Genomic DNA, 133,735 nt, shown 5'->3' on the forward strand with positions numbered 1-133,735 from the left:
TTATAATACCCCTTAACTGTCAGAAATTCTGGGTTGAACTGTATGACAATGTGAAGGGTTGGTCTTCTGCCATGAAACCAATGTCAACAGTTTGACAGTGTTTTAGCACTTTGATTTTAGAATATTCACAGACGGGCTTTGCAGAAACATAGACATTTCACTTTCCATTTTTTTGTGATTAGACAAGAGCTAAACAAGATAAACAAGAGCTGTTTATTTCTCCCAACAGTGGGGAAAAGAGTCTATCGTTCTATGTAGTGTTATAGAACAGGGATCTGCCACCCATAACCCTGGAGAGGCAACTGGTTTTCATGCCCACCATTTGTTAATGTCCAAAATAAATGCAAGAGGTTACTAAAGAGATACAATACAAAAGTATTAAAACATTTTCTTCCACCAGAGTATATGCTATTGTAAATCAGAACATTAACATCTCATTCTTAGCACTTGCTTTTATCACAGCTGAACCTTTCTTGGTGGCCAGTACTATTTGTGTCCCCCCCCCCCCCCCCATCTCCGCTGTAGAGACAAACACACGTTCAACAGCCCAGCTCAAGAACAAGAATTGAAATGCACACACACTGTTCCACGAAGTCAAACTCTCGCTGTACAGATGCTAAACCAAATCCCGCCAGAGAAGCCCACAGCAATAGCCATAGATCATACGAGACAGGTCAGTGGGACCAGCACCATTACGGAAGGAGAGAGCGGGAGAGGGAGAGAGAGAGAGAGAGAGTGAGAAGCGTTCGCCTCCGCCCCAGCCCCCGCACGGCCGTTTATGTAATAGCCGTATTAAAATGCTGAAAGCGGGGCGAGCGCTGTGTCTGTTTACTCACAGCTGCGTTTAAGGCCGCCGCGGCTCCGGCTGGGATTACGTGTCGCGCTTATTAAAAAGGGAGATGCTGGCTCAGGCAGCAGCGGCCCCATCCTGTTGCGTGGAGACTAATGAACTTGAGCGCTACCTGGGCTCAGAGAGGGCTCGTGTCAGCGGGTTGATTCGGTTGGGGGTTACAGGGGGAGGGGAGGGGAGAGTCTTTCTTTCGGGATGCTGCTTGCTCAGGTTTTATAAGCGAGCGTGGTGTGGCTATCAGACGGTGTGACTGGAGGACTGTCAGACTTTCTGAGCGGTGTAATGACTGTGCTGTGGAAGGCCTCTCTGAGCGGCGTAATGACTGTGCTGTGGAAGGCCTCTCTGAGCGGTGTAATGACTGTGCTGTGGAAGGCCTCTCTGAGCAGTGTAATGACTGTGCTGGGGAACGCCTCTCTGAGCGGTGTAATGACTGTGCTGTGGAAGGCCTCTCTGAGCAGTGTAATGACTGTGCTGTGGAAGGCCTCTCTGAGCGGCGTAATGACTGTGCTGTGGAAGGCCTCTCTGAGCAGTGTAATGACTGTGCTGTGGAACGCCTCTCTGAGCGGCGTAATGACTGTGCTGTGGAAGGCCTCTCTGAGCAGTGTAATGACTGTGCTGTGGAAGGCCTCTCTGAGCGGCGTAATGACTGTGCTGCTCGATTAACCCTTCAACCGCCACTGGCCAGGCCAGTGGTCTCAAACTCATCGTCGCCGAGGGCCTTGTGTATGCAAGTTCCTTCCAACCAATTAATGCTGTCTTAATTGATTCCATTTACTCATCCAGTCATATGCTTTTAACTACATTACAGCACAGAATATAAGCAACAGTTGTCATTTACAAATAACTCATTTCATTTTATATGCATTATGTGTGAAACTGCAACCCTGACCAGCTCATACCGAGCTAGACCAGCTTTATGCCCAGCTTTGCCATGCTGGTTGACCAGCTCATACCCAGCTAGACCAGCTTTATGCCCAGCTTTGCCATGCTGGTTGACCAGCTCATACCCAGCTAGACCAGCTTTATGCCCAGCTTTGCCATGCTGGTTGACCAGTTCATACCCAGCTATACAGCAGGGAAAGCACCCCAAGAGCTTTGTCCGAGTGGTAGGATGTGGAACGCTGACCTTGAGGGCCGGGTGTTAAGTCGTGACGAGGCCGTCACAGATCGCTCTCACAATGCTACGGGATGTTTGGGAGCCAGTGAAACAATCGGCGGATTGAGAGCCGGCACATAAAAGGGCAGCCATTCCCCCTCTGTGGTGCAGGCGAGCAGTGGCTCAGATCAGATGGCAGCGAGACGACTCGAGCACACGCCAGCGTACCGCGGGGCCAACAACACAGAACAGAAAGCCCGCGGGATCGACTGCAAACATCCACTCGCATCTTCTTAAAACGAACAGTTTGTTCTCTCTGAGGTCCCCTGGTGGGAGGACCAACAACAACAAAAAAGCAAGCAGCCTAAAAAAACACATACAGACTGGGCTCCAGAATTATTGGCACCCTCGATACATATGCACAAAAAATACTGTAAACTAAAAATGTGTCAAGCAAATAGTGTTTTATTAATGATTCAATGGAATCAAAGTTTTGCCTTTTTCAAATAAAAAATGTATTTCCAAAAAAAAAAAAAAAAACTGTTTTGACAATTATTGGCATCCCTGGATTAATAATTTGTGCAAACACCACTGGCAAAGATGACAGTCATGTGTATTTTCCTATAATTCGTATTTTTAAGGTATTTTAAAAAATTGCAGAACTTTCAGAATCATTGTTATCTTTGGTTTATCAATGATGGACCTCTCTCTTCAATTCAGACCACAGGTTTTTGATGGGATTTCAATCTGCAGACTGAGGCCGTGTTTAGATGACGACGGTTTCTCAAAAACGGAAACGTTTTTCCCTTGCTTTTCCTGTGAGGATTATGTTGGAATAGAATGGAATCTATCTATGACAAAGTCTCAGCTTCCTAGCAGAGACAACCAGATTTTCTGACAACATTTCTAGTGAATTCATTGTGCCATTGATCTCTGTGTTGCTAATTATATGCAGCCTTTTTTCTTAATTTTTATGGCAATAATTCTGGAGCACAGCGTATCTGTGTGTGTGCGTGCGCTCACATTTTTTTTTCTTTGAACGGAAGACCATTTCAGCCGGTGCCTGTACTTCAAGGCCTTGAAGGGGACGAGGGCGGTTCTTCTTCACGGGCACTGTACCGCGAGGGCGCTCTAGCAGAGCTTCCAAAATACCGCTGTGGCAACGCAACTCCGACACTGTGTCTGGAGCAGATGGCGGGGCTCTCCGTACCACCCTCGCTTTGTTAGGGAGCTTTTGAGAATTGGGCAGGGGACGTTCAACAGATAAAAGCATTAGAGGTGTCAGTCACCATTTCGGGGCTCCTTCGACACCATGGTTAATATGCAAAGCGGATCTGATGCAAGTCGTGTCTACCAACTGGAGATGGCGGCCCAAATTTCAAGTTTTAATTACAATGCTTGCTTGTATTACACGTGCCGTCCTGACATACCTACCCCCTCAGATAATTTGCCGACTGCTATCTACTGTGTTCCACCCAAACCCAGCTTTTGAATACATAAGAGGCATCAAACAGCTCTAATCTATTGAAAGTAAAATGTTGTTTGTCTAGCATTAATGATGTGTAGCATTCAAGCTTTAGGTGCTGAATAAAGAACAGACAGTAACAGCGAGCATGAGGATAAGGGTCCTCCACCTCGCTGCGCTGGTCGCTCCACAGAATCAGCAGCAGGCTACGGCAACAGAAACAACACACACGCGCATAAACCAGCAGGTGCATACACACACACACACACACACACACACACACAAGAGCATGCACAGACACACCTACACACAGGCACGTAGTCATTCTGGTACCAGAGGGCGAGCAAACCAAATGACCTTTTCAAACGTGCCTGCAGGAACAGCTAACAAAAAACAAATCTGGGGCAGACAAACAGGAAGTGTGTGAAGGAAAATGTTCCAGTGCACGTGTCCGTAAAGTCACAAGCAAACTGAGCAGCCAGGCAGAAAGCAGATTTGTTGTCATAATATGGATATGTATAAGATATACACCGAATGACAGCGGATCTTAAATCACAAATGACCTCATTACCAACATTAAACAATGCAGCAGCAGTTTACCATAAAATGTAGCACCCTATTAGGTTATTTCACATAAAAAATGAAATAATACTGGAAGGAGGTTTAAAACAACCCTTTGTGCCATCCACTGTGTGTGAGTTAAGGAACTACGCCATGACAAAAGCTACACGTGGTATGAATTTCCTACTTAAACCGAGTTCACAACTCCCAATGAGAGCATCGCCCGATGACACACACGCACCGCAGGTCATGTGCTGTGGATGAGCCCTAGCGCTGAAGCTAGTCCTATTTATAGCTGTTTATGAGCACGGCAGGGGCCTGAAATGCCCCTGAGTGCCCTGCCTCTATCCGCATATTAAAGCTGACCAACCACGCTCTCCCGATTCCCGCTACGCCACTCAAGTTCATTGACCTCTTCCGTAAGATTCTCTGTTCCGGTACTGGCTGGTCGTGAGCAGAGTGGCTCCAGTTATCCAAGGGCAACGGCCGATCGCAGTGCTGCCAGTTAAAGACGTATAAATATTCCTCAGACTCTGGCACTCCCAGCGGCACTGAGTGCTAGAATCAGCACAGGACGGAGCACAGCGGCTGATAGAAAACGATTCTGTGTGCGCCCTGCAGTGTAGACGGTTCTTGGTCTAAATTCAGTCTGAATCCTGCAGGTATCTGAGTCACGGTCCCCAGGCCCAGACCTTATCCTCCAGGGTGAGTCATGTCCCCGCGGTTCTGCAGACAGGGTCTGGGTCTGACGGCGACAGTTGGCTGGGGTTGGGCCTATGCTCGTTTGAACGATGCCGCCGATGCACAAACTCACCGAAGTACATGAGCCACCAGGCCTGAAAAATGCACAGTCTTCCCTCTGGGTACTCCTCACCCTGACAGACAGAGAGACAGACAGACAGACAGACAGAGAGAAAGCGTTAAGTCAGTGTCTGATGAGCTCTGAACATGTGGCCCTGCCTCACCATAGGCAACAACAAGAACAAAGAACAAAGAGGAAAAAAAAAGTCTGTTTCTTCTACAAAACGGTGGCTGTGATTGGTAAATACTTTCTGGCTACACTTCCGGGATCCCGGGGGAATTACCAGGAAGAAACCAAACCAAACCAAACCAAACCAAGAAGTAACCACCAATCACCAACAGCATTGTTCTATAGGTTGTTACCTACATTCTCTCTGATTGGTGGAGCTTCTCTGCTTTCTACAAGCAAGGTGCTATTTTATCATCCCTGGTTTATCAGTCCTGTGTGAAACCAGCATAGCTGTACTCACCATTACGTATGCGATACTGTCGAAGAAAGCTGCCACAGTTAGGCACAGGATCATTTTCTGTGGGAAACGAAGGAGAAGAGGGAATAAAGTTAAGCAAAAGTTATAAATTCAGTTATGCTGTATCATCCAAATAGGGCTCACCCGTATGAAGCAACAAACAGCTGTTACCATATATGGAAATCCTCCTTAGTTGCATTCCTGATTTGTCATTTGTGACAATGGAAGGCTGCTCTGATAATGATTTCATTTACTGACACATACTAATGATATCATGTCATCGCCCTGACTTGGAATAAAAATGTCTGTTATGTATGTTATTGCATTGAGGCATTGTAATGCCACTGAGAAATGTACCAATACATAGACATACACTCACCAAGCACTTTATTAGGACATTTTTACTTTATTACACCTACTTATTTATGCGATTAGCAGCGGTTCTCCAGAGAGAAACTTGTTAATTAGAGACGTCAGAGGAGAATGGCCAGACTGGTCAAAGCTGACAGGAAGGTGGCAGTAACACAAATAACCACATTACAACAGTGGTATGCAGAAGAGCATCTCTGAACACACAACACACAACACATTAGTGGATAGGCTACAGCAGTAGAAGTCTAAAAAATAAGTCTACCTGAGTGTATACTGGTAGCTAATTACTGCTGCTTCAGTCTCACTCAGATATGAATATAATCAACTGAAGGTAATATTATTTTTAAAATGACAATATATATATATGTATTGAAAATATATGTGAAGTGCATCCATTTATTGAAATGAGGCTGATATTTTCATCATGTAAGGGCAACCATGACTTTATGTTCAATCAGCCTCCAAAACAGGGAAATACTATACAAGCAATACTACGTGCATTATTTGAACATATACAAACACACACATGCATGGATGGATGCATACACACACACACACACACACACACACACACACACACACACACACACTCTCTCTCTCTCTCTCTCTCTCTCTCTCTCTCTCTCACACACACACTCACACACACACATTCTCTCACACACACACATACACACACACACACACACACCACAACACCACACCACACACACCACACACACAGGAAGTAAATCTATAACCAGGTCTGGGACTGAAAACACTAAAAAGCAGCATTGTGGTGATGCACATTAAAAGGCCACAGCACAAGAGTTCACTGTTGAACAGCACGTCCTCAGAAAAGGGGAGGGAGAACCTAAGGAAAGTGTGCCAACGATGAGTAACGCCACACCCGTGCGAAACAGAATGTATCACTGCTGAGCCCTCAGGCCCGGACCCCTCACACACCCTCCACACTGCGGGGGCTGGGGTATTTCAGCTATGGCTGAGCTGTCACTCAGCTGGCTGTTGCGTGGTACACCTTGTCCATCGGCCTGACGCATTCATGTTGCCCTTCGGTCTAACCACTCTATCACCATCCTGCTGGTGTTTCAGAGAGGAACAGAGCGGCAACATGCTTATCACTGTTATGCCAATTAATTGGGGGGGAGAGAAAGATGGAAAGAGCAATAGAAAAGAATGAAACAGGGGCAACAGTGAGAAATAGGAAACAAAGGGAATGAGAGAGCTGGAGACGGGGAGAGTGAAAGAAATGGGTGACAGAACCTAAGAAATGGATGGCAAGAGAAAAAGAGATACAGTGAGAGAGAGAGTGAAAGAAAAAAACGCAGAAAGAGCAAAACTGTCTTGGAGGAAAAAAAACTTGCCCTGAGCAATAAGGAGGGAGGGAGGGAGGAGGAGGTGTTACGGCTCTCACCGAAACCAGCGCACCTGCAGGTTTGCCATTCTCCCCACATGGATTCCGGATGGGAGGAGGAGAACAACGTTCAGCGGAAACAGGCAAAACATGCGGGGAATGAACGAGGCGTGGCGTTCTCTGGTGTAATCTGGGTTCAGGCCAGGGGCCCCGGGTGGGGTGGGGTGGGGGGTGAATATTAATGCCAAAAGCTGGGGGGATGGGGGGGGGGGTCAGTGGGCAGGACAAAAGGGGCCCACAAGAAAGAATCAAAGTGACAAAGTGACAGCCCACAGTGGACGATGAGACTGAACAGAGACTCCTATTGGCTCTTGCACGGAAACACACGAGCCCTTTCTCTGGCAAACAACCGTGCGCTCCTTCCACACCTCCCCGAGTCCCCCATTTTGTAAACAGATGAGAAAGACCCTGTTCACCCCCCCTCCCCTCATTCTGCCCCAATGCTCACAGCTCTGTGCTGCGAGAGCTTTTGTAGCTTTAATTTGCTTTCAACAGGCAGGCCCTCTCGTATAACAAGAAATAAACAAAACAAAAAAACGTTCCCAATGAACCCGGTCACCCACAGTCGCTGTATTTCAGTTCATACACCATAGTACAGATATGTCTTCAAAGTCAAAGTAAAGGTAAAAACATTCAGACTACAGTGAATGTTATTATGGTATGTATTAAGCATCTGCAAAATTTGCTAAATTAAACCGGTGCATTGCAGGATACCACTGCCTTACAACAACAAGGTCCAGGGTTCGAATCCCACGTGGGGATTCATGTGGAGTCTGTATTTTGCTATTTCTCAACTCTTAATCCCTCTACTGACCTTATGCCTCTCCCAGACAATTTACTTGTGGGTGGTCCATTTTGGGAGGAGTTGAGGTGGGGTGGGGTGGGGTGTCGAGGCGGGCTAGACCACGCCCCCATACAATCCTGCCATTGTTTTCTATACATATTTTATGTCTGACTTGACAGTTGTTATGATAGTTATTTAAATTAAATTGAATAGATATTTGACAAATGTATAGGTTACTCATCCCTTAACAATGTAAAGAAACTATCTATTGGAACGTTAGGCTTCAGTAAACTAACAAAGACACTGATTTGTCAGACCAGTCCAGGTTAAATAGAGGGGAAACTTCCTAACATAATGTGCACTGCACAGCGCTGCTTTTGTATGCAGTGCGAACACTCTCTCGTTCTTCCAAACGCATGTATTTAAACATCTCAGACATGAATAGACAGCAAATAAAAAACTAATTAGCTTTTAATTAAACAGAAAAAGAAATTATTTACTGAAGCTTCAACTCCACTGGTTGTGATCAGCAAGGTCGCATTCTCTCTCTCTTTCTCCCATTATCTTTCGCTCAGCCCCTCTCTTTCCCTCTCTCACTCACTCCATCTCTCTGTATCTCACAGGCATATTTGGGAGGTGGGGACCTTGTGGTGTAACAGCGGTATTCCCACCTCTAAACCTGGCGGGAGATCAATCCCTCAGTCCCAGCTCCGGCTCCAAAGCCCGCAAATCTCATTACAGAGGATGGGCTTGTGAGTCTTTCAGCTTTTTTTTCCCCCCTTAAAATCAATTTTAGTGGGTTTCCCCCGTCCCCCCACAATAGCCCTACAAAAAAAAAAAAAAAAAAACCCATGTCTGGCAGGAGAGGGATTCTCTTTTCCAGCAGAGAACAAATGCTTTCCGTGCCGTTTGAACACCGGCCCCGGGGTGCTGTTCATCTCTGCGGTCTCTCTGCGAAAGACAACAATGCTCAAATTGCCAGCATTCTCTCTTTCGTCCGTCTCTCGTCCGTCTGAGGAACCTGTAAACTTGGAATGGCTGGCATAATCAGTGTGGGCCAATGAGAGCTGAGTTTACTGCAGGGCTTGAGGGCCCTTACCCTCCCCTCAGCCGGTTGAACCAGCTTAAGTCCTTCAGAATTCAAATGAACTACATGACTCTACATGTCTGTTTTTGCTAATAGTCCAAACATTAAGGAAAGAATGGCATGGAAAAACTCCACAGTGTGAATATCCACAGGTCTGTAGAAATATATGCTAACATCTAGCACCCTCATGGGCAATGGTGACCTTCAGCATGACAAAAGGGACTCTAACACAAAGAGTGCTTTGGATTCCACACCAACCTCTCATATAAATCATTGTCAAAGTTCAATCATGTACTCAGTGTCACTTTTTTTGTCGATATCAAATCACAATGTAAGACACTACAGCACATGCAGGCTAAGCAAAAGGTATTTTACTGCAACATTATGATTTCTATGAATACAATTGGTCGTTCTGGCCAATGGAAGGTTGGGTTTCTGGAATGCAAGAGATTTCAAAACCTGGGTTTTACACAAATTCACTTTGTTCTGATGAAAATAGGTTTAAGTTACTATTTATGCCATAGTATGCCCACAATAATAACACAATAAATGTATAGCATGTTCGTGTTTGGGTCACTGTCGATTGTAATCTTAAAAAAAGACATTGGAATACCTGCCTTTATGGAATGCAGTACATGAATATTCCTGCATTTTGGCTCTCTTTCTCTCTGTGAAAAACGCTGAATTCTGTTTTAACGCGACCTCTGAAACATTTAGCCCAATTGTTGCAGGGCAATTGTTTATAACAAAAGAATGCAGCATTTAGGAATTTGTTTAGAGTGGAAATGGGCCAATGAGCAATAAGCTCCACAACATTTTCACCAACAGAAGCTGCAAGGCGGCACTGTTCCAACGTGTGGACGGGCCATACGGTCTGGTGCCAGTGGCCCACAGCAATGCAGGCTGACGAATCGCCAAAGATGGTAGAGAAGGATTCAGTTGACTGGGAAGACCAGCAGACCTGGGTCAAAAACATAAAGGTCTTTGACACTTTTCTACGCCTTACTGAGCTTGTCTGGTGTATTGGAGCCTATGAAATACTCAGAAAACCGGCAAATCCTGCCTTCTGGTCCTCTTGGTTGGCTCAATTTCACCAGACAAGATCAATCGAGCAGAGAAAAAGTATTTGAATCCAAAACAATGACGTAACTGACCCAGGTCTGATGACCAAGTCTCATTGCTCACCAGCGACCCCCACTGGTCAATCAGACCCTACAGCCACAGTCCATTGTCCTCCTCTGACTCACGTCTGTCGAGCTCAGGCTGCGGTCAGAAAAAGAATCAGCGGCTTGTAGCCCATTTGTAGCCCACTCCTGACAGCCAAGCTAAACGGGATGAGCATGCCCTGTGAATACTCAGACATTCCACACTGGGAGAAAAAAACACATTTATTTTCTATTCCACTATGTGTGTCTGGAAAACATCGAAACAAAGCCATGTCAAGGCCATGGTACAGCAAGGCTCAACAATAACTCAAGTAGCTCAAATGCTGTTTCCTTCTCTCTCTTAGTTGCTCTCTGGCTCTCTCTCCATCGTTCTCTATCTCTCTGTCTCTTGCGTTGTCTCTCAATTCAATTAAATTTAAGTTGCTTTATTGGCATGACAGAACATCACATTTTGTACTGCCAAAGCATATATTTAAAAAAACATACATTTAACGAACTAGGACTAGAAGGACTTGAAACATTGAAGGACTAGAAACAAATGAACAGACTAACTATACATTAGAATAAAAACTTCTAATGTGGAGAGAGAAAAAAAAAAGCATATTATATCTCTCTCTCTCTCCCACACACACTGTAGAAGGACATTTTATAATGGGGGCGACAAGGCTCAGGCAGTAAGAGCAGTCGTCTGGCAGTCGGAGGTTTGCCGGTTCGATCCCCCGCCCGGGCTGTGTCGAAGTGTCCCTGAGCAAGACACCTAACCCCCAAATGCTCCTGACGAGCTGGTCGGGGCCTTGCATGGCAGCCAATCACCGTCGGTGTGTGAGTGTGTGTATGAATGGGTGAATGGAGGAGCATCAATTGTACAGCGCTTTGGATAAAGGTGCTATATAAATGCCTGCCATATAATCCTGATTTTTCTATGTTTTATAAATCTTACAAAGTATAAGTATGTATAAACTGTGTTCTTAATTCATTAAGACTACTGTCCTGAAACATTCAGACTGCAGCATGTGACAGTTGGATTTTGGGCTTCAAAATACATTGAGCAAATGTATGTTGACTGAGGAAGAGAGATATTCAAGTGGGGGAATAACATGTTTACGAGAAAAGATACATCTTACAAAGCAGATAAGGTATGACGGCAAGCTCTGGCTTCTGTATATTTAATGTGACCACACCAACGGAGCCCCCTAATGAGCAATCAATATGATACACATACCCTTTGGTAGTAAACATCTTCAGAAATCCTGAATGTACCTTGGACATTGTAAGAGGGATTGCCCCTCTTGCCCCTCTTGCATTTTGGGGAAAGTGTCAGTAAGCACATACCCCCATTCTTTATTTGGCTTGCAAGTATGAATAAAGTCTTAAAATACTCTTGTTGAGTTGAACCGGGTTCTTCACCCTCTGCTGAAATGGGAATAATAATATTTCCACGACAACACACACAAACATGCGCAAACACACACACAAACACACGCACGCACGCATGCACACACGCACGCACGCACGCACACACACACACACAAGCACACGCACGCACGCACGCACGCACGCACGCACGCACGCACGCACGCACGCACGCACGCACGCACGCACACACACACACACACGCACACTCTTTCACACCACGTCTCCGCTGCGGCTGCAGCAGGACAGAAGAGACGGCAGGAGGCCCAGCGATCTCTAGTCTCTCTCTCTGGCTCTCGTTCGCTCTCTGACAACAAATGCAGAGACGGGCCTCAGCACTGGGCTTTGACTCCACACATCATGAAATGATGCTTATCTGGACCTGCATTCAAGCGTGCTGATCTGGAATCAGTTTGGACATTTAGTTCATAATGGGTAAAATTAGGATATGGACAGGGGAATCCTGCTCCTAGATCGGCATTCCTACACCGAGGCACTTTCCGAGGCCTTAATGCCATCCAATACAGCTGGCTTGTGTGGTTACAGGATATCTGACAGTATGAAGCATTACTGGGCTTTACTATTTGAGGATACTGAGAATATGCCCGAAGAGCACAGCCAGGAATTTAATTAAAGCAGATTTCACACCAGCATCAGACCAAGCCGCGGCACGCAGTTTTAAACGCAGGCGATTTGCCTGGATTCATGTCACTGTGAGCGCTGGAAGCATGCATAACGCAACTGTCATAACAGTTCATTGCTTCGTCCACACTGCACACTCACTGTAATAACTGCCGTAATTTAATTCGTTTCAATGACTGCTAGTGTTCAGTGGCTGCTAGCTAATGTTACCATGTGCCCACTAGCAAGCTAACGTTATCTAGATGAACAATGTTAACTCTACTTTGCTACCTACAACTGTTAACGTAATGCAAGTAGGGTACTACTTAGCTAGCTAATATTATGCTAATATTATTAGCTAGATCAGTTAATGGAATGAGTCATCACAGTGAAAAAAGGTGATCACCACAAGCAGAAAATAAATAGAATGAAAGCCATCAATGTGGGTTATGCCAGACAGTTACGCCAGTTTGCCACACATTGTCCTCATAAAGCGATTCCATATAAACAAACAGGACATACCAGAGAATTTGGACTGCGTACCTCCGTAAACGGTTGCTATGTACGCTATGCCGCTGAGAGCTCTCTCTCCTCTCCACCTGAAACAGGCCCTTTCATTTGCATGTGAAAACATATTATAAAACCGAAGCGCCGCTCAGGTGACCGTGCTGGCGTATCGGGTCAAAACTATTTGCTCTGCGTTCGAGAAGGGGCACCCTCTTCTATTTCTTAAAATAGATATCCTGCCATAACAGAATGAACCCAGCCGTTTGCTGTGACACTGCCCTGCTGAAACGGCATTAAATAAACATGCTGGTAAATAGTGAAACAGGACGCATCATTTATTTACAGATTCATATACATTTATGAGGGCCTGCAGATGGAGTGAGGTATTTAATCTCTCTGGTCACCGAACCGGAAGCATTTTTTAACGATCGTTATCAGGTAAAGGTGAGGGGCATGATGTGCCTGTGGTTCAGAAGTAGGTCACTCTGCGAGATATTGATCAGGAAGACGCAGGTAACATCACCTTCTGAACCCGCTGACTGACATGTGCCTGGGCTAATTACAAAAGCCAGACAAACAGGATTGGGGGTTTTCAAAGGGAGAGCTACAGGTGGATGCTTGTTTCAGGTGGCCCTGTGTAATCACCAACTGGACACCCCCAGGTAGACATGCATGAATGAATGAGGTCTCCCTGGAAGAGAGAGTGAAGAGTGTGTATGTGTGTGTTTGTATATGTGTGTCCCCGAATGTCTGTGTGCGTGTTGCGCCAAAAGAGAGAAGACTACATGCACATACACAAATAAATGCGCGTGCACACACAAACAAGAGAGAAAGCGACCCAGGATTCCTTTAACAGGAGTGAGACACACACTCGTATCCTCAAACAGGAAAGCCACTCACAGTGAAATCAGCCGTTCTAACAGAAGAGAGGGAAACACTCTCCAAGTGAGGACCGAGGCTCTAACTGAGACTCCTCTCGTGTCTGACTTTCTCCGCTCCTCTCTTCACATCCCCGCGTCCCCGCGTTCATTAGCGAGGAGAGCGAGCTGTAAAGAGCTCTGTGCCACTTCGTATTCCACTTTCGTTTTTTAACGGAACGTATTAATCATGTTGGGTCGCAACGAAAAGCAGCCGGAAAGGAAACCTGGCAGGGCTGTCTGGATTCGCGGCATTCCCCTGAAGAGACGGCGCTCGCTCGCGATATAACGTTCCTCAAGAAAGGGTGACGACGATCAACGCAACCGTCTGCTCATTATCACGCTCACACATGGGACAGATTTACATAAGGTTTATGTGCTGCAAACACACCATACGGTATACAATCAATAGGTCTGCGCTATCCGTTTGTTTGTTTTCTATTAGTTTACTCCGTGAGCCAGAGGGCCTGAATGAAATTTTTCCATTTTAAGTCAATTTAATATACAACAAAGTTTCCCGTTCTATTCTATTATGTTTCAGGACAGGCGTAGAAGTGCTGAACTGTTTATTCAAAAACAGTACAAAGCCCACGGCCAACATGTGTACAGTGGGTTTTTTTTGGTTTAGTTTTTTTCTTCTGTTGCACGAGGATTTGCAATTCCGGAGAATCCTCTGGAGTGGCGAATTCCGTTCCCGTGAGATATTGCGTTGTTTTGCGAGACGCGAAAACGTCGACGGTGTTGATTGGTGGGCGGAACACCCTGCGGAGCGTCACGAGCTCGTGCCACAGAAAAGGCTGTTTTCATCGTGTCTCACAACTGACGGCGTAAACTGTTTTCAAAAGCGTCTGTCCGGCTCACTCAAATATCTTGATAAGAAACCGGAGGACATTTCCATGGCTTGAAACAAACAAAAAAATCTCTTTCATGTCCCAGTTTGAATCAGATCGTGAACAAAATTTCTGAAATCCCCTCACAAGAAAACACCATTGATCTCTATTCCCTTTCCAGGAACAATCTAGAAATTTCAAAAGAAATAAAAATAATCTTTCACAGCTGGAGCCCTGAGGATATATTTCAGTTTTTTTATTGACTGCCACGTGGCATTGGAAGCACGGCTAGGTGACCTATCCTGCCATGTTGCTTTTTGCTCACAGTTGATGGAGTTCCTGCTAGCGGTAGTTCAGGCAGGAGGAACAGGAGGCCCGTGGGCTGAAGGGGGAAGACAGCACAGCCTCGCCGGAGAGAGCGGAGAGAAAGCCAGTCAGAGCCGACGAAGGGGCTTCACGCTGGCAGCTGAGACGGCTTTAAGGGCCAAACGACAGACAGGGCTCTGGAAGAGCCACCAGCCCCATTTGCGTCTCGGCACCGCTCCACACATTCAGGGAGAACCGGAATGGCTTGGCTGAGAGCCGTCCCGCGCCCGTCCCACGCTCGGGATCACCTGTCGGCCGTGCCAGTCGGCAGCCCGCCACCGTTTCGCAAATCACCTTCACTGCACCGGGAGTGTGTCGCGTTCTCACACCGGCTCCTCCTCGGGTGGACTGCACCTCGACCGTCCGTCCGCGGGCTGGAGGGGGCCGGCGGGCAAACACGACGGTAACGCCGCTGGTGGTGCCTCGGTAACGCATCCAGCCCCCCCGAACCCCCCCCCACCCTCCCTGTAGGTCGGCGCTAATTGAATTACCCACTTCTGTCAGGGCAATCAGCCTGGATAGAGCGCAGACGGACGGCCAGGGATGATCATTACTCAACACCTCCGGCCCGCCCCGGGGAAAAGACGGCCCCGGCCGGGATTGATTAGGGGTTTGATTCACGGCGGGTCTCTCGCCGCTGCCGAGACCGAACGCCGGGGCTGATAAATGGTGCGGGCCGAAGGGAGGGGGGGGGGGGCAGATCAAAACGGCACATTATCAAAGCTTTATAAAGCGATCGATAACCGCAGGAGCCGGGGTCTCCTAACTGCTTAATTACAGGCGCTTCTTCGCCCCGGCTTTAATTAAAATACGCTCCCGGTCGGGCTCCTGCGGACGCTGCTTAAGAACGGACAGGCGTGATAAACATCTGATGATGTGACCGATTGGATGGGGGTGAAGGGGGGGCTGTAGGAGAGGTGGCCCCTCCTTAACACCTCCACTCGAAAGGTGCGTCGAAGGGTCGCGGTGGGACATAACCCCTGGCTCCTCGAGGGCGTTGCGCTTATCAGAGTAACCCTTCGGGGCTGCAGGAACAGCCATTCCAATGTGGCGGCCATTTTAAGGAGCCACGCAGGACTCGCCTTCCTTCTCTCATGAGCAGAACCTTCTATTGCTCCAGTGCTGCCAGCAGGGACATGCAGGTCGAGTCTAGAAAGTTGGATTGCCGTATGAGAAAAAAGTGATATTAAAGATCGCAAACATTTCAAAGGCTGGTTTACACACAGACAATACAGTTTCAATGCATTGCCTCTTCTTTCAAATACCACACTCATTAACAAAGGAAGGCAAATAAAATCACTGAATATTTTATTCATAAATATTTAATTTATTATCGGGGGGACTCGTTTGTTTCTGTAAAATGAGAAAACGTATGCATGTAAATATCACAAAATAAAAGCTCTACTGTTCATAGACATCTTCTGACCTCAAATCCATATTCCAAAGACTTATATATATATATATATATATATATACACAGAAAAAACAACAAACTTCACTCTACCATTAACAGACTGTTGAAGGGCACTCTAGATCCAAAAAGATTATTCCTGAGTGAACAAATATAGCATTAATTACAGCTAAAAGACTGATATGACAAAACAGAAGCAGACCACACGGATATAAATTAAAGTGGATGCACATTTACATGAACACGGTGTGGTGGCCCGATCGGAAATCGGTACACCACTGGAGTGGAACGGCCCGTGCGCCGGCGGCTTCTGCTAGGAAAAGTTATTAACCACGTGTATTTCCCCAGGTCGTATCTAACAGAGCCGCACCGGAGAGAGAGCCGGCGAGGAGAGTCAGAACCATGGCCAGCGACACGGGGAAAGACGCGTGGGGAATGTGAGGAAGAGACAATTAACCCTTCTCATTGGACAGGCGCAGCCGGACCGACTCCGAGAGAGAGAGGAGCCATACAAAAGACGAGGCGCAACCACAGAGCGGGGCTGAGTACGGAGGGAAACGGAGGCGAAGCCCAGTGAGGAGGAAACAGCCACGGGAAAGCAAATAACGACACCACGGTGGAAGCGGGTCTTCGGAGGCCCTACCAAAAGGCGCGGCCGGCACGGACCACCCAGAACCACCGACGGACCGGGAAACCTAATTTTTTGGCCGGTGACTTTTTTTTTGTTTTTTCTGAGAAAGGAAGTTTATTGTTTGGGACGTTGTAAAAGTGCCCTGAAGGCACACCAGAACCTCATTAAAAATACCAGTTGAGGAACTACTCTTGCTCTCTCTGCCTCTCTCTCCCCACGGGGCGCCACAACGGATAGACAGACAAGCACAAAGATCCCCAATTACACACACACAGAGGTACACACATACAGTATGCAGACTCACAAACAGGGATGCAGTTACACACAGACGCCCAAGCAGAGGCTAGTATTCACACAAATGCAGAGAGAGAAATGTCCAAGCGAGTGCATGGCGCGGGGAGCCGATAAACCAATAAGCACCTTCCCTCCTATTGGCAAGCTGGCACAGACCAGGGAGGTATATCACGAAGCAGGATTACCGAGTTAGCAGAGTAAAACTAGGAACAGCTGTTTTTACTTCAGGCCATGTTCCAGTTTTGAAAGGGGTCGAGGTTTTACTCTGTGAATTGAAGCCGAGCTGAATGGAGGGACTGCGTATAAAAAGGGATACAGGGACTACACGGACCACCCAAAATGGATGTAAATAACCTCAAATTTTTTTTGCTTCATTTCAAATGTGCTGGGGTACAGAGCCAATGGAACAGAAACTGAACCACTGTCCAAATACTTACGGGCTGCACTGTATAACATTAGGTTAAGTGGCATAGCAGGGAAAGAGGAAGAATGACGATAGAATGCTTTAAGTCGGAAATGGGCTTGAGGGCATAGTGTGAGCATGTGAACGCTTGTAAATGCTCAGGGTTCCTACAATTCACCGGGCCTGTCCCCTCCCATCTACTCCGAGCAGAGAGAGGAAGAGATGGGTAAGACCACATGGCACCCTCTCAGGACAGGGCAGGTGTGCAGGATGTCAGACCTGGGTCATTTGGATTCAAATACTTTTCTCTGCTTGCCTGGTCAGTCCAGGAGGACCAGAAGGCGGGGTTTAGATTTAAGAGTATTTTATAGAGTCCAAAACAACACAAATTCAGTAAAGCATATAAAAATTATCTGTATCCAAAACGATTACGTATTTCACCCAGGTCTGCAAAACGTGCAGCCTCACTGTGGCTTACAGAAGGATACCGTCTCCATGGTGAACTGTGCACTGGAGACCCCTAGCGCACCGACTGCAGCGTGGGCCACATAACAAGTCTCCGCATTGCTGCTACACCGGCAGCCTTGTACAGCAGTGCTGGCTGCCAGGAAAAAAACAGGCTGGTTTTAATTAAGAGAAAAAATGCACTTGTCCAAGAGAAGTGAGGAAAGGAAGGCACTGATTAAAAGGAATAAATAAAAAACATACATTGTTCGCGTGACAAACGGTTGCTCGCTGCGCTAAACGGTTAATTGTGCGCATCCAGATGACCACACAAATCTCAGAGTCGCCGCTCTGTGACAGCACTGCTCACACTTTCCCCCACAATGATGTTCGTTCAGCCAGCCTTCCTCTGAATTACAATTACACAAAAATGGTCATTAATACAACACAATCGTGCCCTCCTACCAAATAAAATCTCTTTTGCATGAACCACACAGATTTTCGAGCATGCTGTAGGAAACATGAATTTCTGCTGCTGAGCACTGAGAAACGTTTCATAGACTCACATACAATTCTTTCTGATCTGGCTCTTTGAAGTTGTCATGATGATCAAGACAACCCATTTCTTTTAAAGTGCTCACTTCTGTTACAAGAGCCAGAACTACTGGTATGTATGGTAGGACATTTTTGGAATGACTCATCTTGGATTGACTCCAACTGACATTGTTTAAAAAAAAAAAAAAAAAATCAACAGGAAGTTTTTGTCTTTTGTACTTTCTTTGGCATGGTCGAATACACCGAGGAATGACATTTCTGGAATGTTCCTGCACTGTGACCATGCACCAAAATGTACAAATCTGAAGTTCACGCAGGATCACGCAAATCTTCACTATAATTTCAACATCAAGTTTTTAAACAGCTCTAGAAGTAGAAGAGACATGTCAGACAGACCTAAAATGTGACCATGAAATGACTAAAACTACTATACTGGCAACTTGAATCATAGATTTTCGCTATTATGTTGTAATGGATTCTATTTTCCCTTTTTTATGCGGACCCAACTTATGGGTTTACCAAACAAAATGCTCCACTGAAATAACAGGAAGTGAGACCAAAGGAAGTGACCTTGAGTCATTACTGATGACTGAGTGCTTTGAGATTACACTGCGGGAACAGACCTAACTAAAGACCGAACTAAAACTCTGAATTTGACTAGCTCTGGCGTCATACAGTCTAAAGAATTAGCAGGCACCAGTGCACAGTGTGTGTGTGTGTGTGTGTGTGTGTGTGTTGACACAGAGTTTCTGTGTGAAGGGACACTAGAGAGAATTCTCTCACACTTCCGGAGGTAAAGGGTTAATTAAAAGCTAATTAGGCAGAAAATGAAGCCCAGACACCAGTGGATACAGCTGTGTGTGTGTTCTTGCTGCTTGGGTGGGCATTGTCAAGGTCTGCCTCAGACGGAAGACAAGCCGGAGTTAGCTGTGAGGAAGCCGGCAGCGGACCGCCCAGTGCAGATCACTGCGCTGTTAAAAAAACACAAACGCTTTACGTGGGCATCAGAACACATCCATCTACAATATTAGCATAATTACCTTTCAAACAAGAGCAAATTATGATTTACAGCTAACACACGTGGGATTTCGTAAAGGGAAAAGTGTCTCATTGCCAGATTTACGTACATGAAGCTCGCAGCGCAAAATGCGGCTTGATGAGAGTTTGTTGGTGCGGTCGCGGCTGAAATTAACGTCTTATTTACGAAGACTACAGCTCATTACGCAATGGGACGAATGGGAGAAAGAGAAAGATCTTAAGCAGCGCAGTCAAAACACGTGTTCAGTGAATATCTTGAATATCTTAACTGCGTGTGGCGATATCCATGTATCGGCTGCCACGTAAAAGCATATCCAGTGCAGGACTAAATGTGTACATATCCCAGTCGTGGCGGCTAGTGTTGTTTGAATTAAATGCGAGATGTAACAATGCAATGAGCTTGACTATGACCAAGATAGAATGCAAATGTTTGGGAGGTTCCAATATATCTTTTATTTCTCCCAGAAGCGTAAATTATTTGTATGGCTGGGTGTTTGTCACAGAAGTCGCAGGTGATTTTCTCTTTTTTGGCAGTCCCATTAATTCCCCGTTTCTTTTCCGCGATTGTTTTGGAGGATAGCTAATCAAAACAAACACTATTTCCGCGATGGACAAAAGCAGCAAATCATTGCATTTAGTCTAGTCATATACATATCTTTTTTTTTTTTTTTTTTTACAAGCGGCAACACAAGATTTTTTTTTTTTTTTTACTTCAGTTACTGTCACTACGGTTGAGCATGTTATTTCAGTCACTTTCAATTGCTCTGCATGAGATATTGATTAATTTAATACATTCTTTTATAAATATTTTCTGTGACAAACACCCAGCATTAATTATTGCTTGGCTGCAATCATGTGTTGCTCTGGGATATTGTGTGAAATAGTGTGATTCTGGTTGCAAAGTATATTTCAGTGCATATTTTCATAAGCCTAGGTCTTGCACCTCTCTTTACACCTGCTTCAGGCACAATTCAATACATAATCAGCCAATCAATCAATATCAATATCACCGCCCTTTATTTGTATGAGCCGCCGATAAATGCATATGCATTAAGGACAGAAGCGATGACTCGCCTAGATCACACGCATACTGCCCCGTGCGCCAGTTTGATGCATACAACGCATATTTCCTGGGCAGAATGTGTCATATGTGAGCCTGAAAATCATTGCAAAAGGATTCGGACATCTGGCCCTTATTCTGTGGTTGTGTGTATGGGTATGTGGCAGTGGGGCTGTGTATGTGTGTTCATGTGAAACTGGAGCTGTGTGTGTGTGTTGTGTGTGTGTGTGTATATGTCCGTGTCCGTGTGTGTGTGTGTGTGTGTGTGTGTGTGAGTGTGTAATTTTGGCTGTGCATGTGTGTGTGTGTTGTGTGTGTGTGTGTATATGTCCGTGTCCGTGTGTGTGTGTGTGTGTGTGTGTGTGAGTGTGTAATTTTGGCTGTGCATGTGTGTGTGTGTGTAATTTTGGCTGTGTGTGTGTGTGTATGGGTGTGTGCATGTGTGCGTGTGTGTAATTGTGGCTGTGCATGTGTGTAGAATTGGGGCTCTGTGTGTGGATGCGTGTGTCTGTATGTGTGTCTGCGTGTGTGTGTGCGTGTGTGTCTGCGTGTGTGTGCGTGTGTGTAATTGTGGCTGTGCATGTGTGTATGGGTGTGTGCGTGTGTGTAATTGGGGCTGTGTGTGTGCGTGCATGCGTGTGTGTGCGTGTGTCAGTCTGAGGGACAGGCTGTTCATCACCCCACACCTGTGTGAGAGCAGGGCAGCGCTACTCTTGACTGCCTGGCAGCAAGGGGACAGTGAGGGAGCTGAGGAGCGCTGTCGTTTCTCACCCGGCCACGTCTCCACGCCTCCCGCCGCCCCCGCCCCGAGACTAAGTGCTGCTCCGCATTCTGGGAGAGCGCGGACTCAGTGTTTAATGCGCCCTGCTCTGCCCGACAACCGGGGCCAGAGCGCTGGCTGTGCCGGGGATGAGATTTCAAAGTGTTCCCTCACGCCTCCACAGAGCAGCAATTACAACTCCCTCCCTCTCTTCCCTCCTCCCTCACCCTCTCTCTCTCTCTCTCTCTCTCACACACACACACACACACACACATTCCCTCACTACCCACCTAGCTCCTATTCTCTTGTAAATCAACCCATTTTTAGGAAGAAAAACACTGCTCGAGCAAAGCCGAGCACGCCACTGAGAGAGGGGGGAGGCTGAGGGAGAGGGCAATGAAAGCAAGCCGGCCGTTTTTATGTCCTGAACATGATCAGGGTATTTTATTTATCTGCGGTGGACTGCCAGACGAGAAGCAGCCCTAAACCTTTTAGTGTCTCGCCACAGACTCACAACCACAAGCTGAATATCTTCATGACCCCAGCCAGAAAATCATCACGACCGCAGCCTGAACACCCTCACGACCGCAGCCTGAACACCCTCATGACCGCAGTCTGAACACCCTCAGCACCACAGCCTGAACACCCTCATGACTGCAGTCTGAACACCCTCATGACCACAGAACCCACATGACCACAGCCTGAACACCCTCATGACCACAGCCTGAACACCCTCATGACCACAGCCTGAACACCCTCAGGACCACAGCCTGAACACCCTCATGACTGCAGTCTGAATACCCTCATGACCACAGAACCCACATGACCACAGCCTGAACACCCTCATGACCACAGCCTGAACACCCTCATGACCACAGCCTGAACACCCACATGACCGCAGCCTGAACACCCTCATGACCGCAGCCTGAACACCCTCATGACCACAGCCTGAACACCTAGGGTTGTAATCCCAGTATTTTCCTACGGCAGCAGCAGACAGGACCCATTACATTACATTTAGATATTTAGCACTGGGCACTGTAATTCAGTGTGTCTTACAGAGTGCATTAGGGTATACACAAAGAACAGAGACAATACAGTTATCCGTGTCACCATCAATAGCAGTAGTCAGTATATAATGCTATGTACCATAGCACTCTGCATTTTTGTTTTCTTTGTTTGACGCATCCAGGTACAGATAATGCAGCTGACGGATGACAACCTATTATCAATCACACAAGGGCAATTACCTAGGGCACCTTACACGTTCTGTGGTTTCGCATGTTTCCCTTTTACACAGCTGCCAAATATTAAACCAGTGCATTCTGGATTATGAACCAGCAACCTTCGAGCTCATTTGCTAACAACGACAAAAACAAGTAATCTATTAACACATATAATCTGGAAGCATTTTCAGCACATTAAAAGAGAATCGAATGTGCTTCCCTTTAATAATATCTACTGATCAGCTTCAGGAAAGAATCCATTATGATTAAAGTGCCGCCGTTGTGTAGCATGGAACTTCAAAATGTGTACCCAAAAACAAAAAGGTTCTGATATTAGTATTTACCAGGTAAGAAGCCATTTAAAAAATCAGGTGCTGTGTAATTATACACTTGAGGAGAGTTGTAGCACACTAGTAGTGGTTTGCAAGAGAATTCTTAAATAGTTACCAATAACAAACTGACCATAGTCCTGGCGTAGCAATTATCCCCCAGTGAAACCCATGACTAGGCTACAGGGTGGACCGGGCAGTGTAACTTAGCAAAATATGGCTTGAGGTTGAAGTGAGGCGAATGGCATAAACTGGAAGGAGAGCAGCAATATAGAGGCTATACCACAAGATGAAAACCACTCATCAGTAGTAAGAATTGGAAGGCGAGATTACAAGTTGCAAAGAAGTACTGAGATGAGCCACAAAAGGTCTCCCAAAGTGATGGAAAGGCCAAAGTGTGGGGAAAGAAGGGCTCATGATCCGAAACATACACGCTCATCTGTGAAACACGGTGGAGGAAGTGTCATGACTTGGGCTTGCATGGCTGCTTCGGGAGTGGGCTATGATGGGCTACTCATGATGGTAGCAGCAGGATGAATTCAGAAGTTCTATAAAAACATTCTGTCTGCGAACTTATAGAGAAATGCATCCAAACTAATTGGGAGGAACTTCATCATGCAGCAAGATAATGACCAAAAACACACTGCCAACACAACAAAGGATTTCATTAGGGGGAACAAGTAGAAGGTTCTAGACTGGCCAAGTCAATCACCAGACTAGAATGCAACTGAGCATGCATTTCACCTCCTGAAGAGGCTGCAGTAAAAGCCTGGAGAAACATCACAAAAGAAGAATGCAACGGTGTGGTGATGTCCATGGGCTGCAGGCTTGATGCAGTTATTGCAAGCAAGGAATAAGTTACCAAATATTAAGTGTTATTTTTACGTTAATTTACTTTAATACTCTCTGTTCCTTTTGCTCACCTTAAAATTGGATGGTCTGATTCCAAAGGTGCTATGTCCTGAGTAGTTTAACACATCTAGGTGTAAATGCCAGGAAATTAAAGCTGAAATTCTGAACTCTTGTTTCGAGTTCATCTTTTTATCTCAAGCACAAATTCATTCAGTTTATTGCAAAAACAAAGGATTTGGCTTCGCTGTTCCAATACTTTTGGAGGGGACTGTTCCTAAATAACAAAGAGGAAAATATAGGCCAAAAAGGGAAGTGGCCATTAGGGAATAACCGTAACAAGAGTATTCTGTAATTAAAACTTGAAACAACAAAAAAGCGGCTAATGCGATTACAGGCAGACATGGAGTCAATTAGCAGCCTAACTGGGAAAACCTTTTCACTTTGGTTGAAATTGTGTCCATATTTGTCACACAAGTCTTCTGGCCTTGGTACCAGCGTCAAACCTCATCACAGATAAAGGGGGGGGGGGGGGTTTAGAGAGAAACAGCTATGCTAACAAGAATAGCGCACCACTAATGACAGATTTCAAAGCAGGTGCGCGGACAGGGTTTGGTCAGAGGACGTGACACCACTCTTTCTCCGGGCCCAGGGACCCATTGTCACATTACATTCTCTTCATTGCTGGACCGGGCCCAAGGTCAGGCCACCTCCAGATGTACAGGGATAACAGCCTGACAGGCCCAGCGATTAGTGTCAGCACCTCATGTGCACGGATAAGGAGAGGCTGTGGACCCTGCTGTAACTGTTACTCCCTGACTGCCAGGACTGTAGCCTGGCCACACACCCCCCCACCCCAACTAGCCGCCCAACCCCGTCTACCCCACAACAACACCACTATGACGGGATGACAGTAATACGGTGTGTTATTGCAGACCAGGTGATTCTACAGCTGTTTCTACAGAGCAAGGCAGAAATGTAATTTAAACAGTGCTATGGTGACTTGGTGGGTTAGTTGTATTATTTAGAAAAAGGGTTTGGTACTATCCAAGCATAAAAGGGGAAGGACAGGTGTCATTATAATTTAACGTAACCTGCGCTGGTAAATAGATAGGAGAGATGACAAAAGTGCATGTTAATTTTATGTTGCTTCTAAAATACAACATCTGGTTTGTCCCTCCGCTACAGAATTATGGTAAACGCTTGGGAAAACTGAGCTGCTGGGTTCCGTCAGAGATTGCAGTGTGTGGTATTAAATTCTGGTGAATGAACTTTCCATTGCTGTCTCATTGACATACATTACATATCCGGTTTGCCGTCAACTGCACTGGAGGACTGATATTGAGATAACAAGCACTGTACACATACACACAAACACACACATACACTGGTACGCAATGCACGCATGTGCCCGCACACACACACACACACACACACACACACAAAATCTTACCTGAGCCAGGGAGTGATATCGGCGCAGGAGCCAGATCACAAACAACATGACAATGCTGAAAAGGAGAAAAAGAGAAAAAAATGGTCAAAACCACTTTCCAGACAAAGAGAAAGCAAACACTTGAGAATCATACAGAAAGGATCCCCCTCTAAGGTTTAAAGGAAAAGTTGCACATTTGCCTTCTGCAGCACGAGTCATCTGATAGCATCTCCTTAAGATGACTTATCCCGTCAGTCTCAGACCCGGCGCCATTACTCTACCCATTGATCCGAGCACAGATTAAGCCAGTTCATTTGCGGCACATTTCCACATAATACGGCCCGACTCAAGTACGAGTTACAGGAAACAATCCCGCATAACCTTGTCAGACGCTTCGAGATGCTGTAAATAACAGTGTTTACCAGAGAAGTGTGTTTGCTTCACAACATCTGCAGGGTTAGAAGCTCCCTGAGATGAGTTCCAGCAAAGCCACATCATATAACAGAAAAAGTCTTTGTCTTTGGCTGTAATTTCCTACTATGGACATTAATATACTGTATACGGTCGTCTTGAGAAAGACAATTGTGCCGTTAATTATAATTATAATCCATGAAAAATATACCCAACGCCTATACTTGTACTCAAAATGTAGCTTCCATGTAAAGCAGTAGGGTTTCATTCCATGACAACAAAACTTTGTTTTTAGATTTAACAGAGAAACAATTCAGAGATTAAATTATTGCAAAAGAACCTGATAAACACATTGAGGCATAACCTCTTGTTTAAGAATGTTGCATACATTTTTAAACAAGGGGATATAAAAAAGGAATCACAGACCTGAGTACACATACAGCATATGCCTATTTAAAAAACGTACACAAACTAAGTCTGCTAAATTCCTAAATGTAAAACTACTTAATATTTTATAAAACAAAAGTAGACACATGGACCTCTAAAAATCACATTTCGCGTCACAACGTATTTTTCATTGCGACACCCAGCACAAAGTGGCTCTACCAGCAAAAGGAAATGGTATAAGAAGCACCCACTTTCAGGAATTTTACATCATAATTGTCTACAAACAGGAAAATAAAAAAGTGGTGCTGTGGTGCAATCTCCTGGAATTCATGGGTTTGATTGGCCCAGACCCATGAATGTATTTATACTCACTGAGCACTAAAACATAACATACATAATAATTGTGTGTGTACATGTACAGTCCCCTCCAAGTATAAGAACGGCAAGGTCAATTCCTTTGTTTTTGCAATACACTGAAAACAATTGAGTTTGAGGTCAAAAGGTACATGAGATGACAGGTCAAAATTTCAGCTTTTATTTGCTGACATTTTTATCTAGATTCGTTAAACAACATATCACCTTTTGTAGCCGACCACCCAGTTTTAGGTGAGCAAAAGTATTGGAACATGTGACTGACTGAGTTTCTTGTTGCCCAGGTCCTGTTACATTGATTGGTTAAACAATAGATAGTTCTGAATGTCTAATCTCGGTTTTAGCCTTTGCCTGTGAAGACTGCATTTGTGTGAGAAAAGATAAACTAACATGAAGACCAGAGAGCTGTTTTTGGGAGAAAAGCAAGCGAAAGAAAAAAGTCATTGGGGAGCACTGCACAAGCATTGAGGATAGCTTGTACAGCAACATGGAATGTCCTGAAAAAGAAAGAAACCGCTGGCAACAGACATTGAACAGGTCGACCAAGGAAAACAACAGCAGTTGATGACAGAATCACTGTGAGAGCTGTGATGAAAAAACACAAAACATCAGTCAGTGACATCACAAACAATCTCCACAGGGCAGGGGTGAAGGTATCTCCATCAACTGTTCAAAGAACACTTAGAGAGCAGCAATATAGAGGCTATGCCACAAGATGCAAACCACTCATCAGTAGTAAGAATCGAAAGGCGAGATTACAATTTCGCAGTACAGTACAGAGATGAGCTAAAAAAGTTGTGGAACAAAGTCTTATGGACTGATTAGACCAAGATTATCCTGTGGAAGGTTTTAGACTGGCCAAGTCAATCACCAGACCTTAATCCAACTGAGCATGCATTTCATCTCCTGAAGAGGAGATTGTAGGGAAACCCCCCTTGAAATAAACACCAACTGAAATGTATTCAGTGTATTGCAAAAACAAAGCAATTGGCCTTGCTGTTCTAATACTTTTGGAGGGGACTGTATTTGACTAGACATACACACTCACTGAGTATAGTTAGGAATTGTATTAGCAACATGCCAGGCAAACACAACCAGTAGAACCACATACCCACCGAGTCCCATTAGGTGTACATAAACATGACCAAAGGCCAATCAACACAACAGATTACAAACTGTGCATTGACAATTCTGTAAACCTGTGAAAAATGTTTATGGCATTGCCATTTAATTACGAGTAAACATATTATATTCTCCAATTCCAATACATGGTAAGGAAATATGCTCCTAAGCCATTTTTAGGAACAGCCCTACACTCAATGTCTTTTAAATAAATATGAGGCTGACATACTGGGAGCACAAGAAGATATCATTTTAACAGTATGCAATACAATAACCCCAAAGGTCATACTCACCATCCTATTAAAGAAAAGGTAGCTGTAGCTCGTTTCACTGTGAGAATTACCATCTGTCGGCGTAAACACATATTATTAATTACAGAAAATAGGAATCCGTTAGCAAAACACTTTTTTTAAAGAATATTGCAAACATTGCAAAATATCTGAAGGGATTTTCATCACTGTCAAAAATGCACAAAAAACTAACAACTTACAGTATTAATGCACTTCATTCATAAACATGGATCTTTAGAAAGTTTAGCCTTTAATTAAGCATGAACGTCAACTGAGAACTCGGTTTTGTTTTGCAAAAATAATCTGTGGAGACAAGGTGGATAGGAATGCAGTTTTTGTAGTTCATCGACATGCAATGCAAAGACATCTTCCATATTAAGTTACTAGAACTGCAAGCTCTTGCATCAGCCAAGTTGGGAATCTAAGTTCTATCACCTCTTCCTGGAAACTAATACTGTCAGCAAAGCTGGGTCATAATAACCTTGGCACTAATGCATAAATCTGCCTTCTCAAAACCACCTGCATCAGGGAAAGCGTAAAAGGCGAACTCATCTCTGACAGATTGGCTGAAGTAATATCTGTGTCTAGGTCAGAATAACACATCCAGTTTGACATCCACTAACAATCACCATTGTCAACATCCTTCAGTGTGTCATTGATTGAATATCTGTGATCAGAGTGACGATGTGCATTTTACGTATTTCCTGAGTGGGTGTTGTCAAGGAGTTTAACAGTGTGTGTTGTATAGTTTAATAGTGTCTTGTGTGTTTTACAGGTGTCAATTTTCACAGCTTAACCGTGTGTGCTTTGTGTTTTGCTGAGTGGTTGTTTCCAGGATGTAACAATGTGCATCCCGTTTATTTTTTTGGTTTCTTCAGTTTAATGGGATTCCACGTTAATTTCCTGAACCAACGGGGGCACCATACAGATGAATGCACTGATGTGGGGGTTTTACAAATACTAAGTAAGTGTATGTGATAATAGCATGATATGTCTCTACTGGAGTGGCGTCAAACTCCAGCCTTGGAAAACCACCACCATCTGCAGGTATCTGAAATTTTCAATGAGCAGCCAATTAAGGCCTTGAGAATAAGGTGAGTGGACTCTTTAGCCAATCGATGACTTAAATGAATCACTTGTGCTGAAACGCACCAAAGACCAGCAAACGCTGCAGCCCTCCAGGTCTGGAGCTTGACTCCCCTGCTCGACAGAAACAGCCCTCAGGGTCACACATTGGCAATGCAACTGAAACTAATCAGGTGTGGCACCTCATCTTTTATCTCCAGTTTTGAAATCTAAAGTACACATTTAACCTGTCAAGCTAGATGCGCAGGGTACATTTCTCACTAGTTAAAACTGATGACGGAGGTTTTAAGCCAGCAAAATGAAAAGAAAGCCTGGAAGCAGAAGAACCTAAAAACTTGCACAAATCAACCAGCACAGATGGACAGAAATTGTTGCCACATTTGCTCACAGGTTGGTAACAATGCAAGGTTCTTCTGAGTGTGGCATCACCACAAACCCATAAACCCACTCTCTACATTTGAAAAGACGTTGTTGATGTGAAATAAATTTTATGGCTTTACATATCAGAACGCAACCGTTATCTGGTCCTCAACAAATTCTAAAAGTAGATAAATCTATCATCATGTCACTCACACACAAATTTTACACACACAAATTTTGGGGCTGTTATCTTATGTTTACAAAAAATAACTGCCATGTATGAAAAGGTACGCCCTTACTGCTAACTCAAGATTTGAGATTCCAAAGGGTGGATAGAAGAGTCATGTCTTGAATTTGGTTGCATATCCTTTGACTGTGACCTATCAAAATCATCAGAGTCTGGGTATCTTGTTCTCAGGTTGTCCTACAACCTATACTAAAACTCTTTGCAATTGAATGGATCTCAATGGGAATTTGGGAGTGGGACTAGATTCAGTTGTAAATTAAGCTGGTACAGTATGGAACACATTTGTTGGCTGAATGGCTTTAAGTCATCAAGGGTCCAAGGTATCAAATGAGCCTCAAGTCATCATGCTGTTGTCAGATATGCAGTAGATACTACAATAATTGTTTCTCCTGACAAATTTTCCTGTTCAACTCAATTGAGATCTATTCAAATGCAAAGAGTTTTAGTATCGCCTGTAGGACAACCTGAAAACAAGATATCCACACTCTGATGCTTGTTGATGGGTCACAGGAAGTAATGGCATACAAAGGATATCTATTGGATATCTATTTGACATCATGTTAATTTGTCTCAAACATTGAAATGGGGGACTACATATAAAAAGTGCTGCAATGCTACAAAAGCGCTGGTGAAACCAAAAGATATATTTTTTAAAATACACTTAATGAAAGTGCACTCACCCTAAATGATTACAAACAGAGAAAATTAATAAATAAATTAAATCAGAAAAAAAAGGTGACCCCCAAACTTTTGAACAGTAGTATATGGTAGCCACAATTCCTAAAAAGGATACATAATCTGAATCACATTTGATTCATATTCTAGGCATTTCACAGAATCCATTTCCACCACATTTTTAAGGAGATAAAATTAACTGCTTTTGCGGGAGAAAATGTTTGTGTGAAGATTTGTATTGCCTTATATTCAAGTCAACTCAATTTTGTTTCCATGTAATTATGCCCCTGAACATTTGCATGATAAAACAGCGATGTGAAACTCACCTGGTTTAGAAACTACACACTTCACACCTTGCCCCTCTTTAATGTCTCTGTTTTTTGTAATAAGATGCTGAATTCCCCACAGTCTACAAGGCACATACGGGGATTCCTTTTTTTCTTTAGTTAGAATGAACATGGTTAAACTAGCCTAAGTACATCGCTTAACAATGTTCTGTTCCTGCCTTATCCACAATACATTTACACTCACTGAGCACTTTATTAGGTAGACCAGTACATCAGCTGGTTGCAAATATTTCATCAGTCAATCATGTGGCAGCAACTAAATGCATAAAAGCATGCAGAAATGGTCAACAGAACAAATGTCAGAATGGGGAAGAAATGTGATCTAACTGACTTTGACCATGGAATGAATCTTGGTTCCAGACAGGGTTTGAATATCACAGAAACTGCTGATCTCCAGGGACAACAGTCCCTAGAGTTTGCAGAGAATGGTACGAAAAACAAAAAACACCTTATTAATGAGAGAGGTCAGAAGGGATGGGCCAGACTGGTCAAAGCTGACAGGTGATAGTAACACAAATAACCACACATTACAGCAGTGGTATGCAGAACAGCATCTCTGAATACACAATGTGTCAAACCTTTTAAGTGGATAGGCTACAGCAGCAGAATTAATAGTACAGGTGCTGGTTTACTCCTGCCCTTGAAGAAGCTATGTGTACATTTTAGTTGGCCATTAATAGCCTGCTATTAGTAGTATATCTATGTATACTATTATTATTAATATTAGTCTTATTATTATTAAACCATAGGCTGCTGCGTATAGGCTATATAAAAGCAGAATGTTTAAGGATGAAATATATTTCTGATGGTCTGTTGCTCATCAGTCTGGGCAGGGTTTAACCCTTTAAAGCCATTTCCAAGCAAAAAAACCTCCAACATTCACTGTGAGAAAGACACATTTACAAATGGACAACATTCAAGAAAGTTGCCAATCTAACTGAGTGTCTCAGCAAATTCACCCCAAGATCAGACTGTATAATACTCCAAGAAATTGCAAAGATCCCCAAAGCTAGGCTACATCCAGGGTTCTACAGGCCTCTGTCAACATGATAAATGTTAGGCTAGACTTCATGACTCTGCCACTTATAGCAGAGAATATAGCAGTACAATTAAGCATGGTGATTGGACCCTAAGAGAGCCGTGCATAAACTAATTCCCTTTAAATATTAATGAGCTGAAACAGTTTTGAAAGGAAACTGGGGCTCAGAATTACTCCCCTGCTATGTAAGGGACTGAACATGATTAGGCTACTTCAGGTTACTGCTGCTAAAGGGGATTCTACAAGTGAATGAAACATGGGGTGTGCTTACTGTTTCACAGAAGGCTTCTGCGCGATGGTTTATTTTTAGTTGAATTAATGGTAAATGGTAAATGGTTGGCATTTATATAGCGCCTTTATCCAAAGCGCTGTACAATTGATGCTTCTCATACACCCATTCATGCACACACTCACACGTCGACGGCGATTGGCTGCCGTGCAAGGCACCGACCAGCTCGTCAGGAGCATTTGGGGGATAGGTGTCTTGCTCAGGGACACTTCGACACAGCCCGGGCGGGGGATCGAACCGGCAACCCTCCGACTGCCAGACGACTGCTCTTACTGCCTGAGTCATGCCGCCCACAATGACAAAGTAAAATCTGTTATCCATCACAAGAGGGTTAGATTTAGCTACTGTTCAGACTTGGTGAGGACTAGATTATGGGTTATATCCTAATACGTAAAATCCTACAACTGAAAGAGGGTATACTTTCTTTTTTACATCACTATAAATAGTTAACCTGTGTATGTTAACCTGTACTGTGAAATCACAAGCAATAATAGCCTAGCCAAGACTAGAACTATTTTGCTCCTGCCTAACTATTGTTAACAATAGTAAGCTTTCAAGTCGCAGCATGTTTATGTTTTAAAGTAAGTGGGAAAAGTGCAGCCCAGGTACTTATATGATAAGCAGCAGGGTTATCTGTTTATTTCCCTTTCAGGGTGCAAGACATGGGGAAAATGTACATTAGGGCTATTCAATGACAATGGCAGGCCATGTCAGATACTAGTCGTCACAATGACAAACGTATGAAGGGGGCATCAGTGTTTATTTTAGTCTTATCAGTAGAGGAATACTCATGCTGGTAAAATGGTTCATATTACAGAAAATAAACAATGAATGGTTCAGTTTTCTCGAATGAGTATGCTGTAAATGGAGGCACTCTATGTGAATCTTCCTAAAATGGTCAACAACAAAATAAATGTATTCTTCCCCCATAGGAAGTTAAGTAAAACGCTGTTCAAGCGGATAACTTCAAATGGATGCGGTTTTACCGAGCTGATACCCCTTGAGAAAAAACATACATCAGACAGAACAAGCGAAAACTGATTAAATATATTTTCACATTTTAAAATGCAATGATACGACTAGCTGCTCTAAATACGAAAACTATTTTTGTGCCTGCTGATACTCCACAAGAAGTAGTTACAGCAAATCCACAGCTTAGCTACATAGCTATCTGTTTAACGAGAAATTGAAACAAGCAACATAAAGTAGCCAAATCCAAAAACAGGAACTAGCTAGCCAGCCAGTAAAATCGGACTAACGCAGTGACCATTGTGGATAGCTAGCAAACTGCAAGCTAAATATGTTCATGGTTCGTCACCTTACCGCAATAACATAGGCTAGCTATATTTTAAGTAAAGTTAGCATAAGATATTTTCAAAGCTTACAGCTTAGTAGTTATCTAATGAACAAAACTGGCCAAATACTGTCAACGGAGCTGGTTAGTTATCAATCTAAATAGCTAGCCGCTTTAATAAAATCATTGCTCATTGAGAATGAAGTTGCTCCAGCTACTCAGCTAACGTTAGCTAAGCTAACTGGCAGGTAAACTAGCTGATTTAGCTAACGTTAGTTAAGCTAGGATAGGCTAGGTATGATAGCTAGGCAACTTTCTCATTTTGTACTTACACATCGATAGTCGTCAGAATCAGAGTTAAAGAAGGTGCACCGACTGCTCTCGTTACTGAATTGACCAATGTCTTTATTTCCCATTGTAACGTAAATCACGGTTTAGTGGCAATGTTTTGATAGTTACACAAATTCATAATGTGAACTATCTAGCTAACGGTCTACGATGGGTTCCTACAGTGCGTGCCGAGGGACATGTAGGACACAAAAACGCAATAATGTCCTATCTCTCCATAAATTCAGACCCTATGATCCAGACATGTTGAGTAGCTGCTTCCCACTACCTCTTTAAAAATGATCTTTATTCTAATTTTACCTTTCGAATATCTATTTTTATGCCATTTTAAAATAAAGTGTTAAATGTACGAGAGTTGAGATATGGATATTGGATTTGGATATTTACAAATATCCATATCCACCCTATTGTGTTTCTTGGTTTTATTTTTATTCTTCCTTCATTTTCACAGTTCCCGGCCGGTTTGAAACTTGGCACATAGATAGGATGTGACTCCAAACAGGGATTGACTGATTTTGGCCTCCTTTGGTCACTTGTGGTGGTACTACAGCAAAAGAAGTTAAAGATAACAAATAATTTTTGAGATGTACGATATATCCTTTACTTTATCCATATTGGCAGATAATGGCTTAAAGCATGTTATCTGTATCAGCCCAATATCAAAATTACACTAAAAAAGTCACTCCGATAATATGACACATTCATTTTGTGCCGTGCCAACGACGTTGATAGAGGAAAGACGTTGATGCATGTGGCTTATTTCATCCCTCCACCCATCCATTATCTGAACCCGCTTATCCTGAACAGGGTCGCAGGGGGGCTGGAGCCTATCCCAGCATACATTGGGCGAAAGGCAGGAATACACCCTGGACAGGTCGCCAGTCCATCGCAGGGCACACACACCATTCACTCACACACCATTCACTCACACACTCATACCTACGGGCAATTTAGACTCTCCAATCAGCCTAACATGCATGTCTTTGGACTGTGGGAGGAAACCGGAGTACCCGGAGGAAACCCACGCAGACACGGGGAGAACATGCAAACTCCACACAGAGAGGCCCCGGCCGACGGGGATTTGAACCCAGGACCTCCTTGCTGTGAGGCGGCAGTGCTACCCACTGCGCCATCCGTGCCGCCTGGCTTATTTCATGTATATTGTAATTTGCAGAAATGCTGAAACAGTAGTTTTCAGTGATGACTATTTAATAATGTGTATTAATAAAGCAGTGTTTTACTTAGATGTGTGCATCTGCACCAAGCATGTAGTTACAGTATAATAAACCTTACTGGTAGAAAGACATGTGGTATGGTACCAAAATGAAAAACTGTTGTTAGCGGTATCACCTAAAATTATGATGTTAATTATTGGATATCAGCCAAAATTCCAATATTGTGATTCCCAAAGAACTTAATTTAACAGGTCATACTGTAACCTTTGCCTCTCAAAGAACAAAATCTTGCATACCTCGAAAAAGTGGTTTTACACCAAATTTGGAATATAGCATCTCTCAGGATTTGGGACAGAAGAACCAAGAGCAGACTCAGGGATAACATGAAAGGCAGATTTCATTAACAGGGCAGATCCAAAATGCAATCCAGAAACGAGCAATGGTCAAAATCAAGGCAGAAGGGTACATACGGGATAATCCAAAGAGTAAAGGAACATACAGGCAGAGTTCAAAAACCAGGATAAAGTCCAAACATCTGCAATTTCACTATTCTATAAATGTTTAAAATGAATTGATGATTGGATTGATGTCTGATGAATGTGTCACAACCTATATTTCAGAACAGGTGTACAACAGGAAATTGCATCCAAATACTGCACATACACAGTCCCCCTGAAGATTACGACAGAAATATTACAACCCCCATTGTGCATAATTGGACACTTAACATTGATTACCAAGATGTGAAGGAAGGCAGGTTTATGCAGAATTACACAGAAAAATCAGTTGCGAACTGCAAGTTTGAAAGTTTCCTTAACGGCTCATGCTCAGTCTCAGCTAAGGTTGGTGTTAGTTATGCAGACAAGACAGATGGCTTTCCTGTCCATATTTTAAATTCTGAAAAGAACAAACAAGGGAGAGGGGTTAAAACAGAACAAGTTTTGAGCAAGCATGCAATGCATTATTGGGCTCAGGAACAGCCTCTGAAAAAATAACATTGCATCAGCAAATTAATGATGGATAGACTAGACATTCAAAGCATGGCTCAAACTCTCTTATGTGTGTTACGTAACATTAGAATCAAACGGGATGGTTTGTGTTGTTTGTCATTTCTAGGCTCAAAGCTAGCCAGGGGCACACTGCTGGCTAGTGGAACCAGCTGTGGGCATTGGATGTTGCCACTGGTGCCCCAGCTGCAGCTGTGAGATCAGGGCATTCCTGGACAATTGTGACGAATAGAGCTGGAATGGTGTTCAGGCATTTGTTGCATGACTGCTATTAAGAAAATGGTTGGAGCAACAGTGCCAATAATAGGGAACCCTGAAATCCCCTTACAAAGGCTGTAGCTAAAGAGTGACAAAGCCTTCTGTTCCCAATGTGGCTGCAGCTTGGAGTATCATTCCTTAGTATCACACCTAGCCTGGCTAAGCCATACGGCAGCAACCTCTACAACCTGCATCGGTCAAACTAGCTTATATATCCTCTTTGTATATGGCAACACCGGCAAAGTAAATGTTGAATTAAGGTGGGGTTTCAATAAGTTCAAAGGCTGTTCAATGGACACTCGACACAATGGCACTGCTAGTTGGGCATTTTTTGTCTCTGCACTGCTTGTTACCATTTTAATGACACCTAGAAAATGTAATTGGCCTGAAATTCTAACCCATAGCAAACTGTGGTTCATGCTCAGGATTGTTGTATGAGGCAACATTACCTCAACTTTCTGGATTGTGGTTTGACTACATTATTTCAGAAGAATGGTCTTGTCTGTGGAAGTTGTTTAAGGTGGAATTCAAAACATCTCCAAAGTAAACTTTCAGATCACCTTTGTTGTTGATGAATGGTTGGCTAAGACCTACCTGGCCTTTCAAACTGTGTGCCTGTACAGTGCCATACAAAAGTATTTGCCCCCTTCCTCATTTCCTCTATTATTGCACATTTGTCATTGAATGCTTTCAGAAAATTTACATTTTAAAAATCCATCCATCCATCCATCCATTATATTAACCCGCTTATCCTGAACAGGGATGCAGGGGTCTGGAGCCTATCCCAGCATACATTGGGCGAAAGGCAGGAATACGCCCTGGACAGGTCGCCAGTCCATCGCAGGGCACACACACCATTCACTCACACACTCATACCCACGGGTAATTTAGACTCTCCAATCAGCCTAACCTGCATGTCTTTGGACTGTGAGAGGAAACCGGAGTACCCGGAGGGAACCCACGCAAACGCAGGGAGAACATTTAATTGAGATTCAACTGATTGAACACAGTCAGACTTGATTGCAGCCAGTCCTTTTGAATCAAATCCTCACCCATATTGAAACCATCAGAGTGAAGTAGCCACCAAAGATCCCCAAACTATTTTTATTTAATTCTGGACAGTTGAGTCAAAAGTTAAACTTTTTGGATGACACGAGTGCCATTACTGTATGTCTGGTGTATATCATTTCACAGTAAGAACATCATACCAGCAGTCAAATGTAGTGATAGTAGAGTGATAGTGAGGGGATGCTTTTCTGTCTCAGGACCTGGATGACTGGATGTCATTATTGAAGGAATCATATCTGTACCAGAAAATTCTTATGGAGAATGTCCAGACATCTGTCAATGAGCCGAAGTTGAAGCCTAATTGGGTTATGCAGCAGGACAATGATCCAACACACAATAGCAAATCCACATCTGAATTACTGAAAAGAAACAATATCGATTAGTTTTGAAGTCCTGACTTTAATAGAGATAGTGTCACAAGACTTGAAATGAGCAGTTCATGTTAAAAAACCTACCAATTTATCTGAATTAAGCAGCTCTGGGTTAAAATTCCTCCACAGCGATGTGAACGACTGATATGATATTATAGGAAGCATTTGGTTGCAATTATTAATTATGGAGTGATAGGCATTTAAACTTTTTTCATTAAACAAAATACTTCCCGGTCACATCACCTCTGTTCTGCCCCCTGATAGTAGAGCACACTGTTGTCAGTACAACAGAACCCCTACCTATCTTCCAAAGCAGACCGAATACCCACCTCTTCAGACTGCATCATTGCTCCCCTGCCCCTCTATAACAATCCTCTTTTTAGATTTGCTTTTAGGATGTTCTAGTTGTATGTATAGCTATGTAAAGATAGGTTTGCTGCATTGTGGTATACTTTGTTCAGCAATACAAATAATTTGTTCTGTTAACATATCGATTAAAATTCCTTCTTCCTATTGCACTTGGGTATTCCCGAGACACTGATGTACACTCTCAGAAATAAAGTGACAGTGGAGGTACATTTTTGTTCTGCAAGGGTCAAATTTCCCCAAATGTACAGTAATGTTCTCTTTTTGTACCAATGAGTACCTTTCCCAAGCAAAAAAGGTACAAATTAATTATATATTGCTGGTTAGGGGTATAATTGTATGTACCTATATGTTACCGCCCCAGCAACAAGCATGTGTACCTTTATTTCTGATAGTGTAAATGGCTCTAGATAAGAGTGCGATACAATTAACCAAGTGAAAAAGCAGATGCAACACACAATTTAAAGAAAATGTATAAATAGTTTATTTTCTGTACAACAGCTGAACACTTAAATCTTAAATTTATTATGTAATGTATACCATCTTGATAACATCCATAAAATCTCATGGAACCCATCATTACTCAATACATTGAAATGACAGAATTATCATCAGATTCCAGTTCACAGATTTTTTCAGGACATTAAAATCATGGGTATTATAAATACCACTCTGACCTCATTTGACATGCATCAGTCAATATACAGTAGTAGCCCTACAACGGAGGCGGAGTCTAGTCCAGCATCATTAGAAAAGCACATTTACGTGCAACATTATTCAGCTGGAAAAGTCTCAAAACACAAAAGTGGTAGAACATGTTTAAATGCACGTGCAACACACACACAAAATGCGACAACAACTCTGTCATAATAGAACCAGTAAAAAAAGAATAGTGCAATGGGGGGACGTAACTTCAAGGTAACAGCAGTAGCTACATGTCAAGCAAATTGAGCAGGCTACATTTGTTTTTTTTTTAGATTAAAACGGCTCAAACGGCCCTCCAATATATAGACTCCACTTCCGTTCAGCTGGAACTTCATTAGCTGGGTAAAGTTCGACTCCCATCAGGGAAATATTCTTGGCTGGTTAATGGGGGAGCGCCTCAATATCCCCAACCTCCAATACCGATTTCCTGCTTGTATCGGTTGGTGAGGGTGTTCGCCTTGCCCGTCAGCTTGGACAGAACCGTCTGCAGTCCGCTAAGGTGGAAGCGAAAGAGTTTCTCCAGGTCTTCCTCTTTGTCTTCGGCGTCGATTCTGGAACTATCCAGGGCACCGATGCCGTGTTTGTCCTTCCTCCTTTCGTCGGCCTGCAAGACCCCCCATTCCATATCGGTTTTTATGGATTTCAATAGGACGTAGTAGCTGTACATATCTCCTTCTGAGAAGTAGGTAGTTGGCCCGTTGCCTGCTGTTCTGATGTCGTGAACCGCCTTTTCCTCGTCCAGGGGCACATCTCTTATCAGGCTAGGAACCATTACAGTCTGGTCCATATTGTTAACCGCGCCGATGAAGCGGTTCATGGCGTTGAAGAGGGAATTCTTCTGCCGGTAGGAATCGGAACTCTGCATCATTTTGACAAGAATGCAACCGAAACGTTTGTCAAATGTAAAAGTTCTGAAGACAACGAATCAATTGCAGCGTCACGTCCAATATTTTTCAGACAAAAGACGATTAACTTTTTTTCTGTTCGTGCGAATAAAAAAGTCACTGAATTTGACTTCAAATGAAAGAAGGTTGTCGCTGTGCAAAACTCGTTACTGTTCAGTTCTTCTTTTCAATGGTAGGCTACGTCCAGGCAGCGGGCCAACACCTTGAGCATATGTTTCTTCTTTTTCTTGCAAAGGTAAGATAGCAAACTAGCTATGACTTCAAGTTCCCACGTCCTCTCTTATAAAGCAGGTGGTTTGATGAGGAAGGGCGTTCCCAGAACCTGTCCATCGACGTTTGCTCCCCCTTAACTCTCTGTCAAATCAGGTCCTACCAGATTCCAGTTAGCCTACCTGAAATGAAAGATATGTCGAGTTTAGTATGCGTCCCGGGTATGGGGCGCTTCTAAAGCACGCAGAACCAAAGTTACGCAACACTCGCCGAAAAGCATTAAGAGTGTGACGGATCAGTGTTGCAACGCCGTGAAATGAAGTCAGCTTGATACATTTGTAACACTACCAAAGTAACAACTTGCACAAAAAAACACATGTAGCTAAGCTTTATGCACGAAATTCGAACCCAGTAGGATATGATTGGAAAAATTGATTAGCCTGTGTAATTTAGCCGAGCTACCGGCGTTTATTTGCTGGTCACTTCATACATTTAGTCTATCTGCAGTGTCACACTATAACGTTATAACATTGGTTGGCTTATTTTCTAGATAAATATCTTAGTCTCGGGAAGACGTTGGATGGATTTCTCATGTCCCGAACAAACGCTACCCTTTTCCTTGTTATGAGCAATTTTGTCAAGCCAAATAGACTACACGACAGAATCGCATTGATTCTGACAGACTCTCGCAGAACGAAGCGTGGCTGAATATTCATGAAGGACGGCATCAGCCCATGGCCGTACCTCTGGTTTAAGCCAATGAGATTTGTTCACCGATTGCTCGGCAAAGGGTTTCGTTTCGACTGAACAAACTAGACAGGCTAGAAAGACCTGGGTTACAGTATTTCCGCTAAGTAAATTCAGCTGCAGTTGGAGAAATGGGGGTTCAATGTGCACGGCCAAATAAATGTGGAAAGCGATTTTTGATTGGTTTCGGAGATAAATGCTGCTGATAATGTTCTGTGTTATAGGCCTGCTTAGTCGTTGTTATATTCCATATATTGCATATATTGAGCAGTTCATTGAAAGATTTGGGTCAAATATATTGGTATTGTCTATCTTGTGTTAAAAGAGATTGATTGGTATTGTTTAATAAAACCCTATTAAACAAAAAAAAAAAAAAAATCTGCAAAACATACCAGCCGACTTACTTGTAGCCTATTAGTTGCCTCCGCGATGTGTTCCCGAATGCACACTACCATGATTACACTGGATGAGGAAGTTAAGTATAGGCGAAATTTCTCTCACTGACTTAGTGTAGCCTACACTACTTAATGAAAACAGAAAATGATGTAGGCCTAAAACGCAAATATAACCATAAGCTAATATTAATTTTGGCTATGTATAGTAAAAGGTAGCCTAATGTATTTTAATTGTTCAATTCTTTCTTTGCTTTAGGTTGGATTCAGCCTAAATTTGAGGTCTTCCTCGCATTTTCAGACTGGCGTCCCCGTGAAGTCCGGAGTCGCTAGGGCTGCTCAATTAAAATAAAATAGTCAAAAAAAAGTCAGGAAGGGGGATCATGTGGACTTTCATGTAGACGTCCAGACAGTCCGCTAACTCGCATGTTCTCAATTACGGAAATATCTTTATGAGAATAAAGCAGGGCTGAATCGTGGGCATGGCATACAAGAAAACATTACAAGATCAAGCATGTCTTACCGGCGGTGGATTCAATACTGCCCAATGATTGGAGACTTATGGTAATACATAGTTGCCTCCAAAATTATTGGCAGCCTTGATGAATATCCACCCAATGTGATGTAAACTAAAATATAATGCACTTATTGACATAAGGTTTATTTTCCAACATGAGTAAAGACGTTTTCTTTATTGATGATTCAATTAAATGAACCAAAGTTTAAAGTTTATTTTTCAAATATTTCCCCAAAAAACAGGTTCCACAATAATTGGCACCCCTAGTTTAATACTTCATACAAACCCCTATGGTAAAGATGACAGCCACAAGTCTTCCTATGAGTTGTGTTAAGGTTAGAGAACGTATTTGGAGGGATTCTTGACCATTCTTCCATGCAGAACTTTTGAGAATCATTGATATCCGTGATACCCCCCTCTTCAGTTCAGCCTGCAGGTGCAATTTAAGTCTGGAGACTGAGATGGCCATTGCAGAACATGGTTGTTGTTTTTACTTTACCATTTCTGTGTGGATTGGAGTATGCTTGGGGTTATTGTCCTGCTGGACAATCCACCGAAGACTACGGACAAAGACTCCTAGCAGCGGCAACCAGATTTTCTGCCAAGACTTAATTGTTCATTGTGCAATTGATCTTAAATAGGACGTGACCACTGGCAGCAAAACATCTCCAAAACATCAATGACCGACCTCCATATTTGACAGCAGGTATGAGGTGCTTCTCCTTGTATGCATTCCATTTTGCTGCCAAACATGTCGATGGTGTGTATGGCCAAAATGTTCAATTTTGGTCTCATCTTACCAAAAGCATAGCCCTCTTTTACAGTCATAACTCCAATGAGGTTTGGCAAATGCAAGATGTTTGGTTTTGTTTATTTTGCTCAGTAAGGACTGTCTTTGTGCCACCCTTCCAAAGAGTTTGCTGATAAGGAGGTGTTATTTTATGGGGGTTTTTTGTGACCTTGGTGACCCAAGACACAACTAATCTCTGCAATTCTTAAACTGCAATTTAATTGTGGCCTCCCTCACCTTCTTCCTTACCGCCTGTGGGGATAATATGCACTTGCATCCTCTTCCTGGCAACTATTCCATATGTTTGACTTTTTTTGCCTTTTTATTATTGCCCTTGCAGTACTAAGTGGCATGTTTCACTTTATGTATTTTCTTTTTGTACTCATTACCTAACTTGTGATGGTCAATCTATAGTTTGCATGGTTGGCATTTATATAGTGCCTTTATCCAAGGCGCTGTACAATGGATGCTTCTCATTCACTCATTCATACACACACAACAATTGGCTGCCATGCAAGGCAAGGAGTATTTGGGGGTTAGGTGTCTTGCTCAGGGACAATTCGACACACTCAGGGCAGGATCGAACTGGCAACCCTCTGACAGCCAGACGACTGCTCATTTTATTAAGGGTGCCAATAATTCTGGAGCACACTGTAAGGGGCTACAAGATAGCACTGAGGACAACTGCATGAAATCATTAGTTCCAATGGGGGGAAATTGGGCACAAAGAGAGAACTAAATGCAAAATATTTATAATTTCCATTACCTTCTTTTTTATTTTATCTTTATTTCACATCTCGACATTATTAGCATGGCTATAGGCGTAGACTGAATTACCTGGAGGTGGTGCTCATCCTTTTCAATTAGCTTAATTGGGCGTTGTCGTCTCGCCTATAAAACTATAATCAGAATAGGCTAATGGAATGACTTAAAACATTTCTGAAAACATGATATTTAGTTAATGGTAATATTCAGTTGGTTCGCGTATGAATAATGGAGAAAACTGCTCTCAACATTTCTCATGGAAACCAGCCAAGTTGTTATGAGAGTAGGGGAAGGGCTATTATCGGTCGTTTATTCGAGAGAGAAGCTCCGATGTAAAAGCCAGTAGTCTACCCTGCTCGTCGTTTCGATGAAGCCTATGCGCAACTTCGCAAAATAAGAGTACTGTGCAGAAGTCTTAGGCACCCTAGACTTTATTATATATGTATGTTTATTTTTGTGTGTGCTAGTATAAAAGAACACATTTGAGTTTTCCAAATATTCGTTTCCAAAAGATTAATAATAATTTTACAGAGACATTTGTGTATTTAATTTTAAAAAGTAACATGTTACTGTAAACAATTGACAACTTTTTACATAAAAACTAGATCAAGGCTGTCTGAGATCAGAAGCAAGGAGCCAACCAAAGTCTGCAGAGGAACTGTGGCAAGTTCTCCAACATGCTTGGAACAACCTCCCTGCTGATTGTCTTATAGAACTGCAGGACAGCGTTGACTATCTCAGAGAAGTGATACAGTTTTAACGCCGAATGGTCCTCTCAAAAAATATTGATTTGATTAATTTTTTAACTATTCTGCCAGATTACTCAAATGTAGTGTAAAATGTATAGTACGTTTATTTAGGAATAAAAAAGGAATGAAAGAATCTTATCTGTACCGAATGTTATACAGGTGCCTAAGACTTGTGCACAGTACTGTACATGTAGCCTTTATCAGTTGTTTCTTCCATCAACTTCTCCGACTGCTAGCTCCAGCTCCAGCGTGTGAGGTATAGGCTCGGCTATCTGTTTGGCCTCTCAGCGATTGAATGAACCCTGCCACAGCACTCACCAACTCACAGAAAGGCCAAGACCGAGACCCTTTCAACTTATTAATGCTCTTTATTCACGCAGCCTCTATCTCCGTTATAGGGTGAATGGCGTTATTTTTTTGCCAAGATTCTGTGCGCGTCAAGGGATATTTTCCGGTCACACACATCGATTTTTAGACGCGCATTACATTTAATTTCAAAGAGAAATGTTTAATCGTGCAAACAATATTAATTCTAATATTAATTATGAACAAAGAAACATCGATATTGTACGTAAAAGTTTTATTTTCATGCCTGCTTTATTTGCAAGATCCATATGCACGCAATTAAGGGTCGGAAACCCTGTTCTATAGAGAGCAGCAGGCTATGCTGGATTTAGTTTTTACCTTAAATAAGCAACCGATTACGACCCAAGAAACAATGTGATGCGAGATAACTGTGTAATTAACTGCTTTCATTATCAAGTGCTGAGTAACAACGAATCCAGCACACACCGCGGGAGCAGGACCAGAGTTGTCCACCCGCGTTATAGGCTATCCGCCAATTAGCCCAAATATAGGCTACTGTAAAAATAGGGATAGTATCTCGTTAACAGTGAAATTACAGTAGTAGGCTAAATTGAAATATTATGTGTAATTGTTCATGGTTCATATATGTTTTCCATTTTATCAGCATGCATACATATTTCAAATATTACATGATTCAATATAAATAGCGTGGTATTGATTAATATAAGCTTAAACGAGTGTTATTAACGGCGGCACGGATGGTGCAGTGGGTAGCACTGCCACCTCACAGCAAGGAGGTCCTGGGTTCAAATCCCCGTTGGCCGGGGCCTCTCTGTGCGGAGTTTGCATGTTCTCCCCGTGTCTGCGTGGGTTTCCTCCGGGTACTCCGGTTTCCTCCCACAGTCCAAAGACATGCAGGTTAGGCTGATTGGAGAGTCTAAATTGCCCATTGGTATGAGTGTGTGAGTGAATGGTGTGTGTGCCCTGTGATGGACTGGCGACCTGTCCAGGGTGTGTTCCTGCCTTTCGCCCAATGTATGCTGGGATAGGCTCCAGTCCCCCTGCGACCCTGTTTAGGATAAGCGGGTTAAGATAATGGATGGATGGATGGAGTGTTATTAACATTACCAACATCATTAGGCCACGACCGCGTTGTAAGGTTGCTGAGTCTACCGTCCCAAGCGCATGGAAGCGACTATCGCGGACCTGGTGCGCTGTACGTTACGTTTTTCATTGATGTATTACTGCCATCTAGTGTTGTTAGAAGATATTTGCAATGTGGCTGAATTTCTACCCCATAGCACACATGTATCAGAGTCAACGCACCTTGATTACTTGTGTTCCATTAGGCCTTGCATGTAGAATTAGTACTAAACAATGTATAAATAACCCATCTTACATAATTATTATTTTGGAAACTGTGAATTTCACAAAAGTCATGCTTTTCCTTCCATCAATGCTCAGAACCATTTCAAAGAGGGGGAGAAAAGAATCAATTTCAACCTTCAGTTTATGAAAGTGACATTATTTCTGTTTATTTTTCCTGCTGTCCCCCATAGTGTGACTGTGTGATGTGTGTGTGTGTGCGTGTGCGTGTGCATGCTTTTGCATGTCCAGATGTGTCTGGATGAGAGTTTTTGCTTATAGCTCTGTGATAGCATTTCAAAAGTTTCTTCACAATTATCCAATCAATACTGTAGTCCTGGAGCTGCCAATTCCTTGCTTCTTTCCTGAATCGACCAGCAAGCCCCTGCTGTTCTCAAGATGTCTGTTTCCCTTATTTTTTTTATGACAATATACTGTGAGTTCAGTAGGGGTCCACCTAACCACCAGAGAATTTGCAATGTGAATAATTTTCTGTGAACTCCCGATGGACTCGTGGTCTCTCAGCTGCTGTTCTCCACAAAGAACACATTCAGGCGGTGGGCAGCATTCTCTTCTTTTATGCCTGAACTTCCTGCACGGACTGCTCCACAGAGAGATTTCTGAAAACAGAGCCACAGCTCCCCAAGGATTTCCTGATTTGGCTATTAGTATGTAACACGGTCAAGCTCAAACAATTGTTAGTAATTTTTTTTTTACGGAATGTGGATGAGCATTATTAAGCCAAGTCAAATTTGCTTATTTTGTTTGCAATTTTCATTAAAAATGGTTACAGTACGCTTTACAGCACGACCCAGCTTGAAAACCCCAAAAGCAAGTCTACAATCTAAAAAGTAAAGGTTCAGAAAATAACCTTATACGTTCCTTAATGAACCTTAAAGTTACTTTAAGAACACTTCTGCTGTCACCAGTTCATATTTGAACCCTTGTTTGAAAGTGATCCCCTTATAGGGTTCTCCTAAGCATCCTAGGGTTGCCTGAAGAACCTTCTTAAATTAAGTTTCTGGGATGTCTCAATTTCTGGGATGTATTCAAAAATTGAATTCATTCTCAATAGCCGTTCTTTCATTAAAGAGTGAGATTGCTACAACTTTATGCTCATCAGTAAGTTAGTGCGACAACTAATGGAAAACAAGTTAATTGGACATATGATGTGCTAAACTAATTCATTTGCTAGAGGTGGATTAGGGAAAGCTTATCACTGAAAAAGTATGCAAGATTTAATTAATAAAAATTAATAAAAGTTAAACTTTGAAGCTGAAGTAAAGTTAAAGATTAACCTCCTACATTCCCCTTGGTTTGTTCCATTGTCTGGGGAGGCATTGGATGGCATTGTTTGGAAGAATCATAAGTAAACAGAAGAACGTGTTTTATTGCAAGCTAGTCAATTAAACAAGCCATTGATCATTGTTATCTCTGGAGACGAAGTGCAGACACTGCAAAAATAATTACTTTGAAATGAACAGAACTCAAGAAGAATATGAACTACAATAATAAAATAACACGTATAATTAATCCACTCTTAAATCATGTAATCTCCATTCCTGGATAGTAGAGCTGTTTAATTAATTTGTTACATTCAAAAAGAAAATAATTTATTAGAAGAGAAGATCTAGAATCAAACCTAGTTCATCATTTGAGTCAGTAAGCCAACTTACAGTAGACGGAAATATCTTTCAGTTTTCAAAAAAGAATATCTTTTAGATGTGCAAAGTAAAAGCAGTGTTAAATTAAATCAACAATACAGATAGTTTCAAGATAGTTTCTTGCAGAAATTGAAGAATTACATTTCAGCAAGATGCCTTGCCAAAACTTGTTGGTTTTTTATCAATTCCTTTTTTTTGCAAGAAACTATCTTTGATACATTTATTCACCTTTTCATCGCACCTTGAGGTGTTACAGCAAAGTAGCACCAAAGTCACATCATTCATTACATACATACATTATCCTAACCCACTTATCCTGAACAGTCACACACTCATACCTACGGCAATTTAGACTCTCCAATCAGCCTAACATGCATGTCTTTGGACTGTGGGAGGAAACCGGAGTACCCAGAGGAAACTCATCCGCACATGGGGAGAACATGCAAACTCCACACAGAGAGGCCCCAGCCGACAGGGATTCGAACCCAGGACCTCCTTGCTGTGAGGCGGCAGTGCTACCCACTGCACCATCTGTGTCGCCACATCATTCATTAATTCAACTGAAATAATTTATCAGAGTAAATCGTGGTCTATCTGAACATTTTACTGTGTACCTTCTTTTTCAAACATTCACTTTACTTAACACATCAGACCATATGCACTTCACTGTTCATGCTGTGGTCTGGCTTCTATTGATTGTATTAAGATGGATTATGTTGTTACTTTTTTGCCATAACAATGTGACAGACTCATATCATTCACAGAATGCAACAATCAAAGACAGACCAATGGAAAAATTTGTAATGAACATTTATTAATACAGAGATCACAACTGTTTACAATATCAACATACTTTGTTGGCATGCTAGCTGGTGATGAGTTTTAAAAAGTCTATACAAAGTCTTAAATATTCTGCTTGACCACCTTCGGAACTTTTGTGAAATGTATCTATTCTCTACAATGTGTTTTTTAATAGACTTACTTGTAATACTGATCCACCTACACAGATGGGGCTGCAGAGTGTGCCGTGACAAGTTTCAAAAACAAGGCAATAAACACGTACACAGAGATACAAAGGGCTGTATGCTGAATCCCCCAGCCTGAGTTACGCACATCACAGTATTATTAAATAAGTTACAATGTTCAGCGACCTCAGTGAACTCTGCCCACACTGACCCGGCCCACTAAATCCCTGCCCGTTTGACTCTGTCACTCAAGACACAGCCCCACCCTGTTCCGCCATTTCCCCATCTCAACGTGTCAGTCTCTCCCTACTGATATGAAGTAACGCTGACACTTCCAAGGTTCTCTTCAAAAAATGTTTTATGATAATTAAAAAAATAAATGAACCAGCCGTCATAGGAAGTCATTAGTGTTTGCAGCATGCACGCCGATGGCAGCACCCTGTCCTGTTACCGGTTTTGTTACACTTGGACTTCATGGACTACAGGAGACACATTTGGAACAGGCGTGTTTCTTGCTTGCAAGACTTGTCGCAACACTGCATTGGGAAGCTGTTCTGAAGCATCTCAGAGTGCCCAGTGCAATCCGTACCAGGGGCGCGACCTTCCTGGAGCCCTCTGACTGCAGAACAACTCGTTTCAGAAAGTGAGGAAATGAGATTTCTCTTTCTGGGCGCAGTGCCTGGCCTGCGCATAACCACTTCCCAGGGGCTGTACCAATCACAGAATAGAGACATTTGCATTAGAAGCCACACAGTGATACTGGGAGGTGGGCTCTAACAGGCCGCTCCTATTCTCCTCGTCAAAGCTGACACTGATTATTGCGTTAAAGACCCTCCTGTGCCCAATTGCCCCCCATTGGAACGAATGATTTCAATGATAACTACAAGAGCAGCTCTCTCTCTCTCTCTCTCTCTCTCTCTCTCTCTCCCTCCCACTCTCTTTGTGTCAAATTCAAATTCAAATGGAGCTCTATTGGCATGACTAAAATAGTGTTGCCAAGGCTTAGTACACATAAAAAAACATTAATGTGCACCCCCCCCTCTGCCCCGACCGGTCTCTCTCTCTGCCCGCCCCCCCATCCCCCCTCCTCCGGTTTCTCTCTCAATGTGTCTCTCTCCCCCCCCCCACTCTCTCTTTGTATCAAATTAAGACGGAGCTGTATTGGCATGACTAAAAAAATTGTGCTGTTAAAGCTTAGTACACATTAAAAAAACATTAAGGTGCCCCCCTCTCTCTATGTGCCTACCCCACCCCCCCGTCTCTGTGCCCCCCCTCTCTGTGCCTCTCTCGGGTCCCACCATTGCTCAATGCAAAGATCCTGATGTCTTTTCTCAGTAGATCCCGTGAATAACATTGTCTCTAATCAAACCCAGAGCAAGGAGATTCTCCTGTTCACTGAAAGCTATACAGATTACAGTAATATACAATGTACATGGGGGTGGGTGTAGACAATGAACAGAGGATAGTGTAGTTTTTTAAGTAAAGTATATTTGAGTGTGTAGTGTACAGAAGTGTCAGGCCTCCAACCATAGCTGAAACACAGCGTAGAGGTCAGCTCTGAGAGTGTGCCTGCATGTACAATATTTATGTGTGCGTAATGTGTGATACGTGTATGTACACTATATGCGTGTGTGTGTACAAGAACTGTGCAAGACTGAATAGTTCATTATTTTGATTAAGACTGGTACAGCGGCCTCGAAAAATGATGCATGCCCTTGAACCAATGAAGGCTGTATCAAATAAGCAGTGCAGAATAGTCTAAAGTCTAAACCCAAAGTTATCTCATTAAAAACAAAACAAAACACATATAGAGGGAATGGGGCAGAATCGCAGAGCTCACTGAGTATCGGACTAAACTGAACACAGAAAAACAAGTTTTTGAAAAAGCAACACAAACACATCCACTTAAAGCAACTGGCACAGTTCATTTTGAGCAGTATTAACGCTGAAACTGGGTGCTGAAAATATAATCCTCATACCGTAGCAGCAAAAAGCAGATGCAATACATGTCAAAAAGAGGAAAAAAAGAAGCCTGTAATATTACATCAGGGACTACAGCTCCCTTAAAATGTCATGTCTTAAAAATGAAAATAATTTATCCTTTTACATTTTCAAGTATCTATGTAAATATGTATATGTATCACCATATTTATTTAACTAAGTTTCGCAAAGATGGGAAGCAAACATATTAAAGCTGCTTTTAGTTTTATTTTGTCAAGTTTTTTACTGCGTTTTCTTAGAAATACGGTTAATGTTTGTAAATGAAATGGCGGTGTGAAGAGTGCCCGTGCTGCATGCACATCCTGTTCGCTGAGAATGGAAACCAGGCCTCCGCCTGCGCTCGTCTGCTCATTTCACTTCTGTGAAGATCCTGAAAGCTTGTTTTCATGGCACAACCGCATGTCAAGGAATGATGCACTACAATAATTTACAAGGGAGAGAGAGAGATAGACGGAGAGAGAAATGCAGGGAGAGAGGGAGAAGTCCAGGGTGAAGGGGCAGAGGGATAAAGAGAAAGAGAGAAAAGAAATACGAAGATGGAGTGTGCTAGCATTCTGGGAGTGTCCGTCCTCCCGTCGGTCTCCAAAGGTGACGTATGCCTCCTCTTCACTGCTCTGAAAGGCAATAATACACAGGATCAGATAATGACCATGGGTGGAGCTTTCTCTTGAGGGAGAGAGTGTGTGTACTGTTGTGTGTGTGTGTGTGTATGTGTGCTTGTGTATGTTTGTGCGTGTCCGTTTTTGCACACAGGTGGTTGCCCAGGTAAACACAGTACGGCGTCTACAGTATGCAAGCATTGCGTGAGATAGGAACAGGCTCAACTTTGCCAACTGTTTTGCTTACACAGCAAAATGGCATTGAATCAACATTTTCTTTTACATTTTAGCCCTTGTGGACTCATACAAACAATGCTAGAGCTGAATTAACACTGTAAATTTTACCGTTTACTGTCTATCTAAAAATGTACCAACTGCAATCTTGAATGCTCAAGGGTCTCTGCTTCTATGAAATAACCTAGTAAACTATTCCATATACTGTGTTGACAGATATATATTGCGTGGAAAGATAGCTGCCTGATATTCGTGCAAGATGAGCACTTGAGTTGTTGTCAACCAGAAATATCGTCTATAGCCCACTGGTAAGGAAAATGTAAAAACCTACCCTCCCCCAAATCTGTACTCCCTCTCTGGCATTTTAATTCAGATATTTTCACTGCAGCAGGAGATATGCTGCTGCTTGACTAGCTGCTGTCAGGACAGAGGACCTTTCCGGCACCTTCCACATGTGATCATGAAGCTTCACCTTCCACATGTGATCATTAAGCTTCTAAACGACTTCATGTGAGCCATGAACAGTTGCTGGAATCGTTCCTGTCAAACCGTAGACCTGCAATGTTCCGCATTCGGCTGGGTAAAAGCACCCCCACCCCCACTTCATCCTGCCCCCCCCCTGGACCACCGCTGACCCCTGTGTTGTACGAGTGCCCCGTATGGAGACCCCGCCCTGTCGGGGCTTGCGGACGTGGAGGGAAAATGGGAATGGCCCTTGCCGCTTTAACGCATTATCGTAGCAGGCAGCCCCGCGCAGACGGAACGTAATAAATCGGTGAGTTAATTGAGAAGCAAACAGCATTATTTATAATCCTGAGCAGTGCTGTCAGGGCCTGGCAATTAGAGAGACTGGTGGGAAGGTGTGAGCGCGTGATAACCGAGCAGCTCTGTGGTTATCAGACACACACATGCACATGCAAGCACAGAGGCAAGGAACACACACACACACACACACAGGCAACACAAGTACACATACACACATGCATGCACACACACACATGAACACACACAAACACATGGACTTGTACACATACACACCTGCATGCAAATACCACACATGCACGCATGCGTGCACACACATGCACACACACACACACACACAAACACACATACATGCACACAGTGCGCTACTGCTCAGACAGCAGGCCACCTCAATAATTAATCACTAGTCTGATGGTGTTTTCCTCTCCCCATATCACAGGCTCTATTTCCATATCAGAGACATGTGTGGCAGCTTCATTGTTCTCACTTTCACCCTGCTCTCTCTCTCTCTCCTCTGATCTCTGTTCTTTCTGTTTATTCTGAGCTTGGTTTTATCTGATGGATGAATGGCAGTCAGAACATATAGAGCAGCCTGTGACAACAGCAGTGGGGTCCGCTATGAATCTATACAGTTGGTATCTGTATTAGTGTATTGAGAATCGGTATGTGTGCAGTGGGAATTTGTATGAGTGTAGTGGGAATCTATGAGTGCAGTGGAAATCTGTATGAATGTAGTGGGAACCTATGAGTGCAGTGGAAATCTGTATGAGTGCAGTGGGAATATGTATTAGTATAGTGGGAATCTGTATGAGTACAATGGGAATCTGGATGAGTGTGGTGGGAATTTGGATGAGTGCAGTTGGAATCTGGTGAGTGCAGTTGGAATCTGGATGAGTGTAGTGGGAATCTGGATGAGTGTAGTGGGAATCTGGATGAGTGTAGTGGGAATCTGGATGCAGTGGGAATCTGTATGAGTGGAGTGGGAATCTGGATGAGTGTAGTGGGAATCTGGTGAGTGTAGTGGGAATCTGGTGAGTGCAGTTGGAATCTGGATGAGTGTAGTGGGAATCTGGATGCAGTGGGAATCTGGATGAGTGTAGTGGGAATCTGGATGCAGTGGGAATCTGTATAAGTGCAGTTGGAATCTGGATGAGTGTAGTGGGAATCTGGATGCAGTGGGAATCTGGATGAGTGTAGTGGGAATCAGGATGAGTATAGTGGGAATCTGGATGCAATGGGAATCTGTATGAGTGTAGTGGGAATCTGGATGCAGTGGGAATCTGTATGAGTGCAGTGGGAATATGTATGAGTACAGTGGGAATCTGGATGAGTGTAGTGGGAATCTGGATGAGTGCAGTTAGAATCTGGTGAGTGCAGTTGGAATCTGGATGAGTGTAGTGGGAATCTGGATGCAGTGGGAATCTGGATGAGTGTAGTGGGAAACTGGATGCAGTGGGACTCTGTATAAGTGCAGTTGGAATCTGGATGAGTGTAGTGGGAATTTGGATGCAGTGGGAATCTGGATGAGTGTAGTGGGAATCTGGATGAGAGTAGTGGGAATCTGGATGCAGTGGGAATCTGGATGAGTGTAGTGGGAATCTGGATGGATGAGTGTAGTGGGAATCTGGATGCAGTGGGAATCTGGATGAGTGTAGTAGGAATCTGTATGAGTGCAGTGGGAATCTGGATGAGTGTAGTGGGAATCTGGATGCAGTGGGAATCTGGATGAGTGTAGTGGGAATCTGGATGCAGTGGGAATCTGTATGAGTGCAGTGGGATTCTGGATGACTGTAGTGGGGATCTGTATGAATGTAGTGGGAATCTGGATGCAGTGAGAATCTGTATGAGTGCACTACTTGGCAGTATTGTGCTCTTATCACTCATTGAGTTTCTTATCTCTGAAGCACTGCAGTTCAATTAAGAAAATGTGTTTTGATTTGCTCAATCATAGATATTATTGGTAATTCCTCTTTTAAAATACACTCAAAGTAATATAAATGTTTGTGCAATCTGTATTGTAGCATATGGTGCTTGATACTGGCAATTATCGATCAGTGGTGCTGGCCCCACAACCCATAGCCCTGGCAGTATGACAGGGAACCCCTTCTGCGCAAGTCATAACGGATTATATTGGCCTGTGGGGCCGGACCATCTCAGTCCCACGTCTGGTAAGACCACATAAAGGTTAATTGCAGGCCGTAGAAATCATAGCTATGAGTCAATTGGCTAGCTATATGTAGATATTCTCATAGTAGTTGAAGCTGTAGTAGAGGTCTAGTTATAACTTAGTTGTAGCTTAATAGATATCACAACTTATGAAAATATAATCAAGAATGAAGTTGAAAACCATTCATGAAGAAAATATTAACATTACCCAAGCAGGAAAGGATAAAAAACACAATTTCAATCCAATCAAAAAGTGGTTCCAGAGATCTCCCATCGGGATTTGGTGGGCTAGACTAATTTGGTCAAATCCTATGTAACAACCCATTTTGACATTTTAGCTAGGCGAGCGACATGCACAATTTTACATTTGAACGTCATTTATTTAAAATGCTAGGCCCATTTGCACTCTCTTGTAGCCCTATTTTGCAAGTGAGCAGCTAGTGATAGTGTGTTATAAGGGTTTCATCACTGTGTCACCTTGTGTAGCAAGGTTGAGTCTCACAATAGACACTAGCAAACTGATTGGTGCCCCACCAGAATTTCTATGCCAAAGACGCCACTGAGTGGGGGTCTGCATGAGTGCAGTGGGAATCTGCATGAGTTTGATAAACCTTGGTATTATTTAAACCCGAGTTAAATGTGGTGCCTTCTCATCCCAAACACTGAGGCGTGGAGAGTCATTGTCAGTGAGAGAACGTGAGAGAAGAGTTCATACTCACCCACAGCCTCACTGTTACACCATCTCATACTGATTAGCAGTGATGAACCGCGACAGACAGCAGGCCAGCAACATGCCAATCAGCTACACAAAGGAGAGACGGAGCGAGAGGGAGGAGAGGGGGAGAGGAAGAGAAAGAGACTTTAACATGCCTTTATTTAAACACTGCAATATGTTTTACCATTAATCCACCATAGCTATTTTTAAAAGGGAAAACAGGAAATTAAACAATTAATGAAAAACATTGAGGCAATTAAAAACAGATCAAAACATTAATTATCAAACCAGATATAATAATTCTGATAAGGGCTTTAAACAAATCATAAAACCCGTCATTGTCCACACTGCAAACTGTATCATTAGCACACCAAACCTTCTGAAACACATTAACATTGGGTATCAAATTATTATGATATACATATTGTGCCCTAAGGCATTCAGACAGCAGTGCCCTGAACACTAATCGTACCCTAACACAGGGTAACAGAGGAAGAGAGAGAGGGAGAGAGAGGGGAGAGAGGGGTTTCATGGACTACAGCAGCGCAGGGAGCAGCATGCCTGCAGCCCTGCTGTCCTCACACCTCTCCTTCCGCTGCAGGCCCCGCCGGGGTTCCAAACGGCGCGCCCGTTGCATTTAACACCAGCGCATTAAACAAACCGCGCCGGAGGCTATTACAGAATGTGCTGTTACGGCCAGGAAAAGGGCGGGGGTGGGGGTGGCGATGGGATGTGGCTTCCTAATTACAAAAGCTTCGATTTATCCTAAGAAAATGGCAATTAAATCAACTGGCCCTAATTAAAATGATTGGGTTTTCCCCCTTCCGTCAGCTATAGACACCTTGTATTACATGCCGGCAGAAAACAGGCCTGTGGGCGGGCGGGTAAGATTAATTCCTCTGACATCTTTTTTAATTAAAACGGAAGGAGGGCCGTCCCCAAAGTGCCGACCCCCCAGTCCTGCAGGAGCGGGCACCTGTCACGCAGCACGGAGAGCGATTGGACGCATTACGAGGGGGCCGGCGTTAATAGCCGCCATTGATCTGCGCTGCCTTTTATTCCCGATAACATTTACAGTTCAATTAATGGCCGCGCGCCCCGGCGGTGCGGCACACGCACGGGTCATGTGACTCCTGACGGCCCCGCGGCCCCATTAAGTGTAATGGAGGGGGTCGCCATGGTGCCCGCCGAGTAATGGAGCGTGTCCGAATTGTGCGGGGATGTAAAGACGCGCCGGTTTAGTCGAAGAGGGGAGGGGGAGAGAGACGGAGTGAGGCAAGGACAGAGAGAGAGACAGAAAGAAGAGAGGGGGAATGAGGGAGGGAGGGAGGGAGAATGACAGAGGGTGGGAGAGAGAGGGAGGGCGAGAGAGGGAGAATGAGAGGGAGGGAATGAGGCAAGGACAGAGAGAGGCAGAAAGAAGAGGGGGGAATGAGAGAAGGAGGGAAAGAGAGGGAGAACGAGAGAGGGATGAGGGAGGGAGAATGACGGAGGGTGGGAGAAAGGGGGAAAATGAGACACAGGGAGGAACTACTTATTTATTATTTATTTTTATTTAAAAAATGTAAGACTTTGTTGATTCCATTGAATCATTAATAAAGCACACTATTTTACGCATGTTGGGAAATAAAGCTTATGTCAATAATTGTATTTTGTTTTTGTGCATATTTATCAAGGGTGCCAAAAATTCTGTATAAGAGAATCTTCTAAATGTCTCAATGTAAAATTCTATGTTAATGAAAATGAAAAACATGGAAGTAACTATAACTTTACCTGTGAAAAGGCGATCCCAAATGCCACGCCTGCAATTATGCCCATGTTGGTCTCAATGAAGGAGGTCACCAACTCATAACAGCCCTGTTGCAGAGGGACAGGGTTAATGTTCAGCTAACATACAGCAGCTCATAACAGCCCTGTTTCAGAGGGACAGGATTAACGTTCAGCTAACATACAGCAGCTCATAACAGCCCTGTTTCAGAGGGACAAGGTTAACGTTCAGCTAACATACAACAGCTCATAACAGCCCTGTTTCAGAGGGACAGGGTTAATGTTCAGCTAACATACAGCAGCTCATAACAGCCCTGTTTCAGAGGGACAGAGTTAGTGTGCAGCTAAAATAGCACTGACTACAGCTGAGCTCAATTTCAGACATTCCATTCAGTTCCTTATACCTTTAAATGATCTTAATTCAATTCATTTTACAAAATGTTCCTTTTTAGTTCAATGCATCTTCATTGCAAAATTCAGATAAATCGAGCAAACTCAATTCCAATTTAATATTCTTCAAACACAAATCAACATGCAAATTCCACACAGGGAACATCTGGCTTGCCAAGACTCAAATCCAGAACCTCAAGCTTGTTAGGTAAAGGTGCTAACTACTGCGCCACCATGCTGCCCCATACCTGGCCTAACTGTACGCAAGCATCAACCATATTCATCGAAAGTATATGAATAACTCTAAAATAACAATTAAATTAGAAACGTTAATACAGTTCAACAAAGTGGGAAATCTCAATTCCTATTCTTAAGCATGAGAAATAGGCTTATATAAGGCTTAAATATAAGGCTTAAAGCTAGTGGTAGATGAGGGTTTATGGCCTGCTGCAGTTCATCTGAAAAGTAATCATGGGTTTTCTTGACAGAAGCTTTGTGTTTATTTCAGCAAATGCTGGCAATGGGCTTCTGTGTTCTGATTCATTAAACAGAAGAGTGCTGATCTAGGATTAGGTTTTCCCTTTTCCATATCTTAACCTTGTTCTTAATGAGCTAAAAGACCAAACTGATCCTAGACCAGCACTCTCAGACACTGCAAATTTGGACCACATGTCCCATGACACTGGGCCATCACAGAAGTCCAAAGACAGTAGAAGACATTGGGCGTGAAGTTTGAACAGGCACTCTCCCCTCCTTTCACTGACCTGCTGGTGCACCTTGGTGGGGCCGATGGTGGCGTTGCGGAGGTCCTGGGGGTTGCAGTCGGACATGTTAGCACAGCAGCTGACCGGGAAGCCGTTAGCCGGGAAGTAGATGCTAGTGTACCAGCTGGTGTAGTTCAGCACTCCGCAGCAACGCAACTGAGACAGGGAGAGAGATTGAAAGACACTGTTCACTGGAAAATACATCTCTTTGTGCCAGGGCTTGCAAGTGATATCATCTTCTGTGAGAGGTTTTCACATGGAATGTCCAGGAAAGGTGAGAAAGTGAGGTCATCGAGTCGTCGGTGCTGTGTGAGCTCGATGTCTTTCTCTCGCTGTGTGGACACACGATGCTGGAGAACCCCCCCCCCTCTCTTTCTTATTCTCTCTCTCTCTCGGACTCACACTGGTCTGGACATTGTCCACAGCCTGGCTCCTCTCGTCCTGGGCATTATAGTTCTGCACTGCATCATTGTATGTCCTCAGGAAGGTGCCCTTTATCTGTGGAGAGAGTCACACACACACACACACACACACACACAAACACACACAGGTCATTACATACTGTTCTCACATTCTGAAGCCAGCATTAAGTTTGTGCACACATGCTTTAAGAAGCTGCTGCTGAAGTAAGACAGATGGTGGCCCTCCTGCTGGATAATGGGTCTGTATCAGTGGCATGGGGTGGGCGCACTCACTTCATGACGAAACACAAAGCCAGAGATGCCGGCCACCAGCTCTGCCAGGAACACCAGGGACAGGAACATGGCGTACTGCGGAGGGAGAACACACCTGAAACCACAGAGCATGGGGCCTAAAAGCCATTTTTACAAATGTAATTGGGAAGTACAGTAAAAGGCAAAAAGTAATTACGGTGGAGACTGTTCTTACAGGAATTCCAGGTGAAAACACTACTACATTACTAAATGTCCTCAGGTAACCTTGCTTAAGTGTTCAGATGACACAATGATTGTGGTGCACGACTGCAGCTCTGAGAAAACACTCCAAACTAATATCAGCCAGTTCCAAAAATGGTGTGATGGAAAATGTTTTAGACTTGAATGCCAAAAAGGTAATGGATTTTCCTCCTTGAAACACCATGTGTATGGAAAATCTCCATTTAAAATTGAATTTAGTCAAGGATTATGCTTAATCTATGTCTGCAAAACTGGCCCTATATAACATCAGACCCACTAACCTGAAGAGGGTGATGTAATGGAGTAGCAAGATCATAAGGAGACAACAAAGAGCCATGAGACAATGTTCTAAGGAGCAGGCAGTCAAGAAATAGAATCAATAGATACATCATTGCGCTTTTCTAGGCACTTTACAGTGATGAGAGGAAAACTCGTCTCAACCACCAACAATGTGTAGCACCCATCTGGGTGGGTGTAGCACCCATCTGGGTGATGCACGGCTGCCATATTTTGCCAGAACGTTCACCACACACTAGCTGAGGTGGAGAGGGAGAGTGCAGTTTTTGCCAATTGAATCAGGAAATGATTCAGTGGCAGGTTCAAAGAGCCAGGTTGGGAATTTAGCCAGGACAATGGGGAACCAACAATTTGCGATGAGTGTCATGGCATCTTTAATGACCACAGTAAGTAAAGAATGGAGAATTAATAATAGTTCTTCCTTTATATCCTTTGAATCATCAAGATTTTTCCATCAGGAAGAAGAGGTCCCTATTTGAATAATTAAGGAGAAAGCTCATCAGCTTTGTGCCAGCATCAGTCACAAGGTATACCTTAATTTTAACATTCAATTAGATTTTCTGATTGGATTTTAGTGTTTCCAGATTTTAAGTAATTTCTATGTCATTTATGTATGGAAGTTATGTATAGAAGAGTAATTTAATTTAGGAATCTCGAGATGCAATTTGTCATTTTATTTCTTAATGTAATTTATGTAAATTGTTCATTTAATTCATTGTATGCCAGCTACTTCACCCGGAGTTCCCCCTGGGAAAAACTAAGATAAAGTGAAAATTTTCTTGTAATTGCTTTATTTTAAACATTTATAGTCTATTATAGTCTAATGCAGTGGTATCCAACTCTGGTCCTGGAGAGCTACAGGGTCTGCTGTTTTCACCTTTAAATCAACCCCAAGCCCACCACAAGTGACTCTGTTTTTACAGTCTTTTATATTGAGATTGCAGTGGAACTTTTCCTTCCATGCCAATCACTGACACCCTCTCACTAATTGAACAGTGCCAACCACTGGCCTGTGGTATTCTACAGGGCTATTCCATGGTAAGAGATGTTACAACTGCCAGATATTTGTGTGATGTGATATTCTTGAAGTTCTATACAGCTATATAATAGAGACTGAAGGAGCAAATAACCCTGCTGGCCTCTTATCTAGCTCTGTTGGACTTTACCATGCAGATATACTGCATTTGTAACATCGGTTACCATGGAATTGCCATATAGACCAGTGGCCCTGATCAACTGACACAAAGGAAAGGGGAATGGTTCATGTACATGACTGGTGTAGGGTCGATCCCTGGTGTAACCGCAATAAGATCCGCACAGCAGTTGGGCCCTTGAGCAAGGCCCTTATCCCTGCTTAGTTTAATCAACTGTAAGTCGCTTTGGATAAAAGCATCAGCCAAATGACATGTAATGTAATAATATAATGGGAAGGACCGGAGCAGCAGCAAGCAAAGCAATCTGTCCACTGCAGCACTGAGGGTTGTGGGTTCAAATGCTGAACAACCAGAGTTTTCTTGAAATAGAGACAGTTAATCTTCTCTCACCAGTTTGAGCATCCATGGGCTTCCGCGACAGGTGGCGAAGCACCCGAACAGGCCGAAGACGATGATGGTGGTACCGGTCCCGATCAGAACGTACGGAGCATTGGTGGAGTTGTCAGCGATCAGGGAGATGTAAGGTCCCAACATTAACTTTCCCCATACTCCAACCGCAAGAAGGATGGCCCCTGTGATCTAAAAGAGAAAGAGAGAGAGGACAAGAGGAAGAGATGGGGTGGGGAGTGAGAGATCATTTTTATTATTAATAATTGCAATGTTTTTTTTCCATCACAGTTGCCATACTTTGATATTGTTTACAGATTATTCATGTGTTCTATTATTTAAATATATTGCAGCACGCATTGATGCTTCGGTGCACAAATATATTTGCTGCCAAAAAAGCAACTTTTGAGGAGACATTAGGACAAAGGACAAAGATTATTTTGCACCATCACAGTTGCCATACTTTGATAGCGTTTCAAGATTAGTCCTCTGTACTAAAATGTAAATTGATTGTTGTATGGGCTGATGCTTTAGCGATCTCTACATGTATTTCCAGCCAAAAATGCAACTTGAATTAGAATATTACAGTTCCTTTGTTGCTAATTTCCCGCTCGTGCATTTATACATTTTCCCCTGAATTCATTTATTTATTCAAACACTTGTCATTCCTGATTTTCCCCGCTGTCTTTTATCATTGTTGCATGTGATTCTGTCTACTTGTTTATGGAGTGCTGTGATCTTGGTTTGTTCAAAGGCTTTTTACATATTTCAAAAAACATTATTATCGTTATTTTTTGCATTGGAAACACAGCAGGCGGTAAAGTGTCTGTTTCATGGTTGCCACCCCACTGGCCACCATTAAACCATCCTTTGCCTGCACCTCCAACTGGCTGCCTACACCAGTGGTTCCCAAACTCGGTCCTGGAGGCCCCCTGTCCATGCTGGCTTTTGTTCCAACCATAATTGCAATCTCAGAATTCTAACAAGCAGTTCATTTGGCTTAATAAGATGCTTCATGTTTAGAGGGGTTATGTAAGCCACATTATGTCAGATATAGCTATGTATGCTCTGAAGGATACAATTTCCAAGTTAATATTGTACTTATTGTGCTATATTGCAAACAACTACATGAAAAGAATTAAATTGTTAAATGGTCAAAGTAAAGCTTTAATCAATATGAGTTGAATCAATATGCTCCTAATTGGTGAAAGTGTGGACACCCGGCTACTAAAACCATCAAGAAAATGATAAAGAACCAAACCTGTATGGTGTTAATTACTAATGAAATAAAACAATAACCTAAATAGGAACATATTGATTAACCTCAGCCTTTTTTCATTTGATCAAAAAATGGATTCATGCTTATGTAACTGTTTGCAATATAGCACAATATGAACTTGGAAATGTTATACTTCATGGCATGCATAGCTATATCTGACATAATGCGGCTTACACAATCCCTCGAAACATGAAGCACCTAATTAAACCAAATTAAGTGATGGTTAAAATTCTGACATTGCAATTACGGTTGGAAGAAAAACCAGCATGGACAGGGGGCCCCCACAACTGAGTTTGGCCTCCACCAAAAGAAAGAAGCTGCATTTGGTCCTTTGCTGCCACCCTGTGGTTAAAATAAGAAACTTCAGGACACATTTGAGATGTCAAAAGGTGAGTGAATTATGTACACACTTCGAAAAATGGTTCTGAAGGGGTGCTTTGGCTTGATTCCATAGGGGAACCCTTTTTAGTTCTTTATGGTATCCTCTGTCATAGGTGTGACGTGTGAAAACTCCCATACAAAGAAAAATTTGGCCTGACAATAAGTCCGTTCTTCTATGGAATCACACAGTTCCTAGTGGAACCTTTTTTTTTTTTAAAACCTTTTCTTTTAATGCAGAAAAACCTTTGCATCTTTATTTTTTAAAATATGGTTAAATTACTGGCTTGTCTCATGGGAATCAGGTACTGAGGTATCACTTCAGGTAGATGCTGATGGTTACAGAACTAAGCTGAATCGTCCCTATTTCACATATAGACATACAGATTTGCCACCTAATTCTGTGTGGTCCCTCTGTATATGTTTACTGGAAAACCTGGGATATAGTAGGCAAAAAACTGTACTTCATTTACTTAGGTGCTTCTCTGGCATTTAGCAGAAAATCTTATCCAGTGCAAGAGCAACTTATATAAGTGCACAAATACAGATTCAGGCTTAATAAAGCAATAGCTAAGGATGGATGGCTACTGCATCGTCTCTTTGTCTAAACCTTTTTATATACACTTTTTAGGGCACTGCATAAGTGCATCCATTAAATTTGCAAACCGTGTTTTAGAGAGTAGGTTTAACCAACCTAGATAAAATGCCTAGCAAAAATGCCTCAATGCCTGAAATAACTAAGAGAACTGGTGAATTTGTTTTGATAAAGCGGCTAAAACTGGGATTCTTTCTTGATACTCATTTCTTGGTCATGGCCGGTGCTTACTAACGCCACTGCGGTCAGCTCCAGTATAGGTCATTTAGATAACCCATTTTCAACGTAAAGTCAATACTACACCTTGGTCAAATTACAATATGAATAATTTTTTCCCACAAGAAAATGTAGTCGTAATTGTTTTTTTCTTCATCAAATGCCTCCGCATTTGCACTGATTTTCATTAAGTTATTGTGATTTTAGGACAATCCAGCATTTTTGGACAAATACACTCTTTCTCTCACATGCTTAGTGGAGGAGCTGCAATGGCTTCCCTACCGTACAGTCTCTGGCTCCAAATTGTACAACATGCTGCCATCGGTAATCTTTTCAAAACACTTTTCATGAGCCCATGGATAGTCAGTGGGTGACGTAACAGACACTTGGTCCATATTTTTCTACAATCTATGGTTATCATACAGACTTGGTCACAGAGGTGCTTTGCTCAGTGTGGAGTTATGTACTAGAGAGAGCTGACTACCACAGCAAGGGCAGGACCCTCTTCAGAGCCTAATCTGGTTCTTATAAAAAAGTTATTTCAATATTTATCATTTGTAACGTTTAAACCTTGAGTGCTTTTAAATGTCTGATCAGAAGTGGGATGTGAAGAGAGGCCTAGGGGCGTTAATGGCCTCTGCAGCATTACTGCAGCTTGCGCTTAGCAGACAGAACCTGCTCCCTCCTCTCTATACTAAGCACAGAGTAGAGGAGTAAATGGGAGATAATTCAGCATTACTCACTGTTCATTAACAGGCTGCACGGAACATGATCTCAAGACCCTTTCAACTGCTGAGACAGTTGGACTGAATGGTATGAGTCTTCCGTGCCACTGTGTGGCTCCACTGGCTTTGTCTAGGAGAAGTTTACACTTGGCACGTCAGTCCAGTCTGCACTGAGAAGCAAAAGCGTGACCAATGGTGAGCTGTTCCATGCTTTTTCAGTTACCCATGTAGCCTACACAGCTGGGGGTGGCCTTGGTCTGGTTTTAGAACAGACTGGATGACTCACTCTGACACATGTGTTATGATTCACCAACTGATAGAATTCTAGTGAACCCACACTTGTCTAATATGCAGGTCCGACCGAGGCTCAAGTTAATAAAGTACTAGTGTTTGAAAAATCTAACAAAAAAAACTATAAATATAGAGATCAAGGTCCCTAAAAGGAATAGATGTTATTGATTAAATAATTCATCCACATTGGCTAAAACTACCAACAAAAAATGTATCCCAAATTAAGTAAATATTTAATTTGACTACATTACATTATTGTAATATTGTAATATTGTACGTTGCTCTTATCCAGAGCAACGTACAGTTGATTAGACTAAGCAGGAGACAATCCTCCCCTGGAATAATGCAGGATTATGGGCCTTACTCAAGGGCCTAACGGCTGTGCGGATCTTATTGTGGCTACACCGGGATTAGAACTACCGACCTTGTGTGTCCCAATCATTTACCTTAGCCACTACACTACAGGCCGACTAAAATTCTGCCGTCAAATTGAAATAATTCTTTCAATTTTGTTGCACCCAAATCTTAGAAATATTCAATCAATAAATACACTCCCCTCAAAAAGTATTGGAACAGCAATGGCAATTCCTTTGTTTTTGTAATACACTGAATACATTTGGGCTTGAGATAAAAAGATGAACATGCAACAAGAATTCAGAACTTCAGCTTTTATTTCCTGGTATTTACACCAATATGGGCTAAACTACTTAGAACATAGCACCTTTGGTATCAGACCAAGTACCTGTTGCATTCCAGGCTTTTACCTCTTTCAGTTCTTGTTTGTTTTGGGGGGGGTTTTCCCTTCAATCTCCTTTTCATTCATTCATTCATCATCCTAACACGCTTATCCTGAACAGGGTCGCAGGGTGGCTGGAGCCTATCCCAGCATACATTGGGCGAAAGGCAGGAATACACCCTGGACAGGTCGCCAGTCCATCGCAGGGCACACACACTATTCACTCACACACTCATACACTCATACACTCATACACTCATACACTCATACCTACGGGCAATTTAGACTCTCCAATCAGCCTAACCTGCGGACTGTGGGAGGAAACCGGAGTACCTGGTGGAAACCCAAACAAACACTGGGAGGACATGCAAACTCTACACAGAGAGGCCCGGCCGACTGGGATTCGAACCCAGGACCTCCTTACTGTGAGGTGGCAGAGCTACCCACTGCACCATCCGTGCCGCCTCAATCTACTTTTCAGGAGGGGAAATGCATGCTCAATTGGGTTAAGGTCTGGTAATTGACTTGGCCAGTCTAAAACCTTCTACTTTTTCTCCCTAATGGAGTCCTTTGTTGTGTTGGCACTGTGTTTTGGGTCATTATCTTGCTGCATGATGAAGATCCTCCCAACGCATTTCTCTGTAAATTGGCAGACAGAATGTTTTTGTAGACTTCTGAATTCTGCTGCTACCATCATGAGTTACATCATCAATAAAGATCAGAAAGCCTACTCTAGAAGCAGCCATGCAAACCCAAGCCGAACCCAAACCCAAGACACTTCCTCCACCATGCTTCACAGATGAGCTTGTATGTTTTGGATCATGAGCAGATCTCTTCTTTCTCCACATTTTGGCCTTTCCATCACTTTGTTAGAGGTTAATCTGAGTCTCATCAGTCCGTAAAAAAATGTTCCAGAACTACTGTGGCTCATCTCTGTACTTCTTTGCAAATTGTAATCTCGCCTTTCGATTCTTACTACTGATGAGTGGATTGCATCTTGTGGTATAGCCTCTATATTGCTGCCCTCTAAGTGTTCTTCGAACAGTTGATTGAGATACCTTCACCCCTGCCCTGTGGAAATTGTTTGTAATGTTTTGGGGTTTTTCTTCACAGCTCTCACAATGTTTCTGTCAACTGCTGTTGTTTTCCTTGGTTGACCTGTTCAATGTCTGTTGCTCAGCACGTAAATGGTTTATTTCTTTTTCAGGACATTCCAAGTTGTTGTACAAGCTATCCCCAATGCTTGTGCTATGGCTCTGATCGATTCCCCCATTCAAAATGGCTTGCTTTTCACCCAAAGACAACTCTCTTCATGTTGGTTTATCTTTTCTAACACAAATGCAGTCTTCACAGACAAAATGAAATAGACATTCAGAACTATTTATTACTATTTATTACTATTTCAGATTTATAAAAGCTGAAATCCGGATCTGTCATTTCTTGTACATCTTTTGACCTCAAAATCAATTGTCTGCAATCTATAGCAAAAACAAAGGAATTGACCCTGCTGTCCCAATACTTTTGGAGGGGACTGTATATTATGGAACAATTGCAATGTTGTGGACAATGCTATTAAATAATTATGAGTGTCAGGCACTACCTTTTTACTTGTCGCATTCCTGCCTATTTTAGTAATTAATTTCACTTTGGCAATGAATGGCGATTGGGATTCCAATTGTCAGCTGCGTGTGGATTGATTGCTCATCAAGGTCAGCTGCATGCCTTTCTATTTAAGCCCCATTTCTCTTTGAATCAGGGCTTGTTTGTTGCATTCCCTAGAGCATGTTTTTTAATTTTTCTTTTTTGCATTATGTGAGGTGTGACTGATGATTCTCGATTACCTGTTGTGACGGAGTCTATGGGAGCTCTCTTTCAAACTTAGGGTAGTGAGGACAAGATACCTTCACTTTCACATTTTATTTGGTGCACAAATGACATAGGACCGTGGGAAGACGGGATTCATCTGGGAGTTTGAGACCCCGTCCGTAGCTTCCTACTGTCTATGCCAAATGTTAGTTTTCAGGTTATTACACCCTTTGTCTACACTCTTGCTCTCATTGGCTGTTTGTCCACATAGTTTATTTCCGCCTTGTTTAAAAGCCACCTTTAGGAAGGAAGGAGCTTTAGGCTTGAGTTAAAGTGGACCCAGGAGTACTGAGACCCTCTGGTAATTAAAACAGGCTCAGACTCCCTACAGTTTTGATCAAGTGTAAGGGGAAGTCAATATTCCCTCTATCTGGAGGTGGAAATTTTGCTTGGTGTCACTGTGTGTCTTTTTCCCATGGTGTGCGGTTTCCCAATTTGGCAGCCGCCTGATGGTGACTTTAGTATAGCGAGGTGTTTCATTTTGTCACTTTCTTAATGCATTGTTTTCGTGATTGACGTCGCCTTTGTCTGTCATTGGATATACAGCATTAAGTTGCTATTCGCCACTGACAGCGGTTACATCCTTATCAACAAGCTTTGTGGACCTCCGCTAGTCCGGGGATCTGTTGTAGATACTTGTGGCGGATTGTGTAGTTAGGTTACGTCTGCATACGCCTTATACCCGAGGGGCTTATGCTTTTAATTTCCTTCTTAGTGCAGGTCTGTTTTATGTATTACACTAAGGTTAATGACACGTGTTTTGGAGCTTTGCAAACCTCTGATAGCCCAGGGCTCTACACGGGAGACCCTCGGTGCGGCTTGTGTTTTTAGCTTGCTTTCTCGTAAGTCAGTAAGTCATCTCGCATGATCAGTTGAGTCTAGGTGAGTGTCTGGTGAATATCTGTGGTTGCTGACTTTCCTAAAAGTCAAGTGGTGTACATGGTCATTGGAGTATTGGAGTTATTGGGTTTACCCCTTCCTCCTCTGCTGTGCATCCCTTGTCTCTAGGGATGCCCCCAGGAAAAATCAGTGGTTCTCACATCTTGTAACTTTTAGAACCCAACACGGTCGTGTTTGATCCACCGACCCTCCTCCCTTGCAATGAGAATATATTATCAATACCTATCTGGCTTGCCCAGTATCCATGACTGAAATATCCCTTTTGGTTGGTCAGCTGTTGCCCTACTCCAAGCCACCAATCAGAGCAATAGCCTTGATCTCAGAGCTAACCTGCCTATGCCCTTATTGGTTTATTGTAATACTGCAGTAATGTTTGTTGTTAATTCAAGCACATAATTGAAATAATTTTCATATAAACATAGTGCCTTGTGCATTACTGCATACAATGATTGTATGCCTCATTCTGGTGACTGAACTTGAAGAAATAGGCAAGGCCATGCAATTAATTCAAGTGAATGCTTGCAGTTTTACCTCATTCACAGACACAGTATCAATGTATTTATTTATTTTTGGGAACTACAACTCCCACAATCCCACAGGACAATTCCGCGACGTCCACCCCGCATGACGTCTAGCTTGGTTCAGCCAATCCCGTAATGGCGGGAGCAATAAACTTTCCCGTATAAGCAAGACATGTTCTCGGGATCCTTCTCTTCATCTTCTTCTCTTCTTCCACCTTCCTCAACGCACCCTTTTTGGCCATTCGATTCAGCTCATCTGCTCCGAGACTCGGACTGAACGCTGTACAGCGCACTACCAGGCCTACGGACACACCTAGTTACCTCGCGGTAACTTCGCGGCCTATACCGAGTGGAAACTGGTGTACGCGGAACGCTACATCAGTTTACCCCTGCAAAGCTCACCGGCGAACAACAGCAACAAACTTTTCCACCCGGAAAAAGGACCAGCGAACATCCTTCCAGCAACCGAGCGGACCAGACAACGCGCGGCTAAGATGGGAATGCCCCAGCTTTGCGCACCTCTCCAGGACACGCATTCACAGCACCATCGCGGCTCCTATAAGGACAGCACGTCTTTTGGATCCAATGCGTATGGACTCAGTAAGAGAACAAACATTCAGGCATAGCCAGTGTTTAGTTTAGTCTTGACTGATATTGTGAATCTGTGTTCTATATTTGCCGTCTTACCGTTTGAATGTATTTTTGTTAGCCATATATGTACCTGAATTGATTCGCCGTCTTTCGCGTATGTAATTAGACTAAAACTACGCAAGTAGTCTCTTCTCACAGCTAACTCTATCACTGACACGCCCAATTTACCTTTCCTTTGTCCAAGGGACACGCGCGCTTGCGCGTAGACACAAACACAAACACACACACACACACACACACACACACACACACACACACACACTCACTTCCCGTTAGTTTATCTGTTCTGTGTTTGTACGTTTGTTTAATAAATATATTTTATTAAACCCGGTGTCTGTTTTGGCGTGACCTAGACATGAGAGCCGAGTTAAAGCAGTCTTTCGAAGAACTTCCAACCTTCCGATTATCGGTATGTTTAATCATTAATATTAGTTGTTTTAATGATTGATTAAAATACTAAATTTGTGGTTAGATATTTCTGATAACAGTAATTTTATGAGACCGATTACTTTTTGCAGTTATACTGCTACATAACATTAACTGGCGCCCCGGTTTAGTAGAGAGTAAAATCCCTACGTAATTTGGTGCCCTGTGCGAAGGACCCTACACTATTTTAGCCATTTGTAAAAGTCTTTAAGTCCTTGCTGCAAGCATTGAACAGCATTTAATTAAGACTCATATCATGACAGGTCAAATCTGGATGTATATGGTTGAGTAATTAACAGATACAGTTGGGTCCAAAAGATGTAAAAATGTAAAACAAATGAAGCTCCAAAGCTTTGCAAGGACTACTCAAAGACCAAAGAATAGCAATCCACACATACATGGTCAAATAAGGCTGGGATAACATGGATTCATGTACATTTCTCCAAGATTCAACTTTTCACTCAAATTGTTATGCTGATATAGATATCATTTGTAATGAAAACATTTGTATTAAATTACAAAAAAATAGGACTGCACTGTATGTGGTGTACTTGGTAGTTATTGGTTTATACACTTTTGGGTGTTCATTGCTATGGACGTGTCATTTCTAATTCCATTTGTGCTAGGCTGCACTGGTTCAGTTTGTGTGAGGATGAGATTAACATGACCGTTTTAGGCCAGCAGAGGGCTCTGTGGTCTGTGTACAAGCACAGTTAATGAAAAGCATTTGAAAAGGGGCACTGGACCCCATCAGACTGGTCAGATTATCGATGCAGGCTGCCCAGTTATGCCAAACACTGAGACCAACCACAGTACACCCACCTGCAGTACACAGTGACATTATCACCACTGGAAAATGGAGCTATTTCTTCATGCCTCCCTTCAAGCCAGCTCACTGCAGCTACATAATTAATGCCAAGCCTACAGGTACACAGAGATACAGCCCACTCATCGCACCACTAGAACACTGGGTACCCGGTTTCACTAAAGCCGTTAGCAAGCAAAGCACAGAGACTGCCTTGAACTTCTGCGGGAAGTTTTTAAATGTTGTTTTACCTGAGGCTTCGCGGCTAACCTGTACTGTGAAAGTTATTTATTTATTTGTTTGTTTGCTTACTTAGTGCCGTACTTACTTAGGCATACTTATTTGCTTTGGCGAGGAAAATTAGACTTTTATCTTTATTTTGGTAAAAGCTGCGATTTTGCATTACAAGGCCATTGATTCTCCACCCGAGTGCTCTCGTGCTGCCTCATTAATAATCCACAGAGCACATAATCAACTTCGGCCTTTTCTGCCTTTCTCCCAGAATCTTAAGGAGAGAATATTAAACCGTTAACCAAGGGTTTCTGTAATGCTTCCCTTAACGTGTCTCTTTTCGAATGAGGAGACACTGGTTTTTAGCTTGCAGCCAATAAAAATCATTTGCTTACCGCAGGCTTACCGCGTGTCTCTATTTTTTTAACCCATTTAGAAGTTTGTATTCTACAGAACACCAATAGAATTGCTTAGGACTCAACTGAACTACAGGAGCCACTATGTTAACAGTTCATGAGTTCATATGCCCAGAGAGAGCACATCCATTACAGCTATACTGTTCCTTGGTCACAAGACTCCCCTCCTGAATGTTTATAAGCTGTATCACCTCAGAACACCTTCAAGGTTAGAAACCAGAACTGTCCAGAATTTGGAGTATCTGGTGGGCCTATAGAATCTGTCACAATCGCAAAGAGCCTGCAGGATAAGACCACAGATGCTTTAGTCATCAGATACTCAGCTCTTCCTTCCGTCCGTCCTACAGGAAGTTCTGATTGATAACAGAAGTATCAGGTGCTATACAGAATGGAGCCTCCATTGGCATGGATTTGTCCTTGATATTGCCCTTGTTATTGACTTTAAGAAGATGCATCAAATATTAATGTTGTCACCTTAATGTGTCAGAGCTGAATATTTGGTGCATTCATAAGATCAGTGATAAGACATGTGAAACGGGGTAGTCAGTGCGGAGTTACCTTATGCAGTAAAGAACAGAACTGGTGCAGAACTAGCCAGTGCTGTCCCTCACATTAGTATTGTGCACGCCATCAATAATTGCACACCTCAACCAAGCTAGCTATAACTCCCAAAACAAAAATATAAAATATTATTAACAACATAAGGTGTGGTATGGTTGCTGTGAATAATATATTATCTTAACTGATGGTACTCCTGACATTGAGATGCAATTTTCTAAATTTAATCAGCTGAATAGATGCTCACTGCAGTAAATGTCATCACTAAAATCCATTAGGAAAAGCAAAGAGCCTTTGGCAAATGGGGAAGGGAAACAGGAAGTTTACATCACACTGTGCTAGTTGTCACCTTAGTTTTCCACAATTCCTTCCAGGACAGAGTTCAGGGAATTCAAACAGATCATTAAATCATAAGGAAGGAAGATTAAAAGGCTGCGTAATAAAACTGCAAAATGGCGATTACAGATTGTCAAAAAGACTCTCCACTAGCGGGAACAGTAGTTTTGATGCTTATCAGCCCCCATTGCATTGGCCACAATAACTTTTAATGTAACATTGTATATTCCATGTGTACCATGCAATTATTCGGTCCATTTCTTCCCAGGCATTCATCACCTATTAATGTTGCTATATGCTGTTAGTATAGACGCAATATAGAGCATTTCTACAGGACAATTATCAGATGAAAAATGTAAACGGTACGAAATGCTGGATTCACCTAAATTTGACTTGTATTAAGACTTGCATCCAGTCCATTTGGCAACATTTTGGACACTGTTTAAACTTCCCACAGAGCTGTTTGAACTTTCCCCATAGTTGGGGCATGTTGGAACAGTTTAACTCCCGCTACTTTCTACTGAAATATAATCACCAGGAATGTCCTAGAACTGTGCCAATGGTCTATAGTGAGAGCAAAGACATATATCTTCTTTCAGGATTAAAAATATTTGCTCTAATATGTGTATATATTTTTTCATTATGCAAAATCCTAGTACAAAATATGTATAAATTGCCCTATAGGGGGGCAAAGTGGAAAGGGTTAAAGTCTAACTTCAAATGAAGAGGCATACTGGCAGAATCCCAAACTCCACCACCATCCTCCCTCCTCCCGGTCTGCTGGTGAGCCTGTCCACGGGGCCCATCGCTCCATTCTTACCCAGCAATCCCTGAAGGATGTGCTGCCCACAGACGCACAGCTACTGTATAAACATGACATAACAGTATAAACATAACTGCCACCCTCAAGCATAGAGTATTCGCCTCCACCAGACTGTGGCTGTCATGGCTTTCAAACTCTATACGCCTCGAGCCAACTCTCTCTATCACACACACATATACAGGTTCATTCCTGCAATCCTACTCCTGCTCCTGTCCAGTAATATAGCTGGAGACTTAGAACAAGGCACTGCCATTCACACAATTAATGAGTAGCATGAAGGGTCAGGCGGAGGACCATGAGAAATAAGGCTTCATGTCACTGTTAGTATCAGCCAGTGGCACTCTAGTCTTGCCACTGGAGAGCCACAGGGCATCTGCCTGGTTTTTATTTTCACCTTAAAACCAACAACCTATTCAGACCCAAGAAATCAGGCGCTGTGAATTAAACTGCACAACGATGTATTTTAATTGATCAACTAAGCGCTGAGTAACAACAAACGGCTGAAAACCCTCTGCATTTTTGATGAAAGAACGAACAACACCGATTTAACAGTTCAGTCACATCCACGCACAGCAATGAAGGTTTCAGAATGCCTTGCACTGCTGGTCTTCAATGTCCTACTTAAAAAGTATTATTTTAGCTATCAAGGAGCTATCAATGAGATTCAGTCTCAGTGCAGGGCAGCTCAGGCCATTTGTAATCTGACTAATGGGCTTTGACAGGCCCCTGAAGATAGCCATGTAGCACAAACCACTGTAAAGCAGCACAGTGAGAAAGCAAGACCAGGCTCTTTGACCGCAGGAACACTGTGTCGAGACTGTGTCCTTGTCTGGAAGAACATCGGCTGCGTGACGGCGCCTTGCTGCCCCCCCCCCCCAAAGGAACGGGAACGTGAGGAAATGGGGGAGGGAGGGTTGTCACGGGGCCTCCGGAGAAAAAGAGTGACAAACAGGACAGGACTCTGGGCTCGCTCTCTTTCGAGTAACATCCCAAAACAGCTGTGCCCGCACCTCCTTCTTCACAGCCAGATCCATGCATTATTCAAGTGGAGGGGCATGAAATATTCATTGCCTGTCTGCTGTTGTGAGGCCATCTTTATGCATGAGCGAGAATTTTCGGGGTCTTTCTCCTGCGGGGTGCTTTAGTGGGAGTCCCGCACTGACAGAAGTGACTGAGAGGTGGCAGGGCGGGGGGTGGGGTGCGGGAGGAGTGCCCCAATCACCTTTAAAGAATCCTGCTTCACCACATCCTGTGAGTGAAACACAGGATTGGCGGAGTGAGAACAATCTGCAGCCGGCAGACCAGCAGGACCACGTAAAAGAACAGGCAGATACGCTACTTACTGCTGTGTATCTCCATGCCAAAGGAAAAGGGCTTCAGGTTTCTAACCGGACCAGATATGCCTGGTAGGCACAGTGAAAAAAGAGATTTATTATGTAGCTCAACCAGAGAACAAAGTCAGCTACTGTGTCAGAAATCAAATTTATGGGCCGCTGCATGGCTCTTCTTGCCAAGTTCTGTTGTAGCGATGCACCCCACAGGCTAGCACTTAATTCAGACTGTGCCCGACAAGGTGCTACACGGTTGTCTGTAGCATCTCACAGTGAGGGAGGGTCGAGTCAGTGAGTTATTCCTTGTCTCATCCTGTAAGTGCGACCTCTCTGGTTAAGTGAGTGCCTGTTGTATGTCTGAACCAGTAACGCATTCACCTCCAACACAGTGGGTGGATTGCAGAGTGAAAAGAAGCTATAAACAGCAGAGCTTTTTGGAGCATTGTTGGTGCTACTCCTGATGGAGCCAACTGCAATAATTAGACAGGCCATAGAATACAATTAGCGATTAGAAAAATTTGGTGAACAGAAAGAAAATATTTAAAAACAGAAATAACTGTGAGACGAGAGCTGTCCAATGAATGCAGTATCAAAAGAAGTTGCCGGTTCTGCCACCATAGATGCTAATGCTGTTGTATGGTTTTGTCCTCAGGGTAAGTCACTGTTTAACTCAGTAGAGCTTCAAGTGTCTCATCAGAATGAGGTGCGATAACGCTTTTTTCCAATGACACCTGAAGGCACTCACACATCACATTCAGTGTGACTGAAACAGTTACATTTTTAACATACAATCCAATAGATATTTAGTGTAGAAATTCTGGTTAAGTACTTCCTTTGCTTGAGGGAATAATGTCAGTGTGCCACCCATTACTAATCAGCTCCCTGACTGTTGCACTACACTGCCATCTAGCTTGGGCCTTTGGAAGTAAAAGATCAAAATTTGATCGCTAAGTAAACATATCATTTAACACAATAGTTTTGGTCTCCTATCACATTGCACCTGGAGGTTAGGAAATGCAGAATTACTCCAGCAAATCTGGAGGCCAGATAAAATGAGGCAATAACGCTCTGATGAAATAAAGAGTGGATAAGCCAGTGCTATGTGGGAGCAGTAGCAAGACTGACTGTACTGTCCTATGGATGATTGAGTGGCCAGAAGTTCATGGGAATTTGAATAGGACCTCTTCCCAAAAGTGCCATGAGATCTCAGTGAGCACAAGGAGGACCAATGTCTCATCCAAACCATGGCCCCTATCAATGTTGTAATCCCCTCAGACATACCAAACAGTGGAATGATCTGAGTGGTGAAGGAACGTATGTATTCCGATGATCTGACTCAAAAATAATATTTTAACCTGACAGTTACACATTGGAGACTGCAAATGTCCCCCTGTAGTGTGTCTCTATACTGAACGCTATCTATCTTGGTAGGTTTTGAAAGAGCCGGTAGCAAGTTCAGACCAGCTCCCTACTCAACATGGTTTGACCTGCTCAAGCTATGTTTTGAAACAGCTCGTAGCTTGTCTCCTCGAACCATTCCACTTTACATACGGCTATCTGAGGAGAGAAAAAGTGCTATATGGGCAAGCACCATCTCTGTATCAAACCTTGTTGACTCATGGTAACACTCTGGTTTGATAAGGGGCACGCTCCTGCAAACCACCCTATAGTGTGAGGCCTCCACCCTATGCCAATGAAACTGGCTCATATCCCCCAAACCCATGCCAAGGACTATTTTTGCAAACATCTCAGAACCTGGAGAAAACCATATCTAACAAAAAACTACAAAATTACATGAATGAAATTGCCAATCCTGTTAAGCTGCAGGTCCCTGGCTTCAGTGCATTATGTCTGCCACTGTCAGACCAAGAAGAGCTATTAATATGCCTTATTTAACTTTAAAGACAGGGGAGCCTGAACTACACGGTTGCAGAGAAGACGTCACATTTTCCTTTGTTTGCTGGTGGCTGGTTTGATAATAAAGCCTGCTTGGAAAAGCGAGTGACTCACCCTGCAGAGACAGACAGACAGCCCTGATATTGCAGGAGAGGTGCAAAATTAAGAACAAGCCACCTCTACTCCACTCTTACATAGAAAATGTTCAATGTTAAAGCAACTCCAATTATGTACATTTCATCCTTCTTGGAGTCATATTAACACTGTTGGAGTTAAATTAACTTTAAAAAATTTTCAACGGATGGCTGTCAACTTGGATATTATTTCTAGAAACCATACCTTCCATGTATTCCCATTCCTGCGCGAACATTCCTGCAACCGATACAAACAAGCTGATGCACACATGGATATAAAGAGCTCATAGAAAATGGAAGATACAAAGTATTATCAGTGTCAATCATCATTGAGAGAGAAGATTTTACTCTGATAGATAACATCAATATTGGAAACTCTATTACCGTTAAATGAGCACTGAACTGCACACAAAGCCCTGGGGTAAAACAGCTGGCTTGGAGATCAGGTAGCAGGTAGCAGGTAAAACAGGAGGTTATTCCAGGCCGGTGTGGGGAACGAAGAGGAGATGCTGAAATTAAGTTTTCTCCTGGCAAATAGAACAAAGCCATGGAACACCAATCCACACATTGGAGGAGTAGAAATTAAACAATCATGGTTTACTGCAAAGCACCCTGGGGGGCATATATAGATAACCACATAAAGAAGCAGTCATTATGGGACATGGGGACCTGAACTGTGTGGGAGAGGAACAGCAGGCACAGGGCAGGAAGTTGGATAGAGAGACTGATACGGTTCCCTGATCCTCAGGCTTCCTTTGAAGGAGCAGCACCAGGGTCCCCGAAAGAGGATACTGATCAAATAAAACTTCTTGGAAGGTGGGTGTTAGTCTGCAGGCCTGGTCAATGCTTTGGGCCTTTGACTTGGCAATATGGCAGAATAATGACTCATTAAAACTGCATCACCATGGACACAGAACTCAGATCTGTGCGTGTTTACCAGACATCCTCAAGCTGCGACCGTGAGGCGTTAACCACGGGATTTAAAGTGAGAAAACTCATTATCAGCAGTGAAAGACATGCTGAAAACGTGGGTGTAGGTAACACGAGCCAACGATTGTGGACCATGGAGAAAATTGAACAGGACGAGGCTCTCTGCTGTTTTAACAGTCTGGCCACGCATGTGGTGCTGCAGGGATGACGCAAGTGGCCAGTGATGTCACGCTCGCGCCTCGCCATGGTGTCACATTTCAGCTGTGCCTGGGGGGGTGGGGGGTGGGGGTGGGGGGGTGAGTTGTTTACTCGGTGGTAGGGTAACCGACAAGAAGTAGAAGGGCGACGGAGAGAGTGATAGAGTAAGGAGAGAGAGAAACATCTGTCATACTCATCATGGCTTTACACATGCCAATACTGTAAAGAGAACACTGCACACTCTTATATACACATACAGTACCCAGGCTTAAACATGTCCATTTATATATAGTTACATATACACGCCAGACCTGGGCCAAATAACTTTTTTTGAAATACTCCTCAGGTGCTGGTAATATTTGGAGATACCCTTTGCTGGAGCATTTAGCAAACCCAAATGTACAATCATGTGAAAGAAGAACAGTGCTCTGAATGGTGAACATAGATATTTTTAAATGTCAGTATCTGTGAGAACTGTACTGGTGTCTCTGGTGTATAAACGGTTAAAGTTATATTACCAAATATGTATTTGAACAAGTCTGGCAGATGCAAGCATGCACATACAAATGGAAACACACAGGTCAGTTGTACCTAGAAATATAATCCTGGATCTGCAGTGACACTGCAAGGAAACTGCGAGTGTGGCCTGTAGCGTAGTGGTTAAGGTAAATGACTGGGACCCGCAAGGTTGGTGGTTCGATCCCCGGCGTAGCCACAATCAGATCCGCACAGCCGTTGGGCCCTTGAGCAAGGCCCTTAACCCTACATTGTTCCAGGGGAGGATTGTCTCCTGCTTAGTCTAATCAACTGTATGTCAATCTGGGTAAGTCTGCCAAATGCCAGTAATGTCAAACTAATCCAGCACATTCTAACCACAGTGCCGTTCATTTCTGTAGTTGTACAATAAGCTCCTGTTTTAACAGTATATTAATGAGGTCTGCTTGATGAAGCCAATATACGCATTTCCCCTGCTGGTGTGTTGTTGAGGACATGCTGAACAGTACCGTGTCCCTTGAGAGCCTGATAAACAACCTGGAGATGTCTCAAAGCAGATTAACCAAAGCACATTAATGAACGCCTTCATAATAAATGGCAGACGATGTTTAAAACAACTCATCCAATATTTTCCACCGAGTCAAGTCTCCACTTCATCCTTAAACTGGTATAGTATCAGAAATAAAGACACAAAAAGTGTTGCTGGGGCAGTACCCTATAGGTGCATAAAACTTTTCCCCTAACCAGCAAAATTTTGTTTGAAAAATGTGTACCCAGAGAGAACTGTACTTACTGTACTTTCAGGGTAACTTTGGGAATTTTGATCCTTGAAGAACAATATTTCTGAGAGTGTAGATAATTAAACAATAAATGAGAGTAGGACAAAAGAAAGAGGGTGAGACAGTGATAAATCCCAAATGTGTTCTACCCTCGTAACGGAAAACAACCACATAAAAAATGAATCTATACTTCCATTCAAAAGGAGTCTAACCCCTTGCTCTTTCCTCTTAGCATTTCAAATGAAAACAGCTTGATCAAAGCCAGTGTTTATGTGGCTGTGCTAAATGCAGTGGCATCGCTGGATCAGTTTCAAACATAACGGCTAATTTGTTTTTGTCAGATGGAAAAGGTGGGAGTGTAGAGATCTGGAATTTGCACAGTTCAGTCCAATTAGCGGTAGACCCCTGTCTCTGTAGCACAAGGTGGATAGCCTAAATCATTTGTGCTTTCCAATGACAGTGCTAAAACAGAGAAGATGTCAACGTTGTCCCCAGGATATACACTCACCAAGCACTTTAGGTATTTATTAGACTTATTTTTTAGACTTCTACTGCTGTAGCCTATCCACATAGAGTTAAGATGCGTTGTGTGTTCAGAGATGCTCTCATACAACTGTTGTAATGCGTGGTTATTTGTGTTACTGTCACCTTCCTGTCAGTTTCGACCAGACCGCATTGACACTCAGACCTCATTAACAAGGCGTTTCTGCCCACAGAACTGCGGCTCACTGGATGATTTTTGTTTTTTGCACCATTCTCTGCAACCTCTAGAGACTGCTGTGTGTGAAAATCCCAGGTTATCAGCAGTTTCTGAGATACTCCAACCACCCTGTCTGGCACAAACAATCATTCCACGATCACTGTCACTGAGATTACATTCTGATGGTTGATGTGAACATTAAAGAAAGTAATCTCATTTCTTTCTGGGTTATCCTATTTACAACAGGAAAAGAATCACACTGGATAAATGAAATTCAGCAGACGTATTTGTGGCAGCTCAGTATGTAGACATGGGCCAGTTAGGCCCAACTTCTGGTTTAACAACAAAGGAACCAAGCAAATCATGTCAACTTAATGAACCCCCAAACCACTCAATGCACCGGCCTGCACAGATTTTACTCTGTACAAACAGGTGGAATATAGGCCTCAGTAACAAAGCAATTATATGTAAAGGAGGCACAGAGATACAATTATGCCCGAATAACCCAGTGAGGCCAAAGTCAATGGACAGAAAGCTGTAACTCAGGCAGATGAAGGCCAGCAAATGTCACGCATCTATCGAGAAAGAGAGAGAGAGAGCGGGGGGCGGAATGACGAAAACATCACGTTGCTATTTTTTCCACTGATCATGCTCCCTGAGGTTTGTGCCTGCTCACTCAGGAAATGAAAAGGGAGGGTGTGCACAATGCTGTTCTCCCTGCTGACACACAGACTGTCTGAAGAGCTGATAAAGTACTGGGTGGCTAATACCTGCCAAGGTGAATCGTGATTCATAATCCTGATACATACCTGTGGATTACAATCTATTCTCCAGTACAGAGTGAGAGAAATGGGAGCAAAAAGGCACCTCTGTCATAAAAATGTTCATTGTCACATCAACTTCAATAGAGTGGATTTGTATGCGATCCCTATTGGACATAGCAAAGAGCAAAGTGTACCAAAAAGTATTATTTTACTAAATTACAGCAAAAATTCTATAAGGGACAGTTCACCCCAAAATGAAATTAAGATATGTTTCCAGTTCCCCAGAGTAATTTGGAATTCTTGTTTGGGATATTTAGGTATGTCATTTCCACAACTTGCACAATGGGGCGACATGGCTCAGGTAGTAAGAGCAGTTGTCTGGCAGTCGGAGGGTTGCCGGGTCGATCCCCTGCCCGGGCTGTGTTGAAGTGTCCCTGAGCAAGACACCTAACCCCAAAATGTTACTGACGAGCTGGTTGGCACCTTGCATGGCAGCCAATCGCAGTTGGTGTGTGAGAGTATGTATGAATGGGTGAATGAGAAGCATCAATTGTACAGTGCTTTGGATAAAGGTGCTATATAAATGCCAACCATAGTTAATAGTTACACCTTGTTAATATCTCAACTGTGAATGTCAAAGCTTTAATAAAGTTGTTATATTATATTATATTATAATTATATTCAATAATTATGTTATATTATGTTATATTCAAATGCCAAAACATTGCATTCCACACCATCATATTGCCACCACTTTTTTGGAAAGAGACATGTAAAACTGTTGAATTTTACATTACAATATTTAGTAAAGGCGGCACGGATGGCGCAGTGGGTAGCACTGCCGCCTCACAGCAAGGAGGTCCTGGGTTCGAATCCCCGTCGGCCGGGGCCTCTCTGTGTGGAGTTTGCATATATATTTGTATATTTTCATGAAACACACTTCAATTAATGCAATTCTTAATGTATGTAAAAGTAACATACATCAGTAACATCCCATAAACATATACATGATTGTCATGTCACCTTCAGTGTATTATTAAGAAGCATATTTTAAATCAGTCCATTGAAATTGCTTTAGTATGCTTCAAGGACATGTGCTGAGCATGGTATGCATCAGCGGGGGCCAAAAAGCAGGGGGAGTCAAAAGCAGGGTTGGGTACAATTCCATTTAATTCACAAATACACACAAGTTAATTAATGGAGACAATTCATTCATTGAAGTATTTATGAATTTCAGTTCAGATTGACCCCAAGCCTATTCAAAAGTTAGTTAATGTTAGTTAATGTTCATTAGCATACTCATAACTAACGTTATGTCCACTAACAATAATTTAGCTATCAGTAAAGGTTAGCTAAAGGATGTGCACAGCTAAGAAAAATGGCTGGCAAAGGGGAAGAAGACCCAAACCGAACAAGTAAACTGACAATGATTTGGCTGTTAATAATAATTTAAATAAATGTAATATTTTGTTTGTAACTTTAAAAATCAATCCATGGTTAATCCGAAGTGAACGTCACTCTCCGTGTTCTCGCTCCTTATTCTTTTTAAATCTAACATCATTACTCAACAACCATTCATTTACAGCATTCAGTAGTACCTCCTACAAGGGACAGACATCTGGGCTTCTTCAGGCAGTCAGCTTCAGATCTGCTTCAATCTGCTTCCCCCCTGCTGAAAATTCCAATTTAAACCAGCCTAAACTGGTCAAGCTGGTTTTAACTGTGTTTTCAACACTTTTAGCAGGTTGACCAGCTGTTCACCAACTAACCAGCCTATATAATCCACTAGTCCAACAGTTTTGACCACCATCTTACTCTACCAACTGTCCAGCAAGAGACCAGCTACAACCAGCTATGACCATCTAGAAGTGTTAAAAACACAGCTGAAACCTTTTTAAACTATCTTAGAATCCCAGGTGTAATTTACAGCAGGGTTTCACCGTGTTTTATCCTATGTATTTTATTGCTAGATAGTTGTACTTCCTCTGCTGTGGGTCGTGTGTGCACCGTGGGTGGTGTTGGTGGATGTGACCCATTCATTTTTCCCTCACAGGGAGCCTTCCTGCTGGCAAGCCTGACACACTGCTTATCTCTGCTGGACACAGTAAGCTTGTATGGGCTCTCATTCTCCTCTCATTCTCCTCTCATTCTCCTTCACGCCAGCATTCAGGAGCCACAGTAGTGCAAGCGAGGCATAAACAAAACATGACACTGGTGACGAACACCCCAATCTCCCATTCTCCCACCCTATTGCAAATAAACCATAGCTAGATGATAGATGACCATATTGATAATTGTATGCATTTGGAAAATTAATTTGGAGCGCCTCCGTATATTCAAATGTGTTACTCGATGCATTTTCCAATGTAAGGCAATTTGTTTTCATTACGCAAGGGACACCCCGAGGGAGCAGCTAAATGTGGACTCTGTGTAAACACAACCCCCCCTCCCCTAAAAACCTGCTGCTCATGCACTTTCACCCACTGGTCAGAGGTTTCTGTTGCTAAGGGCTGATTCACTGGAGCGTGACTGTGCAGAGACACACAAAGGAGAGGACAAAAAGAGCTTTCGCATGCAGAACGGGACGGGGGCCGCGCGACCGACATCATAAAAGGCTGCGCTCGCTGGGTTTTCAACCAAACTGTTGGGCTTCCGTCACAGAGCGTCAGAGGCTTGTGACATCGGGTGCCTTGCGACTGAAAAAAGGAGACGAATCGGAGCGCCAGACAAAGCAGCTGCCTGGCTCAGGCTGCCACTGGCTTTCAGAGTCACTAAGCTGAATACCAGCGGCCTCTTTATCTCGCTGAACACTTCGCTCCTTCGCGTCATCCCTCCGCTCCATGTACGAAAACGCCGTGTACTGATTCAAGCTAACCTTTTTTTGCCAATAGAGTAATAGCACTGGCAGTCTTTATTGGAAAGTGTACTGCTATTTGGCTATTTAATAATCAAATATGTGCAAATGATTCGTAATTTTCTGCATATTATATTTTGACGCTCCTCCCAGCAAGTAACAGAATGCATTATTCTTGTTGGTATTGTGTGAAATGAGTCAGAAAGCGAAATGAGAAAACAAAAATGAATTACATTAAAAATATATTAATTTCAACCACTCGTTTTTTCAACTTGCGCTCAGAGCTATATGAACGCATACTGTTTAATGTACATGGTAAAGGCACAAGGAGCTAGTCAGCCAAATTCCACGTGATTCTGAACAGCACTTGAATAACCATGGCAACCCAAAGGGATGGAGGCTAGGCAACATTGTGTGGAGCATGAAAAAGTAAAGCTGTGTGCATTATTCCGCAACCTTGATATATACTCAGTAATTTCTAAAGCTCAAGGCCAGTGCCTTGCACATGTCAACATCTACTCCAGGACTGATCCGTATTATAGGATGATAGGAAAGCTTGAGGAGGAAATTATGCAAGTTGAACTGCAGTGATGCATATCAAGTTGCCTTGCACTCAGCGGATGAGCTGTGAGAATTTGATATCCCATCTAGGTCTTGCATAAGATGCTTTTCAATCCCCACTGCCCTGCCATTTTCTCTATGCATTGCGCTTAAAAGTTTAAAAATAATGAACCTTTCCGATTTGAGAGAAATTCTTACTGCCGTAAAATGACTACAGCCAGTAACAAGATAAAATTAGTTCAGGATCATCCCTTGTCTCAAGGGATGCCCCCAGAAAAAATCTTGTGAGTAGCTTTTGGAACCCAACTCGGTAGCATTTGGTCCTCAGACCATGCTCCTTCATAATTCTCTATTCTCTAGATGTATGACACAACTTGCCTAAACCATTTTTATATCAAAAGAAACTACTGTGCCTGTCAAAACAAGCCCTTTTCAGCATACTTGTCATGCAGACAGAATGAGCAGCAATACATAGCATCCACTCTTTCTACTGCATTAACAAACTGTGTTCCAAACTGTTTGTTAGTGAATTACAGATGCTCAAGCATTTAGCATTGAAGTCACACAAGAGAAAGCATGAGACGGCGCCTCTCTACACAACTAATAAATGCTCACACACTCACCGGAGCACATTGTTCTCCAGATTCAAGCTAATGGCTGTGACCTTTACAAACATACAGTATGTTCCACCAGAATACTCAATCAAATCTAATCAAAATATTAAAAATATTCAAATGAAAGCAATTCAAGAAGTTGCCATGGATGATCAGCTCAAGAACCAGACAGGTAATGGAGAAGCTGTATTCCTTTTGCACCTCACTTGACAACCTGCTCTGCTTTATTGCTGGTTTCACTCACCCTCCTACACTACCTTGATTAGCTTTCCCACCCACTCTGGCTCCTGCCACAGAGCATAAGTAATCCCTGTTTTAAAATCTAGCTATGCCAGCTAGAGCCCGTCATAAACTGGTCTAGCTGAGTATGAGCTGGTCAACCAGCATAGCCAAGCTGGTCATAAAGCTGGTCTTGAGCTTCCCAAACCATGTCAAGCTAGGAGCTGGTCTGAACTGGTGAACCAGCTACCAGCTTTTTCCTAACCAAGCCATGTTTCAGAAGGGATCTTTAGACCAGGAGTAACGTTTGACATGCCCCCCCCCTACTGGCTGGGGTCACACACCTATGATTTACCTGCTTATCTTGGCTAACCAAAAGCTTTTAATATTTCCAATAGTTTCTTTGTTGCTTTGAACTAGATATAGCTCATTGAAGTTAAGGGGTGTGTACCCATGATCAAGAAACAAACACCTTTTGAAAACAGACTTGAAGCTGAATGTGTTGACAGCCTGGGCAACCTTTCTTAAAGCTGTTTTGAGATGCACTCTGCTGCCATTAGGTCTTGCCATTAGTGCTATTAGCTGCTCTCTCAGGTGACCTCTCACACAGCAATGCACTCTACTGCCTCCCTGCACATCCAGGGGCTGACGGATTCACATCTTTAATGGTTTTCTGCATCCATCTAAGTCATTGAATGGAGAGAGAGGCAGTTAATGGATTGGGAACCCGTGCTATACAATCCAGCTATGCCAGCTTGACCAGCGTGAAAATTGACAAGGTTTAGTACTGAATCAAACATGACACCCATATTTCTAACTTCAGGCTTCACATCTGCAGATAGACTGCCAAGAGTGCTGGGTAACTGCCTTGTGGAACAACCACAGTCTTGTCTTCATTGAGTTGGAGGACGTTTTCAGCCATCCAACACTTAATGTCAGAGAGGCACTGTAACAAGGCAGTTATATTATTGTTTCCAGGTTGTCAGTGCACATAAAGCTGTGTATTGTGTATATGTGTGTATATGTATAGCAATTAAATTACATATAATTCATGATAATCTCCCCTAGGGAGAGCGTGTACAAAGAAAAAAGGATTGGGCCTAAAATTGATCCCTGAGGGACTCTGTAGTGGATGCAGTCAAGGGAGGATAGCAAGCTACCTATAGACACTGTCTATTGAAAAGTAGGATCTGAACCATACTGTGTCAGATAACCCTACCAAATTTTCTAGTCAGTTAAAAGGAAATTGTGATCAATGGTATCAAATGCAGCAGTCAGGTCCAAGAGGATTAGAATAGAGCAGTCACCAGCACCTGCTGCAAAAAGCAAATCATTCATTACTTTAATCAGAGCTGTCTCAGTGCTATGTGCGGAACGAAAACCTGATTGGAATGATTCAAAAAGCCTGTTCCTTGACAATTGTTCGAAGACAGCTTTTTCTAGAACTTTGGATAAAAGAAGAGTTTAGGTAAGATCATTTAGCCAAAATGCACTGCAGTCAGTCTCTGAGAACAAAGGCTACACATCATGGTTTTCTGTGAGGAGACTACTACTATCACCAGTATGGTGGGCCTTCACAAAAAACACACATTACCACACCCACGACTACATCAAATGAAGCTGGTATGGCCTGGTAATTAAACTATGAGCTGCTGTTAATTGTCTAAAAGAACAGGGACCCAGAACATTGGGGTGACACGGTAACAAACGTGTGTCAGAAAACAGAGCAGGGTCGGAATTTAATGAAAGCCTCGATCTGTGACCCTGTTAAGCTGCTGGGCTGTTAACAGGTCAGAACAAGAGAACTGAAGGCACAGTGGTGTTAGGGTCGTTAATTGTGTGCTTGTTGAGCAGCTGCTCTGGGTTTTTGAAGCGACAGGTCAGGGCCTGAAAGAGCATTTGCTGTTGGGCGTTGTTCTTCTGGCTGTAAAGGGTGCCGTTAGTCACGGTGCTGAAACAAAGCAGATAATGAGATGGGCGGGGTGGGAGTGGAGCAGGGGGCTCTCACTTTCCACTGACCGTTCCACACATGACACTGTGTTCTGCCCACACCCTCCTAACATACCATCCATCCATCCATCCATTATCTGAACCCACTTATCCTGATCAGGGTCACAGGGGGGCTGGAGCCTATCCCAGCATACATTGGGCGAAAGGCAGGAATACACCCTGGACAGGTCGCCAGTCTATCGCAGGGCACACACACCATTCACTCACACACTCATACCTACGGGCAATTTAGACTCTCCAATCAGCCTAACGTGAATGTCTTTGGACTGTGGGAGGAAACTGGAGTACCCGGAGGAAACCCACGCAGACACGGGGAGAACATGCAAACTCCGCACAGAGAGGCCCCGGCCGACGGGGATTCGAACCCAGGACCTCCTTGCTGTGAGGCGGCAGTGCTACTAACATACCAATATGGAAATTAAATAACTTGGCATTTTGTAAAAATGTAGACGTTTTTGGAAAATATCGTGATAAATATATACCCATTGAGCACTTTTAATTACTTATTTTTTAGACTCTGCAAACTCTAGAAACTGTTGTGCATGAAAATCCCATGAGATCAGCAGTTTCTGAGATACTCAATTCACCCTGACACCAACAATCATTCCATGGTCAAAGACACTTTGACTTGGTCTGAAAAACAATTGAACCTCTTGACCACGTCTGCATACTTTTATGCATTTAGTTGCTGCCACATTATTGGCTGATTAAATATTTGCATTAATAAGCTGGTGTACAGGTCTAACCAAGTGATCACTGAGTGTATTTTACAGCTGTGCATTTTTACATATTAGAATATCGGAAAGCATCACTAATCACTAATTGATTATGTACATTGCACATATGAGTGTTGCCATATCTTATGCTGATTTGAGCCCTATCTACTTCACCCCCTTGTGGTTGACTCATCAACAGCTCAAATTATTGTTGCGTTCATATTTATAGAATACAAAAAACTGCGATGTAATAAAACATCGAAATGGCAATGCCAGATTGTTAAAAAAAGACTCTAGCGAGATCAGCAACTTAGATAAAACCCCAGCCTCCCCATCACCACTATCATGGTTTACAACCCGTAGCTTGCCACAGACTCAAGACAATAAATGGCATATTCTAACAATCCTCATTCTAAAATCATACAATTTCTTAAATTATGTTCCAATATTAGACATATTTCCGGGAGAAATAAATGTTTGTTTTGCAAACTATTCAATATAGACATATTTATGGAAACAAACATCCTACCTGGTTATGAAGGTACAACTGTTTTCTAACTAATGTTGAAGTTTATTTCGTAATCCTTTCAGCCATTTTCGAGAACTATACTTTTGTCGGGACTATACCTAAGTGAATGTCTTCTTGAACTGCTTCTTGGTGTTGCGTAAATGCATTGCTAGGTGATTTCAGTACCAGATGTAAACATAGTAAGCTTCTTGCACAGGGTTTCCTCCCCTTTCCAACAAGGTATAATGTGTCATATTCAGGCGACAGACAGTTTAGGAATATGGTTGCATTCGCATCGCAGAATGAATAATGATAATGAAAAGGATTGTATATTTTATGTCAGTATAGTGAAATGTTCTCATGAGGAACTATAACATTGCTGTGGCACTGCATACAACATTTACAGTAACCTATATACAGCATTGGAGATTGATACCTGGACTTGTAGAAATCTACAATTGAAATTACAGCCCTCTACGAGATGCATGCATTTGTTACTGAGATCTGTAGGACGTAATAAGATTTTAAATATGCAGCCCTCTTGGCTAGGTATCTATTGGAAAAGAGATTATTTATTGAAACTCGAAATAAATACAAAATAAAATCATATGATAAGACATATGATAAAAAATAAGAGCCAGTTTACAAAAAAGATGCTGGACACTGTATTTTAGGATGCAAGGTTGTTTATTCAAGAACACTTACACCTGGCACAGGGAGTTACGGTTCCTCCAGAACTGAGAGGCTTACTGTGACTACCGGAAAGTTAAGCGATGGACGAGTCAGATGAGTTGATTAAAGAAAATAACAAGATTACATATTAAAGGTCAGGTTGGGGAGATGAGAGAAGTACGAAGACAAATGTGATGCTCTGCCAGCCAAGCGTGATTGGCAAAGATGAGAATGAGAGAGTGAGAGACACGTCAAGCTTGTTTTCCCCCTGGCACTGCTGTCGTGTGACTGCTGATTGACATGAGCACTTAAAAAATGACCGGCAACATTATTTCAGTGCTCTGTTGTGCACTGGTGACACTGTCTTGGCAAACTCCACAGAACAAATCCTGAAAAAAATAAATGAATAAATAGATAAAAAAGGAAAAGAAGAATGCTCTAGAGAGGAACTCAGCCATCTCAACATGGGTTCGCTCCCCCCAGTGGAGAAAAATACATTAGCAAAGTCAATTGCCTAAACAGCTGAAGGAAATTCACTAATCACCCAGCCCCTCACCTGAAACACTCAGCACCCATTTTAGTCTGCAGTTCCACAGAGAGAAATTAGTTCAACAAACACACTGGTGAAGGAAAGACCTGCAAAGAACAGTGGTGCTAAATCAACTGTGCAAAGACCAGAGTGACTGACGGTGAGAATGGACTTCCTTATTTATTGTTTGGTGCAATTATTTGTTTGAAATATCCAATTCAGTTTAAGGCAATTGATTGTTTGATTCAAATTGTTGATGGGTTTATATATAATGTGTATATCCAACTCAGGATGGCAATTGATTGTTTGATTTTAAGTGTTTGATGGATTTCATTTAAATGTTTGACATCCAATTCATTCTTATGGTGAAGAAGCCAAGTGCTTAAAGGGGCAGTACATACTTAAAAAATTTATTCTTTACTTTTATACAATGTTTGTACAATAGTGTATATATATTCTTTCATAACTGCCCATCTTGTGTTTTCCACCATTCCAAAGGTTTTTTACCTACTGCTGCTGCTACTGCTGCAGCTACTGCTACTGCTACTTCAATCAATGAAAGTGACTCAAATCCAAAATAAAAGGAGAAAGAAATTTTCTGTCTGGTCATTGGAGTAAAGAGTGAAGTCCCAGTGTAACTCTGGTCAAGCCCAGTCAAGCCCTTTCAAGTTAGGGGAAAGCACAGAAAAAACAACACATAACTTGACAGTAAAAAACCGGTCTGCACTGGACAACCAGGAAAGGGAGACCGGAGAACTGGAAAACCAGGATACTAAAGCCAAGGCCTCATTCAAACCATTACCTGCAAGCAACTCTAAACATGGCTGAACAGAGGTCAATTGAGCAGCTCAAGATGGAGAGAATGACAGCAAAAGCATCATTCACTCGTCTTATCAACAGTATCACCAGGAACCATGAGGACATGTCTGAGGAGGAGCTCCGAGACAGTTTCAAGAAAATCACAACAGGCGCAGACAAAGTCATGGAAGCAAACAACAATGTGGAGGCCAAACTTCTCACAGAGCTGGAAGAGGAGGATACGGAGCTAACCGAGTTGCAAATTGCCGACCAAGCAAAGACTGCGACCGAGTGTGTGGTGAAAGTGAAGGAGGTCAAAAGGCTACTCCAGAAGGCCCTTTGGGACAACTTTGGGCAAAATGAAATGTCCACTGCTTTACAGGCAGTAGAACAGGAGTGTAGGAGCACTACTGCTGTGGAACCCAGTGATAACCAGGAGGGATATGAGTTCATGCTTAACCACCTGGAAGGACTGGTGAAGACTGCCAAGGAGGTGCACAGGTGGTGGAAACGGTGGATCCCCGAAGATGAAGAGGGACGAATCCAAAATGACTTAAAACAGTTTGAACTTCAGGCCATCAAGCTGGTTTCCAAGAAGGCTGACTTCATACAGGAGAGGATAAAAGGGGAACCCAGAAGAGAACCAATCACTTCCAGTCATCCTGTGCCAGCCATCAGACTGAAACCAACAGCCCTTCCCAAGTTCACTGGCAACAAACATGACTTTCACAGGTGGAGAAAAGACTGGGAAGCACTCCAGAGGCAGGGGGAACCGACCGGTTCCAAGGAGGTAAAGAAGTTCCAATTACTGGACAGTATTGATGACAGAATCATGAAAGACCTTCGCCTCACTACTCACAACGTAGCTGATGACATCTTCCGTGTCCTGGAGAACCGCTATGGCAACCGGACATCCATTGCTATTGAAATAGTGGAGGAGCTGCAGAGAATGCCACCTGTGAGAAGTAATCAGCCACGGAAAATAGTGGAACTGATCCAAGCTGTGGAGAAGGCGCTTCAAGATCTGAGTGAGCTTGGAGACACTGGTGCTATAAAAAACCCACTGGTGACTAAATCAATTGAGGGAAAACTCCCAGAATCTCTCAAAAAGGAATGGCTTGTCTATGCAGCTGACCAGGGAAATGCTGTGTCTCCAGCTAACCGGTTCAACAGTCTATTGACGTTCCTCAAAGAGCAAGAAAGCATCTATGAGCAGCTCGAACAACTGAGGGATGAAGAACCAAGTAGGAGAGAAACAAAAGCTGAGCCTAGACATGCCAGAACAAAGTCCACCAAGGTAGGTGACGAACGCGCTGGCTGTGTTGTCTGTGGAGATGGGAAACACAGGAAGAAACTTTACTTCTGCATGCAGTTCCGGGCACTGAAGCTAGCAGAGAAGAAGAGTGCGGCTAAGAAGGTGGGAGCATGCAAGAGATGTCTTGAGATTCATGATGACGGCTCATACTGCAAAGAAGACTTCCTGTGCACTAACCATGCCTGCAAGGAGGAACATGCTCCTGAGCATCACTTCTATCTCTGTCCTAACGAGAAGAGTAGCTCACCACAGAAAAAGAGCAGACCTGGTTCAGAGGATGAGAAACGCAGGAGAAAGTACACAGAGGAACAAGAGGAGTTTGTCAAAATGCTTTCCCCAGAGCTGGCAAAACAATGTCGTGATGTGTTCTCAAATGCTGCACCCAAGGCCTTCAGCACCACAAATGAGCAACCAGGCCTTCTGGGGGAGAGTGGATTGCAGGAGCTGCCAGTGATCATGATGCTTCTGGAGGTCACAGCAAACGCTGGAGAAAAGATTGGAACATTAATCGACCTGGCATCAGACACCAATTACATTACTCACAAGGCTGCAGACAAACTGAACCTCAGAAATGAAGACATCACTCTCATTGTTCATGGCATTGGAGGAATGAAGACCATTGTGGAGACAAAGCGGTACCTCTTGAAGATCAGAGTGAAAACTCCAAAAGGCACTCTAAAATCACACCAATTGGTCTGTTATGGGCTGGACAGTATTGCTGACATCCACAAAAGTGTGAACCCAAAACGGTTGCAGAAACTCTTTCCAGACATCCCACTTGGAGAGCTGACAACACCCGATGAAATCAGTCTGCTCATAAGCCACAGAGAAGGCAAGCTAGCACCTCAAAGGATCAAAGTTGTTGGGGACCTCGTGCTGTGGGACGGACCACTGGGGATGACAGTTGGAGGAACTCATCCTGAGCTCTTCGAAGACCTCACCGTGTCAGCCCACATGTCCAAGGCACACTTTGCAAGATCAATGAGAACTGCTGCTGTGAGGTATGAGGAACTCACTGGCCCTGTTGCAGAGAGACATTCCAACACTCAGATTCACGCCAAGCTCCAGGAGTCAAGCACTTCAACCACCAACCGAGACTTCCTAGAGTGGTGGAAGTGGGACAGTATCGGGGCAGCATGTGAACCAAAGTGTGGAGGATGCCGCTGTGGAAAATGTCAACCAGGCGGCAAAGAAATGACTCTCGCAGAGGAGAGAGAGCTTGAAGTGGTAAGGAACGGCCTCACCTATGTCACAGAAGACAACCACAGCAAAGAGCCACATTGGCATGCTAGGTATCCTTGGGTGGAAGATCCCGTCTCCCTACCAAACAACAAAAGAACAGTTGAGGCTACATTCCTCAGAACAGAAAAGCGACTAGCCAGAACACCTGAATGGAAAGTGGCATATGCTGCACAGGTTCATGACATGGTCGATCGAAGGGCTGCGCTCAAACTGCCAAAAGACACCATTACCTACTGGGATGGACCTGTTTGGTACCTCAGCCACCTCATTGCCCCTAACCCACACTCTGTCACAACTCCTGTGAGAATCGTCTGGAATAGCAGCCAGAGATGCAGAGGTGTGAGCATGAATGACCTGCTGATGAAAGGCCCCGACGTTCTCAACCAGATTCGAGCTGTTCTTCTCAGGTTCAGAGGTGGAGTGTACGCTGCCCTCGGTGACATAAAAAAGATGTACAATTCGGTCTGGCTGGAAGACCAAGAAGTGCACCTGCACAGATTCCTCTGGCGAGACACCGAGGATGAAGAGCTGGGGGAATATGCAATCACAAGAGTGAACATTGGAGACAAACCAGCAGGGTGCATAGCGCAAGTGGCAATGCGTGAAACTGCTAACCTTCCTCTCTTTGCCCATCTTAAAGAGGTGCGTCTCGTGCTTCACAACGACAGCTACGTTGATGACATCCTTACTTCCCACAACAAACTTGACCAGCTAAAGATCATCACAGCTAATGTGGAGAGGATCCTGAAGGCTGGAGGTTTCGAGCTGAAGCCATGGGTCTTTTCTGGGCAAAGTAGGAGGAAGGAGCGCACTGGTGAAGAGGAAAGGACAAAGGCAAAGACCATGGTCCTACCAAACCAGATGCGTGATGATGACAACAAGGCACTTGGTCTGGGCTACAGAGTCGAGGAAGATAAACTCCACGTCATGATTGGAATCAACTTCTCAAAGAGGAAGCAAAAGATGCGACTGGGTGAAGACCTTCTTCAAGAGGAAATCAGAACCCAAACACCAAACCCTTTGACACGAAGAGAACTTCTCAGTCAAGTGTCAGGACTGTATGACCCAGTTGGCTTGGTAACTCCTGCCAAGCAGAAGGGAGCTATTCTGGTACGGCGGGCATTCCAAGAGGCAAAAGCAGAAAGCAGTCCGGTCAAAGACACATGGGACATTGCACTCTCAGATGGCCTCAGAGAAGATGCAATCAACCTGTTCGAGGAGTACCATCAACTCAGTAAGGTCAAGTTTAACAGAGCTCTAACCCCCAAATGCTTCACTACAGAACCTCCCTGGGCGATCACATTCTCTGATGGAAGTGAGCATGCGTATGGAGCAGTAATGTACCTGAGATGGATCACAGATCAGGGTTCCATCATCAGATTGGTGGAATCCAAAGCAAAGCTAAATCCCTTGGACCACAAAGGTGACGCTGTCAAAGCAGAAATGTGTGGAGCAGTGTTTGCCTCACGGCTAAGGAAGTTCTTTGAGCTGCACAGCCGAATCCAAGTGGGAAGATGGTTTCACTTTGTCGACAGTCAAACAGTCCTTGGGGCAATACAGCGAGAAAGCTATGGCTACCAAACGTTCTTTGCCAATAGGATTGGAGAGATTCAAAGCAGCACAGCAGTTCAGGACTGGTGGTGGATTCCTGGGTCTCAAAACATTGCTGATGTGATCACCAGAGGAGCAAGCCCTCAGGATCTGGATGAACATTCAGAGTGGCAAATTGGACCAAAGTTCTTGGGTCTGCCAGCAAGTGAGTGGCCAACCAAATCCGCTAAGGAACTAGCAACCACCGCCAGAGAAAGCATCAACAAGTTGCAGAGGAACGCATTTGTTGCTGTGCTGACAAGGGCCCAGGCTCTGAAACAGTCCTCGGAAAAGAAAAAGCCCACACAAGATCTGAACCAAATGGAACAGTGGAGACCACCAGGTGGGTCAGTTGTTCAAAGTCTTGTGGATGTAAAACGGTTCAGTGTTCTGACCAGACTGGTCAAAACAGTTGCAATGGTCTGGAGGGCAGCAAGAAAGTTCCATGGACGAGGTCAGACCTTGGGCAGCTCAAAGTGGGAGGCAGTCTCCTCAGAAGGAGCCATCTCTGTACAAGAGAGAAAAGATGCCCTAAGAGACATTTTTCTTGCAGCACAAAAGGGCGCAGTATTCCCAAGCACCACCACTGACAGGCTGGTGGTCTATAAAGACCAGGATTCTGGACTGTTGGTTTGTGGTGGCCGAGTGCAAACATTCAAAAAAGACCAGTGTTGCGTCCCACTCCTACCCCATGACGCCTGGGTGTCCACACTGTTGGCTCGGGAGGCCCATAACGAGAGTCATTTTGGAGTGGCCGGAACATTGGTTAGGATGAGAAAGAAGGCATGGGTCATAAGGGGCAGGAGAATCGCCCAAAAGGTTGTTGATGGTTGCATGACCTGCAGGAAGTTGAGAGCAAGGAAGTGTCAACAAGTGATGGGTGACCTACCACCAGAGAGGACGGAGCCTGCTGCACCCTTCATGTTTACAACAGTAGACCTCTTCGGACCGTACCAAGTACGAGATGATGTCAAGAAGAGAGTAACACTGAAAGTCTGGGGAGTTGTCTTTTGCTGCATGGCCAGCAGAGCCATTCACACAGAACTAGTGAACACCCCATCAAGAGAAAGCTTTCTGATGGCTTATCAACGGTTCACAGCCCTCAGGGGGCATCCAAGGAAGATCTGGTCTGATCCAGGCACCAATTTCATTGGAGCAAAACCAGTCCTGGAGCAGTTGTACAGTTTCTTGGATGACCTGGACAAAACAGTACTGGAAGACACTGCAGCCAAGAATGGAACAAAGTGGATGTGGAAAATTCACCCAGCTGACTCTCCACACAGGAACGGTGCAGCAGAAGCTGCTGTGCGTGTTGCGAAGAGGGCACTCCAGAGTCTTGGTAAAGAGTCTGGGCTCAGTTACTCAGAGTTCCAGACAGCTCTGTACATGGCAGCCAACCTTGCAAATGAGCGCCCGATTGATGCCAGAGTTCAGAGCCGGGAAGACTGCATTCAATATGTCACACCAAACAGCCTCCTCCTTGGTCGAGCATCTCATAGTGGAGACCTCAAAACATTTGATTTTTCCAGCTACCCCTACAAAAGGCTCAGGGCGATGCAGTCAGAGGTGACCAAGTTTTGGAGATCCTGGAGTCAACTCGCTGGTCCCAACCTTGTTATTAGGAGCAAGTGGCATACGGCTGAACGAAATGTTGCCCGGGGAGACATTGTCTGGTTAGGTGACCAGAACGCACTGAGAGGGCACTTCAAGCTCGGCAGAGTTGTCAGCACCAACCCAGACAACAAAGGCGTTGTGAGGGACGTCCAAATTAGAGTCTTCCCAAGCTACTGTGTCCCCCTGACAAAGGCCCCAAAGGAAAAAACCAGCCATCCCAACTCCAGCAGGAGAAAAGAGAAGTCCCAAGCCACCATTCTGCACAGGGACGTTAGACGGTCGATTGTCCTACTACCTGCTGAGGAACAGAAATAACCTTGGCAGAACCACCAAACTCCAACCTCCCAGCGCCCTTACGGTTTGCCTTTACAGTCGGCGATCTTCCCGATGTATTAACGCAAAGATCGAGTGGGAGGTGTCTTGGCAAACTCCACAGAACAAATCCTGAAAAAAATAAATGAATAAATAGATAAAAAAGAAAAAAGAAGAACGCTCTAGAGAGGAACTCAGCCATCTCAACATGGGTTCGCTCCCCCCAGTGGAGAAAAATACATTAGCAAAGTCAATTGTCTAAACAGCTGAAGGAAATTCACTAATCACCCAGCCCCTCACCTGAAACACTCAGCACCCATTTTAGTCTGCAGTTCCACAGAGAGAAATTAGTTCAACAAACACACTGGTGAAGGAAAGACCTGCAAAGAACAGTGGTGCTAAATCAACTGTGCAAAGACCAGAGTGACTGACGGTGAGAATGGACTTCCTTATTTATTGTTTGGTGCAATTATTTGTTTGAAATATCCAATTCAGTTTAAGGCAATTGATTGTTTGATTCAAATTGTTGATGGGTTTATATATAATGTGTATATCCAACTCAGATGGCAATTGATTGTTTGATTTTAAGTGTTTGATGGATTTCATTTAAATGTTTGACATCCAATTCATTCTTATGGTGAAGAAGCCAAGTGCTTAAAGGGGCAGTACATACTTAAAAAATTTATTCTTTACTTTTATACAATGTTTGTACAATAGTGTATATATATTCTTTCATAACTGCCCATCTTGTGTTTTCCACCATTCCAAAGGTTTTTTACCTACTGCTGCTGCTACTGCTGCAGCTACTGCTACTGCTACTTCAATCAATGAAAGTGACTCAAATCCAAAATAAAAGGAGAAAGAAATTTTCTGTCTGGTCATTGGAGTAAAGAGTGAAGTCCCAGTGTAACTCTGGTCAAGCCCAGTCAAGCCCTTTCAAGTTAGGGGAAAGCACAGAAAAAACAACACATAACTTGACAGACACAAAGGTATAATTATGAATGTGTGTCATCTTACTCAAACTGAGAGCGCTGGCATGAATACTTACTGTAAATCCTCAAATTGTGGCCGGGGTCTTTTATTTACTTAGGCTGCACAAAGCACAGGCCTTTATTTAGGGCAGGCTCGTATTCGAGGCCGGCCTTTATTTCTTATTAGGCTTCTGTTGTAGAATTTTATTCTTAAGGATTTTTTTTTCCTAAAGTGCGTTCTATTGTGAGACATACGTTTCGTTTGAAGCAGCATACCGGTAGGCTATCAAAAGATTTTCGGTTTGGTTTGGGATTTAATTGACTTTTACACTGTTTGATTCTATTGCTAAATGTTGGGACTGATGGGCACTGAAATCTTGGGGATATTTGATGGTTCACTGTTAAGCTTTATGTAGTTGAAAGAGTGTCAGGATTTCCACCCGTCTGTTTATTGCGAGCCAAGGCAGCCGCTTTCATTCATTCATTGAACGTGCACTGTGCTGTAAATACATGGAAACCTTATTGCGTAGCCAAGTAGCCTAAATTGAGTTAATTTTTAATTTACTGATTTACTTTTTATTAAATTTGTAGGCTGGAATGTCTCGCGGCAACAATTGTGTTTAAATGTATACTGCTTCAGCCTTTGGCAAGCTACTCAGAAAGGGGCGGCAAGTGACTGGTAGCTTGAGAGCAACGTGTTGGAGACCGATGGTGTAGGACAACGACCTTTCATCTTCTAGTGCTCATGGACTGATAGCCCTACTGGTAGGCAATATTACCCCGGCTTGTATTTGGGGGCCGGCCTTTATTTGTCCGAATCGACCATGCCCCCAGCTATTATTCTATTTCAAATAGAATCCCGGACACAATTTGAGGATTTACGGTATGTGGATCTGAATGCTGATACTTCACAAATAACAGTGAAAAAGGTCTGATATTGTACACTTTCAATTAAAATTTCAATTGTATTGTGTCACAAAGATGCTTTACAGAAGGAAGAAACATGGGAAATATCAGCCCTCAAATAGCATATGCCGTAAAGCCTACTGATGGAAATTCCATGTTTTACCTCTCTAGACCACGAGAGGGCATGCCGGCCACGTTCATCATGATAAATTACCTTCCGCATGTGAAATGTGGGTGTAATCATTGCTGATCGTGGCCAGCTGCGTTGAGAGCTATTGGCTTTGGTGTTTCATTCTGACATGTACACTGAGTCGGTAAAGAGGTAGTTGGAGGACTGAATTGCTTTTAGTCTTGAAAGGCATTCAGGAACCTCTTTAGAATTAATTGAAGCATAGGGACTGGTAGTCTGCTTTTCTTTGGTTGGGTGGTTCCCCTGGACCTCCCTTATTTTTAGTTTCTTTAACCCTCTTCACAGCGAGAGGTGGAGTTTGCCTCTGGGGTTTTCTTCCACGTCTCCAGAAGAACCCTGAGATAACCTTGTCGCGACTCTTCCGCAGAGGAATCTCGTTTTTCCCTGACCAACGTTATTTCTCAGGTCGATTTTCTGCTGGCAAAATGGCGGGGAGTTTTGATTCTGTTATTTCTTTCAAATGAGACTCGCCATTTCTTCAGGAATTCCGGGCTGGTCTGCAGATACCTGGTTCAACCAATTTTTGTGGTTTTGTTTCAGTTGGCATTTCACCAGGTAGTTTCTTTCCCATTTTGTGTTTTTTCCCCTCTCCTCTAGTGGCCCCACACATTCGTGAGGGGTTCCTAGATTATATCAGTGGTTATCCTACTTATCATGGGTAACTTTATGATCCCGTCACTCTTAGTCTCCCGTCTGCTCCATCACAGAACACCAAAGCCACTTGGAGGGACTAGCGAGCCCACTTGGGTTGGATCAGATTTTGGTCAGGCAGCAAGCCACTCTGACTGCAAGCCACTCTTGTTTTCTGTCCCAATGCCTGATATTTTTTAAAGCACAGCCATCCCGATTTGTCTCCCTTTTGATAACCTTTATCCTGTCCTTACTCACCGAGAAAGGCACTCACCTGGGCAGACCCTCTCATTCGCTCTGATGCCCCGATTATACGTGATGTGGACGCCTCATGAAAGAGAACATGGTGACCTTTGATCATGACATCTCGGGCCAGGAGGTGGCCATGAAGCTAACCCACCTCTGGCAAGGCAACAAAACCGTCGCAGCTCCTTTTGAGCTTTGGCAGGCGAGACAGGGTGGCCCGAGGGACCCCAAATGTCCCTAATCCATAATGCGCTCTCGGAGTTGGTGCAGTGCCTCTTGAACTGCTGACAACGCTTGACGCTTTAGTGTCTACCGCCATCTGCCTAAACAATCGGCTTCGGGAAAGAGAGAGGAAGAGAAGTAGTAGGAGAGATTGCCCGTCCCGGCCGGCTCTCAGGGTTAAATCTCCCCGCGCCACTTCACCGACCATGCATGGTTCTCTGGCCTACGAGGAGCCCATGCAGGTGGACGGTTCGTAGCTGTACAAAAAAACCAAGCCCCGGCCTAATGAGAAGTGGTGTTGTCACTGCCAGTGCACAGGGTACACTGGAGAGGCATGTTCTAGATTGGCAGAAAATGGGGCTGAGCAAGCGAGGGGGCACAGCGAGACACAACACCCACTCCCCTCGTACCCTGCTGGCGGTAGAGCTGAGATGGGACCAGACTTCTAGGAACACTGAGACTAGACTCTGGAGCCATGGAATGTTTTATAGATTCCCAGTAGGTGAAAGCACTGGGCATCCCTTTCTACTCCCTAGCACACCCTCGTTACATATCAGCCCTGGATGGGTGCCCGTTGGAGGATAACCATTCCTCTGACCATGCACATCGCACTGGGCGAACACGCTGAACGCATTAAATTATTTTTTATTCACTTCCCTACCTTACCCCTAGTCTTATGTCATTCGTGGCACAGTACCTCCTAGGGGCTCTCTATACTCCATATCCATCCCCAAGAGCACCGCTATGAAAGAGTATATTAAGGAGGCACTGGCCAATGAGTTTATTAGACCCTCCACATCAATGGCGGGTGCCGGTTTCTTTTTTTGGGGGAGAAAAGATGGAGGGCTAAGGCCTTGTATTGACTACTGGGGACTGAACGGCATCACAATAAAGACCACCCACAGCGGTTACTACGAGTACCTTGTGATGCCGTCTGGGCTCACCAACTCCCCTTCCGTCTTCCAGGCACTTGTAAGCGACATGCTCAGGGAGATGTTGGAGAAGTTTGTCTTTGTATATCTGGACGATATACTGATCTTCTATAAATCTCACGCTGAGCATGTTAATCATGTCAGACAAGTCCTCAAGTGCCTGCTGGATGCGCACCTATTTCTGAAGGCGTCAGGTCTCCTTCCTGGGGTTCATCGTATCTGAGGGGCAGCTCAGCATCCCAGGAAGGTGGCGGTGGTCAGGGGCTGGCCCACCCCTGGCTCAGTGCAGCAAGTGCAACAGTTTCTGGGGTTTGCACATTTTTACCGTAGGTTCATTCGCAACTTCAGCGCCGTTGTAGCCCCCTTCACCGCACTCACCCGGAACACACCTTCTCGGTTCCAATGGAACCCCAAACTACAAGCAGCTTCTACAGAGTTGAAAAAGCGCTTCTGCTCAGAACCTATTTTAATCACCCCAAACCCCTCCCTCCCCTTTATTGTGAAGGTTGATGCCTTGGAGCAGGGGGCAGGGGCCGGTCTGTCCCAGCGTTCACCTCTTGACGGGAAGGTACACCCGTGTGCATATTTTTCCAGGGCACTTTCGCCGGCCAAGAGGAATTATCACGTGGGGGACAGAGAACTGCTGGTGGTCAAGCTGGCGCTGGAGGAGTGGCGACACTGGTTTGAGGGGCTGAGCACCCATTTATGGTCTAGACAGACCATAAAAACTTAGAATACATCCAGGGTGCTCAGAGGAAGAACTCGAGGCAGGTGCGGTGGTCACGGTTCTTCTCACGGTTCAGAACCTGACCTACCGTCCAGGTTCTAAAAACCAGAAACCGGATGCTCTCTCCTGGCTATATGATGGGTCAGAGGAGGACCGTCCTACACCGATTATCTCAACCACCCAAATCATGGCTCCAGTGTCAAGGCGTATTGAGACTGTTTTGCGGGACGTTGTGCGGTTTCTATTTTTGTCTGCTCTGCCTGCTCGTTATCGACCCTTCGCCTGTAACTACAACTTTGCTTTGGATTATCCTTGATATCTCTGTTTGGTGGTGTATTAACCCTCTGCCTGGACACTTAATAACAAACTGCCTATTCCCTGCTGATTCCGTCTGCTGGCTATCGAACTCCGCCTGTCTAACCTGTCAAATTTACAATAAATACTTTGTACTGAAAGCTACACCTTGGCCTCGCTACTGGGTCTGTTGTTCTACAAACCTGATAGACTGTGACTTTAAGGCTCAATGATATCAATGACCCTCTGATCTGATTGGCTGGCTAGCTCCAATGAGCTGAACACCATCTGTGTTTCTTCATACGCATTGTCTGGATTGTTTTGATACTTTCAGTGTTTTTATAGCACATTCAACTCCTTTATAATCCACATAGCAAGGTACCAGAATATGGGACCTTTAATAATACTGTCTATGACTGCCAAGTGGTGCACCCTGAAAATGCATTGCATTTAAGTGAGGAGCCACACCCTATTGAATCCTGACTGTGCCAGTCAGGGCTAGTCGCTCCACAGTGTGCTGCATATGCTCATCTAGAGACGAACGCCGTATTTCAGTCTTATCGCCCTCCTCTGGTTGAACTGCACTTCTCTGAAGCAATGAAAAATAAACCAGGTAAGAAGCGGCGAGGGTCTAAATCACAAGCTGCTGCTGTAAATGTGACATTGACTTGCACTCATGCGATGGTGCTGCTGCCACTGCCCATCCAGGAGAGATCCATCACCAAAAAAAGCAACCATTTAAAGCAGGGGTTTCCAACCTTTTTTGCCTCAGGACCCCAATTTCTTTTCCACGACCCCAGCTATTTCAAATATTGACATTTCTTTGCTATTAGATTAAATTTTTGAACATTTTAGCCTACAATCATTAACACTACTTGTTCATTTGAAATCACCATGTCTAATGAGATGATTGTGCTTGCAGCCTATAAATGTCCAGGGGTGTAGTTGAGACCGTGATTCTCATTTAATCTATCATGTCTAATCTGGACCAGTACTTTGATTTTATGCAAACTAGCACTAAATCCGGCTTCGCACAAGTACATGCTTGCGAAGGGAAACACAAGTTTTAAAGATCACAGTGCCACCTCTGGGTAATTCCCTCTTTTTGCAAACCAAAACTCCTCAACAGAAACTTGAAAATGCAGGCCTTGTAGTGTTTGATCACATGAAAGCTCAATCAGCTGTTTGAAGGCGCTGGCTGGCAGATCACGGATGCAACACCTGAATGGTCAGTCACCCAGTCATATCCGTCGACATATCCAAACCTGGAAAGTAGGAGATAAAGTGCTCCTCCAGGGATTTCAGATGATCAGGTCATACTTTGTGCAGGGCGCTGATCAGCAATGCAGTCAAAAACTCGCACAGCTCTTGAAAAGGGGCATAATTTCCTTTTCAAAGGTTCTCTTTCCAGAATGATAGTTTCCCCGTGAATCCATTAATACAGACACTTATCTGTATAATGTTTGTTTTGCCCCTGCATGCTCGTGTTCAGTTCATTATGTTATCCAAATATGTCCATTACATAAGCAAGGAGGCACATTTTGTTCTGCTCGCACACAAAAAGAACAAATCCCTGTTTTTTTTACATCCATGAAAAAACCCATCAATTCATCTCTCAGTTCAAAAAATCTCCGCAGCACTCTCCCCCTTGACAACCACAGTGCCTCTGTGTCAATCAGCAGATTATCATGTTCAGAGCCTGTATCACTACAAATCGAGGGCCACGTTCAGTTCCTTTGCTGCCAGTTGCTCACGGTGTACCATACAATGCGTCCATATAGCAGCAGGGGACACATCCATGATTAGCAGGCTTTCTCACTAGTAGTCATGGCCTTTCTAACGTGCATCCACTGCCTGCTCAGCTCATCACCTTCTCTTTCGAAATATGATTTTGGCCTGGCCATGTATTCTTTGTGTGTTGCCTCAAAGTGTATTTTAAGTTTGTTTGGTTTCATATTCTCTGAAGACAGCACATTACTGCACAAGAGGCATTTGGGCTTTTCCTCGTTCTTCTCAATGACGCTTGTAAATCTATACTGATGAAAGGATTCATCATATTTATGAGATTGTTTTGAGGGTGTATGTCCAGTATCAGTTTCACTTGATGGTGCGGAGGGGGGAATCTCGAATAAATCAATCAATTTTTTGAATTGTAATTTAATGTGGCAGACCGCACATCAAAGGAAGGCTCGCTACTGTGTATATCACTGTGCGGCTAATGACAAAGGTTACATCAAAGGTCAGTCTTGTGAAGTTCAAGGTTCAGCAACATAATTTATTTTTAACACATTTTTATGTTTTCTAATTTAAATAAAACATGTTTTTAAAATGAACTTGATTAAAATGAACTTTATGTTCAGGTATTTAAAATATACATATATTTCTATTTTTAGCCATTTTATTACAATTGTATTTGCATATCAGGCGACTTTATGTACAGTCCCACCCCAAGGTTGGGAAACGATTATTTACCGCCTGCCTGGCGACTAATTATAGAGCCGCCTTCATTCACAAGTTCCTGCGAATAGGAGTCACCACAGCAACCAATGGGCTCACCCCATGAAAGCCTATTCTGGACCTGGACTATCAGCCACCTTTAAATTCCACAATCAGGAACTAATTACAATATATCCCCCTGCCACACTCTCTTTCCACAGAGACCTTAGACCCCTGCCATTTTGCTAAAATATGCTGGCAGTTGAAAAAGACGACAATGCCGAGATGTGTTCTGTCTGGTTCAGAGATGCGGAGGGGTTTAGCCACAAATCTAATCATTTTACAATTCAGGCATTTAGCAGGCACTTTGAGCCAAAGCAATTTACAGGAGGTGCATTAAACATGAATAGAAAACCACCATTAGAGCTGGAGATAAGTAAAGCTATAATTAGATCAGTGCATCATAGAGATGTATGGCACAAGACCTGAAAAACACATTTCTGCTCTTGCTACATTGTATTTAACAACCCTGTATTTTAACAAAATCTAACACCATTATGATTTTATGTGTGTGTGTGTGTGTGTGTGTGTGTGTGCATGCATGCCTGTGTTGCGTGCGTGTGTGTGTGTCAGTGTGTGCTGGTGCAGAGATTTTATCCTTAGTTGAGAAACCCACCCTTATACAAATGGAATATACTACTGTCCAACTAAATGCAAGTTATGGAAATAAAATACAGTATATCACAATTTTATAAATCCAGTACTTTATAATATCTGGGTATATATCCCAATGCTTGCCGTTTTCAGATATTTCTAGAAACTTTAATAAATACATTACAACAATATATTATAGTATATTCTGTATCCATACAGGTGAGGATTTCCATTCCATCTGATTTTAAATCCCTCTGTTAAAAGACCAGCTCATGCTGGGAAATCAGTACCTCAAAACTGCACCATTCCATCAAGCTTAATCTTTATTTACCCAATGGAAGTAGACAGAGAACAGCTAGACATAGACATATATTTAGTTTGGAGATGCTCTTATCCAAGCTGATGCAAAACATCAGAAAATATAAATGCATTTTACAATTTCAGTTTTATTTGTAGTCCAGCACATTGGGTTTGAATTGAAACAATAAATAAAAGTGCAAACTGTCCCCTTTAATTCTAAGGTATTTACATCCATACCAGGTGATGCGTGTAGGAATTACATCCCTTTTTATGCATAGTCCCCCCCATTTTATCAGACCAAAATTGGACGGTTGGCTTCTCAGCTGCTTTTGAATAGCTAGGTGTATTCAATCTCTTCCTTAGTGCAGGTATAAGAAAACTTTCAGTATCTAGTCTTGCTTCAAGGCTTTTGATTGCCTTTGGAGTCTGTTATTGGCAATTGTCAACATGAGGCCCAGAGTTCTGCCAATGACAGCCAAGGAGGAAGCCATTATGAGGCTGAGAAATAAGAAATGCAATGTAATAAGAACACCATCTTTGGGGTTCTAGTGTGAGAGTAGTGAGGATTCCTCTGCAGACTGAGGGGCACTCAGTGTCAGTATTAAAACCTGCCAAGTAGGTTCCAGTTTCAGTCGGTCTGCATCCGTCATACAGGCTAAACATGAGTCCTAATGACGGAATCGGTTTCCCACGGTGATCATGACAGAAGAATCACTGCCCATCTTCTGACGCAGACAATCCATTAAAATAAATCAGCGCTCTTCCCACGCCAGTGTGTCTGTGCTCTCTCCAGCGAAGGGAAGTGAAGTGACTCCATCAAACAAGCTTGCTGAGAGTATGGGAGCTGGTGGCTGAAACTCACACCGCACCAAGTGCAAACGATTTTCTGCTGATGGGAAAGATTGACAGACCTACGTGCACTTGTCAGCTGGTGCGACCCTCAACCTTCAAAACATGGTGTAATTTCAGGAAGAGTGGCAACGACTGTCAATGCTAATACATTTTTTTATCAGAAATGCAAGGATGGCAAGGGGCGACATATGCGTGCACAATCTGCTGAAAAATTAGTTCAGTTTTCTGTGACGAATGAAGGCAGACAGCTGTAATGCAGCCTAATGAACAGTGAACCAGAAGGAGATGAAAAGATTTCCAGCAAATTCATTTTTCTGACTGAAAATGCTCTGGGAGTAACTTTTCTCAATTAACTCAAATTAGGCTGATTAAAGAAATCACAAAGAGATGCAACAGTCAGCCAGAATAACGGCTGTTTGAAATGACCAAAGATATTGACTCTTATGGTCAGCAAGAACATTGTCAAGGGTTTTGGCTACATGCTCCATGGTCAGTCGTACAGAATTAAATGGGAGATCAGGCTCGCTTTTATGAAATTCCTGCTCTCCTGTTTAATTTAATAATCTATCCTGTGTGTGAAATCCAATGGTTTATTCTCTGAACCCTGTTAATAATTACCCAAAAGCGAGACGTCAGAGACCTCTATTTGTCTGATACTCCTCTCCTTGAGGTGGCTAGGACAGGGTCTGAGGAAAACAGCTTCCCTACAGAAAAATGACTGGGCTGTATGATATGAGTGTTAACCAAGTGCTTCTCTGAGATGGGCAGCCTGTAGCCTAGTTTCTCCAGGGGGGGTTGTCCCCTACTTTGGACTGTAAGTCACTTCGGATAAAAGCATCAGCTAAATAACAAATTATTTATTTTTTAGGCCTTTTTCAGCTTTATTGGACAGTATAGTATAGGGAGACAGGAAGAATGGGAGCGAGAGAGAGGGAAAAAAATGTAACAAATGTCAGAGGGTCGGATTCGAACCGCCGACGTCACGGCTCGCAATGAGCATGCGGTCAGAGCTCTACAGGATGCGCCACCAAGACACCCAAACATAACATTACATTACATTACGTGGCATTTAGCAGACGCTCTTATCCAGAGCGACGTACAACAAAGTGCAAATCAATCACAAGAACAAGTGCAAAAGTAGACCTGAGAGGACAGTACAGTTCCGAGTCCTAGTGTAAACATACAGAAATTCAGAACCCTTGAAGAGTAAAATCAGCTTTCAAACTAGCATACCACTGTTGGCAGCTAGAATACAACAACAGCCAATAAAAACAACAATACCTATACAAGTAACGATATCTATACATAAGTGCCAAATTATAATTATTAGATCCACAATGTGTGCGGACATGTACCTATACATGTACACACTCACAAACACTCACTCACTGGTGCACACACACAGTGAAACAGAAGTAATGTAGGAGCAGTCACACCAAGGGAGGTTTACATCTTACATCACCAACAGTCTTTTATGCAAAGGGAAAATATCACACAGATTATTTCCCATTTATTTTCTGAAGATAAAAGGAAAGCATTGGTATTTCACTACAAACATGTTTCTGTTTGGAGGTTTCCAATACAAGCTTCAAAAGAGAAAGAGGATCAAGGCCCCCACGATTAGCGACAGCCTAATTGCACAGCAGTTCACGTGGTGTTTCTGTTGGTCTTATTGATAAACACCAGAACATCCCCCCTCTGTACTCTTTACCACTGCGATAAATAAGAAATAAATAGGGCAGTTTCAGAGAAAGTTGTTTGCAAGAGCCTCGTAGCTAATTCTGCAGTTGTCTGTTCAGTGCTAACACATTTTAGACAGTCCTGAAATTTCAGTGTGACCTGCAGGCTACAGTAGAAGGTGGTGAGAGCAGTAGACTTAAATATAATGTCTAATAGGAAACAACCTATAGTATGCATATATTCTTCACTAGTGACACAGAATAGAACCTTTTGAAGAAAAATGACATTGTTGATACAGATGATTTTTTTCAGGAATAAGCAACAGGAATGGTGGCGAGAGATTGATTAAACTCAATTATTTAAATAGGGGCTATGATAAATAAAAAAAATCTGCAATAGGCAAAGAAGACAATGTTGCTATTTCACTGGAAAACAACTCATGGGGAATTCTAAGTCTGACATTTCAGTATCAGGCTGAGGCTGGAAGAAGTGCATCATAGCAAACAGTGAAGCAACTGAATCCAGACTGAAGCATCACGCCTGCGATTTATTTTTTTAAAGGCATGGTGAAATAATGAGAAACTGAGTTTGTGGTAAAGCTTCCAAAGAACGTTCTCACATCCCATTCAATCTAGCTACAGAGCCAGAATGTTCTATTTTATTTACTTTATGAAGCATTTCCCCTTTTTCTCAAAACTACTAACACAATCCCATCAATCAGTACAAGCCTCAAACATCCATGCCAAACTCAAATTCCATGTTTTTGTTTTTGGCTTCAAGGTTTCAACGCAAGAGTTACATGAAGCTGGAAGACTACCGACACAGGGCTGACAAAACTCTGGGGTTATAACTTGCCATCTTATGTTTAAACCATTTAAAACTATATTTTTACTCTGAATGTCTACTCTTGAGATTTGTAGAATGCAATGAGAAATGGTGTTCTGCTGTGACACCAAGTGACATAATTCACAATGTGTACAACTGGCCCAATTATCAATCGCATAAGTCTTGTTGAGCAGAATAGATGATGTTGTTTTCTGTTGAATAGTTTTACTCTCAAACACATCTGTACAACTACACTTTCTGTATGTCACCATTTGCAAAATGGTCCATCCAACCATCATAATATATGAAGTAGATGCTCCCTAATTTTCAGCAACATGGTATTGATGTAATGTCAGCAAAATTGATAAATTGCTTGAGAGGTGAATCTTTGATTGTATTTACTTTATTTTATTGAGGAAAGTTACCCATATCTGAAATCGCCCCATCACAAATGACTGTCAAATTACTCTAATTACAGTACAATACTTTCTGATCATGGAACTACCTGCTGAATCAAACATTGAACAGTGGCAAGTTGAAAAGCCAGCAAAACCAAGAGGAAGATGAGTGAGGATGCATGGTGGTATGGTTAGGAGAAGACCACATAGCAGAGGAAGAGGCAGAAGAGGACAAATGCACATAGTTGTCTCCAATGAAGTGAGGGTCACCATTGTGGACCATGTAATCATGTTTTTGATGTTTTTTATTACAAATCTCAAATTGTGGAGTAGAGGCAAATAAATAAAATGATGTGTCTCTGTGCCAAACATTATGCCATAAATAATGGATTTCACTTCATAATGTCATTTGTGGAGGTAAAAATTGAGTTACCCCACCCTTATAATGGAGTATCTGTCCACTAGGGACATGAATAATACAGACTTCATTGATGTGAACTGAGATGAACAACAAGCAGCATGCAAGCCTGCCTTTAGTTGGTTTTAACATATTATTTGTTTGCTATTCTGCACATCAGCTAATGGCCATGTCACAGTAAAATTGTATAGCAGCCTGAGGGCTCTTAGCTTGTTTTGCTTTTTTTTACAGTTTTTTACAATTGCTAACAAGAATTGTTTTGATAGCAAGTTTACATTTTCAGTTACCACAGTCACACAGTTACCACAACAGCACTTCATGATGTGGACCAAACTGTGAATACATTTTTCATTGCTTTTACAAAAAATGCATTAAATGGACACATTTTTCAAAAATGTCCCCAGTGTAGAGCAAGAGAGGACATATGATGTGATGTTGAAGTAGACCAGGTAGACGAAAACCAGCATTACTGTATCTGTGACTTCCAATATTTTTTCACTGTAAACTACATCCATGTTTGCAAAAAAAACCTTCTCTATACATATTTCACAGCATTTCTATGATATTTGCATATACTGTGATAGATACAGTGATTCTATTGCCATTCAGCTTTGAAATGAAAAGTTTGTAAAACAAATGAAAAAAAAAACACGGTTACACTACGAGTCAAATAGCAAAGTAATACTTTAATAAATGACAAAAAGAAAAGAAAAACTAGAGAGCACAAAATTATATATTACTTCAAAGATTGTTGAAAATAGTGCATCTACTGTAATACCACCATTATGTTAGTGTTTTTAGCTCATGGTGCTCATGTCTTCTGAAAAATAACCCTTTGGTGTTTGTTTTCCAAGAGTCAAAATTACTCAAAGTATTACTACAACAAAGTTACAGAAGCTCAAACACAGTGGAAGTGGAAGGTTTTTTTTTTTCCTCACTGAAATGATTTTTCGTCTTTGAGTGCATACAGATTATTGTGGCGTACCTGTCACGCTTAGAAATACAGTGAAGCCACAGCCAAAACACTGGGCAAATCCCCTTTAAAGTTTGATGACAATATCCTCAAAAAAAAATGTACCATTCTGCATTGTACACTACCCTGTACATGACTGGCATCCTGTCCGACACCATGTCCATCAGTATCACCCAGCAGCACAAGACAGCTTCTCCAGCCTTTTACAGAGGAGATTAAAGTCATTAGCGCCTACAGATCAATGGCTCATGAACTACAACACACAGGCCTCACTTCCTCTCATGTGCAGTCACCCAAAATGAGATTCCCCCATGCACAGGGCAAGGTGTGGGGTGGGTAGGGATGTGGCACCGACTACCACATAACACAAAAAAACCTCCACAGCATTCTCACATTTTTTAGGCATGTGCAAGAGCTAACAAAGTATCAATGTTCACAATGGTTTGATCATCCCATTGCTTATGCCGGCAGACATACAGGAAAAAAATATTTGGAGGTTTCTACAGAAAAGTACAAATTATTAAGATTTAAAAGCAGAGCAACATAAATTGTATTCTCTAATGTATTTACGTACATACATACATTTACATCAAAAGCAGTCCTTATGCCAGCGAGCAAATATACTGTCATCCACAAGCTGCCCACTGGTTGACCAACAGCTGTTGGTCTACCAGTGTGTTTCGACAGTAGTCTGCTCATGGACTTTTAAGGCAGTCAAGATGAAGATCAGCTGTTCATATACCAAACAGTTGGTAAAGTGTCCTTCTGCTTGCCATTTTGCGGCTGTTCTGCTGTTTCAAAAACCAGCAGCTGACACCTACAGTGGTCTGAAAGGGCCTTACTTGCTAGTGGAGGGTTCATAGAAATTTGCTGATGAGGTTGGTGACACAGCATGTGTCTAGGCCCAGTAATCCAAAACAGTAATCCAAAACATTCCAGAACATTCCACAGATCCAGGCACAGTCTGAAAACTGAGCCTTAACATGGAGCCCACCACTACTACACTGTGTTCTGTAAAACACTGCACTCTCCCCTGAGATGGCCAAAGAACCTACTACTGCTGAAAAAGGACTGTGTCAAACAAAACAAAAGACATCCAGCATTGTGAAGGAGTGGACTCTGGAGAGGCTGAGGCCTCGCCAGGAGGAAGGAACTGAGTGTATTATCACTGCCATAAATGTTACTCCAGCAAATATTACTCAAAAAAGGTCAGGTCAGGAGAGCTAGAGAGAGAGAGAGCTGTCCCAAAGCCCTGTCTGCAACAATGCTGGGAGACAAACACTATAGAAAGATCAAGATGTGGGGGATGGTAGTATGCAAGCACTTTTGAAAGTAGATTTACAAAAGCTGAGTATATAGGAGATAGTTGCAATATTTAATGTAGTAAATATAATTAATGTAATATCATCTGATTCACAGTACAAAGAATTCATGGCTTTTCACATGAAGAAAAATCTGAGGTAAATAGTGTGCCCAGAACAAGCTGAATAGAAGTAAAAAGTAGAGGTCTTTGTCTGCTGCATGCCATGTAGACCAAATATGTTTTTTGGGAGGGGGCGGAGGACCCAAGTGTGTCTACTGCTATTTTAAAGGAAAAAAGAGAGTGCATATTGAGATAGATAGAAAGGGAAACAGAGCCAGAGTTTAGGCAGGCAATAGATAATGTTTGGCTGTGTTCTCTGCCATGGCAAAATTGAAAGACCACATCCTGAAATAAGGGTGAATTCCACTGAAGGCATTGGGGCATTGTGGGCATTGGGGAATGAAGAAGGTCCCTCCCCTCAGCGCTCCGCCCTGTGGGCATCCTGGCTCAAATGCAGAGGTGGGGTAATGCTGAGAGAATCACACAGCCCCGCCTGATTGCTGTGGATACATGCCATTCCAGGGGCGTATTGATTACAGGCTTAGGTTCCACTGATCATCAAAAGTGTCTCTTAGCTGCAGGAGAAAGTCCAACGACTTCTGTGAACTGGGTGGGTCCCCAACCTCGATTATCACACATCCCAATGATTTTGCCTGCGGTGTGAAAATGCTCTCAAAGTGTCGCTTGACTAATTGCAGAGTTAAAAAAGGAGACATGACCTCTATGGTTACAATTGAGTATATGCTTTCCAAGCAGAAAAGCTACAAATTTCAGGACTCGCGGCACACCCAAGTGGGAGGAGAGCCGCTGCTCAGGGTGTGTCAGTCAAAAGTGAGCAGCTCATTGCCAATTTGGTTTAGCTTATTACAATTTCCTGGCCAGACAGATCCACATTTCACCCTTTTGCCACCCACCTGCTCAACCCAAGTCTAAGGCACAAGTTTCAGTAATTAACCGTTTCGTTGATAGTTTGCTGTTCAGTTTGTCTTTGATATTGCTAAATCCCACGCAGGAAAATGCATCAGTTATATAGTATTTTTTTTCAAAAATGATTTTCATTCCTGTATTTATTTCTGTTTTTAATCGTCTGTTGCTATTCTCATTGTAGACTGTGATCACTTGCGTTTGGTATTTCATTCTTTTTCTTACACCCGTCTGTAATGAGAGGAATCGCAAAACGCAACTTGAACAACCTTTTCATTTGAATTACTTGACAGTAGCGCTTCCTGGCACAAATTACAGATAGACTGCATTTGTAAACTCTGATATTTAGCAATAATTTCTCTCTTGGCATAATAAGTCATGCGTAATATCAATGTGAAGACATAATTACCATTTGTTTTAAACAAGCAATGATCATTACCAACATCACTGAACAGTCGATCTTGCAGTTAAATGTCGATACTTGATCAAGTTCAAGCAGAAAGGAGAAAAGGATAAAGTTGCCTATGCATGTGCGAACCTCAGACACCCACTCGAAAGAAAATTAGTTCTGTTTAGAAAAAAAAAAAAAAAAGATTGGCATTTATATAGCGCCTTTATCCAAAGCACAGTACAATTGATGCTTCTCATTCACCCATCCACACACCAACGGCAATAGGCAGCAATGAAAGGCACCGACCAGCTTGTCAGGAGCATTTGGGGGCTAGGTGTCTTGCTCAGGGACCCTTCAACACAGCCCGGGCGGGGGGTAAAAGCGGCAACCCTCCGACTGCCAGACGACTGCTCTTACTGCCTGAGCCACGTCACCCACGTTTAGTAAGTCATATCATTCGTATTAATTAATTATTTAATTGTATGTTTTTTTTTCTTTTGTTTGAGCAACAGTTGATACTGAGTCATTCACTGATATGAACGGCTTCATGGCCTGTGTTTTACTTTGTTTAGTAAAACTTAAGAAATACTTGAAAAACTTGTGAATAAAAACTAGCTCATAATAAACATTTAGGTGATGTTTCATTGAAATTCTGACATCCAACAGAATTTCTTCTAACAGATTTCTCTTATTTATGAGATTTGTTAGAAGTCCATTAAAAAAAATCAGTGCAAGTCTTCACCCGCCTCAAAATAACTTTTTGAGAGAAACATCTCTGCACCACACACCGATAATATAGTGAGCACAATCCAGCCCATTTTCCACCTGCCCACGCACCATGAATGAACTTAGCTCAGCGCATTGGCGCAGTCACCTGATGAGGTGCATAGCATGCTGGGTAGCGCCCCTTGCTTGACTTCAGAAAATGTCCAAATTCAGTACCCACGGCCATATTCCAGAAAATATGGTCCTAAGAGTGATCTGTGCTTAATTGTTTCTCCAAACTGCTTAAATATTGTGGATACTGCCTTTTAAGACCAACATTTGTTTGTAAGTAGGGGCTGCATGCACCTCGTTCTTGTGCCTTCCACAGGTAGACTGTACATGCATATTTCTTTTCCATGAATCATCCATTACTGCAATGACTCCAGCAATTCAATTGATCGATTTTTGTCCCAATGCTTTAGAGTGTTAAGTGAATGGCTGGACCGATCGATCTACAGAGCAACCTGCTCTGGACAAAAGCTTTTAAAAAATGCTTACGATTCAGCTGAGTCTGAAGAATATCTACTGAGAAACTGAGCACCTTGAAATCTATGGAACTGGCAGCAGCTGTGTCCTGATCAAGAGTGCTAATAAGAGTTGATCGGATCCTGATTTTGAGAGGAACAGAATTACAAACACAAAAGTATGACACTCTAACAAACTCACAGGAAAAGCTCAAAAAAAAAAAAAAGCCCAGGGAAGCTATCATAACTGATATCATGGCCAGGGATGGGATCTCATAATTTCATAATGTTACTTTTTAATCAAGCAAAAAAAAAAAGAGAAAATAAACTAAAAATAAATCACACTCACAGCAAAGGCTCTCATGGGTATGCAAAATGATCATCAAAATGGAAGCCCAAAGGCCTAAGGGGTAGCCAAGCCTAAGCCTCAGGGGAAAACACAGACACAAAACTTTGGTGTGCTCACCAAGCACGGCCTGGGGTTTTCTGTCTATTTCTACAGTTTGACTAATGGTACGGAGGAGTAGTGAACCTACAATTGCGCTGTGATAACAATAACATACAATAATATCATATGTTTTGATTAACCCTATTTAGAGGAATCACAGATTCTTTGTTTTTTCACCTGTCTCCAATTTAGAGATGGTCAGCAAGACACATTTTCAAGAGTTATAGTATGTAAAGCCTTTTTAGAGGTGCTCCTGGCATGGTGAACATGTTGTTGCCTCTGTTAGATTCTACGGCTGAAAAATGTCAAGCTTGCTGTGAGATCTCAATTTCGGTTTCTGTCTCTGAATCTCAAATGGTGAATAAACTAAAGCTCATTTGTACCTGTAGGTTGCACCATCAAGGATCCATTTTACATTTCATGAACACTTGCTGTACATTTGCACAACATATGATAGATATGTTTTCACTCTGGAGCAAGAGGTTAATTACATTTGACATACACTCTATTAGGCGTATATATTAGACTAATTATTTTGACTTATTAAGTATTCTGCAGCAGTAGCCTATCCACTTAAGAGGTTTGACGCATTGTGTGTTCAGAGATGCTCTTCTGCATATCACTGTTGTAATGCGTGGTTATTTGGGATACTGTCACCTTCCTGTCAGTTTCGAACAGTCTGGCCCTTCTCCTCCAACCTCTCTCATTAACAAGGCATTTCTGCCGAAGAACTGCTGCTCACTGGATGTTTTTTTGCTTTGTTGCACCATTCTCTGCAGTCTAGAGACTGTTGTATGTGAATATCCAATGAGATCACATTTCTTCCCCATTCTGACATTTGGTCTGAAAAACATCTGAATCTCTTGACCATGTTTGCATTGAAAGTGATTGCGTACCTTACTCTTGGAATCTACAGACACAGGCAGGACTGTGAAACAGATCAGTTTAATAGATCTGTGAAATAGATCATGAATAGAGTTTTTGTGTGGAATCCCATGGATAGAAATCTGTACAAAACAGATGTACAACTAACTGATCATTTAAAATTTTCTAAGAAAGGCATGGCCTTTAGATGAGCAAATATTTGGAGGGGTATTGTAAGGCATTATCACTCAGGGCTGGTCAGCTTGCTGGCTTCCTATGGTATTGTGGAATATGTGGCTGTAAAGTAATTTAACCCAGGAGCATGCACCATTAACCCCCACTATCTCCGCACCCATACGGGCAGGAGCCTGTGGGGGAAGACTCAGGCCTCCAGCCGTGAAACTCGTTACGACGGGGGCAACATTCTTTACGGCACAGAGAGGTTGGGAGGAAATACTTCCTGCTAGGCCCTGACCTTCTCCTGAACCCCCCTTTATTGCTCTCTTCCTCTTTACTCAGTCACTAAATGATGTGTACAGCATTGGATGTTTCATGACAAAGTCAGTTTAGATAATATTCATGTTTGGTATTATTCTGATTGTTTCAGTGCGACTGGTGCAATGGTTTTATTTCTGCAACAGCAAACCCTGGACATCATAACCAACCAGGAACCAGAGGGAAAAACTGTGTGGAGCTCTGCCCCAGTGAAAGCCATGTGCCTCAACCCCCCTGCGCTTCCCGGGGAGGCGTGGCTCCAAATTACAGATGGGTGACCCATTTTTAGGGTTATCAAAGGCCAGATTTTGGATTTAAGGACAGCAAACTAAGCAATCTGGGAGAATGCAATCAGCCTCCCGTGCACACAGTGCACGTAATTTCTATGTACAGGGTGTCTGTAGCCAGACTCCCGTATGTAGCTTTTATTACCAGGTATGACTTTTAAGACTCCGTAATTTGGTTTCCGTTGTAATGCTTTTTTTATTTGGAACTAGTGTGTAATTACGTATGTAACCTGCCTGGTAAAATAAATTGTTAAAACTTGATCTGTGTGGTTTCGCTTACTGACACTCAAAGTTATACAGGGAATGCTTGGTTTACCCCCTCGAACTGGTCTAGGGAGGATGAATATTTACACTTAATGTATCACGGCGTATAGCACCCGTAGACCTATGATGGTAAATCCCTCGCCTCCGCGTGGTAGTTCATTCATGTTGAGCACAGCCGTAGCTAGGTTGGTCTGCTTGGGTCCCTAGGCTGTAAACAGATATACCCAAGAGTAGCTATTCCTGCGACCTCTGTGATGACTATAGATATCTAGTCAGTTCGTGAGACGTGCACATAACGCACGATGTGACATGCGGCGGTACCAGCACTGTACAGGACTGTTCGGAGAGTAAATCTCAGTACCGGATTCCTATAGCGATCAAGTCAAAATTATCAATAAGAAATCTACCTAATGTGGATAACTAATCTAAATTATTATTCTAAAATGGAGTCAGATAAACGAAGGTGAATATATTGGCCCTATTGCGGAGATTCTTGGTCAGCCCGGACCAGTAAAGAGCGGAAGGCAGAGTGGTACTCCTGTCTTTGTATCATGGTTTATTTATTGGCTGATCTAGACTCTCCGCATAGGGGCCACTAATTTTTAACCCTATTAGTATTCTTTCAGCACCACCAGAAGGACGAGCACGCTGATACCTTCAGCCCTCGCTAAATTCCATCGTTGGGTTAGCGTGGGGTTTTACAGTATGATCAGATTAGAGTCATAACCTTAATATGTGCTTATATCAGTCTGAAATTGGGATCTTATTTCATTGCGGATAAAATATATCTGAAATGAAAAAAGCCTATTTTCATTTTGAAAATACTATTTTACTATTTTATCAAAAATATTGTTTTTCTTATCATAGTGTGCCTTTCATTTCATAACATAGAAGGCTATTTTCTTCCTTTTAAAGGCAAATACAAAACAGTAAATCTCAAAGTAGACATTTTTGATAAAAAGGTGATAACTGTCAAACTGACTTTTCAACACTGCAAGCATCTTCAGAGCTAAGGATAAGAAGTTTCTTTGTCGCTCTTTATGGTCCTCCTGGCTGTTTTGAGTACTTATTTTCAGCCTTGTTGGAATAGCTTGGCTGACGCACACAGGTTTTCTGTCTTTGTTTTCCTCTCTGTACAGTTGATTCATATTCTGGGAGCATTCTCAGATGAGCCAGGGAACATCTGCTGCCCCCCACACACTGCCTAGCCCCCCCCCTCCCTTCCACAGTAACAGTAGCCCACACAGCTTCTGCAGGGCAAGCAGCCTCAGGCTGCATGTAATGGATACGAAATATGCCTATTTTATTGACGAAGAACATGAATAATTTCCATTTACAACTCTCCATGTCTGTAGAGAGGGTACTAAAATAATTCATTCTCAACACAGTCAAACTCCACCAGCCAGAACAGAAACCTAGAGCATCTGTAGCATCACCTCTGTGGTGGGATTACACCTCAAGACCCTACTGGCAGAAGGGTATGGAATATAGGTCACAGGCAGAGATTAGAGATTAGAGATTGCAGAATTCAGAGGAACAACTGTCTGGCTGCATTACTGGGGTTCCACAGATAGTGACCTACACAAGCTTGACTCAGTGAATTCCCTGCCTATCGGAACATCAGAAAAAAAATTGGCCCATAGTGCCCCATGGCCCCATCCTTGGCACAGTTAAATAGCCAAGAGGGTCAATTTGGTTGCCCCAGTTTGCACAAGAGAAACCTCTACAGTCTGTTACCACATTTCTTTTTAATACTCAATATGCACAAAAGTCAGATTGAACATTCCAACACTTGACACGTCACCTCTTTACCTCAGTTTACCTTGAACTGAAGAATGCATACTTATACTTCAAATTATTACTTTACAGTTTACTGACATTTTGTAATATTTCCTCTGGATTTTAAACATTCACAGAGACAGGGCCATGCTAGTGGTATTTGTTATGATAAAGTGGTTCTCAGAACTGCTGTATCATACACACCAGAACTACCTTTTAATGTCTAATAAAACACCAGTTGGCTACCGGATCTGTTAAACCTCTGTCACTAGAATACAATTGTTTATCCCTCCAAATTCATTGTGAGGTTGGTCATGTATGCTGATCAAACTGTAATACCCCCAAACAGAATCATCAGTAATAAATAAACTAAAATACTGTTTATATATGTACATAACTATGCATACAATATATTAGTTACATTCAGTGAGCAATTTATTAGTTGTGCACCAGCTTGTTAATGCAAATATTTAATCAGACAAACTACTAAGCAGCTACTAAATGCATAAAAGCAAGCAGATGTGGTCAAGAGGTTCAGCTGTTGTTCAGACCAAATCTCAGAATGGGGAAGCAATGTGATCTACTGTAAGTGACTTTGACCATGGAATGATTGTGGGTGCCAGACAGGGTGGTTTGAGTATGCCAGGGACGGCTGATCTCTGGCATTTTCACACACAACAGTCTGCAGAGAATGGTACAAAAAACATCCAGTGAGTAGCAGTTCTGCAGGCAAACATGCATGGTTAACGAGAGAGGTCAGAGGAGAAGGGCCAGACTGGTCGAAGCTGACAGGAAGGTGACAGTAACACAAATAACCACACATTACAACAGTGGTATGCAGAAGAGCACCTCTGAACACACAATGCGTCAAATCTGTAAGTGGATAGGCTACAGCAGTAGAAGATAGAAAATAAGTCTAATAAATTACCTCATAAAGTGCTCACTGAGTGTATAAGTGGCCTATTAATGATTTTACTTGAAACTGCTGTTTGAGATGTGCTGTTGCAGTGCTGGTGCACCCTGTTGAATACAGCCCTGATTTGAGGTTGCTGTGTTAACGATGGGATTTGGACAGGTGAAGACGTGGGGGGAGAAGTCAGTGGAAGACAGTAAGAGACAGCACCATGAAACTGCATTTGAGGTGATTGCAGAAGGATGACACCGAGCTCTGTCCCTGTCCCTGAAATCCCTCAGGGTGACAGAGTAGGGGGGATCTATTTTTAATGAGAATATGAAAATACTGTCCCTGTGAATGTGAGAACCATCTGTTACCAGAACAAGGTTTATCACATGTCAGGAGGGAATTATGGCTGGCGCATTAAGGTGCTGCATTAGCATTCCTAACTGACTAGACTAGAAACTTGGACTATTTAAGAACTTCAGACCTCTCAAAATGTTTGAACATACTATACTGTTTCCTAAAGGGCGTAGACTGAATAGTAATACAATAATAACCTGCCTGCAGGCCTACTTGAGAGTGGATGCACTACGTCAGACTTTATCAGAACTAAATATAACCATGAAGGCTATCTTTAACCAACATGAATCAAAACTATGTAGGTTAATGACATTTTAAAAAAGAAAATCCACTGTTCATCGTTAAATTCTAAGCTATAATGATAATGATACTAATAAATGCATCGCGTTTTGATTTGAATCACATCTGCAAAATATGGTTAGATCTAGGTGTGACTACTATTTACTTTATTTACATGCCCTTCTAATGAGTTTGTAAAGTTATACCTTATTACATTTGTCATACACCATATCAGTTTAATGTAGTTCTTTTCTACATCCACATTCCATCACATCCTCTTCGATAGTAAATATGTTATTATGCAACAGAACGATATCAAAAGTTTTTATGAAAACGTGTGCTTACCTGTATTTAGTAATCATCATTTAATAATTTCATAATATGTGTACTGACAATATTTGCCACGTGACTTGTTGATAAAATGCTGACAGTGGCAATTTGAAGAATTTTATTTTGAATAAGATTATGCTAATCAAATACAAAAAATGAAATCGAAATAGTAGACGATTAACATGGTTGCCAGTCCTTATGTGGCTACACGCTGATTTTTAACAACACTGTATCTGTACACTGTGGTGGTTGCCTGTTGTGGCTGCCTCACAAATTAGGCTATAAGTATCACGCTGGATAAGTAGCCTACGTTAATTAATTCCTATCGTTTGTAAAGTTTACAACTGTACAGGACTTTGACAATTGCATAATGAAGAGATGGTAAAAACTGAATATCAGGGTATTCGGACACAAATAAAACGTCTGATCTGTACGCTATACGCTTTTTACTGTTATCTCACAGCGAATTCAGTAAACCGTAGACGCAGGAGCGTCCATGGGGCGGTGGCAGTGTCGCACAGATTAAACAGTTAGCAGTGAACTGTTTTTCATTGCATTGTATTCAACGTACAAGTTAGATCACTGGCCGCGATCCCTTGACTGCGTTTACACCTGCTCATCGGAAAGCCGTTGTAGTTAAATACGCCGATGCTCCACTCGTATATGGACACTGCCTCGCTTCATTATGCGCATACGAAGGTCACTGGCTTTCAAACGTACAGAATCGCTAATCACAGTCAAACTTAACCTAATGAATATAATTAATTATTCCTTAGCCGCGCAATTAATAACTAAATATTAATATTAAAATATTTATATCCAAATTGCTCACAATAACTATATAGCCTAGATCAGTAAAATGGTCACAACACAGTTGCGAAATAACATTAGGCAACTGTATCCTTTTTCTGGAATAAGAGCCTTTCAAAACATAAAATAATAACACAAATGCTCATAGGCTTCTGTAGTGAGCGGCCGCAATATATATCGGTCGCTTGCAGTGTAGCCTGGACAAGCACTTGTTTTCCAGCAGCAACATCACACAAAATGCGAACAATTATAAGAAATAATGTCATCATATCGCTTCTAAAGTATATTATCACCTCACAACGTCATTAATCGCGAGACAATGTTTTCAAAAGAGCATATGCTCACCCAGAACACAAAGGAGTAGATGATGAGGAGGGTTTTGAGGCAGGTTATCACTGGTTTAGTCTCCATTCTCCTGGATGCCATACTACAGTAAAGCGAAGCGCAGAATTTTTACAAGAGTCGCGTTGCTGTGATTCTCCACTGGGCTTCGCTCAGCTGATCCACCGCAGTCTCTCACAGCGCAGCCGCCTTGTACCTCTGTCCAATGAGCGCAGGAACTGCCCTATAGCCCTCCCTCTCGGTGACGCCCTCTACTGGAATCCCCAGCTATATAAAACTGTTTTTCTGACGTTTGGAATGTGCATTTCCAAGTCAATTTTTTTTTTCATGGAAAACTATACTAACCAGTTAGTAGATAAAACATACGATTCCTAACTGTAACTTATCTGACTAGGAACAAAATATTTTATTAAAGGTATTGCTTGAGAAGCAAAACCTTTGAAAATCTACATGGGAATTAATTAATACTAAATAGATTAACAGGCAATGCAGTAAACTGTCAGTAGTCGGCCTTACACAGATCTCAAAAGAACTACATTCTACATTAGCACATGTGATATATTACTGTGGTTTCAACCCATGGATTATTATCCTGAACAGGTGACAGATCTCTCGGGTCTCCTGGTATGAGGAAATAGTTTTGGAAACAGCTGAAGAAGAGGGTCGGGGTCAGACGTTCATGTGAGGAAAATCAAGGCGATACCCAGAATTACCCAGAGTTCTTTGAAGGAAAAAGCATAGTAAAGGAGCAGCAGAACATTGTTATTTTGACACAAAGTCAAGCACATTGTATTGACATTGTTTTAAAACAGTACTTTTTAATGACACCCTGTAAAATGAAATCCAAAACAAATAGATACCCTTTGCTCACACATTTGGGGAAATATACAAATACTAACTGCTTTCAGACACAGTGATATGTTTTTTTTTTTAAGAATACACACTACTATGAAAAATTACATTACATTATTGGCATTTGGCAGACGCTCTTATCCAGAGCGACGTACAACAAAGTGCATACCCATAACCAGGGATAAGTGCGCTGAAAGACCCTAAAATGTTATCATTATTTTTTTAAACTACAACTACTTTCTATAAAGCTATGCTGAACCGGCTTTAGTCAATGGGGAATATGTGGAGAGACCTGACCTTCACATTCTGCCCCACTTTTAAAGCAGAGGCACAGGGCTGTGGGCCAAGACCTGTGAGAGATTCTCAAGTTACTGCAAAGTCTGTGTCATACTCAACCGTCAACAGCTAGCATACAGCAGAAAGATGAACTCAACTGTCCCTTAAATTGTATGTAATTGCACTCCTGCACAGCAGCCTACACTCATATCATATTGTGTGTTTGTGTGTTGTGATGTTTCTTTGATTTCGTGTTATATATGTCAGGAAATGAGCCGGTAGGTTCTTTATTTGTGTTAAATCCTTGTGTTTTTGCTTGGCTTTCCCTGTGTTTCTCCCCAGTGTTTTAGTTGTCAGCTGTCATCTGTCATCATTGTTTTGATTCACCATGTGCTTTTGTTTATACCATGTGGCCCTCAGTTTCCCGTTGGATTCACCTGTGTAGTATTACCTATTGTCTGTGTATTTAAACTCCAGCTTTTCCCTTGTTAAGTTGCACGTTTATTGTCGTTTTTCTCAGTTTTCAGCGTCTCACCTGTAGTGGCTTGTTTTTTTCACTATTTGGATTACCAGTTTCCGATCTGGGCCATTTTGTGTGTCACTCTGTTCTGTGGATTTTCCCTTGTCTTTGTTTGCTGGATCTGACGGATTTTCGTGTTTGTACCCTGGACTGTGGTACCGTTTTCTCTTGTGGATTATCCCTGTCTGGAACTACTTTAATAAATCTTATTTCACTTAATCTTGGTCTGTGCAACTGGGTCTTCCCACTACCACATCATATTTACATATCAGGACAATTAGGTTGAATGTTAATTCTGTGTCAATGTGGCCTGGACATGAACATATTGGGGGTCTTCAGCTGTGTTTCTGTTACATTTTTGATACCACTGTTATGTACTGCGTATTCTTTCCTTGATCTAACAATTAGGTTGCCTGCTGACTCAGAGCCAGTATGGTGTGGCTGTAATTAATGTTGATACACGGGATAGGTCTGTTGCAGGAATTGTAGTAACAGGCGAGACTCACCAGCTGACAATATCAATGGTGCTATACACCATTTTAAAAGTTCCACAAAGAAGTACATTTATAGTTTTTAAGCTTTTATTTAACAATGATGTTTCATGTCAGGTGTTCAGTAAAGGACACCTGAATTAGTAACAAAATTCATTATTCTTTGTTTTGGTTTGCTGAAATGTGACACGGTACAGTGTAAGAATTGCCAGGAATACCACAATATAATGCTAGAAAATGACCTAGACTGTATGTTATACAGTGTATGACATACACTGTGACCCCTTTATTAGGTAAACTTTTCTGGTAGTAGGTAGGATGTCATGCCTGCTGCTTCCTGGATCCCTGTCCTTTTGTTTATGTGTTTCCCCAGTTCCCCTTGTGTCGTGTATTGTATTTAATTTATATGTGTTTTCATCTTTCCATGTTGTAGGTTGGGTGTGGTTCGTGTTCTCCATCCGGTCCTGGATTCCATCCCACAGACACTTTACTCACCTTGTTTATTTGCTTTTACTAACTCGCCTCTCTTCCTGATCTTTTTCACCTGCTTTGTTGCCTCATTATCCCATTAGCACTGATTTCAGTTGCCCTGCAGTTCTCACCACATTCCTCACCCCTCAATCAATCATTCAATTAGTACTGGCACATGTGGAGCGCTCACTTCCACGTAGTTAGTCATTAGTTCCCCACACCTGTCCTTGTCACTATTTAGTCCCAGCTCACACTCCCATCCCTAAGTCAAGAGGCTTTCATGGCTTTGTAAGTGCTTGTGAGCTGTCCAGTTTTATCTCTGTACCCAGCCTTGGTGTCCTGCTAGTCCCTACCAGCTTGCTTGTCTGCCTGCTTGCCCTCCTGTTCCCTGCCAGCTTTGCTGGTCCCTGCCAGTTTGCCTGCCTGCTCGCCCTCCTAGTTACTACCAACCTTGCCTGCCTGTTTGCTGGTCTGGGGATTCTGATCTCCAGCTCACTCTGTTTATTCCTAATAAATGCCTCCAGTGAGGAGTACTTAACCTGACTGGTCTGCGTTTTCCTTTGGGTCCTCAACAGTCACCAGTTGTAATGTAGGACCTTGTTGTGCTCCAAGAACAGCCTGAATTCCTCATGGCATGGATTCGACAAGGTGCTGGAAACATTCCTTAGAGATTCTGGTCATGTCTTCGAGACTATCTGACATAACACATGCTGCATATTCTTACTGTGAATCTCCCATTCCACCACATCCCAATGATGCCCTATTAGATTGAGATCAGGTGACTGTGGATGCCTTGGTAGTATACTGAAGTCATTGTCATATTCCTGGAACCAGCTTGAGATGTTTGCTTTGATGTGATGCATTATACTGCAAGAAGTAGCCATCAGAAGATGGGTAGACTGTGGCCATAGAGGGATGCACATGGTCAGCAACAATAACCAGACTGAGGCATTAAAACAATGCTAAATTTGTATTAAGTGGCCTAACGTGCCAAGAAAACATTCCCCACCCCATTTAACCATCACCAATATGCCAACTGGGGACCCTACCATTTGCATGTCACAGCAGAAATGGTGATTCGTCAAACTGGGTAGTATTCAACTAGAAGCACGGTCCCATGAGAACTATGCTTCCATGCCAGTCTCTGCTCTGTCATTGGATATGTATGTATATTTACTGAACTTGCTTCATGTACTGTATATTCCTCACAGTAAATAATGAATACAATGAACTACCAATTCAGAATAATTTAGGAGAAAATGACAAGAAACAGCAAACAATCATTCCCAGTCATTTACATGATTTGAACATGTTTCATATGCTGAAGAGAAAACATAAGGCAACTAGCCCATGAAACAAGCAGGAGCCGAAGAAAGCTGCAGTAGCAGCACCAGAGAAGATATACACCACTTGGTGATGTCTATGGGTTACAGAATTGATGCAGTCATTGCATGCAAAAGATATGCCACAAAGCACTAAGCATGACTGCCTTCATTTACACAACATTAATACAGTACTGTGCAAAAGTCTTGAGCACCTTTATAACATTCTGTACAGATAAGATTCTTTCAAAAATAATTCAATGAAAGGTCCTAAATAAACGTACTATACATTTTACACTACATTTTAGTAATTTGGCAGAATAGTTAAGAACTGAATCAAATCAATATTTTTTGTGACCACCCATCGGCATTAAAACTGCATCACTAGTCAATTGCTTACGGTATTATGTTACTTTTAAAAATTAAATACGCAAATGTCTCTGTGAAATTAAATCTTTTGGAAATCTCAAATGTGTTCTTTTATACTAACACACACAAAAAAACCCCCATATATATAATAAAGTCTAGGGTGCTAAGAGTTCTACAATGGTTTCTAACATTAACTGCCAAAAACATTTCTGAAGGAAATGTCACACACGTTTTCAAACAATCTAATATTTTTTGGTTTACCAAGTTATTATTTTTCAGTTTCAACATGCATTTATTACCTTTCAATTAGAATTATTTTTTTCAACGAATTACTAAAGTTAGTGGTTCTTTACCCTATGTATACTGGGTTTTGTTTCAACTGCAGTTGCAATTACAACATTTTAAACAGCAGTTATTTTTTCTTACATAGGTGCTTCTCATGTTTAGAGGGATTATCTAGGCTATTATCTTAAACCACACTGTCAGAAATAGCTAGGCCTATACATGCCATGAAAATGACAAATCTCATTCACATTGTTCTGGGGCTTTATTGTAAACAATTACATATAGCCTAGCCTACACAGGTAAGAGATTTTTTCGGTTACTGAAGGTTTTCTCTACATTCGATGGCACGCATGTGATTTGTTTTTCTTTTGTAATTTGGCAGATGGTCAGGCGGGTTCTCCTTTTGTTTGAGCACATTCTTAGATAGTTTACGTCAGAGAAGGGAAACTTATTAATGGAAGACTCACTCCTTTTTTGTTTCTTTGGATGTTAGGGGTAGATCTTTTCATGTGAGTTAGTTTAGGCCTATTGATTGTCTGGCCTATCGTGCCAACTTAGAAATTGGACTGTAACAGGCATGTATAACGATTTCTGACATGTGGCTGAACATGATCCCTCTGAACATGAAAAGCACCTTGTTAAAATTATGGGATTGCAATTGTGATTGGAAAAAAAAACATAGGCTACACAGGGGCCCCCATGACGAAGTTTGGTAATGACTGGGGCAACATTGGCTCAGGCGGTAAGAGCAGTTGTCGGGTAGTCGGAGGGTTGCCTGTTCGATCCCGCCCTGGGTGTGTCGAAGTGTCCTTGAGAAAGACACCTAACCCCTAAAATGTTCCTGATGAGCTGGTTGGTGTGTGAGTGTGCATGTATGAATGGATGAATAAGAAGCATCAATTGTACAGTGCTTTGGATAAAGGCGCTATATAAATGCCAACCATTTACGACTGTTTTCATTATAGAATCAATTAATGCATCCGATGCTTCCTCGATAAGGTTGAAGAGCACATTCTGGCATTTTATCCGTTCTTGTATTCTTCTGTTCATGACATTGGAACTGTACTTGGACCGTGAAAGATGACGTTAAACAAGTTCACAAGAACACAAAAACAGATATTGGGAAACTCCCTCGGTATACTAATGTTAAATGTTTGAAACACTGCAAACTGTTTGGCTACATAAATATAGCGTTAGCTGCAGTAGCTACAATTGCACTGTGTTAACGGTAAGTTAAGACAACATAGATCTGTCAAATGTATATTCTAGCTAAGATATTACCCTTTCAAACTATATCTGATGCAAGTGAACATTACCTATGACATCGCCTTTGGCTTTAATACATTTGATAAGCTCTCTTCCGTCATAACCGAAATGGTTGATAAAAAATATAATTTAGCCAGCTAAAGATGTTCTCTTACGATTAGAACTGTCCTGTACTTGTGCTTATGACAGCGGTAACCTTTGGTTGCCACAGGACAATTATGTTTACTTCCGGGTCGTCTCCGATAGCAACAAAACTGAGATACAGCCACAGAACTGTACGAGAACAGACTGGGTAGATTCGAAATATGGCAGGGGAGGTGGAGGATGAGATACCTGGTGAGTGAATTTGCTAGCTAGCTTGATAGTAGGCTACCATATTGGCATCTTAGAGCATCATTCATCCGACGTTATGCCACTTGAAAACTGTATCCTATTCTTTGTCAGTCGGGATAAGTTGTCGAACAGTACCGTTACAATGTACACTAGCTAGGTAATATATCTCGTGAGTTAAGTTTGCTAGCTAGCTAGTTAGCTAGCGTAGTAGCGAGCTAGCGAGCGAAGTTATTTAATAGGACCGACCTGCTGCTGCTTTTTGTTGTTTGGGCTCAAAAGTTATTTGCAAGCTTGCTAGGTAGCTAGTTGCTTTATCTTCGCTATAGTTGGTTTTGCCATGAAGCTAGATCGTCGTACTAACGTTAGTTGCTAATGTTAATGAACTAGTTCATGTTAGCTTGCCACCAATAATAACTAGCTAGCTTAACCGTATAAAGTGTGTTTGAACGCCGGGCGCAGTTGAACTACCGATTATATTAATGGTAATTGGTCGCCAGTTAACCTTTTAATTAAGATTGATATGATTAACTTCATTAGGGCAGCTATGTTAGCCAAGTTAGTGACGTTGTAGGTGTGATGCAAGTTTGGGTCTTTGGCTTGTTATTAGCCAAACCAACTGGCATCTATTTCTCGTTTTTTGGCTCACACAAGTTGTTATTGTTGCCTAAGGTTTACAAAAACGGTATATTTTAGATTACTAGTTTGTTATATTATCTCAAATGAATAAAGCATCCTACCTAGCAACATTTTAATGGTAGATTTGTTTGGTCCTGTATAGCATTGGTTTTTCTTATTTAAACCCATTTCTCCTTTAACAGAATCTGGAGCCGTCTTCACCTTTGGTAAAAGCAAGTTTGCCGATAATGTACCCAGCAAATTTTGGATGAAAAATGACACACCGCTGAGAATCTCCTGTGGGGATGAACACACAGCGTTGATAACAGGTGACCAGAAGTGTTCTTTATAAGTGATCGCCTAACTGTAACTTGCAGTTTAGTAGCTGGCCAATGCAGTGAATGTACATTTTTAGGTTAGGTTCATCACTAGCACGATAAAACAACATTAATCTATTCCTTAATTATTCGTTTGTACACCTAACTAATCCGTTAAAGGAGTAACATGGTGGTTGATCACACTTTCTAAGTTTTTATACAATTTGCACAAGAGGGCAATGAAACAAATAGAATAAATATGTCCGTTCTTTAGTTTTGGAGCGTTGTAAGCGTTTTACATTTATCTTAAACCGGTTGAGAATGTTCTCCTAGTAGTACGCAACATGAGGATAACCACTCCCCTTATCCCTCCCCTATAAATCGTGATCCGCAGTTTGCGCCGCTGGCCTACAAGAAAGTGGGGGCAAGTCATAGCTAATTGACAGTTCTCATTACCACGCCCAGACAGTTCGGGTGAACTTTTATAGTAGGAAATTTACGCTTCGAATAGAATGGTTTTAAAATGCATTTAAATGACTGAGTAATAATAATAAATAGCACATTTGTTTTATTGTTGCTCGAAGACAACTGGCACATTCAACCACCACATAACTGTGGTTATGTTGTTGTCATCATGTGGTGTTGTCCCGAGTAGGTTATATTGAGCTGAATAACCTTTGACATTTGTTTTACTGTATGCACTGCTTGTAGATGGTTTGTTCAGCTTGTCTTTCTGTCAGAGAACACAAATACAGATGTATGATAGCCAGTAGTTCTTACAAAGAATTGAACTGCAGGATTACTCAACAGTAAAACAAACTGATTCTACATCACTGACACATGTGGCATTTTCAGAAATGTTCCTGCACAGGTTATTGTTCCTACTTAGAACCTCCATGAATAATGGTTGAAGTGTGTGTCCCTTCTGCAGCAGCTCATGACATGTTCTTTTCACTTTTTCCACAAGTGTTGTTTTTTGGTCCCCACAGACAATGGGAAGCTGTATATGTTTGGCAGTAATAACTGGGGCCAGCTTGGCCTTGGAACAAAGACCACAGTGAACAAGCCCACTTGTGTGAAAGGTGAGTCATGCTGAATTTTGTAGCTCCCTTCAAGATGCTAGCTCGGTACAGCAAGTGCATTCTGTTGTTTTGCTGCCATCCACAGCTGCTGCCTCTTTGATGACAGGTGTCCATTGCAAGCAATGGGAAAAAAATGGTACACTGTACAGTACATCTTATTTGTTGTGCAAAAGTATCCTCCACATTTAATGGTAAATGGACTGCATTTAAATATGTATAGTGATTTTATCCAAAGCCCTTTACAATTTACAATTTACAATTTACAATTGCCTCCCATTCGCACACGAACCAGCATGTCGGGAGCAATTGGGGGTTAGCCGTCTTGCTCAGGGACACTTCAATTCCAGCCAGGGCGAGGAATAGAACCGACTGCCAGACAACTGCTCGGGGCCATGATTTAAGACACAGACTCAAGACTGACATTTATTTAGAATGTAATCTGATCGGGAGTTGCTCATAGTATAATCACTAAAATAACAGCAAGAGCCCATGTCAATACCATAGCCATCCAATGTACAGTGGGGTCCAACAAGTCTGAGACCACCAGTGAAAAGCATTCTTTTTGAATTTTATACAAACTTTTTCATTACCAATTATATTATCAGAATAACAAATCAGCTTATTTGGATTGCACAGCACTCCTTTCTTTGGTCTTCAAGTAGTTCTAGCAAAGCCTTGAAGTAACTTTAATTTGTTTTACATTTTTCGAAATTCCTACAACTTGCTGTTTATTTTCATCATTACATGAGATTTTCAATTTTGTCTCAGAATTTTGGACCCTACTGTATGTTCCCTGCTTTGTTAAAGCTGATAAATTGCAATTTTATGGGGTGAAAATGTAGTGTGGCACCTTTTTTCATGTTGTGTGTAAAGGGAATTCAGTTTTGACATGTCAGAGCAGTGTTCAGCAATGGACCACAGGGCTGAGACAACAGTAAGGCTGTTTTGAGCAGCATTTTAGATCAAGGCATATACTGCCAGAGTGGCTGTTTCCTAGGTAACTCTGATGTGTAACTCTTCGGGGGCCCTTTTGGAGGATGGAGCATGTCTGGGTGACAGTGGAGTGGGCTGTTGCTGAGTATCCATAGATGGTCTCTTTCCACAGATCTTAAACAATACCATAGAGAATACAGCACTGTGTGTCCTTGTATAACCGCCTTCTGTTGCAGGGTTGATTAGTCTGTGCATGTATCCTTGGTGAAAACTTTTTACTGTAGCCCGATATAGTATTGAATCAGAATTGCTTTGTATTGTGTAGCTGTTTCGAAATTTAAGCCAGAATTGCTTGGAACAAAATGTCTGCAAACACCCAAAGGCCATTCAGGGCTGCAGTTTTACATTTCTGTTATATAGTATATTTTACTCTTACCTTGTTGCTTTGCATATATTGTTTGAACTTGATTATTTCAGAGCTTCCCAAACATTTTCCTGGTGACCCCTGTGAATGCTTTGTTTTTGTTTCAGTGAATTCCCTAATTATTCAAGGTAATTGAGGGCACACATAGTTTTCTATGATCTCTTTGCTAGTGTTTTCTGTTTTAGTTGTTGTTTCCCATGAGCAGATGTTAGATTTCAGTAACCAGATGTTAGGACTTTCAACAGTTTCTATTTTGCTTTTTTCCTGTCAATCAATCAGTCCCTCTCATGGAGTCCCTCTCGTGGATTTAATGTGGCATTTAAGTTAACAGCTTATTAGGTTCTGGAAATTGCCTTTTCCTCAGAACAGTCCCCCTGGGTGGGGATATTAGGAATTCTTAGGTTATTCTTTTTTTAATGTAGATCCTTTAATCTTTGCATAACCCTTACACAGGATAATGAGCAAATGACACTACACTCTGATGCAAAATTGGGGTCCTTTTTCTGTAGGATGTGTCCAGACTATAATAAATATAGGCCAGCCCAGTATATGATACTATTATGCTGACAGAACATGAATAGAGCTAGGCTACATTTTAGTTAGATGTACAGTGGGGTCCAAAATTCTGAGACCACATTGAAAATCTGGGATATTTTTTTTTCATGTGATCCTGGAAATAAACAGAAAGTTTTAGGATTTTAAAAAAATTTACCGAAGTCACCTCAAAGCTTTGCGAAAACTACTCGAAGACCATAGAAGAGCAAGGAGTGCTGCACAATTCATAACCACCTGACCTCAACCCCATTGAACATTTATGGGGGCACTTGAAGACTGATAAAAGCCAAGCATTTCGTAACATTACAAGATGCTCTTTGGAACATTGTCAAATAATGCTGGGACAACATGTATCATCAGGTTTTGTACACATTTCTGGAGTCCATGCCAGCTCGAGTGCCCGTTCCCATTGAAGCAAAAGCTGGACATACTAAATACTAAGAACTTCTAAAATTAATTTTAAACTTTTCACGCATTGTTATAGTGATAATATAATTAGTAATGAAAAAGTTAATGAGAAAAATGAGAAAAGACTGCAAAATAGAAGCATTTTCACTAGTGGTCTCAGACTTTTGGACCCCATTGTATGTCAAAAAAATGCTGATGAGTGAATATCCTCTCTTTACATGTGGACTAGTAGGCATTTGCTGTAATTGGGCAAGATAACCACTGGAGACCCAATCAACACCTCCATGCTGTAGGGTGTTGTTTTTTGAAGGGAAAACAAAGTCCTGTTTTCTTGCTGCAACATGTCAACCATCATATTAATGTGTGAGAAAGCCCTTGAAATAGGTGATGGCAGTTTTGAAGATAATATAAAACAATGAGCCTCATGCAAGAACCTCTCGTACAAATCTATTTGTTCACTGGTACGAGTGATTTAAGAGAACCTGGGCATTCACCAATTTTCTCTTATGTCTAATTCTTGGTTACATTGGGATGCAAAATCTTGGGCACCCTTGCCTTAAATGTCTGTTACAATGAATCTGTATGTGATCGAAAGCAAACCTGAACTCTAAATGGAGTTAAACATGAGACCTTTCTGCAAATTATAAAGCAAGATTGCTTTTTTATTATTATTATTTTTTACTGTTTATAAATGATAAAAGTTTGGGAACCGTTTTGGATTATTCTTACTTTAAAAAAAGATGATTACCAAGGCCCAGAGCCAAGGCATTTACTTGTTAGGGCTTCAATGAGTCAGGTGAGTAAAATACCAGGGCTGTACTTTTTATTCTGAAGTCCTAGGAAGTCCATGCCTTTTACTGTGCCTTTGCAGTGCAGTGGCTGTTCTGTCTGGCGTTAACAACCATGGGTTGATTCCTCAACAGTTTTCCAAGGATTTCAGAATGAAGATGGTTAACTTCCACTAAGAAGGAGGTGACAAAAAGAAAGGGAGTGAAAGTCCTAAGTGACAGGCTTCCCAAACTTTTGCACAGGGCCTTTTTCCTTTTTTTATTATTTTGAAACTGTAAATCTTGGTTTAAAATTTGATTAAATATGTCATATTTAACATTGTACCATTTTCACTTCGATACTAATTGTAAAAGGCTTTTTGCCTCTATGGAGAGGCTTGAAGTCCTGAACAAGTCAGTGCAGCTCACCTGTCTCTCAGAACTCAGATGAAACTTTAAAACTAGGCATTCCAGATCAAATTTAATCAGGATTCAGCAACTGCATTTCTCATTTCTCACCACAAATGTTTTCCTGAATGTATTTTGGTGGACTGTTTAGGAGGAATAAGAGGGCTTCAATGGTCCGCCATGTTATGTTTTGTCAATGCCAATACTTTCCTTGTTCTTGTTAATCCCATTGGCCATCTATCCCGTGGAACCCACCTAAATTACCGTAAAATACCATTATTATAACAGATATCTTCACTTAAATCCGTTTTCTGAGCGTTTGTTGAATCTGATGTGGCACACTCATACGAGCCCTTTGTACAAAAAAATATGAGAAATTATAAGAATATGAAAATGTTCTTGCATGAGGTCCATTCTGTATTAATCCTGCAGTCTCAATGAGAACAGGTCTTTTTTATTTTAAAAAGATCACGTTAAAGGGGACTATAAGAAACTACAGTGTGCATCATCTTGAGGTGCATTCATGCAGCAGTTGTGCTGTGAGGTAGCCTGTGTCTTCAGGTGTTCATTTATGTTCTGAGAATGGATTTTCAGTTCTCTGGAAGAGCACACTTCAGGTGGTAATGAGAAAAACCATTTTCTTCAGCACATGCGTGCCCTCGACATATGTGCAAAGAATGCATGATTACTTTCTCGAATACTAGACCTGAACCTCTCACAGTTTACAGTTTTCAAAATGAACAAAACATTGTATTAGAGTGCCAGATATCTTTTTCCATAAACTGTTATGAGTATTTAGCAGTTTCTTAATTCATATAGCTATACATTATGCATCACCACAGTTTTTAATGTTTCATCTAAAATCATGATTTCTGTTCTTTTGCTGAAGCCTTGAAGAGTGAGAAGGTGAAGCTTGCAGCTTGTGGGAGGAATCACACAATGGTGTACACAAGTGAGTAACATTGAGTTGAATTGTACCAATAAAAATGGTGTCACCAAATTGGGCTGCTTGAGACGGGTGCGTGGGAGTTGGACCCAAAATGCACGACTCAGAAACAATAGTTAAATAAAGTCCCGTTAGGGCTTTATTCGGGACGAGTCCCAGGAGCGTAGTAAACACAAGCAAAGTCCATACACGAAGATCCAGCCAAACAAATATAAAACAAACAAAAAGCATGGTGCCGAGGGAAGAGGCAATCTCGTAGTCGGTAGACGTGCAGGGAGGTCCGGTAGCAGGAGAGCTGTCAGCGGGGCAGATGAACAGGCGGACGGCAGGCAGAGGCGTAGTCGTGGGCGAAGCGGGAGTCGAAACCATGAAACAATCAGCGGGGCAAAAGTACAAAAACGGTAGGCGAGGACGTAGTCAAAAAACAAACGATGGTCACAAAACAGAAATCAATAAACTATGGTCGGTAAACAGGCTTGGATCGTAACGTGTAATCAAAACAGTAAATGCTCAAGAGTTGCGTGGAAAACAGAGGCAGTCAATTTCGCAGTGAACAGTAGCGCGGCTGGGCTATAAATGCGGGTGTAGACAGGTGCAGACAATTAGTTAGCGTAGCAAGGAAATGGAAAACAGGTGCGATGGATGACAAGTTTAACAAGGAGATTAGTAATCGTTAGTAATAAACCTATCCTGCCCTAGCATTAGTAAATTAGTAAATGACATGCACGAGAAACGTAAGGTAACATGAACACATGATTAGTTTGTTAGTCTCTACCCAATCCTGATCTAGCGTTAGTAGTTTTAGTAAATAGACAAATGGAAACACTTAGGGAGTGAATGACAGAAAGAGAGAGAGAGAGAGAAAAGGCGGAACGCAAGGTTTGCGGAAAAACATGTGAAAGTGTATGCATAACAACGACCAGTTAACGTAACAATAAACATGCATCAAAACATAACACAAAGCGAAACTAAGACGATAATCACTCAACATAACCAGGTAAAATAATCGTACGAAAACATAACTAAACATGACAAAAAAATAAATCGTAACGAGACATAACTAAACATGACAAGAAAATAAATCGTAACGAAACATAACTAAACAACCTGACGAACCTAGACAACATAATACATGATAAGACGCTACGTGACTAAGACAACATAAATAAACATAAATAAACATAAAACATGGCGAGACAGACCTGAAACGTGACACTGCTGGGTGGATCAGCCTGTTAAGGCAGTGTCCTCGTGCATGCATGGGCCCCACGGGCTGGCTTTGAATCCAGTGCCGGCAGGCACGCAAAGCAATGCACAACTGGCTCAAGCGATGGAATGGTTTCATTTACCAGGACATCACATTACTGTTATAGTGGACGCTTCTATCCAAAATAACTTAGTTGAGTAGACTAAGCAGGGGACAATCCCCCCTGTATGTCTTCGCTTACTAGTGACTACGCTTCCTACAAGTACTTCTGTTACGTTGCACATGAAATGTATTCATCTGACTGTTTGTGTAATGATGTCTGTGTAAGCACAACTGTCAATTTGAGAGAACACAGACCTGCTTTGGAAAGGAGAACATGCATGTCTGCACTCCCAAATCGATAACAGAAGTTTATACTGATTGAAAATAATGCTGAACCCGCTGAGAACCTTGTTAAGGATCACTCAAGATAATTAATTTGTCTTCTCTGAGAACGGCTGGAGTATGGGACTGGCTTCTCTTTCATACCACCACTGATTCCACCAAGACCATAATTGGTTGATTCTTTGAGTGGCTAGCTTCAGTGCTGGGCAAGAATAAAAGTCTGCCCCACTCAAGCCGTTCTCCAGTACGGTCAGACGCCCTTGATTTGGAGCCTGGGTGTGGCCCTGGTTGACTAGGTGGTAACGCTCGTGTGTGTCTCAGCTCGGGGGAACGTGTACACGGCTGGGGGTAACGGCGAGGGTCAA

General features: G+C 42.6%; 4 protein-coding genes across 6 annotated transcripts in view; 1 reads left to right on the top strand and 3 right to left on the bottom strand.

The window, feature by feature from the left end:
* si:dkey-100n23.5 overlaps window positions 1-33,578 on the bottom strand; it is a 175,613-nt gene extending 142,035 nt beyond the window's left edge. The window contains exons 1-5 of the mRNA XM_061234735.1: window positions 33,398-33,578; window positions 27,732-27,784; window positions 25,168-25,222; window positions 5,244-5,300; window positions 4,787-4,847 (exon numbers count right to left, since the gene is read on the bottom strand). Coding sequence (XP_061090719.1) covers window positions 4,787-4,847; window positions 5,244-5,300; window positions 25,168-25,222; window positions 27,732-27,784; window positions 33,398-33,481 — 310 coding nt within the window. The 5' untranslated portion in view covers window positions 33,482-33,578. The remainder of the gene's footprint in view (window positions 1-4,786; window positions 4,848-5,243; window positions 5,301-25,167; window positions 25,223-27,731; window positions 27,785-33,397) is intronic.
* Window positions 33,579-38,118: 4,540 nt separating this feature from the next.
* On the bottom strand, window positions 38,119-39,667 carry mid1ip1a (MID1 interacting protein 1a). The gene has a single exon (XM_061235534.1). The coding sequence runs from the start codon at window positions 39,229-39,231 to the stop codon at window positions 38,761-38,763; it is 471 nt and encodes a 156-aa protein (XP_061091518.1). The 5' UTR covers window positions 39,232-39,667; the 3' UTR covers window positions 38,119-38,760.
* A 9,335-nt stretch (window positions 39,668-49,002) lies between these two features.
* tspan7b (tetraspanin 7b) lies at window positions 49,003-119,315 on the bottom strand. Its single transcript, XM_061233546.1, has 8 exons — window positions 119,143-119,315; window positions 59,892-60,080; window positions 57,832-57,906; window positions 57,539-57,634; window positions 57,137-57,292; window positions 55,989-56,072; window positions 54,220-54,302; window positions 49,003-50,353 (listed from the first exon to the last, which is right to left on the bottom strand). The coding sequence occupies exons 1-7, from the start codon at window positions 119,221-119,223 to the stop codon at window positions 54,234-54,236; spliced, it is 750 nt and encodes a 249-aa protein (XP_061089530.1). The 5' UTR covers window positions 119,224-119,315; the 3' UTR covers window positions 49,003-50,353; window positions 54,220-54,233.
* Window positions 119,316-125,201: 5,886 nt separating this feature from the next.
* rpgrb (retinitis pigmentosa GTPase regulator b) overlaps window positions 125,202-133,735 on the top strand; it is a 25,592-nt gene continuing 17,058 nt past the window's right edge. For all 3 annotated transcript variants that reach the window (XM_061235762.1, XM_061235764.1, XM_061235765.1), the window contains exons 1-5: window positions 125,202-125,327; window positions 126,143-126,268; window positions 127,246-127,338; window positions 131,723-131,785; window positions 133,692-133,735. The exon at window positions 133,692-133,735 is cut by the window's right edge and continues 115 nt beyond it. In XM_061235762.1, coding sequence (XP_061091746.1) covers window positions 125,297-125,327; window positions 126,143-126,268; window positions 127,246-127,338; window positions 131,723-131,785; window positions 133,692-133,735 — 357 coding nt within the window. In that variant the 5' untranslated portion in view covers window positions 125,202-125,296. The remainder of the gene's footprint in view (window positions 125,328-126,142; window positions 126,269-127,245; window positions 127,339-131,722; window positions 131,786-133,691) is intronic.

This window comes from Conger conger, chromosome 3 (assembly GCF_963514075.1).
Source record: "Conger conger chromosome 3, fConCon1.1, whole genome shotgun sequence".
NCBI lineage: Eukaryota > Metazoa > Chordata > Actinopteri > Anguilliformes > Congridae > Conger > Conger conger.

Coding starts and splice junctions, on each gene's coding strand:
- mid1ip1a (XM_061235534.1), bottom strand. CDS start 39,231: ATGATGCAGAGTTCCGATTCCTACCGGCAGAAGAATTCCCTCTTCAAC.
- tspan7b (XM_061233546.1), bottom strand. CDS start 119,223: ATGGCATCCAGGAGAATGGAGACTAAACCAGTGATAACCTGCCTCAAA. Junction 57,907..59,891: donor GCCCATGGATGCTCAAACTG/GTGAGAGAAGAT, acceptor CTCCCTCCGCAG/TACGCCATGTTCCTGTCCCT. Junction 57,635..57,831: donor GCTTTGTGTTTCGTCATGAA/GTGAGTGCGCCC, acceptor CTCTCTCCACAG/ATAAAGGGCACCTTCCTGAG.